At 45.2% G+C, this 129,579-nt stretch overlaps 2 protein-coding genes across 4 annotated transcripts; one reads left to right on the top strand and one right to left on the bottom strand.

Moving 5' to 3' along the window:
* Positions 1-30,996: 30,996 nt before the first annotated feature.
* On the bottom strand, positions 30,997-103,616 carry ZFAND6 (zinc finger AN1-type containing 6). 3 transcript variants are annotated; one of them, XR_003940354.1, is made up of 9 exons: positions 103,407-103,616; positions 87,226-87,388; positions 71,681-71,851; positions 71,362-71,470; positions 68,601-68,701; positions 66,732-66,884; positions 53,364-53,471; positions 31,322-32,604; positions 30,997-31,281 (listed from the first exon to the last, which is right to left on the bottom strand). XR_003940354.1 is itself a non-coding variant. In XM_030189835.1 (8 exons), exons 3-8 carry the CDS (start codon positions 71,838-71,840, stop codon positions 32,456-32,458), a joined length of 780 nt encoding a protein of 259 aa, XP_030045695.1. In that variant the 5' UTR covers positions 71,841-71,851; positions 87,226-87,388; positions 103,407-103,616; the 3' UTR covers positions 30,997-32,455. The 3 variants fall into 3 exon arrangements, 2 of the variants coding, with proteins under 2 accessions (XP_030045695.1, XP_030045696.1); XM_030189835.1 differs by having other exon boundaries at positions 30,997-32,604; XM_030189836.1 differs by lacking the exon at positions 103,407-103,616 and adding an exon at positions 103,271-103,395 and having other exon boundaries at positions 30,997-32,604.
* A 7,668-nt stretch (positions 103,617-111,284) lies between these two features.
* On the top strand, positions 111,285-124,079 carry LOC115460709 (5-formyltetrahydrofolate cyclo-ligase-like). Its single transcript, XM_030190476.1, has 3 exons — positions 111,285-111,412; positions 120,191-120,455; positions 123,762-124,079. The coding sequence occupies exons 1-3, from the start codon at positions 111,302-111,304 to the stop codon at positions 123,983-123,985; spliced, it is 600 nt and encodes a 199-aa protein (XP_030046336.1). The 5' UTR covers positions 111,285-111,301; the 3' UTR covers positions 123,986-124,079.
* Positions 124,080-129,579: the final 5,500 nt, after the last annotated feature.

Below are 129,579 nucleotides of genomic sequence, written 5' to 3'. Positions count from 1 at the left end.
AAGCCTGGCGTTCATCTTTATTTATTTGTTGCATTTGTATCCCACATTTTCCCTTGGTCTTCTTCTCACCTTCAGACTTTGCTTCCTCTTTCTGAGGTTCTTAAAACCATGCATATCACACAGGACAGCTAGACCCTCCTCTTCCAGCCTCTCAGTTCCGGCTTCCAAATTTAAACTTGCTGTCTGTTAACTGTTATTAACACTAGCTTGCCTTCTGGTCAGGACAGTCCCCACACTCTGGAAGAGACCATAGTTTAACCCTAGAACGCATGACGTTAAAAATATACATATTAACGTCATGGGGGCCTTTTAGGCCCCCATGCACATAATGTAGAAAAACACACTTAAATAACTTTCACAAGTTTATTTCAAAATTGCTCAATAAAATATGAATAGTGGACAACATTTTAATTATAATTTTTCACAGAAAACACCAAAAATCTTTTTTTTTCCCAAATTTCACGCAAAGACATGAAAACACACAAAAATGCATAGAAATCTATAGCAAACTAGCTGCAGCTACATTTTTATTCTAACTTTCTTTTCTATTATATTAGTCTTCCAAACAATTCTGACGTTATTTTTTCAGAAGAGTGTTCTTTGCAAACAGTTTCCTTACAAGTGGAACAATATCGCTCAGTTTTCCTCTCTATGTTTCTTGGACACATGAAACAACGCTTTCGTTTTCTTTCTCCTGGCTCTGGAGTAATCTGAAACTGTACGCCACACCGTTTCATTGCTTCTTTAGTTTTCTTTGGCAAGCATTTCAAGTCGCTTCGCTCTATCATGTGAGGTATTACAAGTTCATGACAAAGGTCCTTCAAGAATAAGCGTCTCCTGTCCTTCCTCTGTGCATGAAATTCAGGATGAGTTTCTGTATAAATAATGAATGAATTTAGGGCTGCTACATCAAGCATATTTGAAAATAGTACTACAGGCCATCGTTTTGTTTGCCTCTTACACGAATATTCTCCCACCATCTCATCCATTTTATCTACACCTCCTTTTGTTGCATTGTAATGCAGGATGATTTCTGGTTTCAATTTTTGGTTATTGCTGTCAACACTGCAATCGTGATGCATGGTACTGAGTAAAATTACAGATTTCTCCTTCTTTGCCTTGTAAGATACCAAAGTCGCTTTGTTATTGAATCCAAAGACACTCTCATAAAGTGCTCGCTGACGATTGTGTTTGAGTGCTGCTGGAATTTCTCGTCTGTTTTGCTTTATAGTACCAACAGGTGTAATAGCTTTTGCAAGCAGAAAATTGCCTAGTTCAACATTGGTGAAATAATTGTCCATGGTGATGTTTCTACCTGAATTGAATATTGGAACAGCAAGAGTTTTTACTATTTCAGACCCCAGATCCTTCTGTACTGGTGCACCAACCTCTTTGCCACAGTAGATTACGCCATTTATGCCATAATAATTTGCAGAATCACACATCCAGAAGATTTTTATACCGTACTTGGCTGGCTTGCTGGGCATGTATTGTATGAATTTGCAGCGTCCTCTGAACGGTACAAGTTGCTCATCTACAGTAACATTAGTACTAGGATTGTAAAGTTTTGTGCAATTTTGATAAATATGTTCCAGATATAACTGATAGGGGCTAATTTGTCTGTTTCAAACCTCGCTGCACGAGTTCGCTTATCATCAAAGCGAATGATCCTTCTAATTTCCTCATATCTGCCCACTGACATTGTCGCCTTATAGTGTGGATCAGAAAGTGGGTCCAGAAATAATTCTCGTATTGGGACATCATACGATTTTTGACTCCCTGCCAGCAGGAAAAGTCCAATATATGCATAAAGTTCCTCTTTTGAGATATTTTTCCAGGACTTATTTTTTGCTGAAGCGATACGTCTTCCTTCTAGGTTTGAACATAATAGGACCTCTTCTGCAATATTGTCAGAAAAATAAGTACAGAATACATCTTTAGGGGTAAAGTAACTGGGACTTCCCACAGCTCCTTGAGCCTGTCTCACAATATTGTGTATTGGAGTACGTCCGACTAATGTAGGATTACTGTCCCAAAAAACATTCGTTTTGGATGTTCTACTTATCACTTCTTGAGGATCCACTAGATTCACTTCTTCATCATCAGAAGAATCACTGGATGAGGATGTTTGATTAGCTGGTGGCAGATATTCTTCATCAGACAAAGATAGTTCACTTTCATCATCGCTTTGAAACATAATCGCTTCAATCTCTTGGTCAGTCAGACACTTGGAGGAAGACTGTGCCATTGCTGACTAGATGTTAGAAAATGAAACAGATTTCCTCTCAACAGCTTATCTTATCACAGGTCCTTCAGCAATTAGCTCACAGTGTATACTGTCCTCAGTGTTCAGAGGACCTGAGGTGATGTCATGGCCTTATCACTCCCTCCAAAAATCACATGACATCCTCACATGTTATTATCCACACCCTGGCCCCTCCACCAGCATTACTGAGTACAAATAAAGTAACTTGAGACACAAACACTTCTGAGAACATGATAAAAACAGCGGGGGCCTAAAAGGCCCCCAATTCGTACAGATGTAGTTTTCACCAAACAAGCATTGTTACACCATAATGCCTATGAAAAAAAATTATATGAACAACTGGATATTATCAACAATGACATACTTGAGTAATACCTTGAGTTTCAAAATTCTAACTAACGTAATTTTGCAGATAATAGCAAAAATGTAAGCATGGGGGCCTAAAAGGCCCCCAATATGCGTTCTAGGGTTAAGAGGCCTAATCTTTAAAAAACAAACAAAAAAAAACCCCTACTCTCTGGATCCAGCAGCGCCAACTCACTACCGTCCAGTCTCCATCCTTTCTTTTCTCTCTAAAGTGTAGTTTTTCTTCAAGGTTCTTCTTTTATTGAAAACACTCTTGCTTTCCATCCTAGACAATCTGGCTTTAGGGCAACTTTAGCATGAACAGTCTTAGCTGGTCGTCTTAGTGAAATTCACATGCTTTGATAAACACGATATTGTACTTGCTGTTTGATCTGCAATTATTTAATTCCCTCATACTGTCCATTCTAATCACAAGGCTCAATTATGGTATTATCTGTTCTTCTGTCATCGCTATCTCATTAAAAAAAAATCCAATCTTTATGGCCTTCTTTGCCACACACCCCATTTTGAGCACTCCTCCTCCTCCTCCTCCTTGTTAAAACGTCACCAGGGGCTTCCTGTTGAACAAAGTCTTAGGGATTTCAGACTAAACCTTCCATGTTATCTTTCTAGTCTTTATGTTCACTTAATGATCACCATTTGGTTCTCCCTGGACAGAAAAAGGCCATCTCGGAGTCTACTCGCCCCTGTGCCTTTTTTTTTTTCACTGCACCCTTTTATTGGAATTGTCTTCTGAAGGAAATTAGAAGTGAGCTATTATATAAAAGACTCAAAGTATCCCTGAAAACTTGGCTCTTTATATTAGCTTCTGGTAGCAGTTGATTGCGATTTCTTTATCTTATCTGTTATTTCCAGGAGTACCTTACCCTACACTTCTCTTCTTTCATTTGTCCCTAGCTTGTGTGAAGCTTCTTATTTTTCCTACTCATATATTGTACTTTCTTTCTGTTTCCTTCCAAGTTGGCCAAGGCATATAGCAAGCAGGAATAAACTAAAGTAAACAAGGTACTAACAAGGATGGTGTAAACTTAAACCTAAAGATTAGAGACTGATAATTGCAGCACAGAATAGTGGAATAGGAAGAAATAGTTAACAACCAGTATAAAATAAACTGGTAAAAGAAATAAATGCAGATTTTAATGTGCTAAACTTGCAGAGCTATCAGTGGCATAACAATGTGCATGGTTCAACGACTCAGGTTTCAGGATATTTATTTGCATTTATTTATTGCTTTTTGCGGAAATTCACCCAAGGTGGCATACAGCAAGAACAAGCCAGACTTAAGCAACAGAAAATTACAAGAACACACATTACAGCAAAGGTGGAGCAAACAGAGAGATAAGATACAGTGAAATCACAGCTCCTTTCTTTTATTATAACCTGCCTTGGCGCCAGTTCTAGCTTAGGCACATCAAGCCCTTTGTAAAAAATAAATAAATGAGTGACTCATCTAAGGAAAGATCAAATATGAAGTCAGAAAAGGTGCAGGAAAATGATCACAATGTATTCCTCTCTACCCCGTAGGCATGCACCTTAATGCAGCGACTTTTGTATTCTGTGACCTGGAAATGGCAATCGCCATTACGGCAAATGCAAGCCACATTGAGCCTGCGAATTGGTGGGAAAATGTGGGATACAAATGCTAATAATAATAATCTCAGCCACAGAAGGAATGGATAAGCAAGTTCTGATACCACAGTTAGTTGCGTCTTCCAGCAAAGGCTTGGGAGAAGAGCCAAGCTTTCACCTTCTTCCTGAAGGAGAGTTTTGTGTAAAGCCATTTCCTGGGAAACTCCTCACCAGAGTCTGGAGAACCAACTGTCCCCAGCGAAAGGGGATGATTCCCCAGTAGTTGGTTTCACTGGGAGGAGTTACAGTTGCTTAATGATCAAGTCATCTTTCCCTTCAATTCTCCATGGCTTCACAGGAGCAGACTTCTGATGTGATTCTATCCTGGAGGATTTGACAAAATCTGCTAAGGCCTTTCCACTTTACAAAGCTTTCTCACAGATGGTTTTTGCAGAATGAGAATTCCCAGATTTGGGCTTCAGGGGGTTCCAAACTAACGAATAGTTATAGCCCCCTCCCCCAATCAGATCTTGGCCAGCATTTTTGTGTCTCAAAAGTAGATGTTTTAGTGGAGGAGTGGCCTAGTGGTTAGGGTGGTGGACTCTGGTCCTGGGGAACTGAGTTTAATTCCCACTTCAAGCATGGGCAGCTCCTTGTGACTCTGGGCAAGTCATTTAACCCTCCATTGCCCCATGTAAGCCGCATTGAGCCTGCCATGAGTGGGAAAGCACAGGGTACAAATGTAACAAAAATAAAATAAAAAACAGCAGTAACTAAAAGAACAATAATTCCAGTTGAAGGAGGTTCTATCTTTAGAGATTCTTGTGATAGGAAGGTAAAGCTGCTCCTTTAACAGGCTTTTAGTTCTGTGTCCCTTGAGGTCTAGATGGAGCTCTGAGGAGGTTATGTAGCTCAGGCAGCTGTATGCTGGATTCAGAAAGTCCTGGTTTCTTTGGAGGTAGATCTTTTAGAATCGGGCATCTTTCTTGCATGATGTTCTCTATGATTTGATTCACATTTGCTACGGGTAGGTTGCCTTTGTGGTAGTAGCCCGTTACTGGTTATGGTTCTGGAATTGGTCAGCTGATTCTGCTTCTACAACTCATTTAAGTAAAATTCATTTTTGGATATCTGCTTTCTAGGGAGGATCTGAAAACGTTGGTTAAGTATTTCGGCAAATCTAGATGCCAATGCCTTCTGGAAAACAGGTCCTGCTCCAGAAGGAGTTAGCTGGTAGATCTTGTACCAAATATTGGGGGTGCTCCAGCACTAAGAAGGGTTCTTGTTCCACTGCAGGCAAGCAGAATGTGCATTGCTTTCAAGGGGCTAAGAGATTGGGGAATAGCACCTCCTTCTCCCCTTTGTCCACTGCCCCAAAGTGTCCCCAATTAAGATCGGTACCGCCTCTGCAGAGATGTAGGTAGGAGGAACACTTCATCTATACCTTTGGGAGTGGACCCTTGTCACCTCAGGATCAGTGAGTCTTGGAAGTGAGTCAGAATGTCTATACTTGAGTTTGCTCTTTCATCTTGGACGCCTTTATAATGTCCCCCTGTGGGTTGAATCTAAAAGCAAAGGGTGGTGCAGGATACCTTGCCTGGTATCTTTATCTTGTACCTGTTGCTTGGTATAGAACTGCATGTGTGAAAGGATACCTGTGCTGCAGCTGCCCACATTTGATTGTAAATAAATCTTTGTATCATATAGTTCCACTTCCAAGTTTTTCTGTCTACAAGAGCCAACAACCTGTTTAGAATGGATACAATGCCCTCGCCACATCAGGACATGCTATAGTTTATATATTGATGTTTTGGTTTTCTGTTTTAATATTACAAAACATCTGTGTGCTGAAGCCTGTTAGATGCAGATCAGCTTCCATGTGAATTTGAGGGAGCCATGGTGCTTGCTCCTCTCTGTAAATGTATGTTTCCTAAGCTTTATTGGTCTTGTCTTTAATTCTAGCAGCTCAGGAATGTAGTGATACAGAGGACATTAAATATAATTACAGTTATTCATTAGCTCTCTTGGTAATGTTAACTTCTTATCTCATCCAGTTTGTTGCCTTCCTTTATGATCCCTTTTTAAATGAAGGGCCAGATCATTATTATTATTCCTGATTTAGAAGCATAGATATCAACATGGGCAACCATTAAGGGGGGTGGGGAGGGGAGTTGTCAATGTAGGCTACTGTTAAGATGGGTTATTCTACTACTAACTCATACTGTTTTAGCACAGGTCCCATTTCATGCAATCAGACCTAATTTGAGATGTTTTTCTCTGCTGTGCATGCAAATCACAAGGGGAGCGTGTTGTGGGTTGGGATTTGGGTGTTTCCAAAACTTGGGACATTTTTCTGACATAATGGAACAAAGCAAAAATGTCCAGGGCTAAAAGTTAGACGTTTTGGTCTAGACCTCTTTCAATCATGACTAAGTCACAAAAAGGTGTCCCAAATGACCCACTGAAAGGATTAAGGAATGAGCTCCCCTTACTCCCTCAGTGGCCACTGACCCCCTCCCACCTGCCAAAGATGTGAAAAAAACAGTACATACCAGCCTCTATGACAGCTTCAGATGTTATGGCTGATTCCTATTAGAACAGCAAGCAGATCCCTGGAGTAGCCTAGTGATCAGTGCAGTGCACTGTTGAGAATGGGACCCAGATACAAATCAAGGTCAGGTATACATATAAAGTTGCACATATGAGTTTCTCTTGTTGGGCAGACTGGATGCACCATACAGGTCTTTTCTGCCGTCACCTACTATATTACTATGCTGTCTTCTTGACTTGGGCACTATTGAATCTATTCCCTTTTCCAGAACAGGGTCAAGGCCAGTATTATATCTATTTTGTAGTCTAAAAGGAGGAACTTTTTCTGCTCATTCTGTATTTAAAAGGAGTCAACACTGTTCTTTGGGTTCCTCATTTTCAGATGGAAACTTTGCATTCTGTGCTATCTTCGGTCAAACTAGGGGAATTCCTGATTTCTCTTGATTTATCTGAAGCATACTATCTCATTCCCATCAGTGAAGTTCACAGATGATACTTGAGATTTTGTGTGCTAGGGAAGCATTATCAGTTCAGAGATCTGCTCTTTGCTGTTACAATGGCTCCCAGGATATTCTCCAAAGTAATGGTGGTAGCCATAACATTCTTGAACAAGGAAGGGATCAAGTTCATCATTACTTACATCAAATTATCCAAGCTGATTCTGAGCAGGATTCTCAAGAGGCCAATGCCACAGTAGTCTTTCTTGTAACACTTTGGTTGGGTTGTAAACTTCAACAAAGAGTTGCCTAGCTCAAATATCTTGGCATCCACTTTGACACTCAAGTAGGAGCAATATTTCTCACTCAAGAGAGTGCACAAGATTCTGGATTGTGCCTTTTATGTAGTGCAAGCACTAAGGGCCAGATTCTATATATGGTGCCTAAAAAATCCACGCAGTAAAGATTTCCGCCTAAGCATTTTCTATAAACAGCACCTAGATTTAGGCGCGGTATATAGAATACGCTTAGGTAGAAATCCTTGCACCTAAAACAACACGTGTCCATTTAAGGTCAATGAAAACAAGGCCTACATCCCTGCACATAGATCTACATACACTGGGCCATATTCTATAACTGCTGTGCCAGCATCTTCTCCTATGTTGGAGAGACTGACCATCTGAGGGACACGCTATCTGAAGGACTGTATCAGGTTGTATGTGCTCTGTGGGTTAGACTGACTCATGTCAGAGTCTAGCTAGGGATTTATGGGCATTTACTCTAAGCTATTTCTGTAATGGGATTGTCTTTATTCCTGTCTTCCTTATATTAATTGCTGCTATTGTAAATAAATAATACCCTATTGTTTTTATAATACTTGGGTGTGGAGTTAGTTTCTTCTATTAATTTGGCACAGTGGGCTTGGATCTAAAGATAAGGGGAATACATTTGCACCTGACACTTCACTCACTGATGTTGGTCTTGTCTGGGACCCATTTCTTTCAGACTTTACACTAAGTGTCAGGTACCCCAATAACATCCCAAAGAAAGTGTATCTGTATTGAGACTATATAGCCACACCCCTTTTGAACTGCACACATTAGAGTTTAGGTGCAGTTCATCACAGAATATGCTTAGCAAGTTGTGCACATAAATTTTAACTATTGCCAATTAGTAGTCATTATTGCTTAAGTGCTGTTATCAACACTGAGTAGTTTAAGCCAATTAAGTTATGCACGTTGTTATAGAATACGCCTAGATTACAGCACAGATCTCTAGGCGCACTATATAGAATCCAGGAGTAAGTACTTGGGATTATCTTCAGTTTCTAAATGTTACAGTGGTGACAGAGGATAGAATCATGGATAAGGGTGCACATAAGGCCATTTCAACACATTATTTTTGAGGGGTTCACTTACAGAAGTTTTAGGGTTGCCTTCCACTTTCAGCTTCTCTCAGAATGCAGCTAGCTTGGTGGGCTATTCTAGAATATCGATTGAGACGCATCCCTCAGACTAGCCAATTGTAACAACTAACACCAGCCTGAAGGGTAGGGGAGTTTATTGCCTAGAGAAGGTTCAGAGGAGTTTGCTGGCTCAGGAAGCCTTGTGGCCTATCAATTGTTTGAAGACGAGGGCAATTCAGATGGCTTTATTGTGCTTTTCTACCTCATCTAGAAAAGAGTATGAGTCTTGCCCAACAATGCCACAGTAGTAGCCTATGTATACAATCGGGGAGGGGGGGGGGGGACAAGGAATGCACTGGTGTCCTTCAAGATCAATGAGCTTTATACACTGCAGGAATGGACAACGTCCAGGCAGACTTTCTCAACACAAAAAAAGAAGTAGGGGAGAACCAACAGGCTTGTATTGGAGAATTCAAAAATATAGATGACACCAGAAAAGGGTAGAGAATAAAGTCAACATTTATTGTCACAAAAAGAGAGTAGACCTAAAGGGCCCATCAATGGTCCATTAAAAAGAAAAATACTCAAAATAGGACTCGACATCAGAAGTCAAGATTCATAATTATCTAACAGATTCATGTTGAACTGAGCATGCATAGGAGCGCTGGTGGCTGAAGCATGCCATCTACTTCCTCAGGCAGCAGACTGCTTCAGCTGGCAGGGCTTGGGCAACCCTGCCAGAAAAAGTAGGACTCCATGCCACCATCATTGTCACTTCTGCCACAGAGGGGAATAGGGAAGAAGACCTGAGATGAAATATATGGCCTTGGGGGGGGGGCCCTTTTACCAAACTGCACTGAAAAGTGGTCTTAGTGAATCCTTACACAGATCATTCTCATGCGCTAAGGCCATTTTAGCACAGAGCTAAAATGGCTGATTTTTCTATTTGCAGTATTAGAGGGCACACGAATTTTCCCATTACTGTGTGAGCCCCTACTGCCACCTATTTTGTAAGGTATCAAATGCTAAGCTGTTAGCGCATGGCAATGTAGCTGCACTAACCAAATAGAACAGAAAACGCCCATTCTCCAGCCCCAGACCTGCTCCCAGCATGTGTAGCTCATATCGTTCCCAAATAACTATGGGATGCCTGAGTGCACCTTGTGGTAAGGCACTTTTTGTTGCTTAGTAAAAGGACCCTCTAAGAAAGTTTGGGAACCACTGGTTTATATAGTTAGCTTATGTGAAGGTTTGGAAAATTTTTGAGTGCTGGTGTTCAGCTTCCCTTGGAAAGTGGATAAATCTCTTTGTTTCCGTTTCTTTTGCAGAATGGCTAGAGCAAGGTTTGTTTCTTACATAGAAAAATAAAAGCAGATGAAGACCATATGGCCTATCCAACCTGCCCCAAGCGCTCTTGAATTCAAATACTGTTTTAGTTTCTACCCCAACCACCAAGAGGCTGTTCCATGAATTCACCACCCATTCCTTGAAGAAGTATTTCCTCAGGTTACTTCTGAGTCTGTCCCTTTTCACCTTCATCCTATGCCCTCATTCCAGAGCTTCCTTTCAATTGAAAGACACTTGACTCCTGTGCATTTATGTTGTGTAGGTATTTAAATATCTCTATCAGATCTGCCTTTCTTCCAATGTATACATATCGACATCTTTAAGTCTGTCCCCATATGCAGACCACTGCCCATTTAGTAGCCGCTCTCTGGACTGACTCCATCCTGTTTTTATCTTTTTGAAGGTGTGATCTCTAGAATTGTACATAATATTCTAAATGAGGTCTCAGCAGAGTCTTATACAGGGACATCATCACCTCCTTTTTCCTACTAGCCATTCCTCTCCCTATGCACCCAAGCATCCTTCTAGCTTTCGCCACCTTTTCTACCTGTTTGGCCACCTTAAGATCATTACATATGATCACACCTAAGTCCCGTTCCTCTTTCACACACAAACGTCCTTCACCACCTAAACTGTATCCCTAGAAGCTTAGCCGGTGGTGGGAGGTGGGGCTGGTGGTTGGGAGGCGGGGATAGTGCTGGGCAGACTTATACGGTCTGTGCCAGAGCCGGTGGTGGGAGGCAGGGCTGGTGGTTGGGAGGCAGGGATAGTGCTGGGCAGACTTATACGGTCTGTGCCAGAGCCGGTGGTGGGAGGCAGGGATAGTGCTGGGCAGACTTATATGGTCTGTGCCCTGAAAAAGACAGGTAACATAGTAGATGACGCAGAAAAAGACCTGCACGGTCCATCCAGTCTGCCCACAAGATAACTCATATGTGCTACTTTTTATTTATTTATTGTTCACTTATATCCCACATTTTCCCACTCATGAAGGCACAATGTGGCTTACAAACAGTAAATAAAATACAGAATAGGAAAACTTAGAAGAATATACAAGGAGTATGCAGGGGGAGAAGCATCTAACAAGGGCGAACTAGCAGGGTAGGAGCCAGGGAGGGTGCATCAAGCAGCGGTATAAAGTGAGGAGTAGGTTCTTGGCAAATGAAGTAGGTCTTCAACAACTTCTGAAGAGGGCGTGGTCCGCTTGAGTTTTAAGGTGTTGCGGGAGGAGAATTCAGTGCTTAGGATTCCAATAGCGTAAAGATGAGGCGAATATCCTCTTGTACTTGACACCCTTACAGTTTGGGAAGTGAAGGTGAGGAAGGAAACGGCAGCAGGGTTGGCATTCCTGGGCGGGAGGTCGATCAAGGGGTGCATATACTCCAGGGCAAACCCATAGATAATTTTATGGATCAAGGAGCAGAGTTTAAAGGCAATGCGCTCCGAGCTGTATAAGGAGCTCTAGAAGTGCAATAACGCACTTTCTAGGTCCTCCTGATGTGTAAGAAGCCTACCCTGTTTGTCCTTCAAGGCTGAGATAGCTTTGTGTACCTGCCTACGATTTTGTGAGTCCCACTAACATTTTATTAGGTTTATTCCCAACTTTTGTGTATACCCTACTTGGATTTGTACCTATGCTCTTCAGGGCACAGACCATATAAGTCTGCCCAGCACTATCCCCGCCTCCCAACCACCAGTCCCGTCTCCCACCACCGGCTCTGGCACAGACCATATGTCTGCCCAGCACTATCCCCGTCTCCCAAGCACTATCCCCACCTCCCACCACCGGCTCTGCAAATCAAGGTAAGGTATACACAAAAAATGGCACATGTGAGTTTATCTTGTTGGGCAGACTGGATGGACCGTGCAGGTCTTTTTCTGCCATCATCTACTATGTTACTATGTATGCATGACCCTGCATTTTTTAGCATTAAATCTAAACTGCCAAATTCCAGACCATTTCTCTAGATTCACTAAGTTCGTCAGTAGATAGTTGAAGGGAGATACGATTGAGGTCTACAAAATCCTACAAAGACCAGTCAATGAAATTACATGAAAATACTTTAAAAACAAATAGGAGGAAATATTTTTTCACTTAAATAGTTAAGCTCTGTAACTCTTTGCCAGAGGATGTAGTAACAGCGTATCTGGGTTTAAAAAAGTTTTGAACAAGATTCTGGAGGAAAAGTCCATAGTCTGTTATTCAGATGGACATGGGAGAAGCCATTGTTTGACCTGGGATTGGTAGCATGGAATATTGGTACTATTTGGGTTTCTACCAGGTATTTGTGACCTGGTCTGGCCACTGTTGGAAACAGGACACTGGGCTAGACGGACCATTGGTCTGACCCAGTTTGGCTACTCATGTTCTTACCAGGGGATTTGCATAATTTTAAGTGACAAATAACATTCAAAATTTCTATAGGAGAAATCGGCTGGTTTAGATGGTCTACAGCTCCAGCAGATAACTCAGGAACATGCACCTTCTGAAGAAAACACATCTAAGGCCTCTCCATAACACAAAAAAACCTCCGAGCTGTATAAGGAGCTCTAGAAGTGCAACAACGCACTTTCTAGGTCCTTCTGATGTGTAAGAAGCCTACCCTGTTTGTCCTTCAAGGCTGAGATAGCTTTGTGTACTTGCCCATGATTCTGTGAGTCCCATTAACATTTTATTAGGTTTATTCCCAACTTTTGTACTTAGAATATGTGTTCCCTGTTGTTTTTCCTGTATCAGTTAAGTGCTGCTTGGGCACCAGTAAAGGTATTCCAGTGAGCAGTACTAGGATGAGAAGTATGAAGTAGCTTAAGCTTGTGAAAGTTAAACTCCAGATGTTAGAGGCCACCAGCTGCTTACGCTTCTGAGAAGTATAGGCAATAATGTTTCCTCATAATATAGTTTTTGCCACCTCCCAGAATAATATAGGTTGGTCCCTGTGTTGCTGCTTATGAGTACAGAAATCCTGCCATTTGGCTAACAGGTAAGTATGAAAAGCTGTATCATGATACCAATGTACAGGAAACTTCCATCTATCAGACTCCGACTCCAGCCTCAGTCCTACCGAGATCCAAGATCTCAGTAGGGACCTGTAACTGAGGAAGAGACATTATTTCCCTCTCAATTTTTGCAAAACAGTCAATGCGAGACATTGAATGGTGCACTTTTGATAAAGTCTTGCTCCTGTGGATGGAGAACCCTGCATCTGTCAACCAACCGACAAGACTGTCTGAGCAAGACTCAGAACGGCTTCCACCCAGAGAATGTAACCCTGAAGAACAGCATTAAAATTGCCCATAATAAGCATAAGTAAATTAAAAACTGAAAAGGGAAGTACAATGGAGAGCAGATCCTTGAAAAAAAAACAAAAAACTTCTCTAGTTAAAATTAGGAGCATAAACAGAAATAAGAAAAATTTCAGTGACAATTTACCACATACAATTACAAACTTACCTGCAGGATTGGAAATAAGATTGATTAAATGAAAAGTGAGACCTTTTCCGGAGACGGGAAGGTGGTAGAACTAGAGGACATGAATTGAAGTTGAAGGAGGGAAGACTCAGGACTAATGTCAGGAAATATTTTTTCACGGAAAGGGTGGTGGACATGTGGAATGCCCTCCCAAGGGAGGTGGTGGAGATGAAAACGGTAACGGAATTCAAACATGTGTGGGATAAACAAAAAGGAATCCTGTTAGAAGGAAATGGTTCTGTGGAATCTTAGCGGAGATTGGGTGGCGACGCTGGTAACTGGAAACAAAACGGGAGCTGGGCAGACTTCTACGGTCTACGCCCTGATCGTGACTGAATAGATAGGGATGGGCTGGAGTGTAAAATTTAAGGGGCTTCAACGTTAGGTTCAGAACTTAGTACAAGAACAGTACTGGGCAGACTTGTACAGTCTGTGCCCTGAGAAAGGCAAGAACAAATCAGACTCTGGTATACATATAAAGTATCTTGTTGGGCAGACTGGATGGACTATACAGGTCTTTATCTGCCGTCATTTACTATGTTACAGAATTTGAGAGGTCCCTGCCCTAGCCCCTCCAGTACCCAATGATATGAGAAAACAACTCTCAGGTTTCAAGTACCCAATGCTGGATCGCCACATTGTGTCCCTCCCCTCAACATGCAATAATAAATATCCACAAACCCCCTATGCCCCAACCCTCCCCAAAATCCAAATCATACAGCAAGATATTCCCCAGACAGTGGAGGAAGAACGTTAGATGTAATCAGGCCTCTATGGGCAGAACCCTCTCCCTCCCCCCCAATCAATGCAAAGCAAAAATAGATGAATGATAGGCAAAACCTCTAATCCCTGTAATAGCTGCTTATTGATAAAGTCACACACCTAACACTAGAGAACCACGCGAAAAACACAACCAAGAAGATGTTCCACTCAATGTGGAAATTAAAAAGAATAAGACCGTTCTTCCCAAGGAGTGTTTTCCGTAACCTGGTACAATCAATGGTGCTCAGTCATCTAGACTATTGCAACGCACTATATGCCGGCTGCAAAGAACAAATAATCAAGAAACTCCAGACAGCCCAGAACACTGCAGCTAGACTCATATTTGGCAAACCAAAATTTGAAAGTGCCAAGCCCTTACGAGAAAAATTACACTGGCTCCCACGTTCAAAATATGTTCACTAGTTCACAAAATTATCCATGGAGACGCACCAGTTTACATGTCTGACCTGAAAGACCTACCACCTAGGAATGCCAAAAGATCATCCCGCACATTCCTTGATCTGCACTTCCCCAGTTGCAAAGGAATGAAATACAAACTAATGCATGCGTCAAACTTCACCTACCTGAGCACACAGTTATGGAACGCACTGCTGCGCAGCTTGAAATCGATCCACGAAAGAACGAACTTCCGCATATTACTGAAGACCCATCTCTTTGATAGAGCATATCAAAAACATCAACCCATGTGAATATGCACAACTCGCCCATCTAAATTCAGAACTGTTTCTTAATATCTGCTTGTATATTATTACTTTATTTTATTATCATCATGTTGACCAAGATCTTGCAATACTAAATGTTTATTTACTAACATTCTTCCACCACTCATGATGTATTGTAAGCCACTTTGAGCCTGCAAAGAGGTGGGATACAAATGCAACAAATAAATAAATAAATGTTGGGTACTCCATATCCACCAACTGTCCACCATACAGGACAGGTAACCAGGAACATGGAGCGCCAGAAATATGAATAGCAGAGTCTAAACTCACTCCTGAAAAAAAAATGATGATGAAAACTGAAAAATAAGATGTTATCAAGGCCACAGTATTTAGCAATGTCCCTGTGATTAGGCAAAATAGAAATCTGTCCTGTGAAGGAGTTCAGCTCAGAGAGCTGGTAGAAGCTAATGCTGCAGAGAACCATCCATGCACTTCCCATTGAGCCTTGCCACTAGCAGCAAAAACATGCAGTCAGCCCTCATATAGAATCCGCAAGGAAACAGGGTATTGCATTGTAAATCACACACCATGCACCATCAGCAACTTAAAAACCCTAGCGTAGGACTTCCGAGAGGCCACCACACATGCCGAATAATCTTGAAACAGTTATTTGATGATTCTGGTAATGAAGCTCTTTTTTGTGGGCATAATTGAGGACTTTGGCAATGATGGGACAAGAGCGTCATCCCCTTGGATGTCAGACTCACATAAACAGAAGCCTGCACAGCCGCGTTGCTGATCTGCAAGGGCAGGCTTCTACATGGAATGCTGCTAGTGGAATAGCAACATTCCATGTAGAATCTCAAACAGTAGCAACAGAATCTGAATAGTAGCAACATTCCATGTAGAATCTCAAACTGTAGCAACAGAATCTCAATAGTAGCAACATTCCATGTAGAATCTCAAACAGTAGCAACAGAATCTCAAATAACAACATTCCATGTAGAATCTCAAACAGTAGCAACAGAATCTCAAATAACAACATTCCATGTAGAATCTCAAATAGTAGCAACATTCCATGTAGAATCTCAAACAGTAGCAACAGAATCTCAAATAATAGCAACATTCCATGTAGAATCTCAAACAGTAGCAACAGAATCTCAAATAATAGCAACATTCCATGTAGAATCTCAAATAGGGAAAGGGAAATAGGACTTGATATACTGCCTTTCTGAGGTTTTTTGCAACTACATTCAAAGCGGTTTACATATATTCAGGTACATATTTTGTACCAGGGGCAATGGAGGGTTAAGTGACTTGCACAGAGTCGCAAGGAGCTGCAGTGGGAATCGAATCCAGTTCCCCAGGATCAAAGTCCACTGCACTAATCACTAGGCTACTCCTCCACGGAAAGCAACATGGGCCCATAGGGGAAAATGAAACTGATGTACAACTGCCCAAGTCAGTAGTCCCTGAATGTAGTGCAGAGATTTAGTGGCCACATTTGTTCTGGGGAAATTGGAATCTTTGTAAGATTATATTGCCTTTTATTGGCCCATCAACGCAGGACGATGGATTGCATGAGCATTTGAAATCATATGTGAGTTTTTTTTTATTTTTTACATTTGCACCCCGCGCTTTCCCACTCATGGCAGGCTCAATGCGGCTTACATGGGGCAATGGAGGGTTAAGTGACTTGCCTAGAGTCACAAGGAGCTGCCTGTGCCTGAAGTGGGAATCAAACTCAGTTCCTCAGTTCCCCAGGACCAAAGTCCACCACCCTAACCACTAGGCCACTCCTACCACCTGTTGCATAAGAGGAGACCTATGTGATCTCATAAGCTCGTGTTTTACAATATCTTTTTGAATAAAGCACATTGCAACACTACTTAATTTGTCAGACTGGGAAGCTGGAAAGAATTATATATAAGGGGTCAAGAATGTCTGTGGACAAATAATTCTGAACATTTAACAAAATGGGATGAAAGTCATTTCTACTACCAAAATAAGCACTTCACTGCTTCTGCAAGAAACATCACAGTCAAAACAGTTTTAAAGTCCCTCAAAGTAAGAAAAAGCCTCAGAACCCCATTTTGGGCATAACTTTTTGCTCAAAGACTAAACGGGGTAATTCACCTCATAGGCAGAAAAAAAACCTTCTTCATGAGTGCTACAAAGATCCCATGTGAATCTATCGTGTGAAACTTTTTAAGTTATGTTTAGAAAAAGTTTTTAAAAACTTATCTGAGCCAATGCTGTTGACACAGTGAACCCCCCCCCCCCAACGGTGGCCAGCCTCTCGCTTGATGCAGCATCTTCTGTAGCTCTCTGCCTATGAGGTGAATTAACCAATTTAGTTTATGAGCAAAACGTTATCCTCAAGATGGGGATAACACTCTCATCCTTCCTGTCTCATCAGCTCGTAATCTTGGGGTCATCTTTGACTCCTCCCTCTCCTTCTCTGCATATATTCAACCGACTGCTAAAACCTGTCGTTTCTTTCTCTATCATATCAGCAAAATTCGCCCTTTCCTTTCTGAGCACACTATCAGAACCCTCTTCCACACTCTTATCACCTCTCGCTTAGACTATTGCAACTTGCTTCTCACAGGTCTCCCCCTTAGGCATCTCTTTCCTCTTCAATCTGATCAAAATTCTGCTGCATGACTAATATTCCGCCAGTGTCGTTATGCTCATATTAGCCCTCTCCTCAAGTCACTTCACTGGCTTCCTATCCGTTTCCGCATACAGTTCAAACTCCTCTTAAGTGCATTCACTCTGTAGCTCCTCAGTACCTCTCCACTCATCTCTCCCTACATTCCTCCCTGGGAACTCTGTTCACTGGGTAAATCTCTCTTATCTGCACCCTTCTCCTCCACTGCTAACTCCAGACTCCGTTCCTTTTATCTTGCTGCACCATATGCCTGGAAGACTTCCTGAGCTGGTACGTCAAGCTCCATCTCTGGCCGTCTTCAAATCTAAGCTAAAAGCCCATCTTTTTGATGTTGCTTTTAACTCCTAACCCTTATTCAATTGTTCAGAACCCTTATTTTATCATCCTCACTTTAATATTCCCTTATCTCTTGTTTGTTCTGTCTGTCCTAATTAGATTGTAAGCTCTGTCAAGCAGGGGCTGTATCTTCATGTTCAAGTGTACAGCGCTGCGTCTTCTTTTCTCATCTATACTTCTTCCCTTGGTACTCTGATCTCATCCCATGGTTTCAGTATCATCTTTACGCTGATGACTCCCAGATCTACCTCTCTATGCCAGAAATCTCAGCCGAAATCCAGGCCAGCCTGCCTGACATTGCTGCCTGGATGTCTCAGCGCCATCTGAAACTAAATATGACCAAGACTGAGCTTCTTATCTTTCTCCCTAAACCAACCTCTCCTCTTCCCCCATTCTCTATTTCTGTGGATAACACTCTCATCCTTCCTGTCTCATCACCAACTGATAGTGGGATAGAAGTAGAGGAGGATCCAGGAGAGTATACACTAAAGGTACGCTGAGAGAGATAAGAAGAAAACCAGGAAAGAACAGAGCCCTGAAATCCAAGTGAGGACAGCGTATCAAGGAGTAGGCTGTGATCAACAGTGTCAAAAGCAGCAGATAGATCGAGAAGGATGAGGATAGGATAGAGACCTTTGGATCTGGCCAGGAACAGAACATTGGAGACTTTAGCAAGCGCTGTTTCAGTTGAATGAAGGGGGCGAAAGCCAGATTGAAGTAGATCAAGAATAGCTTGAGATGAAAGAAAGTCAAGGCAACGGCTGTGAACAGCATGTTCATGTATCTTGGATAGGAAAGGGAGGAGGGAGATGGGGCGATAGTTGGAAGGACAGGTAGGGTCCAATGAAGGTTTTTAAGGAGTGGTGTGACTACGGCATGTTTGAAGGCATCAGGAACAGTCGCAGTGGACAGTGAAATATTGAGGATATGACAGATAAACGGGATGACAGTAGGAGAGATAGTGTTAAGTAGATGGGTGGGAATAGGATCAGAGGAACAGGTAGGTAGTTTCGAGGAGGAAAGAAAATGTGTAGTTTCCTCTTCAGTGATTTTAGAAAAGGAAGAAAAAGAGGCAGGGGTTGGAGGGTTGAGAGAATGGACTAAGGGAAGGAGAGGTGGAGGTGACCTGGTTGAGAATTCAAGTTTAATCATGTGAACCCTATCATGAAAGTACTCAGGCATTATTTTTAAATGATCAGGAAATCGGAACGACAGATTAGATGATTAAATTTGCAGATAAAACAAAACTATTCATAAGAACATAAGTATTGCCATACTGCGACAGACCGAAGGTCCATCAAGCCCAGCATCCTGTTTACAACAGTGGCCAATCCAGGTTACAAGTACCTGGCAAGATCCCAAAACAGTAGCTTCATTGTATGCACCCTAGTACTATTATTTTTGGAAAGAATAAACAAGTGATTCATGTCTACCAGTTCCATTCCACTCATTATTTTATAGACCTCTATATTTAAAGTTGTCAAAACACATGTGGATTATGAAAAACTGCAACATGATCTTAGGAAACAGAAAGACTGGGCATTCAAATGGCAGATGAAATTTAATGTGGACAAATGCAAAGTAATGCACATTGGTAGGAATAATCTAAGAACATAAGTATTGCCATACTGGGACAGACAGAAGGTCCATGAAGCCCAGCATCATGTTTCCAACAGTGACCAATCCAGTTCACAAGTAACTGGCAAAATCCCCCCAAAAGTACAATACATCTTATGCTGCTTATTCTAGAAATAAGCAGTGGATTTTCCTCAAGTCCATTTTAATAATGGTCTATGGACTTTTCCTTTTGGAAGCCATCTAAACATTTTTAAACACCGCTAAGCTAACCGCTTTTAATACATTTTCTGGCAAACGAATTCCACAGTTTAATTACACGTTGAGTGAAGAAATATTTTCTCCGATTCGATTTAAATTTACTACTTCTAGCTTCATTGCGTGCCCCCTAGTATTTTTGGAAAGCGTAAACAAGCAATTCACATCTAACAATTCCATTCCACTCATTTTATAGACTTCTCCTCAGCCATCTTTTCTCCAAGCTGAAGAGCCTTAGCCGCTTTAGTCTTTCTTCATAGGGAAGTCGTCCCATCCCCTTTATCATTTTTGTTGCCCTTCTCTGTACTTTTTCTAATTCCACTGCATCTTTTTTAAGATGTGGTGAACAGAATTCAACACAATATTCGAGGTGCGGTCGCACCATGGAGTGATACAAAGGCATTATAACTGAATCAGTTACCTGATAATAGGTTCCACCTTAGGCGTCAGCACTCAAGAAAAATATTTAGGTGTCACTGTAGACAATACGCTGAAATCTTCTGTCTAGTGTGTGGCGGCGGCAGCCAAAAAAGCAAACAGGATTTTAGGAATCATTAGGAAAAGGATGCAAAATAAGATCAAGAATATTATAATGCCTCTGTATCGCTTCGTGGTGCAACCTCACTTTGAATATTGTGCTCAAGTCTAGTTGCCTTAACTCAAAAAAGATACAGCGGCGTTAGAAAAGAAGAGCGACCAAAATGATAAAGGGAATAGAACTCCTCCCAATATGAGGAAATTTTAAAGAAGTTAGGGCTCTTCAGTTTGGAACAGAGATGGCTGGGGGGGGGGGGGGGAGAGGATATGACTGAGGTCTATTAAATCATAACTGCTGTAGATCAGGTAAAAGTAAATCGAGAATCACATGTATGATTATCTCCCAGTTGGTGAGCAGTTATATGTGCGTGCCCGATGCAAAGAGCTCCTAGCTCTCAGAGAATGGGTCCGTTCTCTTGAGGCTAGAGTAGCAGACTTGGTGGAGCTGAGGGAGACAGAGAGGGTACATAGAGGAGACCAACAGGGATGTTGTAGAGAAGTCCCACCTCCAGTCTGGTAGCCCTGTGCTAACTTGGAAGAGGGAGGTCTCCTAGAAGGAAAGCATCACCCTGGTGAAGTAGGAAATACTCCTGTAGCCAGGACCTGCCCACCAGGAGGCACAGGAAGTCAGTGAGGGCAAGGGCCGTACCTAGAACACACAGTAAGCTGAGGAGAGCCTGAAAGATAGTAACACAGCAGCAATCAGCAAAAATGGGAGTTAGAATATATTTCACTAAATGAAAAATTAGATATACTAGGCATCTGTGAGACCTGGTGGAAGGAGGATAACCAGTGGGACACTGTCATACCAGGCTACAAATGATATCGTAGTGATAGGGTGGATCGAATTGGTGGAGAGGTAGCATTCTATGTTAAGGAGGGACTTGAATCAAATAGATTGAATATTCTGCTGAAAACAAAACACATCTTGGAATCCCTATGGATTGAAATTCCATGTGTAAAGGGGAAAAGGATACTAACACTCCTAATGTACCAGTGTTCTACACACTACCAAAAGTGCATAAGACCTTATGTAATCCACCTGGACGCCCGATTGTCTCTGGAAAGGGCTCTCTACTTGAACCCCTCTCCGTGTATATTGATACTTTCTTACGCCCACTGGTTCCTCTGGGGAGATCTTACATCAGAGATTCCACACATTTTATGCTACTTTTGAGTACGTGGGATACCCCGTTGGATGACGCTTTGCTAGTAACCTTAGATGTGGTTGCGTTATATACATCCATCCCTCAAGATGAGGCTTTGGAAGTAATAAAAGTGACATTGCTGGAGAGACATGGAGCAGCACTCACTTCATTTATACTGAAATTAGCTACCCTGGCTATGAAGAAAAATTACTTTCAATTTGATTATAAGATCTTTCAACAAATTTCGGGAGTTGCCATGGGTGCAACTCTAGTGCCCTCGGTAGCTAATTTATTCATGTCACTTTTTGAGGAGAAGTTCGTATACACCTGCTCCTACTGACACCACATTAAATTGTGGTGCAGATTTATAGACGATATATTTTTTGTCTGGGAGGCTGATTTACAGATTTTGGAACTGTTTATTCAGTTTCTAAATTTATGCCATCCAACTATTACATTTACGGGTCATCACTATGTCCAGGAGATCAATTATTTGGATGTGCAGGTTAAGAAAGGTGTATCCTCTTTTGGAACTACAATATATCGGAAGGAGACGGATGTCAATAGCCTGCTATAGTATGAAAGCTGTCATCCTAGGTGTCTCAAGAACAGTCTCCCATTCTCCCAGATGTTGAGATATCGTCTTTGTTCTGAGATGGAAGACTTTCGCGAGCAGGCAAGGACTTTAAGCAAGCGACTATACGAGAGGGGCTATCCCAAAAAGATTGTTAATCAAGCGTATCGCAGGGCAAAATATAACCATCGTGAGCTACTGTTATATTCTGATGGAAGGAATCAAATGCCCTGTGAGGAAGAGGAACCTATCACTTGTGTCTTGCGCTATAGTAGTGATGCACATAGGATAGCTAAGATTCTTAGAGACTATTGGAGCATATTACAGACTTTACCAGTGTTCACAAATCAAAAAATACGTTTTGCCTACAGCAGATCTAAGAATTTGAAGGAATTACTATGTCCCTCTTTACTACCTGCATAAAGGGGTATATCCCCCACTTTCGAAGGACATAAACGTTGTGGAAGTTGCTGTATGTGTGACATTATGTTGGAAATAACGGTATTTGTACATCTGGTTTCCTCACAAGAGTTTGTTTTAAAAGTGAACACCAATTGTAAATCAGACCATGTAGTGTACTGTCTGGTTTGTCCCTGCAAGATGCTTTATGTGGGACAGACTTCACGCATGCTATATGTCCGCTTGATTGAGCACCAGAGCGTGTTGAACACTAAGAAGGTAGCCACACCTTTTGCCCACCACTGTGATGCAGCACAACATTCTTTCGCTGAATTAAAATGCTTTGTTTTACAGCAGATTGAGGTCTCTCCAGTAAGGATAGGAGATAATAGGAAGCGGATCTTGTTCCAGTGTGAACAGTGAATGATACATACCTGTAGCAGGTGTTCTCCGAGGACAGCAGGCTGATTGTTCTCACGACTAGGTGACGTCCGCGGCAGCCCCCACCAACCGGAAGAAGCTTCGCGGGCGGTCCGCACGCAGGGCACGCCCACCGCGCATGCGCGGGCCGTCTTCCCGCCAGTTGAATGACAAGCAAAAATAATGAAAACGCAACTCCAAAGGGGAGGAGGGAGGGTAGGTGAGAACAATCAGCCTGCTGTCCTCGGAGAACACCTGCTACAGGTATGTATCATTCACTTTCTCCGAGGACAAGCAGGCTGCTTGTTCTCACGATTGGGGGTATCCCTAGCTCTCAGGCTCACTCAAAACAAGAACCCAGGTCAATTGAACCTCGCAACGGCGAGGATACAACAGAAAATTGACCTACGAAGAACAACTAACTGAGAGTGCAGCCTGACCAGAATAAATGCGGGTCCTGGAGGGTGGAGTTGGATTTACACCCCAAACAGATTCTGCAGCACCGACTGCCCGAACCGACTGTCGCGTCGGGTATCCTGCTGGAGGCAGTAATGTGATGTGAATGTGTGGACAGATGACCACGTCGCAGCTTTGCAGATCTCTTCAATAGTGGCTGACTTCAAGTGGGCCACTGACGCTGCCATGGCTCTAACACTATGAGCCGTGACATGACCCTCAAGAGCCAGCCCAGCCTGGGCGTAAGTGAAAAAAATGAAATCTGCTAGCCAATTGGAGATAGTGCGTTTCCCGTCAGCAACCCCTAGCCTGTTGGGGTCGAAAGAAACAAACAATTGGGCAGACTGTCTGTGGGGCTGTGTCCGCTCCAAGTAGAAGGCCAATGCTCTCTTGCAGTCCAATGTGTGCAACTGACGTTCAGCAGGGCGGGTATGCGGCCTGGGGAAGAATGTTGGCAAGACAATTGACTGGTTAAGATGGAACTCCGACACCACCTTCAGCAGGAACTTTGGGTGGGTGCAGAGCACTACTCTGTTGTGATGAAATTTGGTATATGGAGCATGAGCTACCAGGGCTTGAAGCTCACTGACCCTACGAGCTGAAGTAACTGCCACCAAGAAAATGACCTTCCAGGTCAAGTACTTCAGATGGCAGGTATTCAGTGGCTCAAAAGGAGGTTTCATCAGCTGGGTGAGGACGACGTTGAGACCCCATGACACTGTAGGAGGCTTGATAGGGGGCTTTGACAAAAGCAAGCCTCTCATGAATCGAACAACTAACGGCTCTCCAGAGATGGCTTTACCTTCCACACGATAATGGTAAGCACTAATCGCACTAAGGTGATTCCTTACTGAGTTGGTCTTGAGGCCAGACTCTGATAAGTGCAGAAGGTATTCAAGCAGGTTCTGTGCAGGGCAAGAACGAGGTTCTAGGGCCTTGCTCTCACACCAAACGACAAACCTCCTCCACTTGAAAAAGTAACTCTTTTTAGTGGAATCCTTCCTAGAGGCAAGCAAGACACGGGAGACACCCTCAGTCAGACCCAACGCAGCGAAGTCTACGCCCTCAACATCCAGGCCGTGAGAGCCAGGGACTGAAGGTTGGGGTGCAGCAACGCTCCGTCGTTCTGCGAAATAAGAGTCGGAAAACACTCCAATCTCCACGGTTCTTCGGAGGACAACTCCAGAAGGAGAGGGAACCAGATCTGACGGGACCAAAAGGGCGCTATCAGAATCATGGTGCCGTGGTCTTGCTTGAGCTTCAGTAAGGTCTTCCCCACCAAAGGTAAGGGAGGATAAGCATACAGGAGGCCGGTCCCCCAATGAAGGAGAAAGGCGTCCGACGCTAGCCTGCTGTGTGCCTGAAGTCTGGAACAGAACAGAGGCAGCTTGTGGTTGGTCTGAGAGGCGAAAAGGTCCACCGAGGGGGTGCCCCACTCTCGGAAGATCTTGCGTACCACTCTGGAATGAAGCAACCACTCGTGCAGTTGCATGACTCTGCTCAGCCTGTCGGCCAGACTGTTGTTTACACCTGCCAGGTATGTGACTTGGAGGAGCATGCCGAACTGGCAAGCCCAACGCCACATCCCGACGGCTTCCTGACACAAAGGGCGAGATCCGGTGCCCCCCTGCTTGTTGGTGTAATACATTGCAACCTGATTGTCTGTCCGAATTTGGATAATTTGGCAGGACAGCCGATCTCTGAAAGCCTTCAGTGCGTTCCAGATCGCTCGGAGCTCCAGGAGGTTGATCTGCAGATCCTTTTCCTGGAGGGACCACAGACCCTGGGTGTGAAGCCCATCGACATGAGCTCCCCACCCCAGGCGAGATGCATCCGTTGTCAGCACTTTCGTGGGCTGCGGAATTTGGAACGGACGTCTCAGGGTCAAATTGGTCCGAATGGTCCACCAGAGCAGTGAAGTGCGGCAACTGGTGGAGAGGCGGATGACATCTTCTAGATTCCCGGTAGCTTGGAACCACTGGGAAGCTAGGGTCCATTGAGCAGATCTCATGTGAAGACGAGTCATGGGAGTCACATGGACTGTGGAGGCCATATGACCCAGAAGTCTCAACATCTGCCGAGCTGTGACCTGCTGAGACACTCTGGTCTGCGAAGCCAGGGACAGGAGGTTGTTGGCCCTCGCTTCGGGAAGGAAGGCCTGGGCCGTCTGGGTATTCAGCAGAGCTCCTATGAATTCCAGAGACTGGGTTGGCTGGAGATGGGACTTTGGGTAATTTATCACAAACTCCAGCAGCTCCAGGAGTTGAATAGTGCACTGCATGGACCGGAGGGCTCCTGCCTCCGAGGTGACCAGCCAATCGTCGAGATATGGGAACACGTGCACTCCCAGCTTGCGTAGATACGCCGCTACCACCACGAGGCACTTTGTAAACACCCGTGGGGCAGAGGCGAGCCCAAAGGGCAGCACACAATACTGAAAGTGCCGTGCCCCAGGCGGAATCTGAGATACTGTCTGTGAGCTGGCAGTATCGGGATGTGAGTGTATGCGTCCTTTAAATCCAGGGAACATAGCCAATCGTTTTTCTGAATCATTGGCAGAAGGGTGCCCAAGGAAAGCATCCTGAACTTTTCTTTGACCACGAATTTGTTCAGGCCTCTCAGGTCTAGGATGGGACGCATCCCCCCTGTTTTCTTTTCCACAAGGAAGTACCTGGAATAGAATCCCTGCCCTTCCTGCCCGGGTGGTACGGGCTCGACCGCCTTGGCGCTGAGAAGGGCGGAGAGTTCCTCTGCAAGTACCTGCTTGTGATGGGAGCTGAAGGATTGAGCTCCCGGAGGACAATTTGGTGGCAGGGAGGCCAAATTCAGGGCGTATCCGCACCGCACTATTTGGAGAACCCACTGGTCGGAGGTTATGAGAGGCCACCTTTGGTGAAAAAATTTTAACCTCCCTCCGACCGGCAGATCGTCCGGTACGGACACTTTGAGGGCGGTTATGTTCCCGTGGATCCAGTCAAAAGCCCGTCCCCGGCTTTTGCTGTGGAGGCGCAGGGGGCTGCTTAGGCGCACGCTGTTGACGAGAACGAGTGCGCTGGGGCTGTCCCTGTGCCTGACGAGGCCTTCAGGCCGGCTGGGTGTACCTACGCTTGGCAAAAGAATAAGGCACAGCCTGCCGGGCCCGGGGAAAACGTCCACCTGCTGAGGTGGATGCTGAAGGCGCCCCGTGGGAGAGCTTGTCGAGGGCGGTTTCCCGCTGATGCAGTTGGTCCACCAGCTGCTCGACCTTCTCACCAAAGATATTATCCCCCCGGCAAGGGACGTCGGCCAGTCTCTGCTGGGTGCGGTTGTCCAGGTCAGAGGCACGCAGCCATGAGAGCCTGCGCATCACTATACCTTGGGCCGCAGCACGAGATGCCACGTCACAGGTGTCATAGATACCCCTGGACAGGAACTTTCTGCCCGCCTTCAGCTGCCTGACCACCTCCTGAAAAGGCCTGGACTGCTCCGGCGGGAGCTTATCAACCAGGTCCGCCAGTTGCTTCACATTGTTCCGCATGTGGATGCTCGTGTAGAGCTGGTAAGATTGGATGCGGGTCACGAGCATGGAAGATTGGTAGGCCTTCCTCCCAAACGAGTCCAGAGTGCGAGACTCCCGCCCCGGGGGCGCCGAGGCGGTATCCCTCGAACTCCGTGCCCTCTTGAGAGCAGAATCCACGACCGCCGAGTCATGAGGCAATTGGGGCCGCATTAACTCTGGGTCCGAGTGAATTCTGTACTGGGACTCTGCTTTCTTGGGGATGGTGGGATTAGATAACGGTCGCATCCAGTTCCGAAGCAGTGTCTCCTTAAGGACATTATGCAACGGCACCGTGGAGGACTCTCTAGGTGGTGATGGATAGTCGAGGACCTGGAGCATCTCAGCCCTCGGCTCATCCACAGAGACCACGGGGAAGGGAATACAAATAGACATGTCCCTGACAAAGGAGGCAAAGGAGAGGCTCTCAGGAGGCGAGAGCTTCCTCTCCGGTGAAGGCGTGGGGTCAGAGGGGAGGCCCACAGACTCCTCTGAGGAGAAATATCTGGGGTCCTCCTCTTCCCCCCACGAGGCCTCTTCCTCGGTATCGGACATAAGCTCGTGTAGCTGAGTCCTCAACCGGGCCCGGCTCGACGTCGAGGCACCGAGGCCTCGGTGTCGTCGAGCGGTGGACTCCCGCGCTGGCGGGGACGAAGCTCTCTCCATCAATGGGGACTCCACCTGCGTGGCGGTCGAGACCGGCGCCGCAAGCGGCGGCGGTGTCGAAGGCCTCGGCACCGGGCTAGAGCTCGCCGTCGCCACAGTCAACGGCGCCGGCACAGCCTGGCGCATCAGCCCTTCCAGGATCCCCGGAAGGATGGCTCGGAGGCACTCGTCCAGGCCTGCTGTTGGGAAAGACGGGGGGGCCGGTAAAGGCGTCGGTGCCGGAAGCTGCTCGGGTCCAGGAGACTGCACCGAAGTGCTGGGACCCTGACGCGTCGGTACCTCCACTACCGAAGGGGACCTTTCCTCTCGACGCGGACGCTTCGGCGTCGACTCCTCTCCGGCACCGAGGGCCGGGCGCACCGATGGGGACCGATGACTGTGCTTCTTCTGCTTTTTGCGGTGCCCGTCATCGGCGCCAGGTGGAACGGAGGAGGAGGAGGTCGATCCCCCTCGGTCTCGAGGGCCGGGTCGGACAGGGTTCGGTCCCGAGGGCCATGAGCAGAGGGAGTGACCGGGGCAGATTGTCCACGCGGCCTCTCACCCCTACCGTCACCAGAGGACCGGCGGGCCGACGGGACCTGTACTCCTGGGGTCGATGCCATCGGTGCCGATTTCGCGGACACCGGTACCGGTACCGAAGAATCGGCCGTCAATACCGATGCCGTCGAGGTCGACGTCGAGGGGCCGGCGCAAGTTCCAAAAAGATGGTCCCGAAGAACTTGCCTCGCAACCTGAGTCCGTTTCCGGAGACCAAGACACAAAGAACACGACTTGATATTGTGCTCCGGCCCGAGGCACTGGAGGCACCAAGCGTGGGTGTCGGTCTGCGAGATAGGCCGGCCGCATCGACCACACTTCTTAAATCCACTCGGGACCTTCGAGGAGATCGACAGAAAAAATCGCGTCGGCGAAGTTAAAGTCGTCAATGGTGGCGGTAAATCACACCTCGAAAAATAAAGCGACCGCGCGGCCACAAGGCCGCAACGCGACGCCCCCGCTAGAAAATGAGGGAAAAATTCAGCGCCTTCTCTTCCTTTTTTTTTTTTAAAAGAAAGGAAAAAAGGTTTGAAGCGCGCGGCAACAAAAAACTGAAAATTAGCGAATTCGCGGACAACGCCACGGTTTTCCGGGGCTGACTAAGAGAGAGCGGCGACGCACGACTCTCTCCAGCGTGGAAAAGAAAAGACTGGCGGGAACGGTCGCGCACGGGCGGGAAGACGGCCGCGCATGCACGGTGGGCGTGCCCTGCGTGCGGACCGCCCGCTAAGCTTCTTCCGGTTGGTGGGGGCTGCCGCGGACGTCACCCAGTCGTGAGAACAAGCAGCCTGCTTGTCCTCGGAGAAAGAAATGGATACACCGCTTGAATTCACTGACTCCAGTGGGTTTGAACGGTAAAATTGAATGGGGTCATTTTTTCTAGTTTGGGATGCCGAAATATTAAAATGTGAAAAAGACATCAGGGGTTCTGTTTAAATGCTGAAACAGATTGACTACAAGCTGATTGGTCAGGTTGATTCCTGGCGTCTGATGTAACTCAGTATTTAAATCGGAGGGGCCATTTTCTCTTCGCTGGTCCGTTGGAGCTGAGTATTCTCTAGGCTAAGGTTTCTGCAAAAAATGCTTATGATGAGACTAGTGCTGTATTATCTATTTCGATGTTCTCAATATTATCTTTTCTTTACAGATTGACGCAGACCATATGACCCTGAGGCAGGTGACGAAACGTTGGCCACCGTTGGTCATGGTCGTACCCAGAGTCTCAAGAGCTTAGATTGAATGAAAGCTAAGTAATTTGTATATTTAAAATTCTAAAGTAAGGAAAAAATAAGCAATAAGTAAAAAATTATTTGCAGAGGATCATTTAATTGTCCAGGGGGTGTTTGCCGATGATGAAGCAGCCCAGCCCCCTTGAGCTCTTTAGTTATTTAGCCGGGGGCTTCTTGAGGCATCACCTCTTCATTCTATAAATCTAATGTGTGGTCAGATAAAATGCCAGTTGAGTCTGTACCTATCTCCTTCATTATTGTGTATGGTTGAAAAGGATAGCGATACATGTGTACTACCGTTCACCTGGCCAGGATGAACAGATGGATATGGAAATGTTATCAGAAGCTAGAGTGACTAACTAACTGGGCAACACAATAATAATGGGTGATTTCAATTGCCCCGATATTGACTGGGTAAATGTAACATCAGGGCACGCTAGGGAGGTAAAATTCCTTGATGAAATGAAGGACAGCTTTATGGAGCAGCTGGTACAGGAGTCGATGAGAGAAGGAAAAATTCTAGACCTAGTCCACAGTGGAGCGCATGATCTGATGCGGGAGGTAATGTGGTGCTGGGGCCGCTTGATAACAGTGATCATAATATGATTGGATTTGATATTAGCTTTGAAGTATACGTAGGAAATCAAATATGTTAGCGTTTAACTTTAAAAAAGGAAACTATGACCTTATGAGACTGGGAGACTGGGCGTCTAAATGGCAGACGACGTTTAATGTGAGCAAGTGCAAAGTGATGCATGTGGGAAAGAGGAACCCTAATTATAGCTACGTCATGCAAGGTTCCACGTTAGGAGTCACAGACCAAGAAAGGGATCTAGGTGTCGTCATCGATGATACGTTGAAATCTTCTGCTCAAAGTGCTGCTGCGGCTAAGAAAGCAAATAGAATGTTAGGTATTATTAGGAAAGCAATGGAAAACAAAAATGAGGATGTTATAATGCCTTTGTATCGCTCCATGGTGCGACCGCACCTCGAATATTGTGTTCAATTCTGGTTGCCGCATCTGAAAAAAGATATAGTGGAATTAGAAAAGGTGCAGAGAAGGGCGACGAAAATGATAAAGGGGATGGGATGACTTCCCTATGAGGAAAAGCTAGAGCGGCTAGGGCTCTTCAGTTTGGAGAAAAGGCGGCTGAGGGGAGATATGATAGAGGTCTATAAAATAATGAGTGGAGTTGAACGGGTAGATGTGAAGCGTCTGTTTACGCTTTCCAAAAATACTAGGACTAGGGGGCACACGATGAAGCTACAATGTAGTAAATTTAAAACAAAACGAAGAAAAATTTTCTTCACTCAACGTGTAATTAAACTCTGGAATTCATTGCCAGAGAATGTGGTAAAGGTGGTTAGCTTAGTGGAGTTTAAAAAAGGTTTGGATGGCTTCCTAAAGGAAAAGTCCATAGACCATTATTAAATGGACTTGGGGGAAAAACCACTATTTCTGGGATAAGCAGTATAAAATGTTTTGTACTTTTTGGGGATCTTGCCAGGTGTATTGTGACCTGGATTGGCCACTGTTGGAAACAGGATACTGAGCTTGATGGACCTTTGGTCTTTCCCAGTATGGCAATGCTTATGTACTTATGTAATAGCAGCAGAATTGGAGGGGCCGGGATATTTTAAGCACTTATATGAGCATGTAAAATGCTGTTCTAGAAGCTCAAACTGCTTATAAAATTACTTCCAAAATGTGCCCGCAGTATTGTTCTACATATAGGAAAAGGGCTCAGACTGTCATATTATGTAGTTTCTTGGTGCAAGGATTTCACAAAACAGAAAAGATTCTCCACATTTTTAATTTTGATTTAATCAAAGTTGAAATAGCAAATAATTACAGTTCTTTTATTCTACATCTTTTCTATTTTTATGAGTGGTAGTGTGAAAGGGGGAGATGCCTTCTAAATGTCGCTAAAGAGAGGAAAGCAAGCCATAAGAGAACCTCAGCCCGCACTCACTCCAGCAGCACAGAAACAACCACATCGTTAGCCTGCACTCGCTCTGGCAGTTCAAAGGCATTCGAAACCTCAGCCCGCACTAGCTCTGGCAGCACAGAGGCGGCCCAAACCTCAGCCCGTGCTTGCTCAGGCAGCAGAGGCGGCCCAAACCTCAGCCCGCGCTTGCTCACGCAGCAGAGGCAGCCCGCACCTCAGCCCGCACTCGCTGCAGCAGAACAGAGGCAGCCTGAACCTCAGCACACACTCACTCCGGCAGCACAGAGGCAGCCAAAACCTCAGCCCGCACTCACTCCAGCAGCACAGAGGCAGCCAAAACCTCAGCCCGCACTCACTCCAGCAGCACAGAGGCAGCCAAAACCTCAGACCACACTTGCTCCGGCACCACAAAGATGGCCAAAATCTTAGCCCACATTCACTCCGGCAGCACACAGACAGAATTTCAGCCCGCACTCACTCCGGCAGCACGGAGATGACCAGAACCTCAGCCTGCACTCACTCCGGCAGCACGGAGATGACCAGAACCTCAGCCTGCACTCACTCCGGCAGCACGGAGATGACCAGAACCTCAGCCTGCACTCACTCCGGCAGCACGGAGATGACCAGAACCTCAGCCTGCACTCACTCCGGCAGCACGGAGATGACCAGAACCTCAGCCTGCACTCACTCCGGCAGCATGGAGATGACCAGAACCTCAGCCTGCACTCACTCCGGCAGCACGGAGATGACCAGAACCTCAGCCTGCACTCACTCCGGCAGCACGGAGATGACCAGAACCTCAGCCTGCACTCACTCTGGCAGCACAGAAATGATCAGAACCTCAGCCCATACTCACTAAGGCAGTAGAGAACCTTGGCTTGTGCTCATTCAAGTGATGTAAAAACAATTTGTGGCTAAGTGTAACATATATAGGAGGTAAATTTCTTATTAAAGAAAGATCTGGAAGCAGATGGTGATTAAAGATCAGGTTCTGGAAGCTGTAGCACTGTTGAAGCAAGAGGATTGTAAAGGGAAGAGGGCAATGTCTCCTTATACAATATAATATCCCCTCTGCAGGCAGCTAAACATCATCTGGAAAGGACAGGGAACACTGAGAAAGTTTCAGTTAGTCTTTTTGTCGTTTACAGCCAAAATGGATTAAAAATGCTCAAGCATTTTGAAAAGCAAAGTCCTCTATTGTGAAAAGCTGTGTGTGATGAGCGTATGGACGAGGCAGGGGTGGCTCCAGCATTCAGCACCAGGGCATAGTCACAGGTTAGCAGCACCCAAGTCCTGTTCTGGGTTTGGTTAGATCTTTTGGACTTTCTCGCCAGCAACCATGGGATTTTCCTTTCGGATCTTCTCAGCAGCATCAGCTTTATAGTCATAGGAGCAGTTGTGCATATCAGAATATCGGTGTACACAGCAGAAGGTATGTCCACACCTGCACTGAAACCCTGTGAACAAAAAGAAAGCGAGAGAAAAAGCCATTATCTTCTGTGAGAGACATTCAAATCCAGGCAACCAGTGAGTGAAAGACACTGAAACCCAACCCAGCCAGACAGTGGGGAAACACTGAAATCCAGCTCAGTCAGCCAAGGAGGAGAATAAGGGCTATTCCAGTAAGCCATTCAAAACTGGTCCAGCCAGGGGTGGAGGAGGGCAAAGGTAGTGTTCGAGCGCTTGCTGCTGGACAAATGCATGAGGTATTTGCCTCCAAGCAACAACAAGAAAAACGTCAAGTCCTGGAGGAAAAGTCCATAGTCTGCTATTGAGACAGACATGGGAAGCAAGTGCTTGCCCTGGGATTTGTAGTATGGAGTGTTGCCACGATTTGGGTTTGTGCCAGGTACTTGTGACATGGCTTGGCTACTGTTTGGAAAACAGGATACTGGGCTAGATGGACCATTGGTCTGACCCAGTATGGCTACTCTTATGTTCTTAAAACAACTGTCTCTTGTAAATACTTAGGACAGTTCTCTTAGGCTTCCACATCCAGTGTCATAGTTCTTGCAGCTGTCTGGTACCCTAAGAAAAGCTACAACAATATGTGGCACCACTCTGACAATTATAAGAACCAACATAAGACAGTTTTTATCATCATTTTTAAGCCTGAAGGCACACCTGCATTTTCAAAAATATTGTGCAACATACCAACCACTATAGAGCAGGAAGTCTGGAGTGGAGGAGTGGCCTAGTGGTTAGGGTGGTGGACTTTTGTCCTGGGGAACTGAATTTGATTCCCGGCACAGGCAGCTCCTTGTGACTCTGGGCAAGTCACTTAACCCTCCATTGCCCCATGTAAGCCGCATTGAGACTGCCATGAGTGGGAAAACGGGGGGTACAAATGTAACAAAAATAAAATAAATAAATAAATAAATAAATACGGAAGATACCTCATATGGGTCAAATAAAAGACAGGGAAACACAAAAAGCACTATCACAGGCTGAAAAACTCAAAGGCAGCAGTGGTTCAGCAGGTGAAGCAGAAAGATGTTATGTGCAAAGTGCTGCAGAACACAGGGCCTGACTACTCATGCGCTACCTGCCAATTCTCATACTCCACGAACTTGCATTGTATTTTAATTTAGTTGGACCTACGTTTGTTCTCTGATCAGAAAAGTGGTACCCAGTAGGGGTTCTTAAGAAGGCATACAAGAGAGCGCTGTACGCTCACAGACCTTGGTTATTCTTGCCTAGACAAAATCTGCACACAGGGCTTTAGCCTGTGTGCTTCCATTTTCTCATTTTGCCCCTAAAATAGGACATCTAATGCATAAATATTGGCATGTCCTAGCTGTGCATCCTGATTTCAGCGAGCACCCCAAGATCACTTATTCTCGCAACGTGAACTTGGGGGGGGGGGGGAGTTAAAGAGATCTACCCCTGATAAGTTGGATGGTCAACACTCCCCCTGTGGGAAATGTGTCTACTGTAAATACTCGGTTATCGCCAAGTGGGTTGCAATACCGTGATCCACCAAAAAGTTCTATTTGCAAGGTAATACATCGTGCAACAGTGAAAAAGTGATTTATTGTATCATGTGTCCATGTTCGTTATATTACATCGGACACACTAAGTGTCAGCTTAAACACAGGCTGGCTGAGTATATCAGTAACCTCAGAACTCATAAAACAGAAGCACCTTTGGTAACTCACTGTATTGCACAAAACCATGTGATTGAGGATTTAAAATGTTTAGTATTAGTGCAAGTGGCCTCCCCTATTAGGGGGGGGGGGGGTGACGTCAGTGCATAACTGCTTGCAATAGAACAGCGTTATATTTTTGCATGGGATATGGTGCCCCCAAGGGTCTCAATCTGGAAGTAGAATGGTTATAATCGTTGGTAATTGTGACTAAGGGGCATTCCAAACGGGGGTATTTAATCCCTGGAAGAGGAAAATATGTCTGCGAAGTTTGGGGGCGGAATCTTGGATCTCCCACCTAGACAGTTGTCCCGGTGGTAAGCAGCAATTAAGTGTATTAATAATAATGTAATAAGACTACAATTTAAACAAGTGTTTGAGATTCTGATACGATTTGTTTTGGGTATGTGTTATTGAACTGTTACAGGTTGTGGGGAGTGGTTCCTCCTGATGAAGTACATCACGAAATGCGGTCTCGCATTGAGGAACTAAAGTTATGTCATTAAGTTGACTCTAAGGTAAAATTATGTATCATACCTGATAATTTTCTTTCCATTAATCATAGCTGATCAATCCATAGACTGGTGGGTTGTGTCCATCTACCAGCAGGTGGAGATAGAGAGCAATCCTTTTGCCTCCCTATATGTGGTCATGTACTGCCGGAAACTCCTCAGTATGTCGATATCAAAGCTCCATCCGCAGGACTCAGCACTTAGAGAATTACACCCACAAAGGGACACTCTGCCCAGCTCACCACCGCCGAAACGGGGGAGGGGAATTAACCCAGCTCATCCCCACACAAGTGGGGGAGGGGAATCCGTCCAGCTCATCCCCGCGGAGCGGGGGAGGGACACCACACCCGCCGATGCGGGGGGATCTGGCTTATCCTGCAACCGCAACCGCGGGAGGAGCTGACTGACCCTAACACCGCTGAAGCGGGAGGGGTACAAAGCTGCCCTACAGCCGCACGAAGCGGGAGGGAGCGCCGGCAGAATTTAGGTATCAATCCAGCCCCGTAAAACGGGGGGGGGGGGGGGGGGGGGGGGAGGGGGGGGAGAGGAATGCAGCAGCTCACTGTAACACAAATCGTCTCAACTCCTGAAGAATCCAATTGAAAAACTTGAACACAAAGTCCTCCTGAACAGGCACTGAAGACTAAACTTGAACCTAAAATGCAACCAGAATATAAACAGTACAGATATCTGGGAGGGGCTATGGATTGATCAGCTATGATTAATGGAAAGAAAATTATCAGGTATGATACATAATTTTACCTTCCATATCATCATGCTGATCAATCCATAGACTGGTGGGATGTACCGAAGCAGTACTCACCCAGGGCGGGTCACAGAAATCCCTGACCGCAACACTGAAGCTCCAAACCGGGCCTCCGCCCGAGCAGCCACAGTCAAGCGGTAATGTCTGGAGAAGGTATGAGCCGATGCCCAAGTTGCCGCCCTACAAATCTCTTCCAAGGAGACGGACTCGGCCTCTGCCAACGAGGCCGCCTGTACTCTAGTGGAGTGAGCCTTCAGCTGGATAGGCGGCACCTTCCCTGCAATGGGTTCCTTGACCCATCGTGCCACTGTAGGCTTGACAGCCTGCAGACCCTTACGAGGACCTGCGAACAGCACAAACAGATGATCCGACTTCCGGAATCATTGGTCACTTCCAAGTATCTGATGATGACTCGTCTCACATCTAAATATTTGAGAGCAGAGTACTCCTCTGGGTAGTCCTCCCTACGAAAGGAGGGTAGACAGAGCTGCTGATTCACATGGAAGCGAGGACCAATCTTGGGCAGGAAGGAAGGCACTGTGCGAATAGACACTCCTGCCTCAGTGAACTGCAGAAAGGGCTCTCTACATGATAGCGCCTGGAGCTTGGAAACTCTTCTGGCTGAAGCGATAGCCACCAAAAGACTGCTTTCAACGTCAATTCTTTCAGAGATGCCCTCGACAAGGGTTCACAAGGCGGCTTCTGCAAGGCTCTTAGCACCAGATTGAGATTCCACGCAGGTACCACTGCGTGCAGAGGAGGGCGCAGGTGAATAACTCTCTTGAGAAAGCGCACCACATCTGGCTGCAATGCCAGGGAAACACCCTTCAGGTGACCCCTGAAGCAAGCAAGAGCCGCTACCTGGACCTTAAGGGAACTGAGCGACAGGCCTTTTTCCAGACCTTCTTGCAGGAATGCCAACACTGATGAAATTGGAGCAGTGAAGGGAGAAAGTGAGCCTGCCTCACACCACGATGCAAAGGTACGCCAAACCCTGGCGTAATCAGTAGAAGTAGAGCGCTTCCTCGCTCTGAGCATAGTGGCGATGACCTTGTCTGAGAAGCTCTGCTTGCTCCAACGCTGCCGCTCAATAGCCAGGCCATAAGACCAAAGGGGGAGGGATCCTCCATCAGCACGGGACCCTGATGCAACAGGCCCCGCTCCACTGGCATCTGCAGAGGTCCGTCCACTGAGAGCCTGATCAAGTCCGCATACCAGGGACGTCTGGCCCAATCCGGACTCACCAGGATTATCCGGCCCAGATGCTTTGCCACCCGGCCTAGCACCCTGCCCAACATGGGACAAGGCGGGAACACAAAGAGGAGCTCCTGTGTCGGCCACTGTGGGAGAAGAACATCTACTCCCAGAGATCGAGGGTCCCGTCCTCTGCTGAAAAAGCGCGGCACTTGGCAATTGGCTGAAGACGCCATCAAATCTAGGCTCGGCTGGCCCCAGCACTTCGTGATGTCCAAGAACGCCTGAGCAATATTCATGACTCCCGCAATGTGGGCCGCCGACAGCTGTTCCAGGTTTGCTTCCGCCCACAGGCATAGCTTCATGGCCTCCTTGGCTAGAGGGGCGCTCCTGGTACCTCCCCGGTGATTGACATAGGCCACAGCCGTGGCATTGTCCGACAGGACCCGTACTGGCTTCAGCGCCAGGCCCGGGAGTAACTCCAAAGGCGCCAACCGAATGGCTCTGAGTTCCGGGAGGTTGATAGACCACTCTGCCTCTGCAGGGGACCAGAGCCCCTGCGCTGTCCTTCCCAAGCAGTGGGCTCCCCAGCCCCACAAAGAGGCGTCCGCCGTGACGAAAAACACACTCCAGGGTCACAAGAGGCATTCCTGCGGACAGCTTGTCTGGCCTCAGCCACCAGCTCAGCGCCATGCGCACCGCTGGATCCAAGGGAAGGCGCACAGCGTAATCCTCCGAAGCTGGAGTCCATCGCTGCAGCAGAGAGAGCTGTATAGGTCTCATATGGGCCCTGACCCAGGGCACTACTTCCATCGTGGCCGTCATAGAGCCCAACAGCTGCCCATAGTCCCGAGCCCGAAGAGAAGAGGCTGCTAGGAACTTGTCCACCTGAGCCTGAAGCTTGACAATCCGATTGTCTGGCAGGAACACTCTGCCCACTTGGGGGTCGAATCGAACTCCCAGATACTCCAGAGACTGAGTCGGGCGCAGCTGGCTTTTCTCCCAGTTGATGATCCACCTCAGGGAGCTCAAAAGAGCAATCATCCGGTCTGAAGCTCTGCCGCACTCTGCATAAGAGGGGGCTCGGATCAACCAGTCATCCAGATAAGGATGGACTTGTACTCCTTTCTTGTGTAGGAAGGCCGCGATGACCACCATAACTTGGAGAAGGTCCGCGGAGCAGTAGCCAACCCGAAAGGGAGGGCTCTGAACTGGGAGTGTCCTCAGAACTGCAAAACGCGGAAAGCGTTGATGAGGAGGCCAGATGGGAATATGCAAGTAAGCTTCCTTGATGTCCAAGGATGCCAGGAACTCCCCTACCTGTACTGCCGCTATAACAGAGCGGAGAGTCTCCATTCGGAAGTGCCGAACTTCCAAAGCCCGATTGACCCCTTGAGGTCGAGGATAGGCCGGACAAAACCTCCTTTCTTAGGTACCACAAAGAAATGGAGTAACGTCCCTTGCCAGAGGATCTCTGGCACCGGAACGACCACACCCAGGCGGATCAGATTGTCCAAAGTCTGCTGCACTGCCACAGCTTGACCGGAGACTTGCAGGGAGAGTGCACAAACCCGATTCTTAAGGGTCGGCAGAACTCTAGCTTGTAGCCGTCTCTGATGACTTCCAGCACTCAAGCGTCCGAAGTTACCCTGGTCCACTCGCCCAGAAACGAGGATAGGCGTCCTCCAATCTGCTCTGGGACATGGACCAGCGCCCCGTCATTGGGTACGAGACCCTGGGGGAGGACCGGAGGTGGCACCTCCGGGACGGCGGTCTCTGCGAAAGGAATGCTGCTTGGGGGAGAAATTCCTTTTGATGGAAGAGGGGGCAGAGGAGCTCGACTTGCCCGGGCAATACCGACGGGCTTCCTGAAACCGTCCTTTGGAGGAACCGGGGCGGGCACCATTGGCCCGAGCCCTGACCTCCGGTAACCTCTTGCCCTTAGACGTGCCGAGATCGGACACAATCTTGTCCAGCTCGACCCCAAAGAGCAGCTTGCCTTTAAAAGGCAACTTAGCCAGGCGAGACTTAGACGCGTGGTCAGCAGACCAATGCTTCAGCCAAAGCCACCGCCATGCAGAGACTGTCTGAGCCATACCTTTAGCCGAGGCTCTCAAGACATCATACAGCCAGCCTGCCAAGTAGGCCAAGCCCGATTCCAGGGCTGGCCAATCAGTCCTCAAGGAAGGATCCGAGGGGGAAGCCCGCTGCGCAAGCGTCCGGCACGCCCTGGCCACATAGGAGCCACAAATTGAGGCCTGTAAACTTAAAGCAGCTGCCTCGAAGGACGACTTTAAAGCCGCCTCCAAACTCCTGTCTAGGGCGTCCTTTAGGGCCGTGCCACCTTCCACCAGCAACGCCGTTTTCTTAGTCACCGCAGTGATTAAAGAATCTATGGTAGGCCCAAGAAAGGATTCCCGTTCACCTTCAGGCAGAGGATAGAGGCGGGACATAGCCCTAGCCACTTTAAGGCTCGCTTCTGGGAAATCCCATTGAGCCGAAATCAAGGTGTGCAATCATGCACGTGGAAGGTTCTAGGCGGGCGCTTAGTCCCCCGCATAATGGCAGAGCCAACAGAGGCTGAGGGAGAGACGTCCTCCGGAGAGGAACTCTTCAAAATGCTCATGGCCTGCACTAACAGGTTGGGCAAATCCTCTGAGCAAAAGATCCGTGCTGCAGAGGGTTCATCCGCTCCATCCGAGCGGGAATCCGCCTCCTCCAAGGAATCCCCAAAGGACCGTTGGGAGAACTCAGATACGCTGCCCTCATCTACATCAGAGGAGACCAAGTCCTCTAGGGCCTGGAAGTCTACCTGAGGGCGTTTGCTTCCGGAGGCCTCAGCCCCTTGATCAGAGGGGGGAGCCGGGGCAGCGTTTATCATAAGAAACGCCTGATGATGCAGCAGCAAAAAGAACTCAGGGGACAAAACCCCCTAGACTGTGCACTTCTGTCGCCTGGGCCACGGCCCTAGACGCACCCTCAACCGGCGCTCGCAAGAGCGGGGGAGAAACATGCTGCGCATCCAAAATGGTGTCTGGCGCGAAACTCCGAGAAGGAGCTGCGTGGGAAGAACGGCGCTTAACTTTCGCCGCTTTCTTGTCGTCGCCCGAATCAAGGGCGACCATAGCATTAACGTCTCCCAGCTCGAGGGCGGCCCAAGAAGAAGCCGTCCGAGCAGAGTGGCCGGCCAACATGGAGTGGGCGAACAACAGGGGATGGGCGCTTATGGCGGGAAAAACCGCCGCACCGGGGGAAGAACCGAGACACTGACCGGACTCCAAACTGATGCCCAACAAAGGCGATTCAGGCTTTGAAAACCCCTGCATCCCCGCTAGACGCACCCACGCGGTCTGGGGAGCGAATCTTCGCGTCCTCGCCCTCCGACGCCATAAGCCACGTGGAGACCGAACGGGGAACCCCCTGCCCGCTATAAAAAGGTAAAATTACCTGCTTCTTGCTCCGAGCTGTAACGAACTGGTGTCCCAGTGAGCAGCTGCAATAAACGCTGATATAAACGTTGAAATAAACGCCCTTAAAGGACGTCAAAATTTTTTTTTTTTTTTTAAACGAAGCCAGCGGGAGGGGGGAGAAAAGGAGGGACCTGGCACCACCAGGTTTGCACTTGCTCAAGAAGAGCCCTCAACCCCAGGTACTCAACAAAACCTAAGAATTAGGCTTGGAGAACTAGCCAGAGCTGCTGCTGTGTGTGACCACCACCTGCTGAGATAGAGAACATACTGAGGAGTTTCCAGCAGCACATGACCACATATAGGGAGGCAAAAGGATTGCTCTCTATCTCCACCTGCTGGTAGATGGACACAACCCACCAGTCTATGGATTGATCAGCATGATGATATGGAATAACGGTTCTTCACGGAAGCCTTCTTAACGCTGCACAGTGTTGCCACGCCAGCAGTCAAGCATGATATTTAGCTGGGGGAGATAGAAGTGACCCTTGATTATATACCAAGACTCATTATCCGTACGTGGAGTTCTATTGCTTTGGAACAACCGTCACTTTGACTTTGTCATTATAAAAATATTTGAGCTGCTCTGGGAAAGCGGCTCGTGTCAGCTTCTTTGGAACTTCTGTTTTTGATTCAAACGTATGGAAGGAATATTTCAGAACATTATCAAAAGTCAAGGGAAGACATTTGATTCAAATTATAAGCATAAGCATTGTAATGTAATTTCGATGCATTGCAGTATGTGGGTGGAATGTATGAGTCTGTTTTGACTGCGTGGATGGCGCTGTGAAAGGCATGTGGAAGTGAGTTCCATGAAAACAGAGAAATTGTTGATAATGTGTGTACATATATCGATAACAAAGTGTTCATGTTTAATAACTGGAATACTTTGTGGTAAATTGTAAGTTAAAATTTAATGCCAAGAAGTTTACAGTGATATAGAGGCATATTTTCAAAGCACTTAGCCTTCCAAAGTTCCATAGAAACCTATGGAACTTTGGAAGGCTAAGTGCTCTGAAAATGAGCCCCATAGTGTACAGTGGGGTGCAGAAACCCAAAATGTACTTAACATGAGGGGAGACATTAGTAAGCTTGACTCAGGAGAGAGACCTTGGGGTGTTGGTGCCCGAGGATCTGAAGGTGAAGAAACAATGCGACAAGGCGACGGCCATGGCCAGAAGGATGCTAGGATGCATAGAGAGGGGTATAACCAGGAGAAGAAAGGAAGTGTTGATGCCCCTCTACAAGTCATTGATAAGGCCCAACTTGGAGTATTGTGTTCAGTTTTGGAGGCCTTATCTTGCTAAGGATGTAAAAAGAGTTGAAGCGGTGCAAAGAAAAGCTAACTGTATGAGGAGAGACTTGCCGACCTGAACATGTATACCTTGGAGGAAAGGAGAAACAGGGGAGACATGATACAGACGTGATACAGGTGGATGTGAAGCGTCTGTTCATGCTTTCCAAAAATACTAGGAATAGGGGGCATGCGATTAAACTACAGTGTAGTAAATTTAAAACAAATCGGAGAAAATGTTTCTTCACCCAACGTGTAATTAAACTCTGGAATTCATTGCCGGAAAATGTGGTGAAGGCGGTTAGCTTAGCAGAGTTTTAAAAGGGGTTGGATGGTTTCCTAAAGGACAAGTCCATAAACCGCTACTAAACAGACTTGGAAAAATCCAAAATCCCAGGAATAACATGTATCGAATGTTTGTACGTTTGGGAAGCTTGCCAGGTGCCCTTGGCCTGGATTGGCCGCTGTCGTGGACAAGATGCTGGGCTCAATGGACCCTTGGTCTTTTCCCAGTATGGCATTATTTATGTACTTAAGTAAATATTTGAAAGGGATTAATCCACAAACAAACCTTTTCCGGAGACGGGAAGGCAGTAGAACTAGAGGACATGAATTGAGGTTGAAGGGGGGGGCAGACTCAGAAGTAAGGTCAGGATTTGTTTTATTTTTTTTTTTTTTAAACAGAAAGGGTGGTGGATACATGGAATGCCTTCCCTTGGGAGGTGGTGGAGATGAAACCGGTAATGGAATTCAAACATGCGTGGGATAAACACAAAGGAATCCTGTTTAGAAGGAATGGATCTACGGAATCTTAGCGGAGATTAGGTGGCAATGCCGGTAACTGGGAAGCAAAACCAGTGCTGAACGGACTTCTACAGTCTACACCCTGATTGATGGATGGGCTGGAGTGTAAATTTTAAGGTGCTTCAACGTTAGCTTCAGAACTTTTAGTACAAGAAGGGGGGAGGGAGGAAGGAATGGGTGGGATATCACTAGATCCAGTAAAACTCCAAAAAATTTGAAGTTTTGTGATGTTACTGAAGGAAAGTTGAAACTGTTGAATGTTATAATGCAAGAAGGACCATTAGATTCTTTGTATAAGCAGTGGAGTTCTGCTTTCTTGCTAATGGTATTGTGTATTTTTTTTTTGTTCAGTTTCACTGGCTAATAAAGACTTCTTGCAAATGAAAAAAAGAACTTTTAGTACAAGAACAGTGCTGGGTAGACTTCTACAGTCTGTGCCCTGAAAATGGAAAGGACAAATCAAACTCAGGTATACATATAAAGTATCGCATACCACCGCCAACTCCAGGCTCCGCCCTTTCTGCCTCGCCTCATCCTATGCTTGGAACAAACTCCCTGAGCCCATACGCCAAGCCCCCTCCCTGCCCATCTTCAAATCCTAGTTTATCTTGTTGGGCAGACTGGATGGGACCGTACAGGTTTTTATCTGCCGTCATTTACTATGTTTACATGCAGAGCCGTAGCGAGGGAAGCTGACACCCGGGGCGGGTCGCCGCTGCGCACCCCCCCCCCCCCGGGTGCAGCACAGCGCACCCCCCCCCCCGGAGCGCATACCTGCGGCGAGGGACGGGCGTGAGGGCCGATCCGCCCTGACTGCATGTTGCTGGGGTGTGTCGGCTCCGCGCTGATTCACTGCTCTCTCTGTCCCGGAACAGGAAGTAACCTGCTCCGGGGCAGAGAGGGCAGTGCACCAGCGCGGAGCCGACACCCCCAGCGGCGTGCACCCGGGGCGGACCGCCTCTACGCCACTGTTTACATGCTAGGGTGTTCCTATAACCAGCCTCTCCAAATAACACACTGATTACGATTTATAACAAATTACTACTCTAGCTATGAAAAGTTATTCCACTATATTTCCTCTATGTACATCCATATGCTGCACAAGCCGGCATGTTTGAAAATATAAGGGAAATTAAATAAAAACGCCAACAATAAAGAACAACGTGGATGCAGCAGATCATAGGCTCGCTCGCTTTGAGTGTACGGCGATGACGGCGGCATGACGAAGGGGAAACAGACTCCCCTTTTACCTTTCCGACTCCATCCATCCAACTCCCCTCCGACCCTGGGTGTCCTCCCGATACATAGCTTGAGGAAGCTTGATGGTCTAATGGCTTCTTTAGGGAAGGAAAGATTCCCCACTCTTTCCTGTCTGGTACTGCGGTGCTAATCCTCTCCTCTCTGCTTTTTTAGAATGGCTGCCGAGACTTCCAGAGGCTACCTCGCAAGACTTTGTGACTAGGAGTGGAGCAATTTGGGGGGGGGGGGGGAAGGAAGGGAGAGACCTAGTGCCACCAGGTATACAATTAGACCCTAAGCCTGGGCCGCCTCAACCCAAAAGCTCTACCAGACCTGGGGGACCTGGGCAGGAGCTAAGCAATCCAGAGCTGCACAATTATGACCATCCACCTGCTAGATAGAGAAAATACTGAGGTTAAGGTGGATGCACATGCTCATATAGAGTAAACCTGTGAAGTTCTAGCTCCACCTTTGATACGTTTCTGCATAGATGACTAATAAAATAAACCAAGTGCCCTTGGTATGGACCATAAAGTGACTGACTGGTTTAGGAACTGGTTGAGTGGAAGGTGACAGAGGGTAGTGGTAAATGGAGTTCATTCTAAAGGAAAGGATATTACCAGTGGTGTGCTGCAAGGTTCGTTTCTTGGACTGGTTCTTTTTTTGTAAGCAATATTGCTGAAGGGCTGTCTGGCAAGGTTTGCCTCTTTGCAGATACCAAAATTGGAAATAGGGTAGACACTTCTGATGGTGTGGATAACATGAGGAAGGACCTAGTGAAGCTTGAAGAATTACCTGGAATCCGGCAGTTAAGATTTAATGCTCAAAAATGCAGGGTCATGCATACAGTTTAGGGGGTGAAAAACTTTTGTGTATGAAAGAGGAGCAGGACTTGGGTGTGACTGTATGTGATGATCTTAAGGTGGTGAAACAGGTAGAAAAGTCGGCAGCAAAAATTAGAAGGTTGCTTGGGTGCAAAGTATGAAGAATGATCAGTAGGAAAAAGGAGGTGATGATGCCTCTTGTAAAAGACTCTGGTGTACAATTCTGGAGACCACACCTTCAAAAAGATATAAACTGGATGAGTCGGTCCAGAGGGCAGCTACTAAAATAGCCAGTAGTCATCGTAAAGCATATGTGGACAGACCAAGATCGCTATATGTATACTTTGGAAGAAAGGTGGGAGAAGGGAGATATGATAGGTATTTATTTTTGTTACATTTGTACCCCACATTTTCCCACCTATTTGCAGGCTCAATGTGGCTTACATAGTACAGTACAGGCTGTTGCCAATTCGGTTGATAACAGATAACTAAGTTATATTGTGGTCAGATGAGGTAGGTGTGGATCAGGCATCAAGGGGTCGAAGGAAGAAGTGAAGACGATAAATTGTCCAGTACGATCATTAGTTATGCTGTGTTGCTGGGATTTATGTTGGATCGGATTTATGTTGGATTTATGTTAAACATCTCAATGTGGCAAAAATGCACAGGAGGCAAGTCTGGAATGAGGGAGCAAAGGATGAATATAATATATAATGTAATGCAATATAATGTAAGCTACATTGAGCCTGCAAATAGGTGGGAAAATGTGGGGTACAAATGTAGCAAATAAAATAAATAAATAACTGAAGGTGAATGTCAAATAACATGAGGAAATACTTCTTTACGGAAAGGGTAGTGAATTTGTGGAACGGCCTCCTTGTGGAGGTCGTGAAGACAAAAACTCTCTCAATTCAAGTAAGCTTGGGACAAGTACATTGGATCTCTATCTAGTCTTTATCTGTCTTCATTTTCTGTTTCATTGAGGGAATCACATGCCACCAATCACAAACAGAAGACACATGAAGAGCATGGATTCTGAACTTACTAACTGCTAGACAGAGAAGAGAGGTAAAGTGCTGCTGCTCACTTTTTCTTTAAACACTTTGCTTTGCATGACAAGTTTCATTTGTCACCCTGGCCCATTGCCATTTGCATATTTCTACAGGAACCCAAGTAGGAATGGGACCATACTGGACTTATGAACGGGAAGACATTAAGAACATAGAACTCTGAACTGCCAGGCTTCATGTAACATTCAGCTTCTATGTTTAACAGCTGCTCTGCTTATTCCTGCATCGAGAAGAGACACTCATGATTGCCTTGGAACTGGAAAAAGGTTCCAGAATAATTGTTTTCGGGGTGGGGGTTGTGTTCACAGAGGACAGGAGTGATAGAAGTTGTAACTGAACTATTTTTAGGAAACTGCTTTATCGTTATTAATATTACTATTTCTGTTGCTATAATAAACCATATATTTTTCCAAAAGCCCTGAGGGTCAGTCTCCGTTATTAACATAAACGGGAGAAGTATTCAGTCTAGGGGCAAGAGACCAGGGCTCAGATTACTACCCTGGATGTACTGGGATATACAGAACCACATTCCTTCACCCTAGATTCCCACACACCCTTCACAACTAAAGAATAGTTCCTTCTTCCACACACATACTTGTGTAGCAGATATCTGATTTGCAAATGTGAAGTTGCTGAGGCTGAAAAAACAGAACAGAAACTGGATGTTGTTACTGCAACCCGTTTTAATGTATCTTTACATGAAATGTGTTGAACAGTATGGTACGAGAATCCTCCCACATCAGTTAATGTTTACTATGCGGAAGTCGTATAACTCACTGAATACAGAATTATTGTATGGAAATAGAAAAAAAAACAACCCACATAATGATGCAGTAAAACACACATTCAAACTTGGCCCAGTTAGCCAGTGTGAGATAGTCAAGCCTGGCCAGAAACCAAGAGACACTCCTTAGTCATAGCCTTGTTCATTTGCAAGAGACATTCCTTAGTCATAGCCTTGTTCATTTGCAAGAGACATTCCTTAGTCATAGCCTTGTTCATTTGCAAGAGACATTCCCTAATCTTATGCTTCTTGATTTAATATTTGTTATAATAAACTATGGTTTAAATCCCAACGATGGTCCTTGTGACCTTGGGTAAGTCATTTAACCCTCCACTGCCTCAGGCATAAATTTAGAATGTAACAGAACATATAACACAAGAGTAGCCATACTGGGTCAGACCAATGGTCCATCTAGCCCAGTAGCCTGTTTTCCAAACAGTGGCCAAGTCAGGTCACAAGTACCTGGCAGAAACCCAGATTGTGGCAACAGTCTGTTAATCTGAGAACTAGATTTAAAAACTGCTTTAAATCTGTATTAGAACTTTTTTTTCCTGTTTCCATAGTGTGTGGAGCCCCCCTCCCCCACCTGGTTTTGTTGTAAGCAATTTGTAAAGCACAGGTGTGGCTAAGCTTCTGCTGGTGAGATCGGGAGATTCCACGAGGTCTATCTCTGCCTCAGAAGCTGGAAGGAGTTGGAAGCTCACAGAAGATATTTTCTGCCATTATTTCTGATAATCCCTACCTTAGACCTGTGGTTTTGGGCAATTCTGGTGCATTTCAATACAGCTCTCGAGATAGGTTACAGCAAACACATTCCACAGGTCTTAAGCTTCAGCCCACCCACCCTGCCCCTGAACCCACCCACCCCAAGACTGACAGTTCCTAAATAGCTTTCCTAAATACACTACTTATCACAAATTAACTCCACCTTAATTACAACTGTCTCTGAAAAGTAAACCCTTCATTATCACAGTATATCCCCAGCCTTCTACTCAGCATCAAGGGCTTCCTGCTCTAGATAAAAAGGACCTCTGTTAACATATCCATTGGCTGCTATTCTCATATATCACGTAGAATACCATTTTACCTTCTCTTCCTTAAACTTGTTCATCAAGCTTCTCTCACTGTTGGCAGTACCGTATTGGCAGGATAATAAAAAATCATTATTAATCAGCTATACCCATAGATCTACCTTCTTTCCTTTCCTACCTAGCTCTGATAGAGGATAGGCTTTTCTAACTGCTTCTGGTCCTGTAGCATTCTAAGTTTGTGGAAAGGTTCTGCCAGTCCTAGGCAAAACCACAAACTTAGTCTCTCAACTGGTTATAAATTTGCATTTTACATTGATGAAACTGCTATAATTATTGGGAATATTTAGATTTATTTACTAAAGGAAAGTTATATTCTAGTGGAATTTGAAAGTTAAATCAACTGGAAATTCTTTGATCAGACTGTATCAGTTCTGATCATACCTAGAGAACTTTTTTGATACAGCACTTGGCTGACTCAATGGGACTTATAATCCCATCCACCCCAGGGTTTTCCAGTCATTTATAGACAAGCCAAAACTCATTAACTTTACTCCTCAGTCATACACAGGCAATCTTGCAGACTATTAACCCCATCATAGTACATGTTCATACCCATTTCAACCAATCAGGATGACTTTTATTCTCTGTAATAATTGTGGTGCTTTTCGTTCAAGGCCAATCATCTGGAGACTTAAGGCTTTTCCTATCTGTCTTCAGCTATCTAGTTTAAAACAGGAGCTCAGTAAAGTAAAGCAGGAATTGGACGCACTTAAAGCAGCTTCTAGGACTGCACAGAATCATACCATCTTCTCACCACTGCCTCAAAGAATAAAACTACCTAAGAATAGATGGTTCACAGTAGGCTCAGGCAGACTTCGTTATGTGACACAAAAACATCCGCCCTCACAAGTGTTGCCCCTACAGAATTCTTTTCCTCCATTACAGCACTGTGATGTTCCTGAAAATAGAACCGAGGCGGAAGAAAAAGCAACGAAGGTGAAACAAAAAAATATGAAGGTACCCAAAGAGAAAAGACACCCCCAAATCACTAATGTTGAAACTCATAACAGGAAACTGTTGCTACTAGGGGATTCCATTATCAGAGGCATTAACTTTGAAACACAGTTCAAGGGGCCAAAGTGAAATGCCTTCCAGGCTCCTCAGCTACCAGGAGTAGCAAGCAAAATAATCTCTATAATCAGAGAAGAAACTAAGGAGTCAAACACTGATGTTGTTATCCACCTAGGAACAAATGACTTGTCCAGTAATACCCCACTTGCCACGCGGAGAGCTTTTCAGGAGCTGGGAGAGGGGTTAAAATCTTTGATACAAACAATAGCTTTCTCTGAAGTACTACCTACCTTTGGAAAGGGAGAGAAAAGATTGCAAAGTACTGAGAATTTCAATAGCTGGCTCAAAGCCTGGTGTCACCAAGAAGGATTTAGGTACATAGGAGGATGGGCAATACATGGAAACAAAAGGGTATACTGTAATGATGGGCTGCATCTCACTGTGGCAGGAAAAAAAATCCTTGGGGAGAAATTCAGACAATATATTTCTAGGCATTTAAACTAGAAGGCGGGGGTGGCATATGGAGACAGTTCACCCCCAGCTAAAGTAGAAAAGAAAGCAATGAAAACAACAATCTTAGCAAATCACTTCTTACCAACACAGCAGGAAGTGAGACTAAACAAGAAACTAAACAGAAGAAAAAAATTCCACGGAAATGTAGATGGAAAGCGATGACCACAAATGCTTGCAGTCTAAGCAATAAAGTTCATGTCCTTCAAGCCCTGAAATTGGAAGCAGACTTAGATGTTGTTGCAATCACGGAGATGTGGCTCAATGGTTCCCATGAATGGGATGCAAACATACCAGGCTATAATCTATTTAGGAAGGATAGAGAGGGTCGTAAAGGTGGAGGAGTAGCTCTGTATATGAGAAATGATATCACAGCGACTGAAATGACAGGGGCCTGGGGAAAGGAAGAAGCAATATGGATCACCTTAAAAAGAGATGATAGAACCTCTGTCCACAGACCTCCGACACAATTGGAGGAACTAGATAAAGATCTGATCACAGATATTCAAAAGTTGGGAAAGAAAAGAGAGGTGCTGTTGCTCGGTGATTTCAATCTGCTGGATGTAGATTGAAAGTTTCCATCTGCGGAATCAGAAAGTAGATAGATCGTGGATGCTTTCCAAAGTGCTCTGCTCAGACAAATGGTGACGGAACCCACGAGGGAGGCAGCGATGCTGGATCTGGTGCTCACAAATGGGGATAACGTGTCAAATGTCTGAGTGGGGCCCATCTGGGCAGCAGTGACCATCGAATAGTTTGGTTTGATATGACGGCTGTCTTTTAGATTGTACACTTGTCTTTAGATTGTAAACCTGTCTTTTAGATTGTACACTTGTCTTTAGATTGTACACCTGTCTTTTAGATTGTAAGCTCCTTGAGCAGGGACCGTCCTTCCATGTTAAATTGTACAGCGCTGCGTAACCCTAGTAGCGCTTTAGAAATGTTAAGTAGTAGTAGTAAGTGGAGGGCGGCCACTCAAAACTCAAAGTTCTGGATTTCAAGCATGCTGACTTTAGTAAAATGGGGGAATACCTGAGTACATAAGTCCCGCCATACTGTGAAAAGACCAAGGGTCCATCAAGCCTAGCATCCTGTCTCCGACAGTGGCCAATCCAGGCTTCAAGAACCCAGCAAAAACCCCCAAAATAAAAAATAATAATTTTTTAATAATGTTCAATGGACTTTCCCCTCAAGGAATCTGTCCAAACCCCCCTTACACTCCATAAGGCCAGGTGCTGTCACTACATTCTCCGGCAACGAGTTCCAGAGTCCAACCACACACTGAGTAAAGAAAAACTCTCTCCTATTTGTTTAAATCTACCATATTCTAGCTTCATCTTGTGTCCCCTGGTTCTATTGTTTGAAAGTGTAAACAAACGCTTCACATCTGTCCGCTCTAATCCGCTGATTATCTTGTAGACTTCTATCATATCACCCCTCAGCCGCCTTTTCTCCAAGCTGAAGAGCCCTAACCTTCTTAGCCTTTCCTCATAGGGAAGTCGTTCCATCCCTTTTATCATTTTCATCGCCCTTCGCTGCACCTTCTCCAATTCCTTTATATCTTTTTTGAGATGCAGCGACCAGAATTGGACACAATATTCGAGGTGCGGTCGCACTATGGAGCGATACAACGGCATTATAACATCCTTGTATTTGTTTTCCATTCCTTTCCTAATAATACTCAACATTCTGTGCGCTCTCTTAGCCGCCACAGCACACTGAGCAGACGTTTTCAACGTCTTAACGATGACTCCCAGATCCCTTTCTAGGAAGGATGGGCTGGGAGGACGAACGAGAAGTGGAAGGACAGTGGTCCAGGCTGAAAGAAGCTATAAATAGGGCCACAAACCTTTATGTAAGGAGAGTAAATAAAAGCAAGAGAAAAAGGAAACCGATATGGTTCTCCAAGCAAGTGGATGAGAAAATAAAGGCTAAAGAGTTGGCGTTCCAGAAATACACAAAAACTCAAGAAAAGGAACACAGGGAGGAATACCGGATGAAACTGAAAGAAGCCAAGAGAGAGAGATACGTCTGGTGAAAGCGCAAACGGAAGAACAAATGGCTAGAAAGGTAAGGAGGGGCGACAAAAATTTCTTCAGGTATATAAGTGAAAGGAGGAAGACTAAAAGGGAACTGTGAGACTGAAAGATGCTGTGAACCACTATATAGATAATGATGAAGAAAAAGCAAATTTGCTAAATAGATACTTTTGTTCTGTTTTCACAGAAGAAAATCCTGGAGAAGGACCGCGATGGACTGCAAAAAAGTACAAATGAGATTGAAGTGGATAGAGCACCATTCACGGAAGAGAGTGTGTATGAACAGCTTGAAAAGCTAAAGGTGGATAAAGCCATGGGACCGGATGGGATCCACCCCAGGATATTGAGGGAGCTCAGAGAGGTTCTGGCGGGTCCTCTCAAACATTTAATAAATCCTTGGAGACGTGAGAGGTTCCGTGGGATTGGAGAACGGCGGATGTGGTCCCTCTTCACAAAAGTGGTGATAGGGAAGAAGCTGGAAACTACAGGCCGGTAAGCCTCACTTTGATTATTGGAAAAGTAATGGAAGCGATGCTGAAGGAAAGGATAGTGAATTTCCTGGAAGCAAATAAGTTGCAAGATCCGAAACAACATGGTTTTACCAAAGGTAAATCGTGCCAAATGAATCTCATTGAATTCTTTGACTGGGTGACCGAAGAATTGAATCAGGGACGTGCTAAAGACGTAATCTACTTAGATTTCACCAAAGCTTTTGACATGGTTCCCCACAGGAGGCTCTTGAATAAACTAGACAGGCTGAAGATAGAACCAGACGTGGTGAACTGGATTAGGAACTGGTTGATGGACAGACGCCAGAGGATGAGGGAATTTGATCGGATGAGGGAAAGGTGAGCAGTGGGGTGCCTCAGGGATCGGTGCTGGGGCCAATTCTGTTCAATATATTTGTGAGTGACATTGCCGAAGGGTTAGAAGGTAAAGTTTGCCCTTTTGCGGATGATACTAAGATTTGTAACAGAGTGGACACCCAGGAGGGAGTGGAAAACATGAAAAAGGATCTGCAGAAGCTAGAAGAATGGTCTAAGGTTTGGCAATTAAAATTCAATGCGAAGAAACGCAAAGTGATGCACTTAGGGAATAGAAATCCACAGGAGACGTATGAGTTAGGCGGTGAGAGTCTGATATGTACAGATGGGGAGAGGGATCTTGGGGAGATAGTATCTGGCGGAGCAGGTGGGGGAAGAGAGGTTGGTGGTTGGGAGGCGAGGATAGTGGAGGGCAGACTTATACGGTCTGTGCCAGAGCCAGTGATGGGAGGCGGGACTGGTGGTTGGGAGGCGGGAAATACTGCTGGTCAGACTTGTATGGTCTGTGCCCTGAAAAAGGCAGGTACAAATCAAGGTAAGGTATACACATATGAGTTTATCTTGTTGGGCAGACTGGATGGACCATGCAGGTCTTTTTCTGCCGTCATCTACTATGTTACTATGATCTGAAGGCGACGAAACAGTGTGACAAGGCGGTGGCCGTAGCTAGATGGTTGCTAGGCTGTATAGAGAGAGGTGTGACCAGCAGAAGAAGAGAGGTTTTAATGCCCCTGTACAAGTCGTTGGTGAGGTCCCACCTGGGTATTGTGTTCAGTTTTGGAGGCTGTATCTTGCTAAGGATGTAAAAAGAATCGAAGCAGTGCAAAGAAAAGCTATGAGAATGGTATTGGATTTGCATTACAAGACGTATGAGGAGAGACTTGCTGACCTGAACATGTATACCCTGGAGGAAAGCAGAAACAGGGTTGATATGATACAGACGTTCAAATATTTGAAAGGTATAAATCCACAAATGAACCTCTTCCGTAGATGGGAAGGCAGTAGAACTAGAGGACATGAAATGAGATTGAAGGGGGGGCAGGCTCAAGAAAAATGTCAGGAAGTATTTTTTTCACGGAGAGAGTGGTGGATACTTGGAATGCCCTCCCGCGGGAGGTGGTGGAGATGAAAATGGTAACGGAATTCAAGAATGTGTGGGATAAACATAAAGTAATCCTGTTCAGAAGGAATGGATCCTCAGACGCTTAGCCGAGATTGGGTGGCAGAGCCGGTGGGGGAAGGCGGGGCAGACTTCTACAGTCTGTGCCCTGAAAATGGCAGATACAAATCAAGGTCAGGTATACACAAAAAGTAGCACATATGTTTATCTTGTTGGGCAGACTGGATGCAGGTCTTTCTCTGCCGTCATCTACTATGTTACTCCACACTACAAATCCCAGGGCAAGAAGTCGCTTCCTCTCACATAAAAATATCTACTGTACCTGAATGTAACTCATCTTGAGCCACCAACAAAGGCCTGAGCCAAATCCAAATTTATATGGATTAGGAACTGTCTGTTATGTGTTTCTGCACAATGTTACAGCGAGACTAAATGTCAGACAGCAGAAGAGAGAGTCAGTCAGTCAGTTTCAGTCTCCATAAGGAAAAGTAAAAGATCCAGAGACAGGGTTTCTCTCTCACCAGTCAGACCCACGCTCTTCCTGCACATGTGACACCGATTCTTCCGCTTCACTTTTCCTTTCTCTGGAGGCGTTTCATCATCTTCACACAAACTCTGTGATGCTGAAGCTGTGATAAAGCAATGAAACCAGGAGTAACTGTACAAGAAGATATAAATTCCATCCACTCCCACCTAACAGTCAAGGGAACTCAATTCCTCCCATCCCTTCTAATTGCTGTCAGAACCACTTCCGTCCTCTCACCCATTTACCAAACGACAACAAAGAGGATTCAATGTAAATAGGACTTTATTATCTTACAAAACTGTACTTATGTCCCTCTACTTCATTTTTATGTATTACTTTTATATTTAGCGGTATTATAAAAATGGACTTGGGGAAAATCCACTGCTTATTTCTAGGATAAGCAGCATAAATTGTTTTGTACTGTTTTGGGATCTGGATTGGCCACTGTTGGAAACAGGATGCTGGGATGATGGACCTTCGGTCTGTCCCAGTATGGCAACTCTTATGTACTTACGAAAGGAGCAGACATCACATGAATAAAGTATTTCTCAAAGAACCTTTTCTTGTGTGATCTGCTCCTTTCATACCACTGTTTTGGATCGCTTGCCCTGTTTCCTTACTTTTATATTTATACATTTTTAATTGCAGTTACACACCTGATGGAAATTTCCAAACATGGCCATGTGGGGCATTTTGAGTCTATAAAGATAATAAAGTCCTTTATATATCCTGTTGTCTATGCTGGATGTTCCTTTTCTTTGGTAGTGACCTCTCTTTGGTCTATACACACACTTACGAAAGCAAGACTTACCCCTCCCTGCTCCGATAATACTGCTGATCCTCATTCTCACTAACCATTTACTGCTAGTTTTCCCTCTTCCCCATTCCAACATACTCCCATCAACTCCCCTTTCAACTACCCACACTCTTTCCATTCCTCCTCTATTTTTTCACTATCTTCAAGGAGATGTTGGTCCAACTGACATCACTGTTCAAACTTTGAAAACTGTCTTCTTAAAGGGATTTGGCCCAGGTCTCTTACTGGCTGAAAGCTGTCTCTTCTCAGTGGTGATTCTCGGCATAGGCATGTTTAGCCACAGAAATTGAAGAGGGGATGAGAGAAAAATTTTGTGTTGCCTGGGACTGGAAATCTACCTCTGTTCTTAGTACTTTCACACCCTCTTATCCGACAACCTCAACGGATGCGCACTCTCAAGCCTGCTCTGTCCTGGGAGAATTGGAATATATTTGCACTAAATGAAAAATTGGATATAATAGGCATTACTGAGACCTGGTGGAAGGAGGATAACCAGTGGGACACTGTCATACCGGGGTACAAACTATACCGTAGTGACAGGGTGGACCGGACTGGTGGAGGGGTAGCATTGTATATTAACGAGAGCCTTGACTCAGATAGATTACAAATTCAGCAGGACACAAATCACACCTCTGAATCACTGTGGGTTGAAATTCCATGTATAAAAGGGAAAAAAATGGTGATAGGAGTGTACTACCGTCCGCCTCGCCAGGTTGAGCAGGTAGACGCAGAAATGATAAAAGAAATCAGACACACAAACAAAATGGGTAATGTGATAATAATGGGTGACTTCAATTATCCAAATATAGACTGGGTAAATGTAACATCGGGACACGCTAGAGAGGTACAATTCCTGAAATCAAGGACAACTTTATGGAGCAGCTGGTGCAGGAGCTGACGAGAGAAGGAAAAATTCTAGACTTGGTCCTTAGTGGAGCGCATGATCTGGTGAGGAACGTTTTGGTACTGGGGCCGCTTGATAACAGTGATCATAATATGATCAGTTTTAATATCGACCTTGAAGTAACTATACACAGGAAGTCAAATACATTAGCGTTTAACTTAAAAAAAGGAGACTATGATAAAATGAGAAGAACGGTGGAAAAAAAACTTAGGGGGACAACTGAGAGGGTAAAAACTTTACAACAGGCATGGATGCAGTTCAAAAATACCATCCTGGAGGCCCAGGCCAAACATATTCCACAAATTAGAAAAGAAAGACGGAACTCCAAAAGACAGCCGGCCTGGTTGAAAAGTGAGGTGAAGGAAGCTATTAGGGCTAAAAGAAACGCCTTCAGAAAATGGAAGAAGGAACCGTCTGAAAATAACAAGAAGCAGCATAAGGAGTGTCAAAGCAAATGCAAGGCGCAGATAAAGAAGGCCAAGAGGGATTACGAAAAAAAGATAGCATTAGAGGCAAAAAAACATAGTAAAAACATTTTTCAGTATATTAAAAGCAGGAAGCCGGCAAAAGAATCAGTTGGACCGCTAGATGACCGAGGAGTAAAAGGGGCGATCAGGGAAGACAAAACCGTAGTGGAGAGATTAAATTAATTCTTTGCTTCGGTCTTCACTGAGGAAAATTTGGGTGGGATACCGGTGCTGGAAATGGTATTCGAAGCTGACGAGTCGGAGAAACTTAATGAATTCTCTGTAAACCTGGAGGATGTAATGGGACAGTTCTACAAACTGAAGAGTAGCAAATCTCCTGGACTGGATGGTATTCATCCCAGAGTACTGATAGAACTGAAAAATGAGCTCGCAGAGCTGTTAGAAATATGTAATTTATCCTTAAAATCGAAGAAGATTGGAGGGTGGCCAATGTAACGCCGATTTTTTAAAAAGGTTCCAGAGGAGATCCGGGAAATTATAGACCGATGAGTCTGATGTCGGTGCCGGGCAAAATGGTAGAGACTATTATTAAGAACAAAATTACAGAGAATATTCAAAAGCATGGATAAATGAGACAAAGTCAACATGGATTTAGTGAAGGGAAATCTTGCCTCACCAATCTACTACATTTCTTTGAAGGGGTGAACAAATATGTGGATAAAGGTGAGCCAGTTGATATTGTGTATCTGGATTTTCAGAAGGTGTTTGACAAAGTACCTCATGAAAGACTCCAGAGAAAATTGGAGAGTCATGGGATAGGAGGTAGTGTTCTATTGTGGATTAAAAACTGGTTAAAAGATAGAAAACAGAGTAGGGTTAAATGGTCAGTATTCTCAATGGAGAAGGGTAGTTAGTGGGGTTCCCCAGGGGTCTATGCTGGGACCGCTGCTTTTTAACATATTTATAAATGACCTAGAGATGGGAGTAACTAGTGAGGTAATTAAATTTGCTGATGACACAAAGTTATTGAAAGTCATTAAATTGCGGGAGGATTGTGAAAAATTACAAGAGGACCTTACGAGACTGGGCGTCTAAATGGCAGATGACGTTTAATGTGAGCAAGTGCAAAGTGATGCATGTGGAAAAGAGGAACTCGAATTATAGCTATGCCATGCAAGGTTCCACATTAGGAGTCACGGACCAAGAAAGGGATCTAGGTGTCGTAGTTGATGATACGTTGAAACCTTCTGCTCAGTGTGCTGCTGCGGCTAAGAAAGCAAATAGAATGTTAGGTACCTCGAATATTGTGTTCAATTCTGGTCACCGAATCTCAAAAAAGATATAGTGGAATTAGAAAAGGTTCAGAGAAGGGCGACGAAAATGATAAAGGGGATGGGACGACTTCCCTATGAGGAAAGGCTAAAGCGGCTAGGGCTCTTCAGCTTGGAGAAAAGGCAGCTAAGGGGAGATAGAGGTCTATAAAATAATGAGTGGAGTTGAATGGGTAGATGTGAAGCGTCTGTTTACGCTTTCCAAAAATACTAGGACTAGGGGGCATGCGAAGAAGCTACAATGTAGTAAATTTAAAACGAATCGGAGAAAATGTTTCTTCACTCAATGTGTAATTAAACTCTGGAATTCGTTGCCGGAGAATGCTGTAAAGGTGGTTAGCTTAGCGGAGTTTAAAAAAAAAAGGTTTGGACGGCTTCCTAAAGGAAAAGTCCATAGACCGTTATTAAATGGACTTGGAGAAAATCCACTATTTCTGGGATAAGCAGTATAAAATGTTTTGTACTTTTTGGGATCTTGCCAGGTATTTGTGACCTGGATTGGCCACTGTTGGAAACAGGATGCTGGGCTTGATGGACCTTTGGTCTTTCCCAGTATGGCAATACTTATGTACTTATGAGATGCCCACTTCAGCTGAGGACCTAATGAACAAGGTAGGAGATTCTTGAGGGAATAGGTTTGCGTTCGGGCAAGTCAGCCATTACCTCTCAACGTTAACCCAAACTTCAATAAGTAGTCGAATGAGTGACAAGCTTAGAGAATTTTTCCACTCCCTGAGGGAGGGAGAGATATCAGTCTCGCTCTTACATAAAGCCCTTACCAAATGGAAACTACCCAAAGACCACACTGGGCTCAAACCTAGGTGGGAACGAGAGTTGGGGGCCTCTCTGGCACAATGGGACATTTCACTCTCAGTAGCATGTATACCTGCCCTCACAACTGATGCACGATTAAGGGAATGTGCCTATTGCGTTATTCACAGAGCATACATGTCATCCTCTCAGCTGTTTCATGTGTGTGTGTGGGGGGGGGTTGACGAGGCCTACCTGCCTTAAGTGTGGGGGAGCCCAGGGTTCACTATACCATCTTGTGGAGTTGCCCTTCAGTGGAAGCCTTCTGGCGTCGTATACAACACTTTAGGGAACTAGAGTTGGGAATTAAGGTTATGGGAACGGTAGAACAGTTGCTATTGGATGTGCCGGGGGCCTTTAGGAGCCGCAATAAAAATGAAGTGATGCTCCAGCGTAAGTTATGCTTGCTTGCCCGCAAGTGTATCCTGCAATACTGGATGTTACAGTACCCCCTGGCCATTTGGCACTGGAGGAACCAGGTACATTTATTTATATCTCTTGGCGACCTGGGAGGTACAGGAGTCCCAGTCAGCACCAAAGAGACAGAAACATTTTTTGGCCATCAGGGGTCATTATCTCCAGATTCTACACCCTCGAGGTTGTCGCCTACTCCTCAATGCGACATGAGAGGGGTTTGTTTGTATGTTATACTCCCATTGGGGGAGTTCCTAGTTGGGTGGGTGGGGGGCAGGAACTTCAAAGATCACAAGTGGCTTCGAGTTGGGTGGATAGGGGGGAGTTTAGTGGGTGGGGAAATTTGAGTTTCAGGGGTAGGAGAGGGGGGTTTATTGTTCTAAAAGGAAAAACTTTGATGAGTACCATTCTATTGGTATTGCATTTAATTATAAGTTGTTCAATGGTTATACATGCATTGCATCCATCTGTATGCTGTTTAATTGGATGTGTCATCAATAAATATTATTGAAACATAAAAACTTAGTTTACTCTTTATCGATTTTTAGATGATGAACCAGAATCCAATTCTCTATTAATCTAATATACTCTTGAATGTGTTCCAAAGTTTCTGACCAAGACTGGGACAGAGGTAAGAGACAGTAATGTCATCTGCATAGATGAAAAGTGTTAACCCAAACTGGTCTAACATCATACAGAGGAATAGTGTAAGCAAATTAAAGAGTAAGGATCAAAGGGGAGAAATCCCTGTAGAAGTCAACAGAATGCCTTCAACTTAAAGTGGGAAGGCGGTTCTGAAACTAAGAAACATAGCCAAGGCATGCTCCTTGAAATTACACAGCTTCAAACATGACTAGGGGACACACCATGAACTTACATGGTAATACTTTTTAAACTAATATAATAAAATATTTTTTCACTCAATCAATAGTTAAGCTGTAGAACTCATTGTTGGAGGATGTAGTAACAGCAGTTAACATATCTAGGAAAAGTCCACAAGATAAACATGGGGAAAGCTACTACCTATTCCTGGGATTGGTAGCATGGAACCTTGCTATTCTTTGGGATTCTGCCAGGTACTTGTGACCATGATTGGCCTCTGTTGGAAGCAGGATACTGGGCTAGATGGACCATCAATCTGACCCAGTATGGCTATTCTTATGTTCTTATGACTGGTCAAGAAGCAAGTTCTAAGAGAAAATGGAGACAAATCTCTTCAACTGGAAAAACAGTGGAAATGTCTGACAGATTAGACCAATCTACCTAAACCTCCAGTTCTATAAATCTTGATGTCAATTTCTGGAGCACCCAACTTAAGGTTAGAGGTGACTGGAATATATTCCATAGTTTTCTATGCAGATAGAGCAGCAGAAATGGTTCCAAACCTTCAGAACTAGCCTATTTCCAGTAAATGAAAGTGCACAATCTTAAAAGTTGGCCCCTGACCAGAGGAGGCAGTTGTCATTCTCCTGGATCAAGAAGGTAAATGCCAAAACCAGAATTCTACTTGAATAGTCTGGATTCTGGAAATGAGCTCTACAGATAGAAAATACTTCTCACATCTCCTTATTTGATCACTTAAGGCATGGCAGTAAGGTCTTCAGAGGAAAAAGCACCGAGTGTTTTCCTGTGAAAACAAAGGCACAAGGCCTGAAGCAGTAGTTGAATTGAAAAACTACAGAGAGATGAAGGATCAAAATACTATGGACCAGGACCAAGATCAAGCTCCTTGGACCACCTGGTACCGAAAGATAGATCCTAGTAATCTGTTTTCCTAAGTTCCAGAATCACTTCCTCCACTCCCTCCTTCCCTGCAGACCCCGTATCTATCTCCTACTTTGCCCCATGAGTCCAGGGTCTCTTTCTAGCCCCCACCACTCCCTGTGGTCCTCCAAACTCATGCGAGCAGCAGCAACGACGACGACGACGTAACAGACTGTCTCAGCTGCTCTGCCAGGGCCTTTCTTCCACCTGCACACAGGAAGTTACATCAGAAGAGGCAGGACGGGGCACAGGAAAAGCCATGGCAGGGCTGGCTGGACAAACAAAAAAAGTTGGAAGTAGACCAGGCTGTCCAGGAACAACGCGGAGACTTCTAATGATGATAAAACCTTTATTTCAGAGACTCGACACAGACCTGCGTTTCGGCAGAGGCAATCTGTTTAAGTGGGGAGAGAGGGAATATGGTGGACTCACAAGGGGGGAGGGGAAGAGAGGAAAACAGAGTGATGCCGATGAGTAGGGATAGAGAGGAGGCGGCCAAGGACTAGAGGGCACTTCAGGGTTTGACAGAAAGCAGTCCTTACTACTGGGCAGCCCTGGGCTTTTTGCCAGACTTACTCATGGTAGCTATGCAAACACTAAAAACTCTGAGCATGCTTAGGCAGAAGTTGCCCATGGACAAGGGAATGCATCAAACAAGAAAAAGCAATAGGCCCACTCATTGGAAACACACAGACATGTCTGTTGAGATGTAATACTGTTAAAAACTGTTCCGGATGCATAGCCACTATTACTGAACAGAGGTTTTAATTCTGAAATAATAGGAGTAAATTTCTGTTCTCCAATGATTCTGGAAGCAATTTCACTGTTGGTTTTTTGTCTTATAATGTATGGTCAACCTTCTATCTATATATAATATATATTTATCCACTGTATTACTCTCTGGTTTTTGTTTGGATGTTTGATATGTTACCAGCAGCACAGGAATGACTTAACACTAACAGTAATCAGCAACATTATTTATTTCAAATCCTGGACAGCAATTGGAGTTCCTAGTGACTAGACTGTCCCTGATCTCAGTATATATATTTTAAACTCAGTTGACGTGTTAAAAGATCCTGAACTTTGGGATTTTTGCAGATACTGAGTACATAATAACAGGGTTGACAGACTTAAGGGGCTGTGTGAGTTCCGGCTTGTTGTATGCTGCATGCTCCCTTCAATATGAGGAGTTGGGGAGGTGCATTAAGTGTCCCTTGTCGCTTCTCCTATTTGATCTTTCTTTGGAACCCTTGTTGAGGACGCTGAATGCAGCACCTGAAATTCAGGGCATACAGCTTAATGGATATCAGACTAAAGCGGATGATATTATGGCAGTTCTTACTTCCCTGCAACAACCGCTGCCCCCAATGTTATTATCAATACCTTTGGCACCATGCCTGGATTTACACTTAACTACTGTAAGTCTAAGGCTCTGCCGCTACATTTGTTGATTCATCAGAGGTGGGGGGGGGGGGGGGGGGATTTCCTTTGATCTGGGAAGATTCGGCTTTACGCTACTTAGAGGTTCTTATACCAGTAGATCTAGCCTCATTATAAGGATCAACGTTACCTCCTTATTACAGTAAACAAAAATCAAATTAACTGGCAGGCATATCCACTTTCACTCTGGAGTTGTATTGACTTGTTCAACATGCTCTTGGCGCTTGGTATTTAAGGGTAAAGGAGGAGAATGTGCTCCATAAACTTCTACAACACTATTTGTGGAAAGGACAAAGATTGTCACTGGCCCTGATATAAACCCCCAAGCCTCATGGAGGAATGGGACTTCTGAATATTGGATATTTCACAGTGGCCATCGGAATACGTCATATTAATGACTGGTTTAGGGGCACAGAACAATTTTCTCTCACTCACATTGAGACCACTTTGATCCCGGGGGTACATTTTAGTCACATACACCATACAGCAAGTGGGTTGCTGCCTAATGTATTGAAAGTCTTTCCTATGTTGAGGACATCACAATTCTCATCTAAGGTAACGCCATACTTATCATTCCAAATAACTCAGCTCCTCCCAGGTCAAGGGATCTTTGCCAGATGGAGACTTTACTAATCTCAACAGTGGAATGGATGATAATACCTGTTAATGTTTAGTATCGTTAGATGTTTCTGGAGTATTCGATTCTGCGGATTTGGATCTACTACTTGCTAAGTTGAAAGATTTAGGGATCGGCAAGCAAGTTTTGTGCTGGTTTACTACTTATTTGAAAGAAAGGTTTATGGTCATTCGTAGTGGGGTACAATTGTCAGGTTTGGTTAAAGTAGAATGTGGTGGCCACAGGGGTCTGCGCTGTCAGCACTGTTTAACATCTGCTTAGAACCATTAGGTAAACTATTGAAGTCACTGGGAGTATTTTACCCTTTTCTAGGTGGATTACGTTCAGATTATTTTTCCCTGTACAATCATGGGGTACTGATTTGGATGCTCAGTTAGGTGATTACATGATGAGTGTACAGCAATGGATGAGACAGAATGAGCTTGTGTTGAATGTGGCAAAAACTGAGGTCATGATTATTGGTAGAGGGGAGTTATTACAATGGCTGGAGAAAGTGTGGTTAGGGAATACGTATGTTCCTGTGAAGAAAGAATTGAAGCTATTAGGGGTTGGATTGGCCACTGTTGGAAACAGGATGCTGGGCTCGATGGACCTTTGGTCTTTCTCAGTATGGCAATACTTATGTACTTATGGGTTGCTCTAGATAATAGACGTTTGGGAAGCTCGCCAGGTGCCCTTGGCCTGGATTGGCCGCTGTCGTGGACAGGACGCTGGGCTTGATGGACCCATGGTCTTTTCCCAGTGTGGCATTACTTATGTACTTAATATGAGAGCACAAGTGATTAATCTGATCCAAACAGCCTTTAAACACCTGTACATTTTAGTCAAATTGAAACCAATGTTACCTATTTATGACTTCAGATGTGTGTTGCAGAATATGGTATCACTGCAGTTCAATGACTGCAATGCCCTATACGTCAGAATGTCATCCTCGGGTGTGACGGCATTGCAGATGCTTCAGAATGCAGCGGCTGGTGTTCTTATAGGAATTTCAAAATCTTCTCATGTATCCTCAGTATTGGAAAACTACACTGGTTACCTGTGTTACACAGGATTCAATTTAAGGTGTTTAACACTTGTCTATCAGACTTTGTATCTTGCTGTCCCATGTTATTTGAAGGAATCTCTATCAGCTGTGGCAGGTATTGAGATCAGAAGCTGCCACAAGACTTTCAATGGATGTTGTGAATCAATTACATTATGCTGATACACAGGCTTTGGCCTTTTGAGTTGGCTAAAATTTTATTATGGAATTCACTTCCTGATCAACTTTGCCATTGTGGCAGCCTGACACAGTTTAAGAAAACCTATTTGTGACAGCATTGTTTTGAAGCAGCTACAGTAGTCATGTGATGTTATCAAGAGATTTGTTATTTTATAGTTTCTATGCCACAATTTTGTATTTTTGACTGTGTAGGTTCTTAATTGGAAACCACCTAGTTTATAGGTGGTCTAGAAACCTTTTAAATAATTATACATAAATAAATGGACTTCAGTATCTGGCACACATCATAGATCAGCAAGGGCTGTTAAAGCTACCTTACAATGGAAATATCAATTACAAGCTGTACATTACTTTGTTTACCTACAATTACATGACTACATCTCTTCTTTAACACAGACGACTTAACTGAAGTGTGGAGGAGTGGCCTAGTGGTTTGAGTGGTGGACTTTGGTCCTGGGGAACTGGGTTTGATTCCCACTGCAGGTACAGGCAGCGCCTTGTGACTCTGGGCAAGTCATTTAACCCTCCATTGCCCCAGGTACAAATAAGTACCTGTATATAATATGTAAGCCACATGCAGGAATAGTGCTGGGCAGACTTATACAGTCTGTGCTAGAGCCGGTGGTGGGAGGCGGGACTGGTGGTTTGGAGGCGGGCATAGTGCTGGGCAGACTTATACGGTCTGTGCCCTGAAGAGGACAGGTACAAATCAAGGTAGGGTATACACAAAAAGTAGCACATGTGAGTTTATCTTGTTGGGCAGACTGGATGGACTGTGCAGGTCTTTTTCTGCCATCATCTACTATGTTACTATGCTATGAGTGGGAAAGTGCGGGGTACAAATGTAACAAAACAAAAACAAAAAAAAAGATGTAGTGGAAACGCTGGCAGAGGCCTTGACTCTGGGTTCTCAACAGAATGTACCATTAGCAGATCATCATCAATATCTAAAAGATACTACCCAGGCTTGGCAGGCAAATGGTCGGCTCCTTAACAGCTGAGCATCTTCAGCATGCCATCAAAGGGCTACATCCAGGGGTGTGCTGGTAAATTTGTAACAACAGGCTCTTTCTCCTGACATAGCCAGCTCTGCAGCTGGAAGGACCAGGGATGGCCAGGATGGGGGGCAGCAACACTTGCCTCTCTCTCCTCCCTCCCTTCGTGCGGGCACGCTAGGCATACCTTTGCTGGCAGCCAATAAATGGACTGCCACCACTCCCAACGTCTTGCTCTGAGCAGCATGCTGAAACTTCTCACACATGCTCAAGAAGTCCCAGCCTGCTGCCCAGAGCTGGAAACAAGGAGCGGGGAGCAGCAGCAGTCTATTTACTTGGCTGGCAGGGCTCAGCATCTCCACCAGCAAAGTAAAAGAGAATTCAGCAGGGGGCCCAAGTCCACATTTTGGGAGCCAGTTGTTAAAGTAGCCATGGAGGGCCCTATTTTAACAACCGGCTCCCAAAATTCTTAAAAACTTAACAATCGGCTCTTGCGAGCCTGTGAGAGCCTGCTCCAGCACACCACTGGCTACATCCTTCGCAGATGTCAATGTTACATCGAGAACAGGATGAATATTGTTATCATAAGTGAGAGCCTTGGTGCCTGAGACTTTGGTTCAGGCTCTAAAATGAGAGAAAACCTTACAGGCCCATGACTAACCTGAATTTCAGTGTGACTGATCTGTTGTGACATTCTGATGCAGCAGAATGAGGAATGGGCGTAAGTGGAAAAACAGAGCAACATCGTTTAGCAATATTATGGTCACATGTTTTGGTGAAAAATAGAACAAGATGGATCCTCAGGAAGATGACTTAGGCTTCCAGTAAAAGCTAGTCTATTATTAAGCTTTTCCAGGAAATACTAATCAGCTCATTACCATAGCCAATAAGTGTTAACCATTATATTAGGATATCCAATAGATGGGATTGTTGTCAGATTGTCTATGCATGACCTGTTATATTAATGAGCGTATATAAGTGATCGTACTTCCTGCTTCAATGGAAACAGTCACAGCTGGTACCTTTGTACAGGCCGGGCTGCTCTCTCTGATGAGAAACCAATCAATTGTATCTGAATTGGCAAGTAATCCAATTGCTTTCTTATAAGTAGCCTTGAGTCTTTTATATCTACTAATTGGCTTTGGCTGGTAAAGTATAACATTAGAGACGCAGACCCAGAGAACACCTATGTGTAGCTGTGGTACTATATTCCCATAACCAATTGATCGTACATATTGCTTGTATATTATTTGGAGTCTCAGATATAGAAGTAATTTCATGAAGCAACATTCTGTACTCCCAGTGAGATATCACTGATCTGCTAATTGTGCAAATACTTGATAAGGTATCTAATAAAGAGCAAACGGATGCAGCCTTGGGTGATTTATTTCTTCCCAGGTATTAGGGGGGATAAATACACCCAGAAAAACAAGGTTTGCATATGTCCCTATCGGGCACACAGAGCAGCTTTACCTGCCAAAACAGCTTGTGCTAAATGCGGATGCTCTGCAGCTACCTTGGGACATATGTAATGGCACTGCCTGCCGATAGCCTGCTTCTGGAGAGCTATACTGTGGGCAGTGGAGTGCTATTGAATTGTACAGTTGCACAGAACCCACAACTTCTATTTGGCTACTATACATGTATAGCACCTAGCCTGGTGGGCTTTAAGCAATTTCTTCAACAGGCAGTGCTGTTTAAGGTTGAAGCCATTTTGCTGACCAGGTTGGACATATCAGGTTCGACTCTTACAACGGTGACATTACTACTTGTGCAAAAGTGCTTGGATAGACAAGGATTTACAGCTTTGGATAGAGGCCAGGGCTACCAATTCCAGGAGATCTGGGAGCCTTTTCACTAGCAGCTATCTGTTAAACTTTTGATTGTTTGATAATATAGTGTATTCATGGTAGGGCGAGCCAAGGGAGGGAGGGGGTAGTGCAAAGGGTGAGAACACTAGAAATAAGTTCCATGTGTTTTTTATATGGTATATCTTTTTTGCTTGTATTTGGCTCAATTTTTTTAATAAAAACGATTTAATAATAACCCATCTTCTCCCTAACTTTTATATTACTTTATATGTGCCACAAACTAAACTAGATTATAAGGTAGATAATTTTTGCAGCTGCAAAAGAGTTAAGATCAAAGGAAACATATTAAAACTATTTTAGGAAAAAGGCCAGGAATTTCTAATACCTTATCTTCCGCCTTACATTTATCTTCATACAAGGATAATTGAAGAGCGCTTTAAAAATATGGTAATTAAAGACGTATTTCATAGTAGATTGATTTAAATGTCTGGATGGGACTACATTTTAAAATTGGTGTATTGTAATATATTTTAAATTTGTTTGAATATATTGTGGTGTTAATGTATTCTAATTAAAAATGTAATTGAATTAACCGATTTTATAATCTGACTTGAACTATTGACAGAATATAATATCCGCCTTAAATTAAATTGCCATGTTCGGAAGAAATGGAAAATCTCTCCCATTCTAAGATTTACCACACATGCACATATCCACATCCATACACAATCCTGCCCGATAGATGGAGCTTTCAGTTTTATGAGATTTAACAAAATCTTGCACTTACCTATAATATTATCTAATTTCAAGTCTGTCTCATTGAGTTTTCTTTTCCCTCGTCTTGAGCCTTCATTCACAAAAATCGCATCATTTAACTCACTTTCTAAGCTTGATTTGTAACTGAAACCAATTTCTGAGCTTCTAGAAGTATCAGATACACCTGAAATATCAAACAAAATACTTGATAGCACAGTCTATTTGCAATAAAGACCTCTCGCTTCCCCAGCACCTTCCACAGCTTGTACCCTCCTTCCTCTCTCCCAAATACTCCACTGCAGGACCACCTACAGCCCCACTACAGGACTATCTACAGTCCTTACTCCTTTCTATTCCCCTAGCATGCTACACTACAGAACTGTCCGCATTCTTTACCCCTCACCTCTCCCCAGCATTCTCTGCTATGGCACCACTTACTGCCCACAACTCTCTTCCTATCCTTAGCATGCTCCATTATAGCATCATCTACAACACCCTACCCACATGCCCCACTACAGGACTGTTTCCAAAAATATTTCTGTTTTCATGCTCCCTCTAACTCACGTACTTCCAGTCTGCTGTGTGTGTAATTTTTTTTGCTTTTTGTATCTTTCCCTTCTGAGTAAACCAATTTTTCTAAGCTAGTCACATTCACAACTAGACAAGATTTTTTTGCTGAAGCAAGGATAGGGGTAGGCGTGAGGCTGATAAAGAGCGTGGTGGCAGAGTGCCGAGGGGTCAGTGCAGGCTGAGAAAGAACGCGGTGACAGAGCGCCGAGGGGTTGGCGTGGGGCTGGTTAAGAGCACAGTGGCAGAGCGCCAAGGGGTTGGCGTGGGGCTGGTAAAGAGCGCCGAAGAGTTGGCGTGGGGCTGGTAAAGAGCATGGTGAAAGAGCGCCGAGGGGTTGGCGTGGGGCTGGGAAAGAGCGCAGTGGCAGAGCGCCGAGGGGTTGGCGTGGGGCTGGGAAACAGCGCAGTGGCAGAGCACCAAGGGGTTGGCGTGGGGCTGGGAAACAGTGCAGTGGCAGAGCGCCGAGGAGTTGGCGTGGGGCTGGTAAAGAGCGCCGAGGAGTTGGCGTGGGGCTGGTAAAGAGCGTAGTGACAGAGTGCCAAGGAGCTGGGAAACAACGCAGTGGCAGAGCGCCGAGGAGTTGGCGTGGGGCTGGGAAACAGCGCCGGGGAGTTGGCGTGGGGCTGGTAAAGAGCGTGGTGACAGAGCGCCAAGGGGTTGGCGTGGGGCTGGGAAACAGCGCAGTGGCGGAGCGCCGAGTTGGCGTGGGGCTGGGAAACAGCGCCGGGGAGTTGGCGTGGGGCTGGTAAAGAGCGTGGTGACAGAGCGCCAAGGGGTTGGCGTGGGGCTGGGAAACAGCGCAGTGGCAGAGCGCCGAGTTGGCGTGGGGCTGGGAAACAGCGCCGGGGAGTTGGCGTGGGGCTGGTAAAGAGCGTGGTGACAGAGCGCCAAGGGGTTGGCGTGGGGCTGGGAAAGAGCGCAGTGGCAGAACGCCAGGAGGTTGCCATGGGCTGAGAAGAAACTGCAGTAGCAAAGCAGCATTAGCATACGCCTGGATACACTGAGCTTGGGGGAGCTGCACATAATTCAGCACAAACAGAGCATTTTGCAACAGCAGCCACTGGACTCTTTGATGATATGCTCCTGCAGGGAATGTTTTACGTGTTAGATTGGGAGTATGGCATTCCCCTTTAAAGCTACCCCATTAAGTGCCTCATGCAGCATTACTTTAAAAGATTCTGGGGCACAGTTATGCCACTGTCTGATGCATCTCTGCATTTGGTAACTGCCCTGCCTTCCATATTATATCAACAGAGGAGCAATATACCTTGCACTGGTATAATTATGTCAGGGACACCTGTGGACATGCAGGGCTCTGATCCATCCTAACCTTGTGAGTCTCCAGTTTGCAGCAGTGTTTCTCCCTCGCTTGCACTTTGCACTTGGGAAGACGGCACTGATACTGACAAAAGCGAATGGCTCGACGTAGGGCTAGAAAAGGAAGCAGAGAAGGGCAGGACACAAATTGAAGTAAAACTGACGAGGAGAATCTGAAAGCAATTCCATTACTGGCTCATGTTTCCACCTGACTCTATAAATCAGTGGTGTTTCGGTCAGTCAAACCTACTTCCGGGCAGTCAAGAAAGTCGGGTCAACAGGCACAATGCTACCTTACAAAGCCGGGCTCAAGGCGACCTTGATGACACAGTTTTGAGTGACTTTCTTGACTACCCCAGAAGCAGGTCTGACTGATTGAAACATCCCAGATTTATAGTGTGAGTGTCGGGTGATTTAAGCTTTTACAGCGCTGGCTCTTCTGGAGCAAGCAGTCACTTCACATTATGTTTCATTGCTTGAGTTAAGAATTTAGCATTTAATAGTAAAACATATTTTGTTAAATGTGTTTGTTACCTTAGTTTGGGCAAACGATTGACCATATATCTGAAAGCTGGGACTTGAAACATCTGAGGCTGTAAGAGGTCCAATGACCTGTCCTAAATGAATGTCTGATTCCTCCCTGTTCCCCTTTTACTATTAAAGCGATCAGATTACAGTCCGATTATAGTCTGTCATGGAGTTTTCCTCTCCTTTTTTTCTATTTGATATTTAATTGTTGGAGCAGTCTTTTCTCCCCTTTAACTTTGTGACGAATCCCAAAGGATTCCATGTTACTTACCCACAGGCAGTGGCGTACCAAGGGGGGGCGGTCCGCCCCAGGTGCACGGCGCTGGGGGTGTGCTGCGCGCCAGTCAGCGTCGTTGGTTTCCATGCTCCCTCTGCCCCGGAACAGGAAGTAACCTGTTCCGGGGCAGAGGGAGCATGGAAACCAACGACGCTGACCGGCGCGCGGCACCTCCCCCCTCCCCCCCCCCAGCGGCATGCACCCGGGGGGGGGGGTTCTTTCGCCGGGGGGGGGGGGGGGGGCCTCTTCTTCGCCGGGGGGGGGGGGGGGGGGGGTCACGCTGCACGGGGGGGGTGGGGGGGGCACATCGGTGATCCGCCCCGGGTGTCAGCGCCCCTCGGAATGCCACTGCCCACAGGGAAAAGAGATTGATACTTTGTATTTTATGATTTATGTTATCAGGCTAAATGGTGTGGGTTCCCCCAGAAGCAGCATAGCGAAACAGCACTGTCGGGGCTTCTACACACTCCAGTCTGAATTGGGGAGTTTATATGCTCCGCAAGCTAAGTGTCTTTTGTACATATTTACACATATTTGCACTTTTTGATATGTTAAGTTTAATGAATTGCAATATCAGGGTGGAGGTGGTTTCAGTCGATGATTAAACCTATGCACGTCAATAGAGTCACCAAGGGAGTGATGTGAATATCCGTGCAAAAAGATATGAGACTCCACCTTGCTGCTAATTGCAAATATTCTGAATGATTTTCTCCTTCATCTATATATTTTAGTAGCCCACAGGGAAAAGCAGCAGGCTTTCCACAAATCTACCTTAATAACAATTTGTGGGTTTTTCTTCTGGGAATTCGTCCAAATCTGTTTTAAACTCAGTTATAACAACTGCTTCTACCATATCTTCTGGCAACAAGTTCCAGAGCTTAACTATGCACCGACTGAAAATATTTTCTCCAATATAGTGGAAATAGAAAAAGTACAGAGAAGGGTGATGAAAATGATAAAGGGGATGAGACAACTTCCCTATGAGGAAAGGCTAAAGCGACTAGGGCTCTTCGGCTTGGAGAAAAGATGGCTGAGGGGAGATATGATAGAGGTCTATAAAATACTGAATGGAGTGGAATTAGTAGAAGTGAATCGCTTGTTTACTCTTTCCAAAATTACTAGGCCTAGGGGGTACACAATGATGCTACAAAGTGAATAGGAGAAAATATTTCTTCACTCTGGAACTCGTTGCCAGAGAATGTGGTAAAAGCAGTTAGCTTAGCAGGATTTAAACAAGGTTTGGATAGCTGCCTAAAAGAAAAGTCTCAGTCATTATTAAAATGGACTTGGGGAAAATCCACTGCTTATTTCTAGGATAAGCAGCATAAAATGTACTGTACTGTTTTGGGATCTTGCCAGGTACTTGTGACCTGGATTGGCCACTGTTGGAAACAGGAAGCTGGGCTTGATGGACCTTCGTTCTGTCCCAGTATGGCAATAATGTACTCTATAAAACTTCATGACATGACCTCTAATCTTCTTGCTTTTTGAGAGAGTAAACAACTCAGGGACGGCTCAACCTATGGACCAGGTGAGACAGGGTGCCAAAATCCCTGTCCAATCTACCTTCAAACACCTAAAGGGCTAAATGCCGACTGGGATTTTGGCAACCTTTATCAGCGCCCTGAGCCAATGTCTCAGCTGGTCATGGTTTGAGGGGGGGGGATGAGAGAGAGAGAGGGATATGCTAATGCAAAAGTTAGCTCAGAGCATCACAGTCCTTTGAACAAGCCCTGAAACAATTGATTCGTGTTTACGCACCGCTGTTGACAGAATGCTATCTGCAATGTTACTTATTAGCCAGAACTAATAGGGCAGTTAGAACGCAGTCTGCACTGTCATCTACATGGGCCACACCAAAGGGATCTGTGCTGTCACTTAGGTGCCAAGCAATGGTGGAGAGGGCAGGACACGGTCTGATATTCAGTACGTGGGCAGAATGAAGAATAAAGCCTGTACCATTACTTACGTGGGTTGCACTGCTGGGCTACATTCAGAGTTTACTGTTGCATGTAATTCCTGCATGTTATCTTCTGAGCACTGACCTGTGGAGCTTTCAGGGATACAGACAGGTGTTTCTGGAAGAAAGAAAAACACCAGGATCTGTGGTGTTTATAAGACTTCAAATATTCATGGAGGAAACTTGGGAGGCTCAACATCCCATGGTCCCTCAGCCCAAGCAGCACTCTTTTTAGCTACAGACTTCCACAGGTTCAGCCACTACCTAGCTGAGCTTTAGAGAGTTAGTTACTGCTGTGTGTTATGACCCTGTAGGATTCTTTACTTACCAGGTGAGCAAATTCTACCATTACTACTATTTTGCTTTTGTAGATGTTCCTTATAACACACTGAACACATGCCATTTGTGCGAGGGTTCCCGAAGAATCCACAGCCCATGGAACACTGCAGGGGCACCTGGTTATGGTTTGTTTCTTGTGCCATACTCATCCACCGTTAACCTGAAATATATACACCATTTAACCACCTAAAATGTACAGATATTTAAAATTACATTCCTGAATGCTGCCATAATCACCCCAAGAAAACCACTACATACTGAGAAACCTACACCCCAAGCACCCTACTCCACTCAGCCAGAATCAGCTACCCTCCAACTGTTCCACACCAAACCACAAAGAAGCAACCCAATAGAATAAAGACTCCACGGTGGGGGGGGGGGGGGGGGGGGGGGGGGGATGTTGTGGGGATTTAATGAGATTCTATAGGGTGAGGAACTATAAGAGTCCAGGTTCCTCACTACTTGGTTGACTCTATTATTGCTGTTTTGGATTGTATTTTAGGGGGGAGGGAGGCTGTTTACTACTGTTTAGGGATAGGGAGGAGACTAAGGGGGGAGGGAGATGTTTATGTTTACAATTTGATGACATTCAACATTGTCAGTATTCTGTAAAGTTGATATATCACTGGAATTAGACACTGGATCTTTGTGTATTGGCCAACTTGTCATCAATAAAAATATTTTACAACTAGACTCCACAGTCCTTCTATGATGCAAAGAAAGAAGAGCAAACTGAGCCCCAGGGAGTGAAAGAAAGTGTATTGATTCCAGATAAAATACCAACATATAACCAATTTTCAAATATTTATCAGGTGACAGCTAAAATCCATTTGGTTGGCTGATGGCTCAAGCAAAAGGATTGTGCGGAAAGAGTTGGAGAGTGAAACTGAAGAGTTGGAGAGTGAAACTGATCAATTTCCTTTTTTTTTTGTATAAGAAAAACAGAAGTATATATATGGGTGCTAAGAAATACTGATTTCTGAATAAAACATGCTCCTTGGATAGGAAGGGTGAGAGAGATTTGTGTGAATACATTTTGCTTTAGTGAATTTGCCAAAGTTTAGAGTGAAAGACTTATCAGTGAAGGCTAAATATATAATCCTCATATATGGAAATCTGATAATTAGCTGTTTTCTTCTAGCTTTAAGTCTGTTCAGACCCTACAGAAATCTGTAAGCTATGGGGAAGAGGGGTGGGTTTGGGAAAGGCAGGGGAGGGCGAGTGGGAGCAATGTTGGACCTGGAGGTGGAGGGGGAAGAGAGAGAGCAAAGTGGGACCCAGCCTCCACTTATACATAAGTCACAGCATTTGTGGTCATTTTTAGTCCCAAAACTGCCCTAGTCTTATACATTAGATCAACTTATGAGTACAAATGGTATGTCTCTGCTGTCATTTACTGTGATACTGTGAGAAGGGATCTTAATGATCAGTAAGTAGCCTCAGCACTTCCAAGATGCATTATTCCTACTCCTGAAAGGTTGCATTTTTCATCGCAAAGCTCATAAGTTGAAGCCTGACCCAAGCATATCAATCTTCAAATTGTCTTTAATTCTCTAGAATGTCTTCCTTTCTAACAGGCTAAAGGTCTCTTGCAGAACAGGAGGTTCATATTTGGGGTTTGGCAGACTCAGGATATCTGATTCCCTATGATTACAACCTTGCGTCTTCAGCTACTTCTTCCATGAGTTCCTGCTAAGAGTACTTTAGTTCTTGGACAGACTACTTCTGCTACTCAGTATGCTGTCTTTCTTAGACTTTTGGATTGCTTACTACAACTTCCTTATAATCCATTCAGGGGAGTGGGCTTTTGGGAATCCTAGAACCTTAGATGTTTTTAAGTTCTGAGATGTTTTCTGCATGCTTGGCCCACATGCTCTCAGGTGGTTAAAAATAAGCAGACATCACTTAATGTGAGGGTCAGCCTCTGCTAGGCCCAATTTCCTTCCTCTTACAACCTAGAGACTTACTAGCAAGATCTTGGTTCAATCTCCAAGTCATTTCCATCAGGATTGCTTCTGCGCTAAGATCAGCCTCAGTGGAGTGTCAAGGATTTTTATCAGTTTCTCCAATTATAGGCCCATTTTAAATCTTCCTTATACATATAAAATTTCAGAATTGGTACTTTTTCTCAATTGCTATGGAATATGGATAATTCAAATTTTCTTCATGGCAATCTGGATTCTGGCCAGGTCATAGCACCGAAACAATCAACACTGGTTTCCTTCGTGAACTTCACAGCATTATTGAAGGGGTAACATTGCTTTGGTAGTCTCTCTAGACTTACCTTCTGCTTTTGACCTCATGGACAATACTTTGGCTTTCATTGTGGTCTTTCTGGGACAGATCTACAATGGTTTGAGTCCTTTCATCATCGCTCATTTTCAGTACATATGTCATCTTCACAGTACTTCAGTGTGGTGTTCCACGGGGTCTGGTACTATGTCCCCTTCTCTTCAGTGTTTCCTAAATCCATTAACTGTTTTAGATCAATCATGTGGAATTTATTATGCTGCTGACAGACACACTTAGATGATATCTCCTCATGATTAAACAACAATCTTTTAGTACTCAACACTTCTAAGTCCACTGCTAGTTGGATTGCTAGCCATCATGTTAGGCCCGTGTCTGTCTGCTTTGATGGTTTCACTTATACCTTTAGTGAATTCTGTTAAACATTTGGGCATTATCCTTGACTAGTTCCTCTGATTCGCAGGTGAGTTCTATTGTCTAGTGATGTTTTTGGTCCTTCTGCCAATTTCAATCGATTTGTGGTCTCCAAAACTCCTCAGCTCAGGTTACGGTGCTGTATTTCATAAACATAGTAGATGACAGCAGAAAAAGACCTGCACGGTCCATCCAGTCTGCCCAAGAAGATAAATTCATATGTGCTACTTTTTTATTTGTGCTGTCCTCTTCAGTGCACAGACCGTATAAGTCTGGCCAGGCCTATCCCCGCCTCCCAACCACCAACTCTGGCACAGACCCTATAAGTCTGCCCAGCACTATCCCCGCCTCCCAACTACCAGTCCCGCCTCCCACCACCAGCTCTGGCACAGACCGTATAAGTCTGCCCAGCACTATCCCTGCCTCCCACCACCGGCTCTGGCACAGACCGTATAAGTCTGCCCAGCACTATCCCTGCCTCCCACCACCGGCTCTGGCACAGACCGTATAAGTCTGCCCAACACTATCCCTGCCGCCCAACCACCAGCCCCAGCACAGACCGTATAAGTCTGCCCTAGCCTCCTTAGTCTTTCTTCATGGCGGGGATGGGACGACTTTCCTATGAAGAAAGACTAAGGAGGTTAGGGCTATTCAGCTTGGAGAAGAGACGGCTGAGGGGAGACATGATAGAGGTATATAAAATAATGAGTGGAGTGGAACAGGTGGATGTGAAGCATCTGTTCACGCTTTCCAAAAATACTAGGACTAGGGGGCATGCGATTAAACTACAGTGTAGTAAATTTAAAACAAATATCGGAGAAAATTTTTCTTCACCCAACGTGTAATTAAACTCTGGAATTCATTGCCGGAAAATATGGTGAAGGCGGTTAGCTTAGCAGAGTTTAAAAAGGGGTTGGACAGTTTCCTAAAGGACAAGTCCATAAACCGCTACTAAACGGACTTGGAAAAATCCAAAATCCCAGGAATAACATGTATAGAATGTTTGTACGTTTGGGAAGCTGCCAGGTGCCCTTGACCTAGATTGGCCGCTGTCAGGGACAGGATGCTGTACTCGATGGACCGTTGGTCTTTTCCCAGTGTGGCATTACTTATGTACTTATGAAATCTAATATTCTGTCCTCCATTACAAAACAAATTAACTTGGGAATGTATCATGTGATCACAATTACTACTACTAGACGTACGCAGTGCTGTACACATTATATACAAGTACTTTATCCCTAGTGAGCTCACAATCTAAGTTTTGTGCATGTAGCAATGGAGGGTTAAAGTGACTTGCCCAAGGTCACAGGGAGCTGAAGTGGGAACTGAACCCCGTTCTCCATGATCACAGCCCACTGTATTAACCATTAGACTAATCCTCCACTCCCAATTATTTTACTGCAGCTGGATTTCTTCCTATGTCATTCCTATTTTTATTTCTATTTGTGTTTCATACACTGCCAAATCTCCCGAAAGGATTCAAAGCAGGTTACAGAAAAGAGTAACCTACCAATATGAGGGAAGTTTACATCAACAATATTTAAAAATTTGCATCTGCTAAACAATCTCATTGATTCATATCTTATAATCGTACTGAGGTTAATTAAACAAATGTCTTTAAGACTTTCTTGAAAGCTAAATACCACTGAAATCTAATTTCCCGAAGAAATACGTTCCAAATCCCGACAGCTTGAAATGAAAATGAGCTCTCATGGATAGATTTTAAACATATTTTTAGGATCTGGAAATCCCGTTTGTAAGGTGTGTCAGAAACTTGACGCTATTCCTAATGGTTGGAAAGTTCAGAATTCAAACTGTGAAGCAATTTAAAAACCAGGCAGGCAATTTTAAATTTAACGAGCTGTCGAATAGGTAGCCAGTGTAAATCCCACATAGAGGCAGTAACAAGAGTCAACTTTGCCAAAAGGAGAACTTCAGGACGTGTGGGTAGTAATGTCCATCGACCAGCAGGTGGAGATAGAGAATACAGAACTGAGCACCACTACATCGTCCTGTGCTAGCAGCCCAGTTCCTCAGTATTGTCCTCAAGTAATAAAGAAAGAATACGCCAATAGGTGCAAATCAGCAACCAGTCAAGTCAGCCACTCGAATGCACTAAAGGCTAAGCCCCTGGATAGCAGGAACTGAAGATAGAGCCGTAGTGCCGCCAAGGAGGGCGTAAAGCCATGGGAGGGCTCCTGGAATAGAGTGAAGAATTAATGGAAAGATTATCACTTAAGACCTAATTTCTCCTTCCATTATGTTACTTTCCACTATTCCAGGACATGTGGCACGTTCAAAAGCAATCCCGACAAGAGTGGGTAGCCGGCCCCATTGCATGTAAAACTAACGCCCCAAATGCAGCCTCCGACTGTGCAACCGCATCCACTTTGTAATGCATACTGAAGGTATGCAGCGAAGCCCACGCCGCTGCCCTACAGATATCCATCGAAGAAGACAGGGAGGTCTCCGCCCAAGAGGGGTAAAAGGGGCGATCAAGAAAGACAAAGACGTAGCGGAGAGACTGAATGAATTCTTTGCTTCGGTCTTCACCGAGGAAGATTTGGGTGGGATACCGGTGTCGGAAATGGTATTTCAAGCGGACGAGTCGGAGAAACTTACTGACTTCACGGTAAACCTGGAGGACGTAATGGGGCAGTTTGGCAAACTGAAGAGTAGCAAATCTCCTGGACCGGATGGTATTCATCCTAGAGTACTGATAGAACTGAAAAATGAGCTTGCGGAGCTACTGCTAGTGATATGCAACTTATCCTTAAAATCGAGCGTGGTACCGGAAGATTGGAGGGTGGCCAATGTAACGCCCATTTTTAAAAAAGGCTCCAGGGGAGATCCGGGAAATTATAGACCGGTGAGTCTGACGTCGGTGCCGGGGAAAATGGTAGAGGCTATTATTAAAAACAAAATTACAGAGCACATCCGAGGACATGGATTACTGAGACCAAGTCAGCACGGCTTTTGTGTGGGGAAATCTTGCCTGACCAATTTACTTCAATTCTTTGAAGGAGTGAACAAACATGTGGACAAAGGGGAGTCGGTTGATATTGTGTATCTGGATTTTCAAAAGGCGTTTGACAAGGTACCTCATGAAAGGCTACAGAGGAAATTGGAGGGTCATGGGATAGGAGGAAATGTCCTATTGTGGATTAAAAACTGGTTGAAGGATAGGAAACAGAGAGTGGGGTTAAATGGGCAGTATTCACAATGGAGAAGGGTAGTTAGTGGGGTTCCTCAGGGGTCCGTGCTAGGACCGCTGCTTTTTAATATATTTATAAATGATTTAGAGATGGGAGTAACTGGCGAGGTAATTAAATTTGCTGATGACACAAAGTTATTCAAAGTCGTTAAATCACGACAGGATTGTGAAAAATTACAAGAGGACCTTACGAGACTGGGAGACTGGGCGGCTAAATGGCAGATGATGTTTAATGTGAGCAAGTGCAAGGTGATGCATGTGGGAAAAAAGAACCCGAATTATAGCTACGTCATGCAAGGTTCCACGTTAGGAGTTACGGACCAAGAAAGGGATCTGGGTGTCGTCGTCGATAACACACTGAAACCTTCTGCTCAGTGTGCTGCTGCGGCTAAGAAAGCGAATAGAATGTTGGGTATTATTAGGAAAGGTATGGAAAACAGTTGTGAGGATGTTATAATGCCATTGTATCGCTCCATGGTGCGACCGCACCTTGAGTATTGTGTTCAATTCTGGTCGCCGCATCTCAAGAAAGATATAGTAGAATTGGAAAAGGTGCAGCGAAGGGTGACTAAAATGATAGCGGGGATGGGACGACTTCCCTATGAAGAAAGACTAAGGAGGCTAGGGCTATACAGCTTGGAGAAGAGACGGCTGAGGGGAGACATGATAGAGGTATATAAAATAATGAGTGGAGTGGAACAGGTGGATGTGAAGCGTCTGTTCACGCTTTCCAAAAATACTAGGACTAGGGGGCATGCGATGAAACTACAGTGTAGTAAATTTAAAACAAATCGGAGAAAATATTTCTTCACCCAACGTGTAATTAAACTCTGGAATTCGTTGCCGGAGAAAGTGGTGAAGGCGGTTAGCTTAGCAGAGGGGTTGGACGGTTTCCTAAAGGACGAGTCCATAAACCGCTACTAAACGGACTTGGAAAAATCCAAAATTCCAGGAATAACATGTATAGAATGTTTGTACGTTTGGGAAGCTTGCCAGGTGCCCTTGGCCTGGATTGGCCGCTGTCGTGGACAGGATGCTGGGCTCGATGGACCCTTGGTCTTTTTCCAGTATGGCATTACTTATGTACTTATGTACTTATAAGATGGATACACATGTCTGGCAGAATGTGCCTTCAGAACCAGAGACAAATCCTTCCCTGCCAAAAAATAGGCTGGGAATGGATGCCTTGGAAGCCATTAGTCCCAACTTCTGCTTGCCAAAAAACTCAAAGTCTATTGGAACGATGAAGGTCATCGGTAGCCTCCAGGTAATGCATGAGCACCCTCCAGACATCCAAAACCCTCAACGAGAACTGATCCTCCACATCCTCCCAACAAAAGGAAGGAAGCTCCATGGATTGATATGGAAGGCCAAAACCACCTTGGGTAAGAAGGAAGGAACTGTCCGAAGCAAAACCCCACCTCCAAACAACGGAGAAAAGGGACCCTACAAGAAAGCGCCTGAAGCTCCAAGACACGACAGGCTGACGTAATCGCCACCAAGAACAGTCTTCAACGTAAGATCTTTCAAGGTAGCCTTACGAATACGTTCAAAAGGAGGATGCTGCAGCGCCCGAAGAACCAGATTAAAGGTCCCATTCTGGACACGGTGCCCAGAAGGCGGATGAAGGTGATCCACCCCTTCAGAAAATGCACTACATCAGGATGCACCGCCAAAGAAGAGTTCTGCAAGCACCCCCGAAAGCAAGCTAGAGCTGCCACCTGAACCTTTAAGGAACCCAGTGCCAGCCCCTTGTGCACTCCCTGCTGTAAGAACACTAGAAAGTGGCCTACGGAAGAAGCAAAAGGGTATAAACCCCTCTCTGTGCACCAGCTCTCAAAAACAACCCAGACTCAGGCATAGGCTGAGGAAGTACAGCGCTTCTTGGCCTGGAATAAGACTGCAATGACTGAATCCGAACAGCCCTTCTTCCTCAGCCGAGCCCTCTCAAGGGCCAGGACGCAAGACCAAAGGGTGAGGGATCCTCCATGGCCACTGGGCCCTGACGGAGGAGACCTCGCTCCTGAGAGAAGCGCAGTGGCTCCCTGTCCAGGAGGTGCACTAGATGCGCATACCAAGGGCACCTCAGCCAGTCCTAGGCCAACAGGATCACCCTACCCCAATGGGCCGCCACTCTCCTCAACAACCGACGTAACATCGGTCACGGGGAAAAGGCATACAGAAGGTTCTCGTTTGGCCATGACTGCAGCAGAGCATCTAGACCCACAGAATCCTGTTCCATGTGATGGCTGAAGAACTGGGAAATCTTGGCATAGGTCTTCATGGAAATGAAATCCAGACAGAGAACACCCCAACCAACTCCCATTTGCTGGGATCCAGAGCTTGCTGACTGAGAAAATCGACCTCCGCATTGAGCGATCCTGCGATGCGCATGGCTGAGAGGCAGAGCAGATGAATCTCCACCCAGGCCATAAACAAGCTGGACCATCGCCAGCTGACTGCTGCAAGTTCCCCCCCCCCCCCCCCCCCATCACTTGTTGATATAGGCTAGTCGTCGCAGTGTCTGAGAAGACCCGAACCGGGGGCCCTCTCCAACATGATCATCATTTATTTATTTACTATACCATTACTTATTGCTATAGCAAAACAGAACGGTTTACATAAAATAAATAATAAATAAAACATATAAAAAACATATAACATCTAGGAAATCCAGTACTTGATAGGAAAGCACAGCAAACCAACTGTAAAAGATCATAACTAATCAATAATAACAATTACAAAATCTTAAAATATATAATAAAATGTAGTTTAGCATCCGGTTTATTTATTTATTTATTTATATTTTTTAATACTTTTCTTTATCCTGCATCATTGTCATATGCATTTTGAAAGAGATAGGTCTTTAACCTTTTGCGAAAACCGGTATATGTATCTTCCAGTCTTAATAATTTCAGGAGACCGTTCCAAAGTGATGGCCCTAAAAAAAAAAGAAAGCAGACTTTCGTGTAGATTCCCATCTAGCCCTTATTAATGATGGAATTACTAATCTATTATCTGTAAGCGATCTAAGGGTACATATCGGTGCATAAGGTATAATAAGATTAGCTAAATATGATAGAATTAGTAAGTGTAATGCTTTGTATGTCAAAATATAGATCTTAAATTTTATTCTTGCTTCAATCGGAAGCCAGTGAAGCTGATATAAGAGCGGTGTAATTCTATCATATTTTGATGCTCGACAAATTACACGTGTTGCCTCCAAAGCCCTTCGTACCACTCGAAGTTCCAGATGATTGATGGGTCAACGTGCCTCCCTCGGAGACCAAGAGCCCTATGCTAGGTGACCCCTGCAATGAGCTCCCCAGTCCAACAAGCTGGCATCAGTTGTCACCACCACCCAATGCAGTATTGGGAAGGGCATGCCCTGACTCTACGACCGGGAACACAGCCACCACCTCATGCTCCATTTGACTGCAAATGTCCAGGCAAGCCAGACGCTGTAGTCCTCCAAATCAGGAGACAAACAACTGAGCAGAGACTGTTGCAGCGGATGCATGTACACCCTTGCCCAAAGGAACCAGGTTCTCAGGGCAGTGGCCAGACCAAATGGGAGGGCCCGGAACTGGAAATGACGGCCCAAAACTGCAAAGTGAAGGAACTGCTGATGCGGCACCCAGATGGGGATGTGGAGGTATGCCTTCTTGAGGTCAAGAGCGGTGAGAAACCCCCTCTCGCATGGACACAATCACAGACCGGAGTGTTTCCATCTGAAAATACACTACTCACAGACACCTGTTAACCTCTTTAAGGTCCAGGATGGGCTGCAACGTGCCCTCTTTTTTGGGGACCACAAAATAGATGGAGTACCGCCCCAATCTATGTTTGGTGGTAGGGACGGGAACAATGACGCGAAGAGCCCACTGACAGGGAGACCTTAAGAAGAGAGGAGCGACCGTGCAGGAGAACTCCAGCTTGTAGCCCTCGCGCAGAATGTCCAGCATCCACTGGTCAGTGGTGATAGTGGCCCACACATCTTGGAACACCTGGTGTCCCCCAATCGGCCCGGATGGGTGGAATTGACTTACATCATTGTGACTGATGGTGGGCAGCAACCACTCGCCCCGCTGTCCTGTAGGTTTCCTGTCTCCCTGAAAGGACGGCTGCCGGGACTAGAACTGCGGCCGCTTGCCAAAAGTTGGGCAACTCAGACTGTACTACTTGCTGTCCCAAAAGCGGGTGCGAGCTGGGCCTGCTGGACAACCGGAAGAATGAGGCTTATCTTTTGGGAGCTGCTGAGGCTTACACTCCTCCAGCTCCTTAACTAAATTGCTAAGGTCCTCCCCAAACAGCGATGTCCCTCAAAAGGGCAACCTGACCAGATGGGCCCAAGCCGACACCTGGTGCTGACCACCAATGATATGCCCTTAGACAAAGCCCTCAGCACATCATACACTGCATCCGCCAAATAGGCCAGGCCCGCCTCCATCCCAGCCACCCTAGACCCACCTCGGCAGCATAAACTTTGGTGCCATTGCAAACAGGCACATGCAACAAAGGAACTGCAAATGGACACCTGCAGCCCAAGGGTGGACACCTCAAAGACCTGTTTCAAGCCTGCTCCAGCTTCCTATCCTGCAGGTCCTTCAAGGCTACAACCGCCTTCAACCGGCAAGGTAGTCTTCTTGGTGACTGCTGTCACCAATGAATCCACCTTAGGAAAGGCCAACTTCTCCTTCTCTTCCAGTACTAAGGGGTAAAAACGAGCCACAGCCCTCCCCACCTTAAGGCCCAAGTCAGGAGAGCTCCACTCCGCGGAGATCAGGTCCTGAATATCCAGGTGCATAGGGAACACCTTGGACAGCCCTCTAAGGAACTTCATAAGAGTAGCTGGCTGCCCCCCCCCCCCCCCCCACAAAAGCCCCCATGAGTTTTTCAATGGAGAGCGCTGCTAGTGCATCTGAAATAAGGGAGCCCAACTCATCCCACTAAAAAAGCCGGAGCACACGAGTGTCATCTCTCTCTACTGAAGGGTGTTCCCCCTCTTCCAGGGGCTCCGCCAGCGAAGGACCCTCCAAGCAAACCGACCCTGCATCCGTCTGCAGCGAGACTCGAAACAAAGTCTTAGTGGGGTCATCCACAGGAACCGACCGTGATCTTTTGTGAGGATGAGGGGACACCCCCTGCCTCCGCACCCCCCCCCCCCCCGAGGCACCAAAATCGGCTTGGCAGAAGCCCCCTGCTTCAGCAGCTAGGCCTAGAGGAGCAGCAGCACAAATTCTGGAGAGAAAGGTATATAAGTACATAAGTACATAAGTAGTGCCATACTGGGAAAGACCAAAGGTCCATCTAGCCCAGCATCCTGTCACCGACAGTGGCCAATCCAGGTCAAGGGCACCTGGCACGCTCCCCAAACGTAAAAACATTCCAGACAAGTTATACCTAAAAATGCGGAATTTTTCCAAGTCCATTTAATAGCGGTCTATGGACTTGTCCTTTAGGAATCTATCTAACCCCTTTTTAAACTCCGTCAAGCTAACCGCCCGTACCACGTTCTCCGGCAACGAATTCCAGAGTCTAATTACACGTTGGGTGAAGAAAAATTTTCTCCGATTCGTTTTAAATTTACCACACTGTAGCTTCAACTCATGCCCTCTAGTCCTAGTATTTTTGGATAGCGTGAACAGTCGCTTCACATCCACCCGATCCATTCCACTCATTATTTTATACACTTCTATCATATCTCCCCTCAGCCGTCTCTTCTCCAAGCTGAAAAGCCCTAGCCTTCTCAGCCTCTCTTCATAGGAAAGTCGTCCCATCCCCACTATCATTTTCGTCGCCCTTCGCTGTACCTTTTCCAATTCTACTATATCTTTTTGAGATACGGAGACCAGTACTGAACACAATACTCCAGGTGCGGTCGCACCATGGAGCGATACAACGGCATTATAACATCCGCACACCTGGACTCCATACCCTTCCTAATAACACCCAACATTCTATTCGCTTTCCTAGCCGCAGCAGCACACTGAGCAGAAGGTTTCAGCGTATCATCGACGACGACACCCAGATCCCTTTCTTGATCCGTAACTCCTAACGCGGAACCTTGCAAGACGTAGCTATAATTCGGGTTCCTCTTACCCACATGCATCACTTTGCACTTGTCAACATTGAACTTCATCTGCCACTTGCACGCCCATTCTCCCAGTCTCGCAAGGTCCTCCTGTAATCGTTCACATTCCTCCTGCGACTTGACGACCCTGAATAATTTTGTGTCATCGGCGAATTTAATTACCTCACTAGTTATTCCCATCTCTAGGTCATTTATAAATACATTAAAAAGCAACGGACCCAGCACAGACCCCTGCGGGACCCCACTAACTACCCTCCTCCACTGAGAATACTGGCCACGCAATCCTACTCTCTGCTTCCTATCTTTCAACCAGTTCTTAATCCATAATAATACCCTACCTCCGATTCCATGACTCTGCAATTTCTTCAGGAGTCTTTCGTGCGGCACTTTGTCAAACGCCTTCTGAAAATCCAGATATACAATATCAACCGGCTCCCCATTGTCCACATGTTTGCTTACCCCCTCAAAAAAATGCATTAGATTGGTGAGGCAAGACTTCCCTTCACTAAATCCGTGCTGACTTTGTCTCATCAGTCCATGTTTTTGTATATGCTCTGCAATTTTATTCTTAATAATAGCCTCCACCATCTTGCCCGGCACCGACGTCAGACTCACCGGTCTATAATTTCCCGGATCTCCTCTGGAACCCTTCTTAAAAATCGGAGTAACATTGGCTACCCTCCAGTCTTCCGGTACTACACTCGATTTTAGGGACAGATTGCATATTTCTAACAGTAGCTCCGCAAGTTCATTTTTTAGTTCTATTAATACTCTGGGATGAATACCATCAGGTCCCGGTGATTTACTACTCGTCAGCTTGCTGAACTGACCCATTACATCCTCCAAGGTTACAGAGAATTTGTTTAGTTTCTCCGACTCCCCCGCTTCAAATATTCTTTCCGGCACCGGTGTCCCCCCCAAATCCTCCTCGGTGAAGACCGAAGCAAAGAATTCATTTAATTTCTCCGCTACGGCTTTGTCCTCCTTGATCGCCCCTTTAACACCATTTTCGTCCAGCGGCCCAACCGACTCTTTGGCCGGTTTCCTGCTTTTAATGTATCTAAAAAAATTTTTACTATGTATTTTTGCTTCCAACGCTAATTTCTTCTCAAAGTCCTTTTTTGCCCTCCTTATCTCCGCTTTGCATTTGGCTTGGCATTCCTTATGATCTATCCTGTTACTTTCAGTTGGTTCTCTTCTCCACTTTCTGAAGGATTGTTTTTTGGCTCTAATGATTTCCTTTATCTTACTGTTTAGCCACGCCGGCTGACGTTTAGTCTTTTTTCCCTTTTTTCTAATACATGGAATATATTTGTCCTGAACCTCCAGGATGGTGTTTTTAAACAGCATCCACGCCTGATGCAAGTTTTTTACTCTGCGAGCTGCTCCTTTCAGTCTTTTTTTCACCATTTTTCTCATTTTGTCGTAATCACCTTTTCTATAGTTAAACGCTAGCGTACTTGATTTCCTAGTTTCACTTCCTTCAATGCCAATATCAAAACTGATCATATTATGATCACTGTTATCAAGCGGCCCTCGTATCGTTACCCCCTGCACTAGATCATGAGCACCACTAAGGACTAAGTCTAGTATTTTTCCTTCTCTTGTCGGCTCCTGAACTAGCTGTTCCATGAAGCTGTCCTTGATTTCATCAAGAAATCCTATGTCCCTTGCGTGTACAGATGTTACATTAACCCAGTCTATATGCGGGTAATTGAAATCTCCCATTATTATTGTGTTGCCCAGTTTGTTTGCGTCCCTGATTTCCTTTAACATTTCCGCATCCGTCTGTTCGTCCTGGCCAGGCGGACGGTAGTACACTCCTATCACTATCCTTTTCCCCTTTGCACATGGAATTTCAATCCACAGTGATTCCAAGGAGTGTTTTGTTTCCTGCAGAATTTTCAATCTCTTTGATTCAAGGCTCTCGTTAATATACAATGCTACCCCTCCACCAATCCGATTCACCCTATCACTACGATATAATTTGTACCCCGGTATGACAGTGTCCCACTGGTTATCCTCCTTCCACCAGGTCTCAGAGATGCCTATTATATCTAATTTTTCATTTAGTGCAATATATTCCAACTCCCCCATCTGCCAGTCCCCGCCCCCCCTAAGGTGAGCCTCACATCCCATGCAACTGGCGTGGGAGCCTCGTGCTCAGCCAAACCCAAAATGGCTGTCGTTCCTGCCTCCTGCTGAGGTGAGGCACCAAACAGTTGAATCGGCACAGGAGGCTTCCTACTGCTGTGACTGAAAACATCCCCCAGACATGCAGACTGAATCAACACCTCCACTCGGAGACACCAGCCTGCACATTGTGCAGCAGCCCGAGGAGTGCTGTCCCCCACAAGAGCAGCAGCGCTTCACCCCTTCTGCGGGGGCTGCCATGCCGGCGAACACACCTGACAGGAAACAGGCGGCGCTCTGCTTGCCGCCGAGAGAAGAAGCATACTGGAGGTGCTGCAAAAATCTCAGTGCTATTTTTTTTTTTAAACCAAAGCACCGGCCAAAAAGAAAGCTGCCGCATCTCTCCTTCGACAACACCCAAGGCCTCACACAAACTCAGGAGATTCACCGTGCCGGATCCTGCGCCAAGGGCCACAGCCACCCCCCTGTAACTGCCGACTAGCCGGTCTGTACAAACTCTCCTTGCCTAAGTCATCCTCAATCTAACTTTTCTTTTACCAGTTGCTGAGCAGGCATGTCGCACAGAGAAGAGACAAGGGAAGTGCAGAATATTCCCAGTGGGAAACACAATATTTCAGAGAGGCCAAGGTATCTTCTAAGCTTCCCAGGGCAGGATTCAGTACAAATACATCATCCACATACAATAACATCATAATGCTTGGATCTTCAAAAAGGGCGCAAATGATCTTAAATAGATATTGAATAAAGTGAGGAAAGTGGGGATGCATTAGTAAATCCAGTTGAACTACCCACTTAAGCCAAAAACCTTCATACCTTGTGCATTGTCAAAAAGAATGAATGATATTATTTTACTGTTTCTTTGATACGTAATATGTTTATTGCTTTGATTTACTTTGTTAGATGCTTATTAATTTTCATTGTTATGGCAATTTATATATATTTTATTTAATATATGTATTTTATTATACACTGATAATTAGATTTGTTGTAAGCCACTCTGTACAGATTTTATGACTGGAAAAGCAGGGTTCAAATTTAAATACAGATGCAGCATAAGATCTAACTCATCCTCATCGTATCGAGCAGTAATTTACTATGCTCCGATTCCAAACAGGAACCAACCCTAATACAGAACATGCAAACTCCTAAATCAGAGAAAAGGCAAGCACATCACAGCACTGTTGCCTGATAACAGACTGACCTCTAAACTCCAGAAAGAAGGTAACTTCACCGTGACTCCCAGGCCAGGAACTAACTTAGCCAAATACAATTACTCCCAGCAAAAAAAAAGGCCCCAAAGCTAATCCCAGTAACAACGGACAGACCCTTGGGCTTGCGGCCCAGAGGTATTCAGTGCAAGAGACTCACTGCATTAAGCTGCATGTAGAGACATTTGGCTACTCACATTTGAGGATGACAATTGCTCAGTTTTCTTTTTTCCTGAGGCAGACATTAGCTTCCTGAGTGCCCTATCATTCTTATCTCCTTTGTGATAAATCTGTGTACAGAACTGCAGCATTCATTCCTTTCTGAAATAGGGAACCAGCAGTCAAATTGTTTCTGACACACTAGAAACAAACAGAATGAATAAATTTAAGAACAACTTTAAGAGAACAAGTTTATACAATCTCTTATGAATTTACTAACAGTAAAGCTTGTTAAAACCAGCAGGGAGGATGAAAGTAATGAAAAACAATTCTAGCTACCAGTACCTTTTGGGGCTAAATTTAAAACTCTATGCTTGATTTTCACCTTTACACACCTTGGAGACCTCTAAGGTCCTCAGAAGGAGCATCACTATCTGTCCCCTCATCAAAAGAAACTGTAGGATAGGATACCCGCCAGCAAGCATTCTCAGGAGTAGCTCTGGAATTTACTCCCAGAAGGCCTACAAGTCTACCTCTATTTCAGGAAGCAGGTGAAAGCCTGGCTCTTCTCACAAGCAGTTAATACATGTGGCGACCAACTAACTCACTCCACACCTGGACTAGCTTGCTGAACACCATGTAACTTAGACCAATTCCTCATACTGTATCTTATTCAACTGTACATATAACTTTCCTGGAGTCACCCATCTATTTATCCCAACTGACTCTGTACCACACATCTTGTCCCCATTTTCATATCTGCACTTGGACCCTGGGTACATAGTTAAATGCCTCATTGAATTGTAGGACCTAGTATCATCTCTGTTATTTCAATGTTCGAAACTAGTATCATCTGTGTTATTTCAATGTTCGAACGTGTGCTTTTTAGGCGTTTCGTCGACATCATGCCGACACTGTATCGTATCTATGTTATTTGACTGTTTGAACGTGTGCTTTTTAGGCGTTTCGTCGACATCATGCCGACACTGTATCGTATCTATGTTATTTGACTGTTTGAACGTGTGCTTTTTAGGCATTTCGTCGACATCATGCCGACACTGTATCGTATCTATGTTATTTGACTGTTCGAACGTGTGCTTCTTAGGCGTTTCGTCGACATCATGCCGACACTATCGTATCTATGTTATTTGACTGTTCGAACGTGTGCTTTTTAGGCATTTCGTCGACATCATGCCGACACTGTATCCTATCTATGTTATTTGACTGTTCGAACGTGTGCTTCTTAGGCGTTTTGCTGACATCATGCCGACACTGTATCCTATCTATGTTATTTGACTGTTCGAACGTGTGCTTCTTAGGCGTTTTGCTGACATCATGCCGACACTGTATCCTATCTGTGTTATTTCAGCGTTCGAACGTGTGCTTTTTAGGCATTTCGTCGACATCATGCCAACACTGTATCGTATCTATGTTATTTGACTGTTCGAACGTGTGCTTTTTAGGCATTTCGTCGACATCATGCCGACACTATCGTATCTATGTTATTTGACTGTTCGAACGTGTGATTTTTAGGCATTTCGTCGACATCATGCCGACACTGTATCGTATCTATGTTATTTGACTGTTCGAACGTGTGCTTTTTAGGCATTTCGTCGACATCATGCCGACACTGTATCCTGTGTTAGTTCAGCGTTCAAACGTGTGCTTCTTAGGCGTTTTGTTCGCATCATGCCGACACTATCGTATCTGTGTTATTTCAATGTTCGAACGTGTGCTTCTTAGGCGTTTCGTTGGCATCATGCCGACATTGTATTGTATCTATGTTATTTCAATTTTCAAACATGTGGTTCTTAGGCATTTTGTTGTCATCATGCCAACATTGTGTCAAATCCACTGCCTAATGGGAAGTCAATGCAAATCTACAAAGAGCAGGGAGAGTATGTTGCCTAATGCTACAGCGCAATAAAAGCTACATGGCAGAGTCCTGAACCATCTGTAAAGCCTTGAGCTAGAAGCTTGGTAACCCATACAAATTAACTATAATAATCCATCTTAGAGAATACGAAAGACTGCAACACCAAATAAAAGTGATCTGGAAACAAGTGTCTTAACCACCCCATCTCAAGATATCAGTGGATGCTGAATTGAAGATGTATCGTACTTTAACTATTGATGTCATGCATGCCTTGAGACACCTTTTGATAGTGAAACTCTGGCCAGTCAGTGTGACTGACCGCTTTTGCACATTTATCTCCATAAGTGTTCTAAATGTTTAAGTAAAGTTTTTCACTTCTAATTCATTTGGATCCACTGATGTTATTCCTGTGAAGTCTTATCAAAAAGAGAATTGCGATAAGGGTTTTTTATGCCGATGAAGAAAACGGACCCACGGTTTTTCCTCCTTACCCTATAAATTTATATATATATTGGGTGGAGGTGTGGGCGCAGAGGCTTTTTCCCCTCCTCCTCATTATATTTCTTTGCACTTCACAGGAATTTAGTACCGTTAAGTACCTTGCACTTTCCTTAACAAGAGGCTGTTTTGGTTTGTTATCTCAATATCCTCTTGTCCTCTTTATTGATTATATACACATATACACACATATACAAATACACATATATAGTGTATATATAAGTACATAAGTATTGCCATACTGGTACAGACCAAAGGTCCATCAAGCCCAGCATCCTGTTTCTAACAGTGGCCAATCCAGGTCAGAAGTACTTGACAAAATGCCAAAATAGTACAATACATTTTATGCTGCTTATCCTAGAAATAAGCAGTGGATTTTCCCCAACTTCAATTTTAATAATGGTCTACGGACTTCTCCTTAAGAAGCCACTCAAACCTTTTTTTAAACACCACTAAGCAAACTGCTTTTACAACATTCTATGGCAACGAATTCCACAGCTTAATCACACTTTGTAGCTTCATTGCATGCCCCCTAGTCCTAGTATTTTTGGAAAGAGTAAAAAAGCGATTCACGTCTACCCATTCAACTACACTCATTATTTTATACACCTCTATCATATCTCCCCTCAGCCATCTTTTCTCCAAGCTGAAGAGCCTCAGCCACTTTAGCCTTTCCTCATAGGGAAGTCGTCCCATCCCCTATATCATTTTCATTGCCCTTCTCTGCACCTTTTCTAATTCCACTATATCTTCTTTGAGATGCGGTGACCAGAATAGAACACAATATTCGAGGTGCAGTTGCACTATGGACCAATACAAAGGCATTATAACGTCCTCATTTTTGTTTCCCATTCCTTTCCTAATAATACCTAACATTCTATTTGCTTTCTAAGCCGCTGTCGCCGCACACTGACCAGAAGGTTTCAACGTATCATCAACGACAACACCTAGATCCCTTTCCTGATCGGTGACTCCTAATGAGGAACCTTGCATGATGTAGCTATAATTCAGGTTCCTCTTTCCCACATGCATCAATTTGCACTTGCTCACATTAAACGTCATCTGCCATTTAGACACCCAGTCTCCCAGTCTCAAAAGGTCTTCTTGTAATTTTTCACAATCTTCTTGCGATTTAATAACTTTGAATAACGTTGTGTCAGCAAATTTAATTTCCTCACAAGTTACTCCCATCTCTAGATCATTTATAAATATGTCAAAAAGAATGGTCCCAGCACAGACCCCTGGGGAACCCCACTATCTACCATTCTCCGTTGAGAATACTGACCCTTCTCTCTGTTTTCTATCTTTTAACCAGTTTTTAATCCACAATATATCATACGTGTGTGCTTTTATTGTTTATTGCAATTTACAATATCAACCTGACAGGCAGAGCAGTTTACATAATACCAATTAAGAAAAGGAACTCCATCAATAATAGGAAAGAAAACTATAACACAAAAGGAAAGAAAAGTAAAAATAGGAATAAAAGAGGTGAGGGAGGAGAACAAAGAGTGAGGGTGGGAAGAGAATGTAAAAGACTGGTATTGGTGGGGAGGATGGATTTCGCTGGTGGCTCCTGTCAGTTTGCGTTTCCGAAGGCCTGTTTGAATAGCCATGTCTTTAGTTTGGATTTGAAACTACGGAGAGAGAGGTTACTGCGAAGAAGGGGAAGATTGTTCCAAATGTGTGGTGACAAGAAAAAGAAGGCGCAATGATAGTTGATTGACCGGAGAACCCTGGCTGATGAGTAGGGGACAGTGAGAGAGAAGATATAGTCAAGAAAGCTGAACCTGAAGGCTTTGACTGTATGGATAACCACTTTATAAATAATGCTTGTTGAACTGATAGCCAGTGATATTGTTTCAGTAAAGGAGTTGTATGACCAAAGCAGTGAGCAGAGCATAGTGGTTCTACGGATGTGCTTTGAAGAGTCTGTAGTGTCTTTAAAGACATGAGGTAAACCAGCATAAATGATATTGCAATAGTCGAGTCGTGAGATGAAGGAAAAGAGGATAAGTGAATGGAACTGATTAGTCGAAGAGATGGCATATTGCCCACAGTTGGCGATACATTTTACCTGAAGCAAGAACTGTACATGTACCATCCCAGGCGTAAGTTAAAATCAGAATCCACTATGTGTATTTCTGTTGATGTAGTAATGCAATTGCAATATGCTGACACAAGAGCTTTGGGTTTTGTGTCAGCTGGAATCTCCTTGTGGAATGAACTATCTGGCAAGCTTTGGCGATGCTCTGACCTTAACCAGTTTCAAAAAAAGTGTTTGCGTAATCTGATAATTTCATTAATCCAACCTTCAAAGACAAAAGGATGAGAAAGAAAAGGAGGAGTTAGATAAGGCATTAGAATTCCTAAACAAAATACTTGTTTTGACCTCTTATATTAGGACTACAAGAAGAACATTGACTTAACTAAATCTGAGATGTTCAAGAGATATGAACAGGATTACAGATATGGGAATGTCTATCCATGGCTGAAGAAAACTAGAAGCAAAAGTAGATTTGTCTCTCACAAATGCAACCTTCCAAGTCCAAAGAGAGAGAGAGAAGGAGGAGGTGAGGAGTGAATCAGAGGATATATTTGATCCTTTAGTCTCCTCATATACTAAATCTCCATCCACAAATGTAAGATAACAGGTTTTCTAAGTGACTCAGCTATGGAAAAGAAGTCACAATATACAAAATCTAAGACAGAGAAATTATTTTCATGCCAGAGGAAGCAGGAGGGAGACAATACGACAACCATATGAACTCAATCAGAAGACAGGAAGCAAACAAGCCAAATTGATTCTAAGTCAGTAGGAGCATAGCCAGACCTGCCATTTCAGGTGGGCTCCGAGTTAAACGAAGTGGGTTCTTCCCACCTCCACACATACAGTTTATTTTTAACCTTTCCCTCCAACCCTACCTCATCTCTCCCTCATTCTACCAATCCATCCCATCGTCACCTACTCACATATCATCTTTCCTCCGTCCGCAGCATGGCATCTGACCGTCTCGCTCTGAAAACCTCCCCAGACTACCTCCAAGCTGTTACTGGCAGCGATTCCTGTAGACAACCTGCACTTGCCCTGCAGGCTTCCCTCTACCATATCCCTGCCAGTGAAGAAACAGGAAGTGATGTCATCAAGGACAGTATGTGGTAGAGGGAAGCCTGCAGGGCCAGTGCAGCTTGCATACAGGAATTGCTGCAGGTGATGGCTTGAAGGCAGACTGGGAGGGGGATGAGAGGGTTCAGAGAGAGACAGGCATATGCCGTGCTGCCAGAGGAGATGTTTGGGGGCACTAGACTGGGTGGGCCTAAGGCAAGAATGGGTGAGCCTGTGCCCACCCAGAGCTACACCACTGTAAGTCAAGTATTCAACATTTCAGATAGACCCTTAGATTCCATTGAAATTGAAGTTCTCAGCAAGGGGCTATCTTTTGTACCAACTTGGGTGTATAATGAATTTAACAATAGGGTAGAACTTTTTAATTCATCGGAAAGCTTAAGATAATAGATTATGTTTCTAACCAAATCTCTAATACACGCATCTCCATTGTCCATCACAACAGCAACAGTAGTAGTATTGTCCCTCTAATTACCGACCCATCTCCCTCCTTCCTTTTCTCTCCAAATTACCTGAGCGTGCTGTTCACCGCCGCTGCCTTGATTTTCTCTCCTCACATGCTATTTTTGACCCACTACAATCTGGTTTTCGCCCTCTCCACTCAACCGAAACTGCGCTTACTAAAGTCTCCAATGACCTATTACTGGCTAAATCCAGAGGTCAATATTCCATCCTCATTCTTCTTGATCTTTCCGCTGCTTTTGACACTGTCGATCACAGCATACTTCTCGATACCCTGTCCTCACTTGGATTCCAGGGCTCTGTCCTTTCCTGGTTCTCTTCCTACCTCTCCCTCCGCACCTTTAGTGTTCACTCTGGTGGATCCTCTTCTACTTCTATCCCTCTGCCTGTCGGCGTACCTCAAGGTTCTGTTCTTGGTCCCCTCCTCTTTTCTATCTACACTTCTTCCCTTGGTTCATTAATCTCATCCCATGGCTTTTCCTACCATCTTTATGCTGATGACTCCCAAATCTACCTTTCTACCCCTGATATCTCACCTTGCATCCAAACCAAAGTTTCAGCGTGCTTGTCTGACATTGCTGCCTGGATGTCTCAATGCCACCTGAAATTAAATATGACCAAAACCGAGCTTCTCATTTTCCCCCCCAAACCCACCTCCCCGCTCCCCCCGTTTTCTATTTCTGTTGATGGCTCTCTCATTCTCCCTGTCTCCTCAGCTCGAAACCTTGGGGTCATCTTTGACTCTTCTCTCTCCTTCTCTGCTCATATCCAGCAGACCGCCAAGACCTGTCGTTTCTTTCTTTACAACATCCGTAAAATCCGCCCCTTTCTTTCCGAGCACTCTACCAAAACCTTCATCCAAACCCTTGTCACCTCTCGTTTAGACTACTGCAATCTGCTTCTTGCTGGCCTCCCACTTAGTCACCTCTCCCCTCTCCAGTCGGTTCAAAACTCTGCTGCCCGTCTCATCTTCCGCCAGGGTCGCTTTACTCATACTACCCCTCTCTTCAAGACCCTTCACTGGCTCCCTATCCGTTTTCGCATCCTGTTCAAACTTCTTCTACTAACCTATAAATGTATTCACTCTGCTGCTCCCCAGTATCTCTCCACACTCGTCCTTCCCTACACCCCTTCCCGTGCACTCCGCTCCATGGATAAATCCTTCTTATCTGTTCCCTTCTCCACTACTGCCAACTCCAGACTTCGCGCCTTCTGTCTCGCTGCACCCTACGCCTGGAATAAACTTCCTGAGCTCCTACGTCTTGCCCCATCCTTGGCCACCTTTAAATCTAGACTGAAAGCCCACCTCTTTAACATTGCTTTTGACTCGTAACCACTTGTAACCACTCGCCTCCACCTACCCTCCTCTCTTCCTTCCCGTTCACATTAATTGATTTGATTTGCCTACTTTATTTATTTTTTGTCTATTAGATTGTAAGCTCTTTGAGCAGGGACTGTCTTTCTTCTATGTTTGTGCAGCGCTGCGTATGCCTTGTAGCGCTATAGAAATGCTAAATAGTAGTAGTAGTATTAGTAGTAGTAGAATCCTCCGGGCAACACAAACACCTTAATTCGGTGGTTCCCAAACCTAGTCCTGGAAGTACCTCTGCCAGTCAGGTTTTCAGGACATCCACAATGAATTTTCATGAGATATATTTGATTGCACTGCCTCCACTGCATGCAAAGTTCTCATGAATATTCATTGTGGATATCCTGCTTTGGTTGATTCTACATGATGTTGTAGAATACCTTTTTCTCTTTTTGTTCTAATTTGGTAACATCATCATCACATAACCACAAAAGGGAGGAATTAATAGAAACAGCCATCTATAATTATCAAACCAGCAGACAAGGGAGGAACTGTGGTGGTAATGAACAAAAAGGACTACATATATAAAATCCAGAGACAATTGATACTACTTTTAATTGGAAGTTAAGAAGCAATCCAACTAAAGAGATTCAGAAAGAGATCTCATCATTGACTAAAACGGGGGGGAGTCAAGAAGCTTTCTGACTGAAAGAGAGATTGAATTTTTATCAGTTAAGAATCCAGTAACCTCTACCTTGTACATTCCCCCTAAAATGCATAAAATTTTACACAGTTCTCCGGGTAGACCAACAGTCTCAGCTATTGGTTCAGTCCTGGAAGCACTTTCCATTTTTGCTGATAAGTCCCTAAAATCCCTTCAGATACCACAGACTCATAAGTTATCAGTAAGTTTGTTGAAGGGCTGTCCAGTAAGGTTTACATAAGTACATAAGTATTGCCACACTGGGACAGACCAAAGGTTCATCAAGCCCAGCATCCTGTTTCAACAGTGACCAATACAGGTCACAAATACCAGGCAAGATCCCGAAAACGTTCAATACATTTGATGCTGCTTAACCCAGAAATAGCAGTAGATTTTCCCCAAGTCAATTTAATAATGGTCCATGGACTTTTCCTTTAGGAAGCCGTCCAGACCTTTTTTTTTTTAAACGCTGCTATGCTAACCGCCTTTACCACATTCTCTGGCACCGAACTCCAGAGTTTAATTACACATTGAGTGAAGAAAATCTTTCTCCGACTCGTATCACATTTACTACTTTGTAGCTTCATCACATGCCCCCCTAATCCTAGTATTTTTGGAAAGAGTAAACAAACGATTCACATCTAACTGTTCCATTCCACTCATTATTTTATAGACCTCTATCATATCTCCCCTCAGCTGTCTTTTCTCCAAGCTGAAAAGCCCTAGCCACTTCAGCCTTTCCTCATAGGGAAGTCATTCCACCCCCTTTATCGTTTTCGTCGCCCTTCCCTGTACTTTTTCTAATTCCACTATATCTTTTTTGAGATGCGGCAACCAGAATTGAACACAATAATTGAGGTGCGGTCACACCATGGACCGATACAAAGGCATTATAACATCTTCGCTTTTGTTTTCCATTCCTTTTCTAATAATACCTTACAATCTATTTGCTTTCTTAGCCACCGCAACACAATGAGTAAAGGGTTTCAACATATCAACGCCAAGATCCCTGTCTTGGTCAATGACTCCTAATGTGGAACCTTGCGTTACGTAGCTATAGTTCAGGTTCCTTTTTCCCACATGCATCACTTTGCACTTGCTCACATTAAACGTCATCTGCCATTTAGACGCCCAGTCTCCCAGTCTCAAAAGGTCCTCTTGTAATTTTTCACAATCCTCCCGCGATTTTACGACTTTGAATAACTTTGTGTCATCAGCAAATTTAATTACCTCACTAGTTACTCCCATCTCTAGATCATTTATAAATATGTTAAAAAGCAGCGGTCCCAGCACAGACCCCTGGGGAGCCCCACTAACTACCCTTCTCCATTGAGAATACTGACCATTTAACCCTACTCTCTGTTTTCTATCTTTTTACCAGTTTTTAATCCACAATAGGACACTACTTCCTATCCCATGACTCTCCAATTTCCTCTGAATTCTTTCATGAGGTACTCTGTCAAACGCCTTTTGAAAATCCAGGTACACAATATCAACCGGCTCGTCTTTATCCACGTTTGTTCACCCCTTCAAAGAAATGTAATAGATTGGTGAAGCAAGATTTCCCTTCAGTAAATCCATGTGGCCTCTTTGCAAAATCTGAAATAGGGCAGATACCCCTGATGGTGTGGGTAACATGAAGGACTTTGCGAAGCTAGAGGAATGGTCTGGAATTTGGCAGCTTAGTTTTAATGTTAATTGAATGCAGGGTCATGCATTTGGGCTGCAAAAACCCGAGGGAACAGCACCAGTTTATGGGTGAAGAACTTTTGTGCATGAAAAAGGAGCAGGACATGGACTTGGGAAGAATCCACAATTCCAGGAATAACATATATAGAATGTTTGTACGTTTGGGAAGCTCGCCAGGTGCCCTTGGCCTGGATTGGCCGCTGTCGTGGACAGGATGCTGGGCTCGATGGACCCTTGGTCTTTTCCCAGTGTGGCATTACTTATGTACTTATGACATAGGTGTGATCACATGTGATGATCTTAAGGTGGCTAAACAGGTAGAAAAGGCGACGTTGAAAGCTATATGATGCATAGGGAGAGGAATGGCCAGTATGAAAAAGGAGGCGATGATGCCTCTGTATAAGACTCTGCTGAAACATCATGCAATTCTGCAGACCACACCTTCAAAAAGATATAAGAAGGATGAGTCAGTACAGAGGGCGTCTACCAAAATGGGCAGTGGTCTTCGTCATAAAGCACATGGGCACAAAGATCTCATTATGTATATTTTGGAAGAAAGGAGAGACAGGAGATATGATAGTCATTTAATTACATACATGGCATAAATGCACAGGAGGCAGGTCTCTTTCAACTGAACGGAAGCTCTGGAACAAAGGGACATAGGATGAAGGTGAAAGGGGACAGGCTCAGAAGTAACCTGAGGAAATACTTCTTCACGGAAATGGTGATGAATTTGTGGAATGGCCTCCCGGTGGAAGTGGTGTGGAGATGAAATCAGTTTATGAATTCAAGAGAGCTTGGGACAAGTACAAAGGATGTCTAAGGGAGCAGCAGTAGGTAGATTGCATGGATAGGAAGACTGGATAGGCCATATGGTCTTTATCTGCCTACATTTTTCTCTGGTTACTACTACTACTACTATTTAGCATTTCTATAGCGCTACAAGGCATACGCAGCGCTGCACAAACGTAGAAGAAAGACAGTCCCTGCTCAAAGAGCTTACAATCTAATAGACAAGAAATAAAGTAAGCAAATCAAATCAATGAATGTGAACAGGAAGGAAGAGAGGAGGGTAGGTGGAGGCGAGTGGTTACAAGTGGTTATGAGTCAAAAGCAATGTTAAAGAGGTGGGCTTTCAGTCTAGATTTAAAGGTGGCCAAGGATGGGGCAAGACGTAGGGGCTCAGGAAGTTTATTCCAGGCATAGGGTGCAGCGAGACAGAAGGCGCGAAGTCTGGAGTTGGCAGTAGCGGAGAAGGGAACAGATAAGAAGGATTTATCCATGGAGCGGAGTGCACGGGAAGGGGTGTAGGGAAGGACGAGTGTGGAGAGATACTGGGGAGCAGCAAAGTGACATCAAGACAGAAAAATAAATCACTTTGGTAACTTTTGACATTGAGTCATTACATACAAACATTGCCCCAGAGGCAACAAGAGAGGCACTGACAGAAACCATCTGTCCACAGATACAAATAGAGTGTTGTGAAAATCCTATAATTGACAAAACACTTATTTTCTTTTGATAATATTTTCTACCAACAGATAAAAGTAACGGTGATGGGTGGCACCACTGGTGGCGAACCTTTATGCTATCCAGTTTGAAAACAAATATTTCAAAGATCAAGTCTATGTGAAGAATGTTGGGCTATGGAAAAGGTATATAGATATCTTCATGGTCTGAAAAGGAGATGAAAATTATCTTAAAAGCTTTTTTTTAATTATTCAACACTTTTGATTTGAACTTGAGATTTTAGGTGAACTATAACCCACACAGTATTCTATTTGTTGACAATCATTTTTCATCAAGACTCATTCTATACCAGGGGTAGGCAACTCCGGTCCTCGAGAGCACAGGCAGGTCAGGTTTTCAGGATATCCACAATTAATATGCAGGAGATAGATTTGCATACCATGGAGGCAGTGCTTGCAAATCTCTCTCCTGCATATTCATTGTGGATATCCTGAAAACCTGACCTGCCTGCGGTTCTCGAGGACCGGAGTTGCCTACCCCTGTTCTATACGGACCTATATGACAAACCAACTGATGTGAATTTCTTGACTTTCAAAGTTGCTGTAACAGATCCCTTAAAAATGTATCTACCATACAGTCCGTTTCTAAGGGCTAAGAGCCTATGTTCTGACGGTTCTTTTTCTGGAAAGAGAGTCCAGAGAAATGACCAAGAGATGCAGTGCAAAGGGATATCCAAAAGAATCCATCACTAAGGGATACCACAGAGCAGACAAATTTAAAAGAGAATTTCCAAAACCACCAAATTATAAAATAGTATGTGCACTGCCTGTCACACACTTTTCAAGAGATATAACATATTAAGAAAACATTGGTAGATAATACAAAACAAAGATCACTTTGCCAAGAAAGATCTGTTAACTGCACATGAGAGGCAGAAATCTCAGCTATGCTAGTAGTCAACGGTACGTATCACCATCGCATACACAGTCCAATTGACAACATGGCCATTACAGATGTGGCAGTTGTTGACATCTGCAGCCAAGACTTTCATTCACCCTATTTCAGGTGAAAGATAGGACTTGAGAGGTTTCAGAAACTGCTAAAGTTCAGGAGTTGAATTCATAGCTATCTGGCCCTGCAACTTGAATATTGGGAAAATGAAGCAGCAATTTAATAGAACACAGTAGCGCCATCAAGAAATCAGTAGTCAATAAACTTCTGGTGTAACATTCTTTAAAGTCCATTGCATTGAAGATTTCTTTTGTACTGATCATGACGTACATGCCCATCATGGAGAGGAGATGTGGACAAGCTGCTATCACAGATAGAAGTTCATTTTCGGATTCAACACCCGAACTGCCTGCAGACTAATTCTGCATCCTTATAATGGTGTTCATTTTAGAAGATCATGGTTGGCATCTGCCACAAATCTATGTTTTAAAGAAATATTTTCTATGATCTTACATTAATAGTTTTAAGATGTACCTGACCACATTTATATGTATTTTAGGGGGGGGGGGGGGGGTTAATATGATTCAAGTTTCTGCTACAACATAAAATGTTGCTGGACGATGTAGTAACAACGGTTAGCGTATCTGGCTTAAAAAAGGCTTTGACAAGTTCCTGGAGGAAAAGTCCATAGTCTGTCATTGAGGTGGACATGGGGGAAGCCACTGCTTGCCCCTGGAATGATAGCATGAAATGTTACTAATTGGGTTTCTGCCAGGTACTTGTGACCTGATTGACCACTGTTGCAAACAAGATACTGGGCTAGATGGGCCACTGGTCTGACCCAGTATGGCTATTCTTATATTCTTATTAAAATGTGTGCCCAAAGCCCCAAGGATAATCTTGTGTTTGAAGTGGGATTTGAACCCCAGTTTCCTGATTTTTATTCCCTCCTCCAATTCTCAAGTGAACAGGTGATCTAAGTAGGGTTATGTAAGAACTGGGAGAAAGCTGACAGTTGCTCAAGAATGCAGGGTTCAGAGTAAGGTATCTCCTTCCCATCTTATTGTGGTCTATGTGCATCACTTTGCATTTGTCTACATTAAATTTCATCTGCCATATGGACACCCAGTCTTCCAGTTTCCTAAGGTCTTCCTTAGAGGAGTGTGGTAACCGTGTTAGTCCACTCTTAAGGTTATCAATAGAAATCAAACAAAATAAAACATGGAAAAGAAAATAAGATGATACCTTTTTTTATTGGACATAACTTAATACATTTCTTGATTAGCTTTCGAAGGTTGCCCTTCTTCGTCAGATCGGAAATAAGCAAATGTGCTAGCTACTACTACTACTATTTAGCATTTCTATAGCGCTACAAGGTGTACGCAGCGCTGCACAAACATAGATGAAAGACAGTCCCTGCTCAAAGAGCTTACAATCTAATAGACAAAAAAATAAAGTAATCAAATCAATTAATGTGTACAGGAAGGAGGAGAGGAGGGTAGGTGGAGGCGAGTGGTTACAAGTGGTTACGAGTCAAAAGCAATGTTAAAGAGGTGGGCTTTCAGTCTAGATTTAAAGGTGGCTAAGGATGGGGCAAGACGTATGGGCTCAGGAACTTTATTCCAGGCGTAGGGTGCAGCGAGACAGAAGGCACGAAGTCTGGAGTTGGCAGTAGTGGAGAAGGGAACAGATACGAAGGATTTATCCATGGAGCGGAGTGCACGGGAAGGGGTACCAGAGCTAACTAAACAAATACTAATACTAGTTACACAGTACCAGAACTAGCTAAACTAATACCAATGCCAATTACATATTACCTATGCTGGCGATAAATACACCAATACCAATACTAGTTACAACAGTACCAGAGGTAGAAAAACTAATATCAATACCAGTTACAATAGTACCAAAGCTTGCTAAACTAATACCAGTACCAGTTACACAGTACTAATGCAGGTTATAAATAAAATAACTACTAGTTATAGCGGTACCAAAGCTAGCTAAACTAATACTAGTTACACAGTATCAGAACTAACTAAACTAATACCAATACCAGTTATACATTATCAATGCTGGAAATAAATATACCAATAACAATACTAGTTACAACAGTACAAGAGCTAGATAATCTAATACCAGTTACAATAGTACCAGAGCTAGTTAAATTAATACCAATACCAGTTACAACAGTACCAGGGCTAGCTAAACTAATGCCAACCAGTTACACAGTAGGGCAATCAAAGTTTAATAAATAAAATAAACAAAATAAAATCTTGTTAGCCATACTTGAAAGGCATACATGCACCCAATACCTCACCTATCCACACCCATCCTGTTAGAATATCAATGATGTGCTTTGATGTCCCCATGCATACCTCCGACCCACCCCCATCCTCCCACCCTGTCAGACTGTCATAGTAATGCTTGAATGTTTTCACTTATTTACACTGTCAGCTAGCACATTTGCTTATTTCCGATCTGACGAAGAAGGGCAACCTTCGAAAGCTAATCAAGAAATGTATTAAGTTATGTCCAATAAAAAAGGTATCATCTTATTTTCTTTTCCATGTTTTATTTTGTTTGATTTCTATTGATAACCCTAAGGTCTTCCTGCAATTTTTCACAATCCGCATGCGTTTTGACAACTTTGAATAGTTTTGTCATCTGCAAATTTAATCACCTCACTTTTTGTTCCATTTTCCAGACCATTTATAAATATGTTAAATAGCACCAGTGCAGATCCCTGAAGCACCTTCAAATAAATGAAGCAAATTGGTGAGGCAAGACTTCCCTTGGCTGAACCCATGCTAACTGTCCCATTAAACCTAAACCATGTTTGCCTACGTGCTCTGTAATTTTATTCTTTATAACAGTTTCCACTATTTTACCCGGCACTGAAGTCAGGCTTACCAGTCTGTAATTTCCCAGATCACCCTGGAAACCTTGTTAAAAATCGGTGTTACATGACCACCCTCCAATCTTCAGCTACTTGTCCAAAACTCATCAACCCAGTATCCTTTATCCAACAGAGGCCAGTCTGGGTCACAAGTACCTGTCATACCTCAAAGCTCATTTCCAAGAATACTGTAAGCAAAGGCTTTCCAAAGTCTACCTAGCTAATAAATTATGGACTTTTCCTCGAGCAACTTCTGAAAGCTCTTTTGAACCCTGCTATGATAGTTGCTTTAATCATGTTGTCTGGCAACAGATTCCAGAACTTAGTTATGCACCATATGACAAGAATAGACACTTCTAAAGGACACTTTGCATATAAAACAACAGTGGAGAAACAAAAACCCCATAAAAACACATTTCCTTCTAACTGAGCACAATACAAAGGGAAAGGGAAATGGGACTTGATATACTGCCTTTCTGAAGTTTTTCCAACTACATTCAAAGTGGTTCACATATATTCAGGTACTTATTTTGTACCAGGGGCAATGGAGGGTTAAGTGACTTGCCCAGAGTCACAAGGAGCTGCAGTGGGAATTGAACTCAGTTCTCCACTGCACTAAGCACTAGGCTACTCCTCCACTGCTACAAATGTATCAAATGTGCACATTTCCAAAAAGAAAAAGAGAAAATGGAAAACTTCCCCCCAAAAGAGCATTTATAATACTGGATGAACTGTGTACATTTTATTTGTCCATCCATGTAAGCAAATATAAATGCTGCATTTGAGTAACAAATTTAAGATACTGAATCAAATTGTTGAGAATTTTGCCATCATATAAGTCTTGTCCTCCCTCACCCAACACTGGGTTTGCTGTCTGTGCTTTAACCTCATCCCCCAGGTCCCTCCCCAGTGAGAGACAAACTCCTTTTCTGTGTATGCTCGCCCACAAGCCTGCAATCTTGATCTCCTCTTAAGTTGTTCTGTCCTTGCCCTTTGCATCCCCAACACAGCTTCACTCACGGGTTTAGGCATTTGGCTGCATTTCACTTTGGGTCCCCATTTCTTAATATTAGTGGCACTGGCTGAGCAGCAGCAGCACTACCTGTACACTGGTCCCCTGGAGTCATCCGCTTCTTAATGGCATAAAGTTCACTTCAGCTGCTCAGAACCTCTAGCAGGAACCAGAGCAAGAGCAGCAGCAGCGGCAGCGCCCATTAACGAGCAGAGACGATACTAACCGGAATGCGGGCATGAGGGGGTTAATGAGAGGAGCCCGGCCCTGAGCTCAGCTCCAGTGAGGGGCTCTCGCGCCCCGTCTCGCGACCGCGTCTCTTGTCTCCGCGCAGGCGCTCTTTCCGCCGGATCCCGAGGCCAAGCGCGCCAAGGACCAAAGCCAGTAACTTTCCCCGTCCGCCGCGGGGCGCCGCCGTCACCCACGTCCCCGGGACGCAGCGTAATGGCCGCTGACGTCACTTCCGCCCCCCCCAATTATTACTGAGGGAGCGCAGGCCAAGCGTCACAAGGAAGGGCGGGGCGGGACTGGACTACAACCCCCAGAATGCCGCGGGGGGTGCGGGGATTGCGCGCGCTTAGCCCGCGATCTCGGATCACACACACAGACAGCAGGAGAAGAACGCGCACTAGTGCGGTGGCTCCAGTGAAGTCTTTAGAGCAACGGCCGGGGGGGGGGGGGGGGGAATTGGCTAAGGATAAAAAGTTTATTGACCAGAATACAACAAGAGCTATAATTAATCATTTTCATTAACGAAAATTCCTTAAAGTGAAACGAAAATTATCAAAATTTACCAGAATATAATGAATAAGAACTATAAATAATCATAGAGGAAATATAGTGGAATAAGTTTTCATAGCTAATTTGTATATTTGGAGAGGCTGGTTATAGGAACACCCTAGCATGTAAACATAGTAAATGACGGCAGATAAAGACCTGTACGGTCCATCCAGTCTGCCCAACAAGATAAACTCATTTTACATGGTATGTGATACTTTATACCTGAGTTTGATTTGTCCCTGCCATTCTCAGGGCACAGACTGTAAAAGTCTGCCCAGCACTGTTCCTGTAGTAAAAGTTCTGAAGCTAAAGTCGAAGCCCCTTAAAATTTACACTCCAGCCAGATTTCCGATCTGATGAAGAAGGGCAACCTTCGAAAGCTAATCAAGAAATGTATTAACTTATGTCCAATAAAAAGGTATCATCTTATTTTCTTTTCCATAGTAACATAGTAGATGACGGCAGAAAAAGACCTGCGCGGTCCAATCAGTCTGCCCAACAAGATAAACTCACATGTGCTACTTTTTGTGTATACCTTACCTTGATTTGTACCTGTCCTTTTTCGGGCACAGACCGTATAAGTCTGCCCAGCACTATCCTCACCTCCAAACCATCAGTCCCGCCTCCCACCACCGGTTCTGGCACAGATCGTATAAGTCTGCCCAGCACTATCCCCACCTCCAAACCATCAGTCCCGCCTCCCACCATCGGCTCTGGCACAGACTGTATAAGTCTGCCCAGCACCATCTCCGTCTCCCGCCACCGGCTTTGCCACCCAATCTCGTCTAAGCTCCTTAGGATCCATTCCTTCTGAGCAGGATTCCTTTATGTTTATCCCACTCATGTTTGAATTCCGTTACCATTTTCATTTCCACCACCTCCCGCGGGAGGGCATTCCAAGCATCCACTACTCTCTCCATGAAAAAATACTTCCTGACATTTTTCTTGAGTCTGCCGCCCTTCAATCTCATTTCATGTCCTCTCGTTCTACCGCCTTAGCATCTCCGGAAAAGGTTCGTTTGCGGATTAATACCTTTCAAATATCTGAACGTCTGTATCATATCACCCCTGTTCCTCCTTTCCTCCAGGGTATACATGTTCAGGTCAGCAAGTCTCTCCTCATACGTCTTGTAACGCAAATCCCATACCATTCTCATAGCTTTTCTTTGCACCACTTCAATTCTTTTTACATCTTTAACAAGATACGGCCTCCAGAACTGAACACAATACTCAAAGCCTCACCAATGACTTATACAGGGGCATCAACACCCCCTTTCTTCGGCTGGAGTCTAAAGGGAAAAACCTGTGTCCACTTCATCTGAGAGACCACCTAGAGTCAGCTCGGTGAGGATTACAGAGATTTATCTCCTCTAGTTTTATAGAAAATAAGATGATACCTAACATAGTAACTATGTTACTATGTTAGGTATCATCTTATTTTCTTTTCCATGTTTTATTTTGTTTGGTATTTCTTGAACAAACCCTCTTTTGCTCATATCTTTTCAGCTACATGTTTGGAGAACCATATAGGCTTCCTCCTTCTCATATGTGCTACTTTTTGTGTATACCTGACCTTGATTTGTATCTGCCATTTTCAGGGCACAGACCGTAGAAGTCTGCCCAGCACTAGCCCCGCCTCCCAACCACTAGCCACGCCTCCCCCCACTGGCTCTGTCACCCAATCTCCGCTAAGCTTCTGAGGATCAGTTGCCATAATTATAGCAGTATTTAGCTTTGACCCACTGATTTTCCAGATCTCCTACGCCTTACCACGCCAATAGCTCCTTCTTCAAGTATTTCCCCATTTTATCAAAATCTGTACGTCTGAACGCCAGTATTTTGAGTTTTGTGCATTCGCACTCTGCCTTTACCCTTATATCAAACCATATGGTGTGATGATCACTATTACATAGGTGGGCACCCACCCGGTTATTGGAAACACTTCCTCCATTAGTGAGCACTAGATCCAACATCAACCCCTTCCTCGTGGGTTCCGTCACCATTTGTCAGAGCAAAGCACTTTGACAGGCGTCCACAATCTCCCTACTTCTTGCCGACTCTGCAAATGGGACATCCCAATCCACATCAGACAAATTGAAATCTCCCAATAGTAGCACCTCCCCTTTCATAACAATCTTTTGAATATCTTCTATCAGATCCTTGTCTAACTTTTCTGTTTGTGCCAGAGGTCTGTAGATAACCCCCATCTGGATACAGGTTACGTCTTCTCTTTCCAGGACAATCCATACAGCTTCTTCCTCCCCCCAGAATCCCCGCATTTCAGCCGCTCTGATATTGTATCTCTTATACAGCGCCACTCCTCCACCTCTTCGGCCCTCTCTAGCCTTCCTAAAAAGATTATAGCCCAGTATGGTCACATCCCATTCATGGGAATCATTGAACCACGTCTCTGTAATGGCAACAATATCCAAGTTTTCTTCAAACATCAGGGCTTGCAAGTCTTTAACCTTTTTACTTAGACTACAAGCATTTGTGCTCATTGCTTTCCATGTGCTTAGTGAGTTTTGGTGGTTTTCTATATTTAGATGCCCTTTCCCTCTGCCATCATGTTTATTCTGGGAGTGACTTTCTGAAATCCCTTGTTTCTTTTTGTCACCCCACACCCTCTACTTTAAATGTCTAGAAATATACTGTCTGAATTTCTCCCCAAGGATCCCTTTTCCTGTCACAGAAAGATGTAGCCCATCATTACAGTACAGCCTGTTATTTTTCCACATATTACCCCATTCTCCTATGTATCTAAAACCTTCTTCTTTACACCAAGACTCAAGCCACTTCTTGAATTCCACTGTTTTGCATAGTCTTTCCTCTCCCTTCCCCCATGTAGGAATTACTTCAGAAAAAGCCACAGTCCGAAGCAAAGATTTCAGTCCCTCCCCAAGCTTCTGGAACGCTCTCTGTGCTGTAAACTTACATAGTAACATAGTAACATAGTAGATGACGGCAGAAAAAGACCTTGCTGTTGTTGGCCAGGTAGTTTGTCCCTAGGTGAATTACAACTTCAGTATTTGAAGCCTTGCTCTGTTCTCGGATCACTTTCAGTATTTGGTCTGTACATCTTGTAGCCGAAGATCCTGGAAGATATTTTACTAGGTTGGAACCCCTGAACTGTGTTCCTAAGTTAATGCCTCTGATAATGGAGTCTCCAAGCAGTATGAACTTTCTGCTTTTCACCATTCTGTCATTATTTGGGGGATGTTTCTTGGATTGTGCTGCTTTCATTGCCTCTGGTTCCACCAAAGTACTTCTTTTTTCAGCATCATAATGATGCAACGCTGCAAAAGACTTTGACAGGGGCAAAGCTTGGGAGGGCAAGTGTTTCTGTGTCACAGATGTTAGTCTACCAGAGCCTACTGTGACCCATCTATTCCTCTGTTGTTTAATTTTCTGAGGCAGTGGTGGTGGTAAATTAGCTGGGAAATTAGTAATCCAGGATGCTTTTAACTATAGTTAATTCCTTCTTGAGTTTGTTGATCTCATCTTTCAAAGCTGATATTTGGAGTCAGATAGGTCAAGCTCTAAGGTTCCAGATAGTTTGTGTTAGGATTGAAGCAGAACATGTATTGCAGTGAATGAAGGTCATAATGATGTGATTCACAAGTGTGAAAAGGTGAACTATGATAGGGAATAATAAGAATTAGGATTGACCAATTAAGTGTAATGAAGATACTTGTCCTTTGATTGCTCTATATAAAGGGAGTTTACCTAGGGATGGGTGGGACTAGGACACAGGTAACCTCAGTTACCAGTCAAACCAAGTCTGAAAATGCCCAGCATAGCTCACAGCTCACAAGGTAAACTTAAGTTCTACCACACAGCTCTATACAAATTGCCCCTCCTCCAGAGGTATGAGTCACCAGATGCTATGTAACCAAATTGATTAAATTAAGTCTCTGGCAGTGTAGATTCAACACACAATTCTAATGAACGCACCTTTAAAACAGACACCAGATTCACTGTAACCAGATTGATTGGATTAAGTCACAGGTTTAAAACACTTGGCACTGGTGAAAACTCAGTTCCAAATAAATCCTTGGAGACGGAAAAGGTTCCGTGGGAGTGGTCCCTCTTCACAAAAGTGGTGATAGGGAAGAAGCTGGAAACCACAGGCCGGTAAGCCTCACTTTTGGTTATTGGAAAAGTAATGGAAGCGATGCTGAAGGAAAATATAGTGAATTTCTTGGAAGCCAATAAGTTGCAAGATCCGAGACAACATGGTTTTACCAAAGGTAAATCATGCCAAACGAATCTCATTGAATTCTTTGACTGGGTGACCGGAGAATTGAATCATGGACGTGCTATAGACGTAATCTACCTAGATTTCAGCAAAGCTTTTGACACGGTTCCCCACAGGAGGCTCTTGAATAAACTAGACAGGCTGAAGATAGGGCCCGAAGTGGTGAACTGGATTAGGAACTGGTTGACGGACAGAAGCCAGAGGATGGTGGTGAATGGAATTCGCTCGGAGGAGGGAAAGGTGAGTAGTGGTGTGCCTCAAGGATCGGTGCTGGGACCGATTCTGTTCAATATATTTGTGAGCAGGGGCGTATCTGAACTGCGGCGGTAGGGGGGGCCAGGGCCAGAGAGGGGGGGCACATTATAGCCCCCCCCCCCCCGCCGCCGCCGCCGCCATTGCCGATCCCCCTCCCCCCAGCCGCTGCCATTGCTAACCCTCCCCCTCCGTTGCTCGCCTACCTTCGCTGGCGGGGGACCCCAACCCCCGCCAGCCGAGGTCCGCGTCCTCCTGCCGCTGCCGGCTGCCTTTGGTCCTTTCATTCTTCCATTGAAGCTGGCGCCGACGAAAAAGTTTCTTTTGAATCTGACGTCGCTGCACGTTGCACGTTGTACGTGCAGGACGTCAGACTCAGAAACAATTTCTGAGTCTGACGTCCTGCACGTACAACGTGCAGCGACGTCAGACTCAAAAGAAACTTTCGTCGGCGCCAGCTTCAATGGAAGAATTAAAGGACCAAAGGCAGCCGGCAGCGGCAGGAGGACGCGGACCTCGGCTGGCGGGGGTTGGGGTCCCCCGCCAGCGAAGGTAGGCGAGCAACGGAGGGGGAGGGTTGGCAGCGGTAGGGGGGTCCAGGGCGAAATCTGCGGGGGCCCAGGCCCCTGAGGCCCCACGCAGATACGCCCCTGTTTGTGAGTGACATTACCGAAGGGTTAGAAGGTAAAGTTTGCCTATTTGTGGATGATACTAAGATCTGTAACAAAGTGGACACCCGGGAGGGACTGGAAAACATGAAAAAGGATCTGAGGAAGCTAGAAGAATGGTCTAACATTTGGCAATTAAAATTCAATGCGAAGAAATGCAAAATGATGCACTTAGGGAGTAGAAATCCACAGGAGACATATGTGTTAGGTGGTGAGAGTTTGATATGTACGGACAGGGAGAGGGATCTTGGAGTGATAATGTCTGAGGATCTGAAGGCGACGAAACAGTGTGACAAGGCGGTGGCCGTAGCTAGAAGGTTGCTAGGCTGTATAGAGATTGGTGTGACCAACAGAAGAAAGAAGGTGTTGATGCCCCTGTACAAGTCGTTCGTGAGTCCCCACCTGGAGTATTGTGTTTAGTTTTGGAGGTCATATCTTGCTAAGGATGTAAAAAGAATTGAAGCAGTGCAAGAAAAGCTACAAAAATGGTATGGGATTTGCGTTACAAGATGTACGAGGAGAGACTTGCTGACCTGAACATGTATACACTGGAGGAAAGGAGAAACGGGTGACATGATACAGATGTTCAAATATCTGAAAGGTATTAATCTGCAAACTAACCTTTTCCGTAGATGGGAAGGCGGTAGAAGACATGAAATGAGATTGAAGGGGGGCAGACTCAAGAAAAATGTCAGGAAGTATTTTTTCATGGAGAGAGTGGTGGATACTGTTGTGTTATTTTTGGAGGGTGGAAACAGTCGTGTGGGCTTATAGGGAGGGAAGGGAAGGGTTCTTGGGGTATGTTCTCTGTAAAACCTTTTGTGTTCCATGTTGGATGGTTTACTCTTTTATTTTTTCTTGTTCTGTATGAAGCTTATCAACCAACATATTTTGGTTTTTAATAAAGATGATTAAAACAAGTTTTGGATGTTACTGAATTATTCTGTCTCACTGCATTTCTAGTTTTGGCACATTATAAGCCATCACAGGAACAAAATATAAGAAAGCCAATGGACTGCATTAGGGGTTTATAGCCCATTTACTTATGTTTCAGTGAATGAGAGATCTGTTTGACAGAAAATAGTTTTATTTATTTGATTTATAAACCACTTGTCCTTAAAACATGCTGAAACAAAATAATCCATTAGTATATCTGAAAGGTAAACTTCTACAAAACAGATGAAGATGTGATTCCATGTGTGCCCCAATGAAAGGAGAGTTTAATTCTACTTCCATTTAATTTCAATATATTCCATGATCTTTATAACACCAGGCTTCCCAAGGCAGATTACAACAACATTTAAGATGAACCCATGAGGAAACAGGATCTCCGTCTGCACTGAAATGTAGCCATCTGTACTGTATTATAGTGTATTTATTTAGTTGTTAGTGTAGAAAAATGAGCTCAAAGTACAGAGTTTAAAATTGCTGTTTCTACCAGCTATAATAATGTTTTAAATCTGATATTCAATTGTTATTTCATGATATTTTTATCAGAAACTTAAATACTATCTAATTGCTCCAAATCACAAAGGTTTTAATGAGTTTTTGAACTACTATAATATCTTTTAATTACATGTAGCCTCATATGGGAAGCTTTCAAATAAATTAAAAAGCTGTCCAATAAAAAACAAGAAGAAAAAAAACCTTTCGTCCTCCACCTTTTTAAGGTACTGCCTAACAATTGAAACAGCTTTAGACTTGTCAAACAATGTTGTTTGAACAACGATTAAAAAAAAAAAAACCCCGACAATGTGGCTGCAGCAGCTCATAGGTTTGCTTGCGTTGTTTTGAGTGAACGGGGATGACGGCTGCGCTTGGAAGGGGAAGTGTAGACTATCGTAATTGGCTTCCTTGCTTTCAGTGGATTACATAGGCTCAGTAATCACTTCCACTTCTGTTTATGAAACCTCCTTGGAGCTCAGTGTGCGAGAGCGTGTCTGTAGAAGTTGTTGATTGGTGGTTATAGGCGCTGGGGTGGGATTAGAAGTTGCTGATTGGTGGTCATAGGTGTTGGGGCGGGATTATGAGTCTTTGATTGGTGATCATAGGCGTTAGGACGGTATTAATCGTTGATTGGTGGGCATAGGCGCCGGGGTGGGATTAGAGGTCGTTGAATGGTGGGGCTAGCGGTCGTCGGGGCGTGGTCTGAGTACTGCTATCATGGCGTGCGTGACATCGTTGAAGCGCGCTCTGAGGGCTGAAGTGAAGCAGCGGGTTGTGGGACTGAGCGCGCAGGAGAAGCAGCGGCAGTCTCGGGTTCTGACTCAGAAGGTGTGTGATGGGACTGGGTCGTTGTGTTTCCTTAGTGGAGGAGTAGCCTAGTGGTTAGTGCAGTGGACTTTGATCCAGGGGAACTGGGTTCAATTCCCACTGCAGCTCCTTCTGACTCTGGGCAAGTCACTTAACCCTCCATTCCATATCATCAAGCTGATCAATCCATAGACTGGTGGGTTGTGTCCATCTACCAGCAGGTGGAGATAGAGAGCAATCCTTTTGCCTCCCTATATGTGGTCATGTGCTGCCGGAAACTCCTCAGTATGTTCTCTATCTCAGCAGGTGGTGGTCACACACAGCAGGAGCTCTGGCTAGGTCTCCAAGCCTAATTTTTAGGTTTTGTTGAGTACCTGGGGTTGAGGGCTCTTCTTGAGCAAGTGCAAACCTGGTGGTGCCAGGTCCCTCCTTTTCTCCCCCCTCCCGCTGGCTCCGTTAAAAAAAAAAAAAAAATTTTTGGACGTCCTTAAGGGCGTTTATTTCGACGTTTATTTCGACGTTTATTGCAACTACTCACTGGGACACCAGGTCGTTACAGCTCGGAGCGGAAAGCAGGTAATTTTTACCTTTTTATAGCGGGCAGGGGGTTCCCCGATTGATCTCCACGTGGCCTATGGCGTCGGAGGGCGAGGGCGCAAAGAGTCGCTCCCCGGATCGCTTGGGCGCTTCTAGAGGGGATGCGGGGGTCTTGAAGTCTGATTCGCCCTTGTTGGGTGACAGTTTCGTGACCGATGAGTGTCCCGGTCCTTCCTCCGGCGTGGCGGTTTTTCCCGCCATAAACGCCCATCCCCCGCTCCTCGCCTCCGCCATCTTGGCCGGCCACGCGGCTCGGACGGCTTCTTCGTGGGCCGCCCTTGAGGTTGGAGACATTAATGCCATGAACGCCCTTAATTTGGGCGACGGCACAAAAGCGGCTAAAGTTGAGCGCCGTTCTTCCCGCGCGGCTCCTTCGCGGAGTGTCGCGCCGGACGCCATTTTGGATGCGCAGCATGTCTCTCCCCCGCTCTTGCGAGCGCTGGTTGAGGGTGCGTCTAGGGCCGTTGCCCAGGCTGCGGAAGTGCACAGTCTGGGGGGTTTCTCCCCCGAGTTTGTTTTGCTGCTGCATCAGGCTTTCCTCATGCAAAACGCTGCCCCTGCTCCCTCGTCTGGTAAAGAGGTTGAGGTTCCCAGAGGTAAACGCCCTCGGGTTGATTCCCAGGCCTTGGAGGAATTTGTCTCCTCCGATGTAGATGAGGGCAGCGTGTCTGAGATCTCCCAACGGTCCTTTGCGGATTCCTTGGAGAAGACGGATCCCCGCTCGGATGGAGCGGATGACCCTTCTGCAGCGCGGCTTTTTAGCCCAGGGGATTTGCCTAACCTGTTGTTACAGGCCATGGACACTTTGAAGATTTCCTCTCCGGAGGACGTCTCTCCCTCAGCCCCTGTTGGCTCTGCCATTATGCTGGGGACGAAGCGCCCGCCTAGAACCTTCCACATGCATGATGCCATGCACACCCTAATTTCGGCTCAATGGGATGTCCCGGAAGCGAGCCTTAAAGTGGCTAGGGCTATGTCCCGCCTCTATCCTTTGGCTGTGAGTGAACGTGAGGCCTATCTGTGGCCTACCGTGGATTCTTTAATCACTGCGGTGACTAAGAAAACGGCATGGCCGGTGGAAGGTGGCACGGCCCTAAAGGACGCCCAAGACAGAAGATTGGAGGCGGCCTTAAGGTCGTCCTTTGAGGCGGCTGCTTTAAGTTTGCAGGCCTCAGTTTGCGGCTCCTATGTGGCCAGGGCGTGCCTGACTATGGTGCAGCGGGCTTCCCCCTCGGATCATTCCTTGAGGGCTGATTGGCCGGCCCTGGAATCGGGCTTAGCCTATTTGGCAGACTTGCTGTATGATGTCTTGAGGGCCTCAGCGAAAGGCATGGCTCAGACAATCTCTGCGCGGCGGTGGCTTTGGCTGAAACATTGGTCTGCTGACCACGCCTCTAAATCCCGCCTGGCTAGGTTGCCTTTTAAAGGCAAGCTGCTCTTTGGGGTCGAGCTGGACAAAATCATGACCGATCTCGGCACGTCTAAGGGCAAGAAATTACCAGAGGTCAGGGCTCGGGCTAGTTCTCGTCCCGGTACCTCCAGAGGACGGTTGCAGGAAGCCCGTCGGTACCGCCCGGGCAAGTCGGGTTCCTCTGCCCCCTCTTCCTTCAAGAGGAATTTCTCCCCCAAGCAGCATTCCTTTCGCAGAGACCGCCGTCCTGGAGGTGCTCCCTCCGGTCCTTCCCCAGGGTCTCGTACCCAATGACGGGGTCTTGGTCCACGCCCCAGTGCAGATTGGAGGACGGCTGTCCTCGTTTCTGGGCGAGTGGACCACAATAACTTCAGACGCGTGGGTGCTGGAAGTCATCAGAGACGGCTACAAACTAGAGTTCTGCCGACCCTTAAAAGACGGGTTTGTACTCTCTCCCTGCAAGTCTCCGGTCAAAGCTGTGGCAGTGCAGCAGACCTTGGACAATCTGATCCGCCTGGGCGCGGTCGTTCCGGTGCCAGAAAGTCAGCTTGGCAAGGGACGTTACTCCATTTACTTTGTGGCACCAAAGAAAGGAGGTTCTGTCCGGCCTATCCTCGACCTCAAAGGGGTCAATCGGGCCTTGAAAGTGCGGCACTTTCGCATGGAGACTCTCCGCTCTGTTATAGCGGCAGTGAAGGCAGGAGAGTTCCTGGCATCCTTGGACATCAAGGAAGCGTACCTGCATATTCCCATCTGGCCTCCTCATCAACGCTTTCTGCGTTTTGCAGTCCTGGGACGACACTTCCAGTTCAGAGCCCTCCCTTTCGGGTTGGCTACTGCTCCGCGGACCTTTTCCAAAGTAATGGTGGTCATCGCGGCCTTCCTACGAAAGGAAGGGGTACAAGTCCATCCTTATCTGGACGACTGGTTGATCCGAGCCCCCTCTTATGCAGAGTGCGGCAAAGCTGTGGACCGGGTAGTTGCTCTTTTGAGCTCCCTGGGATGGATCATCAACTGGGAGAAGAGCCAGCTGCGCCCGACTCAGTCCCTGGAGTACCTGGGAGTTCGATTCGACACCCAAGTGGGCAGAGTTTTCCTGCCAGACAATCGGATTGTCAAACTTCAGGCTCAGGTGGACCAGTTCCTAGTAGCCTCTCCTCTTCGGGCTTGGGACTATGTGCAGCTGTTGGGCTCTATGACGGCCACGATGGAAGTTGTGCCCTGGGCCAGGGCTCATATGAGACCACTTCAACTCTCTTTGCTGCAGCGCTGGACTCCGATGTCGGAGGATTATGCTGTGCGCCTTCCCTTGGACCCAGCAGTGCGCAAGGCGCTGAGCTGGTGGATGCAGACAGACAAGTTGTCTGCGGGAATGCCTCTGGTGACCCCAGAGTGGATTGTCGTCACGACGGACGCCTCGTTGTCGGGCTGGGGAGCCCACTGCTTGGGAAGGACAGCGCAGGGGCTCTGGTCTCCTGCAGAGGCAAAGTGGTCTATCAACCTCCTGGAACTCAGAGCCATTCGGTTGGCGCTTTTGGAGTTCATCCCGGTACTGGTGCTGAAGCCTGTACGGGTCCTGTCGGACAATGCCACGGCTGTGGCCTATGTCAACCGCCAGGGAGGTACCAAGAGCGCCCCTCTAGCCAAGGAGGCTATGAATCTTTGCCAGTGGGCGGAAGCGAACCTGGAGCAGCTTTCAGCGGCCCACATTGCCGGAGTCATGAATGTCAAGGCGGACTTTCTCAGTCGCCATACCTTGGAGCTCGGAGAGTGGCAGCTATCTGCTCAGGCGTTCTTGGACATCACGAAGCGCTGGGGCCAGCCGAGCCTAGATCTGATGGCGTCATCGGCCAATTGCCAAGTGCCGCGCTTTTTCAGCAGAGGACGGGACCCTCGATCCCTGGGAGTAGATGCTCTTCTCCAACAGTGGCCGACACAAGAGCTCCTCTATGTGTTCCCGCCCTGGCCCATGTTGGGCAGGGTGCTAGACCGGGTGGCAAAGCATCCCGGCAGGGTAATCCTGGTGAGTCCGGATTGGCCCAGGCGTCCCTGGTATGCGGACTTGATCAGGCTCTCAGTCGACGATCCTCTGCGGCTGCCAGTGGAGCAGGGCCTGTTACATCAGGGTCCCGTGGTGATGGAGGATCCCTCCCCCTTTGGTCTTACGGCCTGGCTATTGAGCGGCAGCGTCTGAGGAAGAGGGGCTTCTCAGACAAGGTCATCACCACTATGCTGAGAGCGCGGAAGCGCTCTACTTCTACTGCTTACGCCAGGGTTTGGCGTATCTTTGCAGCGTGGTGTGAAGCAGGCTCACTTTCTCCCTTCACTGCTCCAATTTCTTCAGTGTTGGCGTTCCTGCAAGAAGGTCTGGAGAAAGGCCTGTCGCTCAGTTCCCTTAAAGTCCAGGTAGCGGCTCTGGCTTGCTTCAGGGGCCGCCTGAAGGGTGCTTCCCTGGCTTCGCAGCCAGATGTGGTGCGCTTTCTCAAGGGAGTTAATCACCTGCGCCCTCCTCTGCACTCAGTGGTGCCTGCGTGGAATCTCAACCTGGTGCTAAGAGCATTGCAGAAGCCGCCTTTTGAACCCTTGTCGAGGGCATCTCTGAAAGACCTGACGTTGAAAGCAGTCTTTTTGGTGGCTATCACTTCAGCCAGAAGAGTTTCCGAGCTCCAGGCGCTCTCATGTCGAGAGCCTTTTCTGCAGTTCACTGAGGCAGGAGTGACTATTCGCACAGTGCCTTCCTTCCTGCCCAAGATTGTTTCTCGCTTCCATGTGAATCAGCAGCTCTGTCTCCCTTCCTTTCGTAGGGAGGACTACCCAGAGGAGTACTCTGCTCTTAAATATCTGGATGTGAGACGAGTCATCATCAGATACTTGGAAGTGGCCAATGATTTCCGGAAATCGGATCATCTGTTTGTCCTGTTTGCAGGTCCTCGTAAGGGTCTGCAGGCTGCTAAGCCTACAGTGGCAAGATGGGTCAAGGAAGCCATTGCAGCGGCTTATGTGGCCGCGGGGAAGGTGCCGCCTATCCAGCTGAAGGCTCACTCCACGAGAGCTCAGGCGGCCTCGATGGCAGAGGCCGGATCCGTCTCCTTGGAAGAGATATGCAAGGCGGCAACTTGGGCTTCGGCTCATACATTCTCCAAGCATTACCGTTTGACTGTGGCTGCACGGGCGGAGGCCCGGTTTGGAGCTTCAGTGTTGAGGTCAGGGATTTCAATGTCCCGCCCTGGGTGAGTACTGCTTCGGTACATCCCACCAGTCTATGGATTGATCAGCTTGATGATATGGAAGGTAAAATTATGTATAATCATACCTGATAATTTTCTTTCCATTAATCATAGCTGATCAATCCATAGCCCCTCCCAGATATCTGTACTGTTTTTATTCTGGTTGCATTTCAGGTTCAAGTTTAGTCTTCAGTTACTTCAGAAAGACTTCGTGTTCAAGTTTTTCACTTGGATTCTTCAAGAGTTAAGACGAGTTTGTGTTACAGTGAGCTGCTGCATTCCTCTCCCCTCCGTTTTACGGGGCTGGATTGAGACTTAAAATTCTGCCGGCACTCCCTCCCGCTTCGTGCGGCTGTAGGGCAGCTTTGTACCCCTCCCGCTTCGGCGGTGTTAGGGTCAGTCAGCTCCTCCCGCGGTTGCGGTTGCAGGATAAGCCAGATCCCCCCGCATCGGCGGGTGTGGTGTCCCTCCCCCGCTCCGCGGGGATGAGCTGGACGGATTCCCCTCCCCCACTTGTGTGGGGATGAGCTGGGTTAATTCCCCTCCCCCGTTTCGGCGGTGGTGAGCTGGGCAGAGTGTCCCTTCGTGGGTGTAATTCTCTAAGTGCTGAGTCCTGCGGATGGAGCTTTGATATCGACATACTGAGGAGTTTCCGGCAGCACATGACCACATATAGGGAGGCAAAAGTTTGCTCTCTATCTCCACCTGCTGGTAGATGGACACAACCCACCAGTCTATGGATTGATCAGCTATGATTAATGGAAAGAAAATTATCAGGTATGATTATACATAATTTTACCTTGCCCCTGGTACAAATAAGTACCTGAATATACTATGTAAACTGTTTTGAATGTAGTTGCAAAACCACAGAAAGGCAGTTTATCAAGTCCCAGTTCCCTTTCCCTATTTGAGATTCTACATGGAATGTTGCTACTATTGGAGATTCTTTTGCTACTATTTGTAGATTCTACATGGAATGTTAATGTTGCTATTCCACTAGCAACATTCCATGTAGAAGCCTGCCCTTGCAGATCAGCAACATGGCCGCGCAGGCTTCTGTTTCTGTGAGTTTGACGTCCTGATTCTGGGGAACTGGGTTTGATTCCCACTGCAGCTCCTTGTGACTCTGGGCAAGTCACTTAACCCTCCATTGCCCCTGGTACAAATAAGTACCTGAATATACTATGTAAACTGTTTTGAATGTAGTTGCAAAACCACAGAAAGGCAGTTTATCAAGTCCCAGTTCCCTTTCCCTATTTGAGATTCTACATGGAATGTTGCTACTATTGGAGATTCTTTTGCTACTATTTGTAGATTCTACATGGAATGTTAATGTTGCTATTCCACTAGCAACATTCCATGTAGAAGCCTGCCCTTGCAGATCAGCAACATGGCCGCGCAGGCTTCTGTTTCTGTGAGTTTGACGTCCTGATTCTGGGGAACTGGGTTTGATTCCCACTGCAGCTCCTTGTGACTCTGGGCAAGTCACTTAACCCTCCATTGCCCCTGGTACAAATAAGTACCTGAATATACTATGTAAACTGTTTTGAATGTAGTTGCAAAACCACAGAAAGGCAGTTTATCAAGTCCCAGTTCCCTTTCCCTATTTGAGATTCTACATGGAATGTTGCTACTATTGGAGATTCTTTTGCTACTATTTGTAGATTCTACATGGAATGTTAATGTTGCTATTCCACTAGCAACATTCCATGTAGAAGCCTGCCCTTGCAGATCAGCAACATGGCCGCGCAGGCTTCTGTTTCTGTGAGTTTGACGTCCTGATTCTGGGGAACTGGGTTCGATTCCCACTGCAGCTCCTTGTGACTCTGGGAATGTCACTTAACCCTCCATTGCCCCAGGTACAAAATAAGTACCTGAATATACTATGTAAACCGCTTTGAATGTAGTTGCAAAAACCTCAGAAAGGCAGTTTATCAAGTCCCAGTTCCCTTTCCCTATTTGAGATTCTACATGGAATGTTGCTACTATTGGAGATTCTTTTGCTACTATTTGAGATTCTACATGGAATGTTGCTACTATTGGAGATTCTTTTGCTACTATTTGAGATTCTACATGGAATGTTGCTACTATTGAGATTCTGTTGCTACTGTTTGAGATTCTACATGGAATGGTGCTATTCCACTAGCACCATTCCATGTAGAAGCCTGTCCTTGCAGATCAGCAACGTGGCCGTGCAGGCTTCTGTTACTGTGAGTCTGACTCACAGAAACAGAAGCCTGCGCGGCCGCATTGGTGATCTGCAAGGGCAGGCCTCTACATGGAATGTTGCTAGTGGAGGAGTAGCCTAGTGGTTAGTGCAGCGGACTCTGATTCTGGGGAACTGGGTTTGATTCCCACTGCGGCTCCTTGTGACTCTGGGCAAGTCACTTAACCCTCCATTGCCCCTGGTACAAAATAAGTACCTGAATATATGTAAACTGCTTTGAATGTAGTTGCAAAAACCTCAGAAAGGCAGTATATCAAGTCCCATTTCCATCAACCAATTTTTCATCCACGTGAAGAGCTGTGGTGTCTTGAACTTTGTTTTGTGCCAGCCGCCATGTGAAAATGCTGAGTGACCTTTTTGCCATGCAGCTGGTTAAAAGATAGAAAACAAAGAGTAGGGTTAAATAGTCAGTATTCTCAATGGAGAAGGGTAGTAAGTGGGGCTCCCCAGGGGTCTGTGCTCAGACCGCTGCTTTTTAAAATATTTATAAATGATTTAGAGATGGGAGTAACTAGTGATGCAATTAAATTTGCTGACACAAAGTTATTAAAAGTTGTTAAATCACGAGAGAATTGTGAAAAATTACAAGAGTGGGAGACTGGGCATCTAAATGACAGATGACGTTTAATGTGAGCAAGTGCAAAGTGATGCATGTGGGAAAGAGGAACCTGAATTATAGCTACGTCATGTAAGGTTCCACAATCCTCCCGCGGACCCCTGGGGAACCCCACTAACTACCCTATCCCATGACTCACCAATTTCCCCTGGAGTCTTTCATGAGGTACTTCGTCAAACGCCTTCTGAAAATCCAGATAGACAATATCAACCAGCTCCCCTTTTATCCACATGTTTGTTCACCCCTTCAAAGAAATGTAGTAGATTGGTGAGGCAAGATTTCCCTTCACTAAATCCATGTTTTTTTTTTGTTACATTTGTACCCCGCGCTTTCCCACCCATGGCAGGCTCAATGCGGCTTACATGGGGCAATGGAGGGTTAAGTGACTTGCCCAGAGTCACAAGGAGCTGCCTGTGCCTGAAGTGGGAATCGAACTCGGTTCCTCAGTTCCCCAGGACCAAAGTCCACCACCCTAACCACTAGGCCACATACTCTGTAATTTTGTTCTTAATAATAGTCTCTACCATTTTGCCCGGCACCGACGTCAGACTCACCGGTCTATAATTTCCCGGATCTCCTCTGGAACCTTTTTTAAAAATTTGATATGTCACTATTCATAACATACAGCATAGTAGTTCACAATACAAAATAAGACATTGAAACAAAAAGAACTCCCATTATAAACAGGATATAGAGATCAATGCTCTTGTTTTCTTTGTAGGTGACTGAACATTCTAAGTACCTACAAGCAGAAAGGATCGCAGTCTTTCTGAGTATGCAGAAAGAAGAAGTGCATACAGAAGAAATTATTAGAGATATCTTCCAGCATGGAAAGGTGTGCTTTATCCCGCGTTATAAACCTGGCAGCGATCACATGGATATGGTGAGACTGGCTTCTTTGGAGGAGGTCTATTCCCTGCCACTGACCTCCTGGAACATTCGTCAGCCTGCAGAGGAGGATGCAAGAGAGGAGGCCTTATGTACAGGTGCATGGGGGTGGGTGGGAACCAAGAACATGCTGATTTATGCTAGACTTCTTGTTATTAAAGGTTATTACAAGCACAATGCTAGTCGCTATTAGTGTGTTAGTCTTTCATCAAGCAGAAACTGGTGGTTGGAAAAGAGAGAATGAACAGGTTGCCATTTTTTCAGTGCAACTTTAATTCTGACATAAAAGCAACATATGCCAGATTAAAAGGAAATTTTCAAGGGCACTTGAATAGGTTGCTATCTTATGAACTCCAGAAGGAAGTGCTCTTTGGCATGATAGAAGCACCACGGCGAACATTAACACTAAAATTGAGAGACTGAGCTAACAGGTAGTCCCTGCCGGTTTCAGTTGTCGACAAGTACCAGACGACCCCTTTTTGTCTCGGGTATGTTCAAAATCTAAGAGGTTAACTGAGGATAGTTTTTCTGAGACTCAGAACTTTTACAACATGACAGTGGCCCCATTGAAAACACAAAATTGTTAGGATTAAATCACTTGCAAAAGAAAAAATATCTTTCAAAGCAATATTTTGTGAAGCAAATGAATGCAAACAAATTTTCTCATACAGAACGGTACAGAAGAAAAGAAGTTTACATTGAGGGGCATTTTCGATATGATGTCTAAGTCTGAATTTGGATGTGTTACAAAAACGTCCAAAATCTGAACAGGAAAGGTCATTTTCAACAAACAATAACCGTCTTATCTTTTCCTTTTGAAAGTACTGTCTGGAAAAACGTTTTGTGATTTGGACGTGTTATTTTGTAGGCCATTTTCAAACAAAAAATGTCCACGTGCAAAACGCACAAAATACAGAAGAAAATCCACAATAGAGTGAAACCATTCACACGTTCTAAATGTGGTTGTAATGTAAATCTCAAAGTGCATCACAGAGTCCACACAGGAGAGAAATCATTTACGTGTCCTGAGTGTGGTAAAAGCTTTGGTCAGAAGGAAAACCTCACAGTGCACCAGAGAATCCACACAGGAGTGAAACCATTTACGTGTCCTGAGTGTGGTGAAAGCCTCACACGGCATCAGAGAATCCACACAGGGATGAAACCATTTACATGCACTGAGGAGGTAAAAGCTTCAGTTGTATTAGGACAGGTAATTAGGGAATGTATACTCTTGCTATGAAGTATGGAAAAATAGCACTCTGGTACTTAGATATATGTAATGAGACCTCCTTTTTATCTATAGATCTGAATTCAAAGCCTAAATCTACTGATGAACAATAGACACAAGGCTCAGATGTTAGAAAAAGATAGAAAACTTGGCTTCAGGTAGAATAGTGGAAAGATGACATCCCAGGAAAGCAATAGGGCATCCTTGGGGCCACTGCAGTGGATTTTATAAAATGCTCCCAGGTACACATCTCACCATTGCTCCCATACCTTGTCTCCTGAGACCCCCAACTGTACACCACTAGCCTTACAGGTAAAGGGAGCACCAATATGTGGGTACAGTGGGTTTCTGGTGGGTTTTGGAGGACTCGCAGTTTCCTCTACAAGTGTAACAGGTAGGGGGAAGTGGAAGCCTGGGTCCACCTGTCTGCAGTGCACTGCACCACTACTAGACTACTCCAGGGACCTGCATGCTATTCTAATGGACCGGAGTATAACATCAGAGTCTGGCAAGTAACATTTTTAATCAAATTTCTTTGGGGTGGGAGGGGGTAAGTGACCACTGGGGGAGTAAGGGCATCTGTTTGTGTAGAGTGGAGGAGTAGCCTAGTGGTTAGTGTAGTGGACTTTGATCCTGGGGTTAGTGGGTTCAATTCCCACTGCAGCTATTCGTTATAAAAACAGGTCTAGCTGAAAATGTCTTAGTCCTGGACGTTTTTGTTTTGTTCCATTATGGCTGATAAACATCTAAGGAACGTTCAAGTCCCGCCTTGAACATGCCCCTGGCACACCCCCTTGAGATTTAGACGCACTTCTGACGGACTTCAGAGAAAATTATCTAAAAAGAGTTTTTGAAAATTCTGATTTGGATTTTTTTGTGAGAAAAACGTCCAAATGCACACTTGTGTCACTTTTCGGATGTTTTTCTCTTTTGAAAATGAGGCTGATAGTAATCTACAAAATGATGGCAGGTAAAAACCTGAGTGATTCATCTAGTCTGTCTAGCAAGATGGCTAGAGTTAAACCTTCTGCTCCGTGGAGGTCATACCTCTTGTATGGCCCCAATGCTAAAAATTCCGCTGCTGTTCCGAATACCGCTGGAACAGCGCAGAAGAACAGCGCTCTAATGCTCAACACTAATGAGATGTAAATATAGGTTCACTCATAGTGTTGAGCATTGGGAGTTCAGCAGAAGTTTCATGGTAAGCTTGGCTCCTGCTTGCATGCGCCTGGTAAAACCTGAATGAGACCCTTTTTTTTCACGAACAAGTCCCAAAAAAGTGCCCTAAATGACCAGGTGACCACCAGAGGGAATTGGGGATGACCACCCCTGACTCCCCCAGTAGTCACTAACCCCTCCCACCCAAAAAAAAAACAACTTTAACAACTTTTTTCCAGCCTGTATGCCAGCCTCAAATGCCATACCCAGCTCCATCACAGCAGTATGCAGGTCCCTGGAGCAGCTGTTAGTGGGTGCAGTGGACTTCAGCCAGGTGGACCCAGGCCCATCCCCCCCCCCCCCCACCTGTTACATTTGTGCTGCTAAATGGGAGCCCTCCAAACCGCCCCCAAAACCCACTGTACCCACATCTAGGTGCCCCCCTTCAGCCATAAGGGCTATGGTAATGGTGTAGAGTTGTGGGCAATGGGTTTTGGGGGGGATTTGGGGGTCTCAGCACCCAAAGGAAGGGAGCTATGGATTTCAGAGGTAGTTAACTGTTTATTTTAAATTGTTAAAAGTGCCCCCTAGGGTGGCCGGTTGGTGTCCTGGCATTTGAGGGTGACCAGTGCACTATGAATCCTGGCCCCTCTCACGAACCAATGCCTTGGATTTGGTCGTTTTTGAGTTGGGCGCCTTCAGTTTCCATTATCGCTGAAAAACGAAACCGCCCAGCTGAAATCCGCACAAATCCGATGTATTTGCCGGGCACAAACCGTATTATCGGAAGAAAGATGGATGCCCGTTTTTTTAGAAAATACGGTTTGTCCCGCCCCTTCACGTACCCGTTCTTGGAGATAGACGCCCATGGAGATGGGCGTTCGCATTCGATTATGCCCCTCCACGGAGTCTAAGGTCATTCACTGTAGTGTACCTTTAGAGACTTATAGTGGGAAAGGGGAGTGTACGTTCATTTTATTTTTCTAACTGTTTTTTCTTCATGTTGGTGTCTCTGCAGGAGGGCTGGATCTCATGCTGGTGCCAGGCCTGGCTTTTGACAAATATGGGAACAGACTGGGCCGTGGGAAGGGTTATTATGATCGATATTTGCAGCGCTGCAGACTGCACCCCACCGGACAGCCATATACAATAGCTCTGGCTTTTACAGAGCAGCTCTGTGAACATGTTCCTGCTGCAGAGAACGATGTTAAAATAGATGAAATACTGTTTGAAGGAAGGTAGCTGCTGTGAAGTTGGATTGGTGATTCCCTTTTTTCCCACGTGATATCCTCATGCAACCATGATTTGCTACAGAAATAAACAGAGTTAATTTTGATAAATAAATGCTCTGATTTTCTGCCAGTGGGCTCTTACAGTTGTTTTAGGAAACAGATGTGAGTCTGTCAATGTTGGTATCAGAGAGAATTAGAGACAGCTTTACCAGAACAGGGAATGATAGACTGAGCTGGAGACGTTAAAATTGATGCGCATTGCGAAGAATAACCCCAATTATAGTTTTATGATGTTTAGTTCTATACAGTATTTGGAGTTGCCTTTGAGGAAAAGGATTTAGGAGTCATCGTAGACAATAGATTAAAATCATTTACTCAGTGTTCAGCAACGGCCAAAAAAGCAAGCAGAATGTTAGAAATTATTAGGAAAGGAATAGAGAATGAATGAAAAAAATATCATAATGCAGACAGGGAAAACATTGGACTGTTCTTGCTGGCTTCATATTAAGCCCTTGATGCAACCCTTAAGAGGGTGAAAGATGGCCATGTGGGTGGTTAGAGGAAAGTTGTATGCTGATTTTATGTATATGCATTGAATAAATTTTGTTTTATTTCACCACGTGGCTCTGCTGCTCAGGATCTTGCAGACTGCTTGCTTGTGTGCTTTTTGGGATCTCAAAAACAGATGTGCAGGGCCATGTTAGATAGTTTATGTTTGGGTGAATGTTGAAGTGAAATATGCAGCAAATGTGACGTTTTATAAGAGCAGGTTTGCACATTTAAGTCCTGTCTAAAATGGCTGCATCCCTGCCCCTGGGGGGGGGGGGGGGGGGGGGGGGGGGGGGGGGAAGGAACCCTTTTAGGTGAGGTGAGAAACAGGTTGGGTAAGTTGCTATCCACATACAAAGGGAGGAGCTATTTTAGTACCTTTAAATGTCTAAGAGATGGATGAGGACAGCACTGTAGTTTAAACATTTTTGTGATGCCACTTGCTAAGTGCTAGTACAAACACATGTTTGGTTGCCATTTAGCAGAGCTAAACATGTAGCTCCTGATCACCCCTGGTAGTGGACTCTTACCAACAGGCAACTCCTACCTTCATCAGACCCCCCCCCCCCCCCAAAAAAAAAAAACCCAAAAAACAGCCTTCTCTATTGAAAACCCCCCAAAGTGGTCCCCAAATGGAAGGACTCCTTTCTCCCTGACATCAAGGGTCTCTTCCGGAGCTGTTCCCCCGCCCCCCCCCCCCCCCCCGACCAGCTGATTGTATTTCTCTCATTTCCCCCCCCCCCCCCCCCCCTCACATGCACTGAGCTTACCTGGAGGAAACCCTGGTAGTTTAGGGTGTGGAGACCAGAGTGTTCCTTCTTTACTCTGGCCTGTCTGGCAGCAGCCCAGGCAATGGCTCCCATGAGCTCTAGCAGTACTACGTGGGCTGGTGCTGAATGAGGTGGGAGCAGAGGAGGGGACTGCGCTTGTCTCTATACCCTAGACCACCAGGGTATCCTCCAAGTAAGTCCCGGGGTGGATGAGGCTTTGTGGTTCCTTCGGGAGGGGGGATACAGTCAGCTTGTCTGGGGCAGGAAGGAGGAGGGAACTGCTCCAAGAGGCCTCTGATGGGGTGGGGGGATGCTTCAGGGGGCATACAGTCTGTGGGGGCTCTGGTGTGTGGGGGTCCATGTTGTGAGGACTGCAAACAAATGTTTGTGGCAGGCTACCATTGTAACCTTCATTCTGCCTAAACCTAGCACCTTGCCAGAACTTGTTCATGGGTCTGAGCAGGTGTAACACCCGATGTCCAGGTGTTTGGATATACATGTTTATTCCCCTAATGAGATGGGGAATAAACATGTATCTTTCTGGGCATGCTCTAGTGCCACCCAAAACAAGCCCAGACCACAAACCCTTTGCCGTCTGCATGCACTTGAATTTGAGACATGCATATCCAGGCTTTGTAAACTGAGAACATTAGACTTTTATGCTAGATAAATGTTGCAGTACCAGTTTATGCACATCTCAAATGTGAATAGCTCTCTTAAAATGACCACCTTAGTTAACTGGAATAGGTCAGTGTGTAGCGGTGGCCAAAAAAGCAAACAGGATGCTAGGAATTAGGAAAGGGATGGTGAATAAGACCGAAAATACTATAATGCTTTTGTATCGCTCCATGGTGCGTCCGCACCTTGAGTATTGCGTTCAGTTCTGGTCTCTGTATCTTAAAAAAAAAAAGATATAGCGGAATTAGAAAAGTTTCAAAGAAGAGCGATCAAAATGATAAAGGGGATGGAACTCCTCTCATATGTGGAAAGGCTAAAGAGTTTAGGGCTCTTCAGCTTGGAAAAGAGATGGATGAGGGGAGATATGATTGAGATCTACAAAATCATGAGTGGTATAGAAAGAGTAGAATTAAATCAACTTTTTTTCTTTTTTACTCGTTCTAAAAGTACAAATAATATGGGACACTTGAGGAAGCTACGTGGAACTACTTTTAAAACAAATATTTTTTTCACTCAACAAATAGTTAAGCTGTGGAACTCTATGCTAGAGGATGCTGTAATAGCGGTTAGCGTATCTGGGTTTAAAAAGGTTTGGACAAATTTCATGGCGGAAAACTCCATAGTCTGCTACTGAGACAGACTTGGAGAAGCAACTGCTTGCCCTGGGATTTGTACTATGGAATGTTGCCACGAAACCTGGCTCGGCTGCTGTTTGGAAAACAGGATACTGGGCTTAGATGAACCATTGGAGTTTCTCCAAGTCCATTTTAATAATGGTCTATGGACTTTTCCTTTAGGAAGCCATCCAAACCTTTTTAAAACCCCACTAAGCTAACTGCTTTTACTACATTCTCTGGCAACGAATTCCAGAGTTTAATTACACGTTGAGTGAAGAAACATTTTCTCCAATTCGTTTTAAATTTACTACTCTGTAGCTTCATCGAATGCCCCCTACTCCTAGTATGCTCCACTGTGCATGCACGAATGCCTTTCCACCTGCTGTGAGAACGCGGTCCTCATTTTCTTTTTCTGCACGTGAAGAGAAGCTGTGTTTAGTGTCTCTTCACACATCTGGTATTTGAGCTTTGGAGTGCCTTTGGCATTTTTTTAATACCCTCTTTTGCCTTGTTTCTTTAAAAAAAGAAAAAGTCCTTTTTTTCCCCCCTAGTTTCTTTTGCCCGTGTTCAGGTTTCCTTTATTTTTTGATCTGGGCTGCCTTTAGGCCCAGCCTCCAATCGGGAACCCCTTTTTCGTGCCTTTGCCCCTTTTTCAGGCACTATCAAGCCATTTAAGTTGGTCGGTGAGGTCTTCCCATCCATGGCCACGAAGACTCCCAGTGGCTTCATTCTTTGTACCCGGTGCAAAAGGACCATCTCAGGAAAAGACATCCATTCTTGGTGTCAGCAGTGTCTTGGGCCCGACCATAGCCCTTCTAACTGTATTCTCTGCCTTTGTATGGAGAAGAGAACCCAGGTTTCCTGAGACGCTCAACGTAAAAAGATTTTTGGAGCAAGGTCCAGTTCCTCGATGTCAGCATCGATGCACTCGACATCGATGGTGAAGCCCCGATCTACATGTCAGACCTCGTAGATTTGCCAACCAGGAACACAAAAACATCAGCATGCACATTCTTGAATCTCCATTACCCCAGTTGCAAAGGACTCCAATATAAATCAATTTATGCATCCAGCTTCTCCTACATAAGCACGGAACTATGGAACGCACTGCCAAATGTCATAAAAACAATGCACGACCTAACAATCTTCTGAAAACTACTGAAAGCCAACCTGTTCAAAAAGGCATACCACAACGATCCATCCTAAATACTAGACAACGAAATTCTACCAAAACTAAACAAAGCCGAACTCCGTACACCTGACTACCTCACTTACGCGGACACGTGTAACGCGTTATGCACTACCACTCTATTTCCCATGCCGGAAATGAACTTTCTGTATTTGACTATCTAACCTACCCTATAATTTACTCTATCATCTATGAACACTAATGCAATACCACTTTGTAATATACTCTATCATTTATGAACTTTAATGCTATACCACTTTGTATTTATCAGATCCGGAAATGGCGTTTGTCACTATGGAATAATGTAAGCCACATTGAGCCTGCAAATAGGTGGGAAAATGTGGGATACAAATGCAACAAATAAATGGCTGGTTCGAGACATCAAACGTGCTGGGAACAGTGAGGCATTGATTGGGTCTCCACCTGTCTCAAGACCTCCTGCTGTGTAGGCCCGCTGGGACTGTCCATCATCGGACCTGACCCCAAGGCGATATGAGAATTTGACGTCGTCCTCATTGGCACCGAGGAGCATGGGTGACGTGCTTTGGGCGAAGGCCAAGAAGCACCGTCACCGGTCTCCCTCGATACACTGTGCCGGGAGCTCTGCGTTGCCGAGGGACACGGCACCCAAGAAGTGTTGGCACCGGGAGGACCGCTGTCTCTCCATCCAGGAGGTGCCAATGCGATTGTCTCCAGGCAGCCGAGATCCTACTCCCATATTGGCCCAGTGGTTCTGCAACCTGTGTCTCAACTGATGCTCCAGCTTTTCCCAATCAGCTGTCGATGAATGCATCTGGGTCTTGCTCCCTGAGCTGCTGGTTGGCCTCCTGCAGCGATGAGCTACGGTATCAGGGGTGCTTGCGCCTGCCATACCTCCTGCTGAGGCCTCACCTGGCCCTCAGCCTGCGATACAGCCTTCGACACCGCTTTTGGCACCGTTGTCCACTGCCACCCAGGCTGGGACCCCCTCCTGCGGTGGAGTTAGCTTCGCCGGAGTCGAGGCGGGAGACAGTCTCTCAATGCCGCTCTCATGGAGACATGGTTCCTCGGCATCAAGGCAGGCTCAGTTTTGGTCATCTCATAGATTTTATCCGACATTGGCGAGGAGCGCTCATGGAATCAGAGGAGGAAAAAGAGCATGCAACAGTAGAATTGGCAAATCAAAAGGGAGGGATCCTGGATTCATCTGCTGCCAAATGCTCCCAAAGCAAGCAAGTTAGTAACAGTCTCTGAAGTGCCTGAGCCGAATGCTCCCAAGGCAAGCAAATCAATAACAGTCTCTGAAGTGCCTGAGCCGAATGCTCCCAAGGCAAGCAAATCAATAACAGTCTCTGAAGTGCCTGAGCCGAATGCTCCCAAGGCAAGCAAATCAATAACAGTCTCTGAAGTGCCTGAGCCAAATGCTGCGACTAAAGGAAAGAAAATTATCAGGTAAGACCTAATCTTACATTCCTTAACATCAGCAGCAGATAAATCTACAATCCTGTGGGATGTAGCAAAGCAATACCTAGTCAAGGTTTGGTGGACGCCAGTCTCACACGAGAATGCCTGATAAAGGAGTGAGTCGATGACCAAGCTGAGCCGAATGCTCCCAAGGCAAGCAAATCAATAAAAGTCTCTGAAGTGCCTGAGCCGAATGCTCCCAAGGCTTCACTGGAACAGAGCATGAAGAAGAAAGCTACAGCACTGCTTCAGGCCATGGCCTGACAAGGAAAGAGCAGATGGAACTAGCAAAGCCTCAGGCAGGCCTGAGCTCATTCAGGGATTAATTGCCAGCACCCTGAGTGCACACAGAAAGCCA

The sequence above is a fragment of the Microcaecilia unicolor genome, chromosome 1, assembly GCF_901765095.1.
Source record: "Microcaecilia unicolor chromosome 1, aMicUni1.1, whole genome shotgun sequence".
In the NCBI taxonomy this organism is placed as follows: Eukaryota; Metazoa; Chordata; class Amphibia; order Gymnophiona; family Siphonopidae; genus Microcaecilia; species Microcaecilia unicolor.
Note: the sequence above shows the minus strand (reverse complement) of the source record. Positions and strands in the feature narration are given on the sequence as shown.

Excerpts from the sequence above, each read along its gene's own strand:
- ZFAND6 (XM_030189835.1), bottom strand. The coding sequence starts at position 71,840 with ATGAGTATGGCACAAGAAACAAACCATAACCAGGTGCCCCTGCAGTGT. Across the intron at positions 68,702-71,361 it reads AGCCCAGCAGTGCAACCCAC|CCCTACGTCGAGCCATTCGC; the intron begins GTAAGTAATGGT and ends TTCCTTTTCTAG. Across the intron at positions 32,605-53,363 it reads GAAGAGCGTGGGTCTGACTG|GGTTTCAGTGCAGGTGTGGA; the intron begins GTGAGAGAGAAA and ends TTTTGTTCACAG.
- LOC115460709 (XM_030190476.1), top strand. The coding sequence starts at position 111,302 with ATGGCGTGCGTGACATCGTTGAAGCGCGCTCTGAGGGCTGAAGTGAAG. Across the intron at positions 111,413-120,190 it reads CTCGGGTTCTGACTCAGAAG|GTGACTGAACATTCTAAGTA; the intron begins GTGTGTGATGGG and ends TTTTCTTTGTAG. Across the intron at positions 120,456-123,761 it reads AGAGGAGGCCTTATGTACAG|GAGGGCTGGATCTCATGCTG; the intron begins GTGCATGGGGGT and ends GTGTCTCTGCAG.